Consider the following 142956-nt stretch of genomic DNA (forward strand, 5'->3'; position numbering starts at 1 on the left):
TGGATGTGTAAATTATTTGAAAGAAAGATACGGGTCTTTTGTCGGACTCTTAACAAGATACATGAGTCTTTTTCTCTCATATTCTATTCATATGGTAACTCGAAAGAGCCTCCCAATGCGAGATACATATGTTGCATGCGTTGCATTGTTTTGGGGCGGGGGTGTCTTATAAACCCGAACTTCGTTGACTCGAAAAAACCTCACCTTTCGGATTCTATATTCATGGCATCCAGAACTTATTTTATTACTGTTATTTAATAGTATTATACAAGTAAAGAGTTTCAAAATTTAAGCCAAATAAGAATATGTCGTAATCTTTTAAGCATGGAATATGTCATTCGTATTTAATATGATTTCGTGCAAGTTTTGTTTTTATTTCAACGTGACTTTAAAGATCTAGAATATTACAGAAATTAACTGATGTAATAATAATATTAAATACTATATTTTTAAAAATTTGTATTGTTTTTTAATTTTTATCTTAAGAACTAAGCATAAAATATGTCCAACACATTTGACTTTGTAAAGTATCAGAGTGAAGCAGTGTAGCATAGCTGCATTTAGTTACCACCCAACAAACAATGCGTACCACAGTGCATACAGTTCACATGCCATCACAACTCACCCATAGGTAGAGGTGTGGGTGCTGTCCTTTTTTTTTCTTTTTTTCCCCAATGTCTTTCAACTGCTATCTCAAATTCAATATTGTCTTGTTTCATGCATTCACTTATATAAGTGTTATTGGATTTCTATAAGTAACGAATTAAATATTGGTGGCCCTTTGATGTTGGTGCAATCTACTAATGTGCTACAGTAAATATTTAAATTTTAAATAATTAGAATTAATTTTTTATTACGAAAAATAAATTTTTGCTTTACTTGAAAAACAATTAAAATTAATCATAAAAATTGATGTTAACAAAATTTATGTATAAAATATGGTCTAGATTCAATGACATTTGTTGGTGATGGGATCTTCCATTGTGATTGTTGAGCAGCAGGTAAAGACTTGGCAGTACAAACCATCATTTTGTTCAACATCAAATCTAGATAATTTAATTCTATTCTTGCATAACTTGATAATTTAATTAACCTAATATTAATTTGTTTTAACACCCTTTTACTTAATTTAACCTCAATATCTAAATCCTTTAATTTTTTAAATCTTGGATTAGATCAAATTTATTAAGTTCACTCATATCTATGTTCAATCTCTAATTTGAGACTAAAACAATACTAATTAGCTATAAGAATCAAACTTAAACCTTTTAAATAAAGTGTTTGGAATTTTTAAAGTACTCTAGCTTTAATTGACGAATAAGATTTTTTTAATTTACAAATAAGTTTTGTTTCATAATAGCTTCTTACTCCACTTTTAATACTTTATAAATATTTTGAATTAAATAACTAAAAAAATGGATCATTTAGCATTATTTTTATTTAACTTTGTTATTCATCAATAATAAAAGTCTTGTTCCATTATGTAACACTGACTGCATGAATTATATCAAATTGTTAGACTCGAATAAAAATTATTTTTAAAAAAAAATATCATTTATCATGAGATTTTTTAAATAATTTTTAATGGTTCTTTTTAATTTCTCTTCATTTAAAATAAAAATAAAAGTCATACAATGATACAATAAACCTTTGTTATTGGTGTTTGTTGTGACTTTTTTTTTTTTCACATATCTAAATCACTTTAACTAATTTTTTGGTTATAGTTTCCTCAACGAATTGTTACACACAATCAATTTTTAATAATGTTGTAATTTTAGCATAATCACAAATTGATTTTAACATTCTCATTTTTGCTACGCTCTTTTTTTTTAAGATTTCTTTCAAAGTCACATATTCATTATCATATAGAATTACAATTTGATATAATTTAAATTTGACATGAACTAAAAAAATATTGTCCATGCTTAAAAAATGATCATTTCAATTTCATTCAATTTTACAAATTTGTTTCAGTTTCTTAGATTCAATGCTTAAACCAAGATTGTTTTGGTTCAAATTGAATATTTTTGTCCATTTTTTTAGTTGTGATTCATGAACATGTTAGAGGAATATGAAAATGGTTTTTAGAATAATAATTAAGATTAAGCATTTTTAATTGCTTAAAAATAACAGTTAGGAAGACACCAAGGGTATCTCATTACTAAGTCACTCATCGTGGCATCATTACTCCTAAGTCATCTTCCATTGTAGTCATAATAGAGCTTGATTTAGGAAAAGTTTAGATACAATTTTAAAGAAATATTTATAAAAGAACAAAATTAGTATAAAAATAAATATATATTTTTTAAGTTATAAATAATTTACGTTTTTTATTTTTTATTTTTTTTTTAATTTGAAAAGATAAAATATTTTTAACTTATAAAAACATTTTTAAAAGTGTATTCAAATTGAACCTGAATACTGGTAATATTCATAAGTCATAATGTACACTAAAATAAATCAAACTAATTCAATACGCTTGATTATAATTTTCAATTTCTTAACAAAATTAGTAAATAAACTTAATCAATAAGAGGTATTGAATCTTATACTTATCTTACTCGATATATTGTGTGGACAAAAAATAACTACTAATATACTCTTACATGTTTTTTTTAATATGGATAAAGAATATCTTTGTATTTTTATTATCAAATTTTTAATGTTGATACAGAGAATTTTGTTAAATTTCACAAATTTTTAAAGATTTGATCATTAAATGAACATCAATTAAAGAAATCATCGTCGAAATAAGGCTACGTCCAATATTTCCCCAGAGTATAATATTGTTCGATAAATTACATTTAACACATCAGAAAAATTAATGAAATTGAAACATTATTGAAAGATTTTGATTACATTATAGTACAAGTGAAGGGAAATAATTGAAACAAAAAAATCTCATATGATTAATTAATGGTGAGTTTGAATTGACGCAAAATATACTTAAACATGAATTATTCTAATATTACAATATGAATTTCATTAAAATAAAACCAAAATATTTAATACTATTAAATAATTTTAAAATAAATTGTTACACAAAAAAGTTGGGTGTTATCAATAGTTTGGTATAAGCAATTTTCATGATATTACACTTGCATTCTTTCAAGTTACACTTATAAACATTTACATGTTACTCCATGCATATATTTTATATAGTGATTTGAGCATAACGTTCACTCTGTTTTATCTCTTGCTTTATTTAAATTATATTTTTGTTTCCTTTGATCTTCTTTTATTTATTTTTTCTCATCTCAACCTTCTTTTCAATAAATATTAATAGAAAAAGGAAATAAATTTTTTAAATTAAATTATCAACAATAATTTTTAAAAAAGTTTTTTTCCTTTTAATCACTCCAAAAATTAATATATAGAAGTTGATTTTAATTTTAAAGAAATTTACGTTAATTTATCTCTTTAATTTTCTTTCTTCCAAGTATTTATTGAATAATTGATCAAAATTGAAACTATATTAAAATTTATAAATGGATATCTGCAATTAAAATTTCATTAGTAATTAATATATTGTTAAAAAAATCTTTGCATTTAACGTTAAAAATTTAATAACAAAGATATAAAAATTTAATGATATATATGTATATATATTTATTTAGTTACGAAAATCTTAACAATATATTTCTCAGTTTATTAAAATTTATTTTTAATTATGCATGAAAGAATATTCACACACATCATAGATCATTGCGGTGACGTACTCCAGCATCGTAGATAAAGATCGCATCGCGTTACGCATTAGACAAAACTAGCCGATCCACCCGAAACCCATCTCAACCGTTCATTTAATAAAATCCAACGGTAATTATAGTCAATCCACGTCGTTAAATTTCATTGGGCAACTTTAAACAGAACCCACTATATAAACCAATTAACCGCTTACGCCTTCTTCGTATCTTCGCTTAGCTTTGCATCTGTTTCTCTCTCTGCTGTTGGAACTCTCTCTACGAATCTGTGAACGCTTTTCTCTCATCAGAGCCTGTGACAATTCAACAATGGCAGGTAGAGGCAAAACCCTAGGATCTGGCTCCGCCAAGAAGGCCACTTCACGGAGCAGCAAAGCCGGTCTTCAATTCCCCGTTGGTCGTATCGCTCGCTTCCTCAAAGCCGGCAAGTACGCTGAGCGCGTTGGCGCCGGAGCTCCCGTCTACCTCGCAGCCGTCCTTGAATATCTTGCCGCTGAGGTAATTTCCCTTAACCACATTCAATTTTGTGCTTAGATCTAGCGTTTCGAAATTAGGGTTGGTTTCCCCAATTTCAGCGTACAGTAGTGGATTTGAAGAATTGAATAATTAATTTGGCTTTTATTAGTGTTAATTGTTCGGTATTAGTTTAATTTTGAATAATTGTGGGTTTGAATTGAACTTGTTCAGGTTCTTGAGTTGGCTGGGAACGCTGCGAGAGATAACAAGAAGACTCGAATTGTGCCTCGCCATATCCAACTTGCGGTGAGGAACGACGAAGAGTTGAGCAAGCTTCTCGGGGATGTGACCATTGCCAATGGTGGTGTGATGCCTAATATCCACAATCTCTTACTCCCCAAGAAGGCTGGGGCCTCATCAAAGGGTGCTGGTGCTGATGATGAGTCGTAAATGCGTCTTTTTTCTCCTCTTGAGCCACTATAAAGTTTAGTTTTGCTTTATTCTCCTTCCTGTTTCTTTGTTTGAAACAGGATTTGATCCTTTGTCTTGTAGCTGTAGTTAGATTTTCTGTTAGTGATGTGAATATAAGGGTAATTCGCACGAAGAGATAATCGAAATTTGATTCCCCCCCCTCCCCTTCCCTCATTTTAATGCTAATGTAACCTTTTGTTACCCATTTTGTGCGGATGACAATGCTTTTAATTTTTATACGTTGGTTGTGACCTTTATATAACAGGGGTGTGAAAATGTTTCTATGGCTCCATAACGGAATCAATTGTTCTGGAAAAGTTCTACCTTCGAATGAAAATGCTGGGTTCCTTTTATTTTATTTATTAAATTATTACTGCTAAAATGAGTTGTGAATTATCAAGGGATTTCTCGGTTCGCTTTATCATTGATCTGGTTTTGAAATTAGTTCGTAAATGGCGTAAGTTTGAAACGTTGTGGTGCTTCAACAAGTTAAGAGGCTGCTTCCTGTTTGGGGTATAAAAAACGTGCAGTATTTTCCCTTGTTTTTATTTTTAATTATTAAATTTCATATTGTATTTAATCCCCCTTTTTTTTTTTTTTTTCAAAATTTGCACAAGAATTATAAAAAATATTTTTTATTAATTGTTTTCTCTATAAATTTTTGAAAATAAAAAATAGAATGAAACTAAGGTTTTTGGTTTGTAATTAAAAGTAAAATTACAAAATAAATTTCAAAACAATTAGACACTGTTGTTTTGCTTGCATTGCTTGTCTATTTATTTCTTTTGTGTTGGGAGGCCCGGGGCGTGGTTGGAGTCTTACAAAACAGAACATTTGTTAAGTAGATTTGATTGCGATTGACTGTGAAAATATGAAAATAATATATGTTTTAAAGTATAAAAGTCAAAAAGTCGTTTTTAATGTTTGACTTGTTATTGTTATTGCTAATGTAGTTTTTTATTTTTTTTAATATGTAATGCTAAGCATGATATAACTTACATATTGACTTCGGAAAATGTAGTGAAGCAGTAGCACGGCTTCATAAACTTACCACCCAGCAAACAATGCAAACCACCATGCCTACAGTTCACTCGCTGTCACTACTCACCCATTGTCATTGATTTTGAAATCTGTTATATTAATATACGACCCAGCCCAGAAGTCGACTTCACTTCAGTGTGGCGGCTTCTTTGCTATTCATAGGGAGTATTCACAGAGAGTTTCGTATGTATAACTTGTTGGGTTCATCAGAAAAATAAGCTTGTCAAAACGAGATGTTTAGTAATAATTGGTTCTGGCATGAGTGGAATGTGAGCAAAGATAGGGGAGATTGTGACTTGTGAGGACCGATTCCCCGTACGGAACTTCTTTTTAATACATTTCTAGTAATTGATTAAAATTTATAAAAAAATTGAATGATTTTTGTAGTTTTAGAAGACTGCAAATTGAGACTAAGGATATGTTTGATTTCTATTTTAAGAAAAGTTTTTAATTTTTTTTTAAATATAGTATAAATTTATATTATATTTAAAAAAAATTAAAAACTCTTTTAAAAATAGAAAATAAACATAGAAGACATTATTATTACCCTTATCCTAAAATCAGTAATGTAGAACGGTCATCATCCAAAATGCAAAAGCATTTCTCTTTTGGATCATCAATCTTTCTAAGCCTTACTCCAACAACAGTTGTAAAGAATGAAAATAGGCATAATTCAGAGAGGAAAAAAAAGAAAAAGTAAAAAAAAGAAAGATATACACTATATGTCTAATCCAAGACTGCAACATTAACACTAACTGGAAGACCTATCAATCTGATCTAACAAAATCGTTGCCTGCTTCCTTATCCAATTGATCCTCTCTCGAAACATCTTGGTTTCTCGAACCTGTTTATCTTCCTCTCCTCATTCCATTTCCTCCTCAGTTTTCCACTTCCCAAGACAGCTAGACCCTCTTTGAAAACATCATCTGAAGAAACTGGGTCCTGAGAACTTGCACCAAACATGAAGCTCTCCTTCAATAACGAGAACTGAGCCAAAGGGTTCTCTTGCTCCTCCTTCTCTTTAATTTTTATGTTGTGCTGAAATCATGATCTCTTGATGATGATCTTCACGCTTGCCACCACTTCTGCTACCCCGTATCTTGTTTCCCAATTCAAACGCCTCTTCACCCAAATTCTTGCAGAAATCTTCCCTGCTTTTGGAGATGGCAAATGGGTAAATGGCCTTGGAGTAGTAGTAGTAGTGAAGGGAAGAACCCGAGAACCATATCTCACGTTCAATGTTTTGATCGCCGTCTTCTTCGACAGAGTCGTCCGTGAAGAAGCCCAACTCTTTGTTCAAAGTTTGATCTGCTTCCACGAGGACAACGTAGTGGCATGTTGGTGTTGCACGGGGCTTCATCTTCATGGTGGTATTTTCGACTCCGAAGGGAAGAGGATAGATTGTACTACAAAATGTTCTTGAAATCCAAACTAACTAGATCTTATCAATATTTTCTTGCACAAAACTTTATCCATCAACATCACTCACTTATGTTTAAATGACCGTACTTGTAGTTTATGATTAGTGAATTCAGTGCTTGTTTATTAAAATTGAGTAAAATAGATTTTGATAAAATTATTTTTCAACTATTAGAATATTTTTGAAATAGGAATATAAATTAATTTGACTTATATAATTACATTGAAAATCATAAAAAAATGCAAGAACTAATTTTTTGGCCAAAAAATAATAGCTATGTTAATTTTAAGCTTTAAAATCAAGCTTAACTATTAAAAGTAATAAATATTTATCATAAAACGAATTATTCATTATATTAAAAATTAAAGACACAGAGTGTAATAAATATTTTTTAATAAAATTTATTAATTTTAAATATTTAAATTTAACTTAAAATTAAAGTAAACAAAATTAATAAATACACAAGCTCTTAAAATTACTTTAATTATGTTTATTACTTCAAAATTAAATTTATTTGCTTTGAAGTTTCTCTAATAAAAAGTGGCTCACTGCACTAAGATCAACAAATGAAGTTGTATGCCAAAGTGAATGTAGTTTTATAAAATGCTATTATTACTTAAATATGCTTTTTTTTCTTGATTTATGATACTTTAACAATTATGATTTATATTCCTATTTGGCCTTTGAATTGTATACTATTGTTGTTTACATATTTCAATTGGAGATTAACATTGTATGAATTTTGTTTCATCGTGATTCAAAATCCATATTCATTCAATAGCATGCGAATTTAATTTAAATATATTTTTACATTCTCACAAATTGTAATATCAATAATAATTATTAATTTTTATAATAGTTAATAAAAAACTAACTGATAATTTTTTATTTAATTATTAATTTTTTTATTTTATTTTCATTTAATATCTATTGTTTTTTTTTTATATTAGTTTTTTCATTATATCCACCTCATGGAGCAGCAAAGCTACCCTCCAATTTCCCGTCGCTCCCGGATACCTCGCCGCCGAGGTAACTTCTTCACCACTTCTGATCCGCGTTCATTTTTTCCTTCGTGTTTGTCGTTAGATCTATTGTTTCAAAAATCGGTTTATTTTTCCCAAATTTAGCGATTAATTCTCTGCCTTCGAAGAATTTCGAGTAATCTAATGAGCATTTTAATTTTCATTAGTCCTAATTGTTTTCTGGAAGTCGAATATTGTGCGAATGTAGCGTCAATTTAACGTGTGGAATTAGGTGTTTTCTGGAAGTTGATTTAGTAATGCGAATAGAACAATCTTTAGCTTGTTCCTTCTGAAGAGAAATTGTTGAAAAATTACATAATTATTTCGCCTTTCAATCTTGATGTAATTTTTTTTATACTTAATTAGTAGTTATAACTCAAATTTTCTCTTCCATATCAGAAGTGGTTCTGAGGCTTTAAGGAATTTTGTGATGTCGTTTTAGTTTTTGCTTGATCGTTTTTAATAGTTCTATTTTGGCTTTTGAAATGGTTAATTGGTGACTCGATTAGGGCTATGGGAATGAAAGGGAATCTTAAGCGTGCTATTTGTTTTTGCTTCCCTCTTCATTATGATTTTTCACCTGTTTGGATCGAATGGGATATCATTTAATAGGTCACTTCAGAATTCTATCATAACTCTTCTTTAGTTAGTGAGTTGAAGAAAAATCTTTAGTTTTGCCCGAATCAAAGAAAGGCTTTCTTTGTTTCTTTCTTACCAATTAATCCAAAATGTAGAACTCATATGGTGACAAAAAAATAACTCATCTCTATGAGCTCATGGCATTTTATTATCCTTTTTCTAAAATCAGTAACCATGTAGTACTACCTTGCATCACCTGAAGAGGGAAGACTGACATCCAAGCCAGGCTCTCATGATTTTTAAAAGTGAGAAAGGACATTATTTGGGGTAAAAAGTGAAGAATACAGTGCAAGATTGCAACACTAATTGCAGGGCCCTTAATTCAGTATTCAATTTCATCCAACAAAACCAGTGTTTGCTGTCTGATCAAATTGAGCTTTTCCAGGAAAATCTTGAGTTCGTCAACCTGTATCTTCTTCCATTTCTCATTCCATTCCTTCAAATTTGCACTTCCCAATGTAGCTAGACCCCGTTTAACAACATCATACGTTGAAGCTGGGATCTTAAGGTCATTGGAGATGTTGATGCCAAGCTTGAAGGCCTCCTTCAATAGCGGGGCCTGAGCCAACGGGTCTTCTAGCCCCTTCTCCTCCCCTCTACCACTTCCATGATCTTCTGCTAAAAGAATGGGGTCTTGATGATCTTCACGCTTGCCTCCACTTCTGCTACCCCATATCTTGTTCGCTATGTCAAACGCCTCTTACTCACGGGGCTCCAAAAGTTGACCCTTTTTGCACACCTTCCTCACCCTTCCCTTGTATCTCTTTCTCAACTTTTGATTCTCGTCAACGAACTCACCGAGGGTCAAGCCAACCCAATTCTTGCTGAAGTCTTCGGAGACTCTAGTGGTGCCAAATGGGTATATCCCATTTAAGTAGTAGTAGTCAAGGGAAGAACTCAAGAACCAAATCTCACGTTCCAGGTCTGGATGGTCGTCTTCGTCCACAGACTCGTCTGTGAAGAAACCCAACTCTTTGTTTACTGTTTGAGCAGCTTGTACGAGGACATCATAGTGTGAAGTACCACATGAGTTCATGGTTTTGGTAGCAGATTACTGAATGAATGAACGATAGGGAAGAAGAAGCTAAAGAAAGAATGTGAAAGAAGCAGAACAAGTTCTTGAAAATACTGACTCCCAAGGTTTTTTTTAAATCAAGAATTGGGACTTCGTGATTGTGAGCGCCAGTTGGGTGGCATTTATATATCCATGTTAATGATCCTCTAAATTTTAATTAACTAATTAATTGTCATTGCACTGAATTTAATAATTTACTATTACTGGAGATTATTTTGAGATCAAGTCGTCATTATTTTCATAGTTCTGATCCTCATTTCGTTTTTTTTTTTTTAATAAAATGGCAATGAATCTAATCTTTAAAAGATATTAGTTCAATAAAAGTTAAGAAATTTGAATAATTTGATTTTTCGTAGCAAGGAATCAACACATTTGTTTATTAAAATTTAATTCTTTGCATAAAAAGGAATCATCTTTCACCGATAATTCTATTTCTACACACGAGACAATCATTTTCACAATAACATCAAGTATTTGTACTTCTCATTTGACATGAAACACGAAAAAGTACGCGTTGTTTTAAAAAATAAATCTTTTTCATATAAAAATTCAAACAATCATGTAATCCAATAAAACATTGCAAGGATATATTTAATCACAATGACACGAACAATGGCTACCAAAACTTGTTAAATAGGAGTAGGACCTGCATCATTTAATGATTAGCGAATCCTCCCAAACAAAAGACTCAACTACTATTCTCATTGGACAGTCAAAACTTCAAAATTTCCAAGTTGGAATGTCAAAAAAGAGGGAAAGGGGGTTAAAATGATGGAAGTGATTCAACTTAAAAGGTATCTACATACAAATAGCTAGTGAAGTGAGTCTCACCGTGTCTTCATCCAACAGTCTAGATGCTGGATCAAACAGTTGGCTAAGGAATTTTTCTTGAGTTTCCTTCTTTTCATCATTTGTGGTTGCTGCCACAATATTAAGAACCAAAACGATGCAAAAGCTAGCCTTTATGATACCAATATATGGTTGAATTGCCATTCCAAAGTGCTTCGTATGCTTTGTATTACATCAAGGCCTAAAACCCAACAAGGACATAGGTCTACATTGTCTTCATAAACCCACAAACATTTCATTTTTTGTTATAGAATACTATTTACTGTGAAAAAATGTCAGTTATAAACAAATAAATTTAAGAGCAATTTGAGGACTAAATTTTAGGTCTTTTTATGTTCTTTTAAGTTGTTGTGATTAGAATGATTAAATGGATGTCGTGAAGCAAATTATTAAATAAGGATAGTGAACAGTAATAACGTAGAAATGAATTAAACATAAAAAGTCTATAGAAATGTATTGAGCATAAATGTAATTACAAGAATAGAAAAATGTAAAATGAACTGGAAACTAAATGCAGATACATAAATGTGCAGAAAAATAACGTACGACTTCTAGTAAAGAATTACAATAACTGTGTATCTCCTTGTAGTCAGTGCTTGGTGCGGTGCAAAGCTTCAACATGCAGAGATTTTGGGTGCAAATGTTTAGGTGCAAAAAGTGGTCTCTGGTAATGTAAAGTTTTGTAGTATTAATAAGCAAATAAACCACCCACAATCTCCTTTTTTCGCGGACACTTCTCAACAATTGTCTTCCATACATGCTTGCCTTCAACTGCTACTGCGTATTATCTACGATTGCTTATGATTTTATTGTTGGTTGGGGCTTCTTCCATAATTGCTATCGCCCACAATCTTTATTTGTGTCTTGAACCTTCCACTGATGGTAATCGTTGATAACTACTTTGAGGCTTGTAACTCTTTTGATATCATTTTTTGAGTTCTATCTTGTCTCTTGTGAACTTGAAATATTTTTCCTTAAGTTCCTATTTTTCAAGCAATTTTTGAGAAAAATTTGTGAGCTCATTTAGTCTTGTGGATTTAGAGTAATTTCTCCATTAGTTTTTATTTTTCGACTAATTCTGGGAGAAATCTGAGAGCTCTTTTAGTCCTGTAGACTTAGAATAGTTTCTCTCTCAATTTCTACTTTTCGACCAATTCTGAGAGTTCATTCAGTCTTGTGAACTTAGAACAATTTCTCCCTCAATTTCTATTTTTTGACCAATTCTAGGTATCAAAGACTTGAAAATCCTCAAAAACTTATCGAAAAACCTTCAGTCTTGTTGACATAAAATAATTTTCTTGTAAGTCATTTTTTTTAATCAGTTTTAGTTATTTTTAGTCTAGGGAATAGAAAATCATCATAAACTACTTGAAAAAGCCTTCAGTCTTGTGAACTTCGAATAATTTTCTTGTCAGTCCTATTTTTTAATAAAAAAATGGATTTCTTTATGTTCTGTCAAAATTGCTTGAAATATGGGCTTCTTGAAAAAGAATGAGGCTCTTTTCATGATTCCTCAAAAACTACTCAAAAATGTAATTTTTCAGCATAAAAAAACTCTTCTCTAGACCCTCTAAAAAGTCTTTGAAAAGTAGATCTTCCAATAGGATTTTAGAACTTAAATAATTTTACAAGTCCGTGATTTGTTAAAGTGTGGAAGTCTAGAATCTTTTAATTTTTTAGTTAAAAGTTATGTCCACACTATTGAACTTCAAAGTGTATTTATCTTTAAAAAAATATAGTCTATTTCCTACCACAAAAGTCTGGTAGAAAATTTTATAACCTTTCCCCCAAACAAATGCCAACCCAATTCTATTCCTATTACTGTAGGTACAAATTCCACGATACCCACCGAGGATGTAGCCAAAGCTACAATTATGGGATCAAACACAATAAGCACAAACAAAAACCTTTTTCACTACCCTTCAAAATTGCCAATTTATTATTGAATCAGATCACCTTCGATAGAAGGTAATAATTATAATAACAACAAATACAAATCCACCATAAAGAAATAAAAATAGCTCCAAAAAATTTTAGCCATTTGAATAACATCCCATAATAGGTCCTGGCACATGCACATTGAAATTCAATGCAAATGCTAACGAAAAGCTTTAGGGAAAGATTAAAAAAAAAGGTCTGTAGTGTTATTTGCATGACACAAGATCCTAGGAAAGTAGCCAAAAAATGTATGATGTTGGATCAATGCAAATAGGCCATGCTTTTGATCATGAAATGTTAAGATGTGACCATTTTTTTGTGGTAAGAATAATGAGTAACAGCGATGAAGTTGGTGAATGGTTTTTTCATGTGTTTTGGACTATGATCAAAGGGCCGTCCCATGAATTCTTCTGGATTAGGAAATTGGCAACTACTCTCAAACACATACTTATTTTTTTTATGCTTCTCTCTCTCTCATCTCTCTTTTTCTTTTTCTTTTTCTTTTTCTTCTGCAAATCTTTTTTTCTCTTACAAATTTTCTAATTTTATGGAAATTACATGAACATTTATGAGCCGATGTAAAATAAGAGATTTACTATTTTCTCTCTATCTTTAGTTATATCACTCATAACATAATTATGAAGGCATTGCTCATTGAGATTCAGTATTTTTCTCCCTTTGGTAAAAAATAATTTGGACAGTTGAATATAGTTCTATTTATGTGCAAATTCCTAGAGTGTAGAAACATTATTTTGTACCATTATATTTGGGTTTTTATTTATATGCTTTAAATCCGATCAACATTTTATTTACCATTGTCACGTGATAATAATAATTATAATAATAAGTATTGCTAACTAATTAATGTCTAATTAAGAAATAAAAAATTTATTAAAAATTGTTACAAATATTTTAAAGAAGTGAATATATTTTTATATTTTTATATTTTTAATAAGATATTTGTATTTTTAATTTTTTAATCAGTCTTCTAAAGACATTGTTTAATATATTTTTAATAATGACACATGATTTACACAACATAAAAAAAATTGAAACCATGTGTCAACTTTACATTCATATACCTAATATTCAATATGTAAAGTATTATCAAGGGTAGGCAAATAATGTTTTTTAGTAAATTGCAGTGTACATCTTGATCTTTTCAGTATTGACTCGTGGAATTATTAATAGCTCACTACTTATTTGGTAAACAACATTATTTTAAATACTTAAATTTAGCAACCTTATGTATTGAAGTGAATAAAGTCTTATTGAATTATTTTAAAACTTTTTTATTATTTGACATTGTCATAAAATAATTTTAATTTTTAAATCATATGAACTTTTTTTAGCAATAACGATACTCTACATTTCAGCCGAACAGTGCTTTATTACTTTATGAAAAATAGTCCCTTTGTACTGAAGGATATAATTCCAATTGGTAATTGAACAACTTTATGATTTATTCCCAACTGCTATATTTTAGAGGTAGCTGGTGGAAGTTGGCTTATCCTAATTTAAAGATAATAAACTGCAAATATGATCAGCATTGCCCTGCTGGTAAAGGACCCACCGTCCATAGTGGCTTCATTATTTGATGTGCTAAAAATTCTAACATCCATCAAGTAGATTCCAACCCTGCTTTTGCAAAAAAAGCAAGTCTATGAGATGCCCCATGAATGATTAACAATGTCCCATGCCTCATTGCCAGTGGTCAAAAGCTCAATGACCTTTACAAATTACAAAATGATCATGTATACAGACAAGGAAGGGATGAGATATCCTTATTCTAAGTTTTGCTTAACTTATTTCACTGCATAATTTTTTAGAAATATCAATTTGGATTAATCTAATCATTGCTTTAAAAATTTTCAGAAAGCATATCAATTTTATAAATTTTTAAAATAAAATTTATCTAAAATTTGATATTTGTAATAAGAAGATGATATTGCAATGTTCATAAAAAATTATTAAATAAAGTAACTAATTTTTATTACTGCACTAATTGGATCTATTCCTACATATGTATATACAAGGAATGTATTGAATCAGAAGACTTTTTAACGTGTGAATGAGAATGATAAAGATAAATTTTAATCATTAAATTTAATTTTAAATAATTAAGATTAAAACATTAATTACGCAACAACATTTTAACTATCTATGATAAAAGTTCTCATTACTCTCGTGATAAAAGTTCTCAAGACAATAGACATCCATTCCTTCCAAGGCATGCAAGAATCAAGATTCCTTTCACACAACTTTGCTTAGTGGAAAGGCAAGTCATGAAGAATCTGGAGTTAATGCCATGGATTTGGGTGATAACTCATAACTGAAAACCCAATTACAGAATTATTGGAAAGGACTTATTACTCTTTTTGAGAAGATTAAAATTGAATATTACTATTCAGAACTTTTATCACTGGGAAGGAGACCTTGACCTCCACAAAGTGCAAAATCTATGCCAGCAAGAGAATTTATAATTACACTGTTAAATGGAAACAATTTATTACTTCTCCTTAGAAAATTTAAAACTTTTTATGCACAATTGTTGCAAGAGAAAAAAATCGACAACAAGAAAGCATCAATTCTCAATGCTTGACGCGTGATAAACAGTTTAATAAGAAAGCTGAAAAGTATCTTGGCGGAGAAAAACAAGAAGAAATTTGATGCTTGTCGGTTCTCAATCTGTGAAAACAGTAATGTTCAATTGGAGTTTGGACAAGATAGCAAATAAACATAAACATTCATGATTCATTGAATAGAACAAATCCTGCTCCACATAATTATCTAGTTCAGTGATTAGCAAACTCGTGGAAGAATAATATGGTTTATAGTTGAAGATAGAAGATAAAGGTTGAAGTCCTTAAAATCATCTTATATTCATGTAACAAATAGAACGAGGTTGATATTTGGGGACCTTTTTTCTAGAGAAATAATAATTTTTTTTGTAAGTTCTCTATAAAGATGATACAAGTAAACCATTATTTATTTAAAACAAGTTTAACCAAACATATACAGTGTAAGTAAATAAATCAGTAACCATTTTAAAAGAATGACTAGAATTTCACAAGAATAAATGATTATAATACAAACAATTAAGCCAAAGCATTTCTACAAGGGTTCTCAGATTCTGCTAGAGCATCAATCACTGTTCACAAGACTTTGACTTGATAAGTTGCCCTTTCCATATTTTCACATATTGTGCTAAACAACCAAAATGCAATGGGATACCACATAGGCTTAGCCATACGTAATATGCCTGACTTTGCTTCTCTCTAGAAAGGAGAACAGTTCATAAAAGAAAATATTCCTTTAATAGCTTTACAGCCTCCAAATATGCCAAAAGAATTTGTTCTGTGTTTTATCATATAGCTTCTTTCACACTATAAGAGAAAGGCCATAAAACTATCTCTACACCAGACTCACAATTGTTCAGTCTCTCTAAGCATCAATGACTAGTTCTAACAAGAAGCTTGAAGTTCAAACAGAAGATCAAACTCCACATAAATGGTGTGTTTCACTAGGAGAAGAGATTTTCAAAAGATTCTTCAGCCAGACTAATCCAACAGTGCATAAGGTTTTTGCTGATGGATCACTTTTCAGTCCAATGCTATTTGGGAAGTTCTTTGATCCTTCTGATGCCTTCCCTCTGTGGGAGTTTGAGTCAGATGTTTTGTTGTCTCATCTAAAGAGTTCCAGCCAAAGCACTGTGGATTGGCATGAGACAGATGAAGGCTACATACTAAAAGCAGAAATACCAGGTAAGACAAACAGTTTTCCATTTTACTCTTGTAAACTGAATTTGTGTTAAACAAAGTATGATACTAAAATGAAACTGCCTCATCATTTTCAAGACCTGAAAAAATTAAAAAGGATGTTAGAACTGGAGGAACTATTCCTTAATCTTGCTGGCATCATTATTTGAAACAAGAAGAGCCTTCAATTTGCATAAAAAAAATTTCTTTCCCAGATTATAGCAGGCATTTGGAAGTGCTCATGGCTTCTACAAACTCTTTTTAATTTATTCCAATACATTTAATGGTATAACTAATCCAAATATGTTCTTTTAGCATATTAAGTTTCATGATCAAATTTATGTCATAAGTTCTTACGCGATAAGAGTTTATTGAATAAGTGTTTAATTAATTTGTTTGTCAAAACATGGTCATAGTAACAAAGGGCAAAAATAACCTATTGTATAGTGGATCTTTCAATGAACAAACCAATTAAATGAACTTGACCCGGTTGAAGTGGATGAGGCCAAGTTTTCTTAGATTCAAATAAGAAAAGTGCTTAACTAGTAAAAATTTCTGTGACACCAGTGGTTTGTCAAAACAGGAACTGGGAAAAATAACATTCAAGTCCATGTTGATAAAGGGAAGGTTGTGGAAATTAGTGGACAGTGGAAGCAGCAAAGAGACTCAAGTGATTGGAGGTGTGGCCATTGGTGGGAATATGGATATGTACGAAGGCTTGAGATGCCAGAGGATGCAGATTGGAAGAATATAGAAGCATATATATATAATGACATATTTTTAGAAATACGAATTCCAAAGAGCCAACAGGCTTGTGATCTTTCTCAGGGAAAGGATGTGGCTTAACCAATTGAAGAAGCAGTTTAAATTCAAGAGAATAACAGGTTAGAGCTACTAGAGTTTGTCACAGTCTAGTAGCAACTTCGATGCAAATTGATATCAAACATTTTAAAAGTTATAACTCTCAAGTATAAACCTAATATCAGTCAGCATGAGAAGGATGATGTAAAACATATATAGATATATATCAAAAGAAGGGAATAAAAAGAAAATTGAGATGTATAAAATGCTGTGTTTTTTTTTTTTTTAATATTAAGCTGTTTATTAATTGTTATTTGATTGACAGTGATCATTGAAAGAACAGAGCAAAGGACTTTACTTATATAGTAAAGTTGGGAGGAATATGAGGAATAACCAATGCAATATCATGTCTAAAATCCTGATCTCCATCCTCTTCAACTACCACAGCATAAATTTCCTTTGAGAGTTTCAAGTTTCAGAGAAAATACATAGAAAAAAAGTTGAAAACGTCTTTACCGTTACATGCGAAGAAAACAAGGAACATTGTTTCAGTGCTAGGTATAAAATAGTGGGTCTTGTTTTGTTTCTGTAGAAACACAACAAATTGGTGAGAATCATTTGAAAAACAGTAAAGAAGACAGAGTCTGTGTATAAGCGAAGACCAATCCCCAATTTTCAGAAGAACAGGCAACAAAATAGCATTTGATAACACTACCAAAATTTTATGCACTAGAAGTTACATAAACATTTGTTTCATCATGCGTGCAGGGAACATGATGCAATAGATAAAGTAGGTACTTACTCATTCTTAAGTCCAATTACATAATATTCATGACAACTCAATTGTGTATACACATATTTCAAATGACATTCATGTCTGAATTAATGGGTTGGTTGTAAAAATTTATTGTTTGTTGAATGTGAGCTTCAATACATTTAAAGAAATTATAGTCCCACAGCTGTTTTACCGGTAGAAGAAAACGAGATTATGCACCGCTGGACATATCTGTTTTCTACTCCTATATCTTGCATGGGCTTCTTAGAGAATAGACAGTGGAATTGAACAATGCAATTAGAACTAGTAAAACGTGTCTTCCACACCTAGTTCCACTTATCCTCTATCTATGAGTTATATCCACATGCAACTTAAAGGAAGCATTGTTTTGTTAATAAATATTTTACCAAAAATATTAAACTCTATCATGCAATTTTCTCAGTGCCATCCCATCTTATTTAACGTGGGGCAATAATTCAACATGATGGTCAATTAAGCATTGAAAATTAGCAGGTGACAACAAAGGGAACAAAAATGAAACACACCGTGCAATCAAGAAAGCCCCATTACCATGATTAACTCTCATCAATGAAATTTAGCAATAAAAATTTATGTACAGTAAGTTTTATTAAAACTATAAAACATTACTAAATTTAATATATAGTATTATATTTTCAATAATTTTATTTATTTATTATTTTCTTATTAAGTACCTTGATATATGTTAAAAAAATGATTAAATTTACCCGATTCTTTTTATATGATAATGACCATTTTGATGAGGGATTGGACCAAATTATTATGACAGAACTACCAGATTCATTGGAAGCCAAAAATCTCTACAAGAAAAATGACAATTTCCTAATTCAAATAATTATGAAAAGTGTATAAGTTGACATTTCTCTAGAACAAGAGAAAACATATATCAAGTGTGTAACGAAATGAGGATGGGACAAAGGAACCAGAAGCACTGGTAATTAACAAATTTGAACAGCTACTCTCACTAACACATCCCACAAAAAAGCTAGAAGGAGAATGAAACTTCATCTCTTATGTAGGCACTTGTTCATGAAAAACAAGGCAATCTAGCAATTATCGAGCAAAAACAACTTAAACTTTTTATGAGTTGTGTCCCATGCATGCTCCTATTCTATGCAACAAATGGGCCAAAAAGACCAAGTTACGTATAACATATGAAATATAACTGTCCCAAAGGCATTTTCCCCAAACATGTACATAACATTAATTGAACATAGTTTCGTGTAAGCCTTCAACTTCTTAAGACACATTTAATGGCTTGTACTGATAAAGACAGAGATAGCTCAACTATCTCGTGTAAAATCGAACTGTAAAATAATCAACAGCAGAAGTTTTAGGAAAAAAGAAATGTTACTTTATTTTTACCATACTTAAAGTAAGTGTTAGTTACATTTGTTCCAAGTGAGAAAAATATAATGATAAATAGTAAAAATGGAGATGCGGGGTATCGATCCCCGTACCTCTCGCATGCTAAGCGAGCGCTCTACCATCTGAGCTACATCCCCTTGCTGATATTAATGCAATAAATCTATGTTAAGATAATAAAATATCCTTACCGTTTGTAAAATTTCTATATAAATGTCATCAATATCTTTGAAGAGTTTGTAAAATTTACAAGGTAGTTTCATTTTAAGTAAATTAATAGTGTGTTTCGGTTCTCATTATTTTTTTTTGCATAAATTAATAATAAAAGGTAATTTATGAGTTAGTGACGTGTTTGAAGTCTGTCATACAAATAAAATTTTATTTATACAAAATTAAATAAAAATTTAATGTAAATTTTAATATAATATCTTAATTTTATTAATTCACTTAGAATAAATTCTTTATTTAATGGGATAACTTGCACAAATCTATATTTAAAACATTAATCTTAATTGTTGATTTAGATGGTTTAGTGAAAACTACCATAACACTGATTTATTAGCAAACTCAGACTCTTTTGACTTGCTATGCAAACAAGTACTAAGATATAAATATACTACTATAATAAATCTAAGAGGAAAACATAGGACTAGCCCCAAAAAATTAGAGGCAAAGTGTCTAATGTGACAACCAGTCAAAACAGTTACAAACAGAGAATTTCATGTTGGTATTACCCTCCAGGTTCCCCTAGAGTCTAGACCCTTCACAAAACCAATCAGACCAAAACAATCAGGTTGTACCAATATGCTTCCAAGACTCAATTAGGTCATTTCAACTAAGGTTCAGCCAACTTTAATTGTTAAGTACTAGGTTCCAGAATAATCTTCAATTCATGACACTTGGAGAAACCACTGTTGTAGATTTCTGCAGGCTTGCAAGTGCAATTAAAAATCACTGCAATTGAGTTTATTTTAATTAGTCCACTCACTTTTTCTCATACAATCTTGGAATTGTTAAACTAACAGTAACCATAGAAGCTAATTAAAGTTAACAACCTAACTCAGTTTATTCTATCATGTGAAAGTCAACTAGCCACATCAAGAAAATAATGCTACATCATTTATAAACCGACAAATTATTTCAAGGTGCCCTTTGTTATATGCAATAACCATACGACCTAGTCCTTTGTATATTATACACCCAAATGATAATTACAATGCCAATAATTATTGGTAGATCAATAACTCTATTGAACAATAATATTCAATACTTACCAAACAATTATGTAGTTATTATTTATCCTACCTAACTGATATATGTTTCTACATCTAAACAAAGACTTGGTTGTCAGCTTTGAGAAATTAACTTTTACACATACTTGAGAATCAAGCACTGAATTGCTTAATAATCTAGCAAAGGAAAATTATCATTATTGGTTAAAATCACTTGTAAGATTAATTCCCTACCCATTTTCATTTTTGTGAACACAGACTAACACATGTTAAGAATTTGTGCAAAGCAAAGACCAAATGGTGTGTGATTGATTGATCCCTTATAACTTTTGCCGACAATCCATAGCTGCCTAAGGGCAAGATCCGAACATCTAGAGTGAGATTGTGACACAAGAATTTTTAGCTTTATTCTAATTAACATGGACAATGATGTGCACTATTAGTGTAGTAATGCAACACGCATAGGACAAAACTTTTTTTTTGGTGCATAGAGAGAAGAGGATGAGTCAATTCAATAAGCATAGTTGAAGAAGAAGCCTCAAAAATTAAAGGGGTCATAGGAAAAGGACAAAGAATGCAGCTGAGTACCAAGAACTGAATGGAAACTCCAACAACTAATTGTGTCATGTGGGAAGGTATGGAGCCTCCTTTCACTATTTCTATTCTATTAAGTTGGCACTTGGCAGAGGAAACAGGGTTATTCACTTTTTCTGGCAAATGAAAGTGAAAATTCTTAACTCTTTTCTGACGCAACATAAAGTAATTGCTGATTTCTAAACAAGTTTGTATTTGGATGAAGTTCTTTTGTATCCTGCTATGGCAGTGGGATGAATAATGGTAATTAATTTTATTCCTATATTTCAGTTAGAGAACATTAAATTGGACTTCTTTTATTTGTGTCACTAATCTTGTCCTGTTGCTCCTGCAGATTTGTGGATAAAATTAATTTGGACCCAACTGGATTTACTATCTAACATTTTCTAATCAAATATGGCTCTTCTTCCCAAATCATATGGAACAGAAATGCTAATAGATATAAGTATGACTAAATGTTAAACATAATATTATGTTATTTTTGTACTAAAAATAAAAAACAATATTCTTGTCTTGTTTATAGCCTTTAAGCTTCCTTAGCTGTGAAGAAAAAAGGGGCAGGTAAAAAAATAAAGAAAAAGTAATTCTTTGGATGAAAAAATATGTTAATGTTAAATATTATTTATATCTTATTAATGTAATGATAAATATTAAATATCTATATAAATAGATAAATTTACTATTTAAAATAAACGTCCTTTTTTCTTTTATTTTTTCCCCTTTATTTCTTCCAATTTTCTTTCATCCAACTCTTTTCCATTAAAATTTATTTTTCAATGCAAGATGCCACGATAATCATACTTCACTCAATAATTTACACAACTTTATTGTATATCGTTGCTACCTTTCTAAAATCATAACCAAATAAATATTAAAATAACAAGAGGTCGTATGTAGTTTAGCGAATTGTAAAGGTCAATATGCTCTCAAATTTGAAGTATTGTATTACATAAAATCAATTTGGAACAATATTAATAACACATGTTTTTTATTAGATAAATATTATACATGTTTTATTAAAACTCTGAACCTCTTGTTTTTTTAATGTTTCACAGAATTTCATTCAACAATAAAAAATAATATTATGTTAAGAAGATTGTATATTGCAACTGTTTTTTAGTTAAATGTTACTAGAATTTTTGAACTCAGCTTTTCGTATTTCTTTCATATTTAAATAAGCACACTGCACGTATTTCTTATTCCTTAAGGTGACTTTAGGACTACCAAACCATCATTGTCTTCAAAATTATATTGCCCATGTTTATGACATATCCTTTTCAATTTGTCGAAGTCTTGACAACAGGTATTTAATAATTTTCAATCTAACACCTATTATATAACAAAAGCAATCAGCATGGTTAGTATTGGATGTACTTACACCTTTTTTTTTTTCTGAATGATATTTTTTAGTCAATAAAAATGATTAATTTTTATTAGTAATTAATAATAGTTACAATGATATTTGGATAGATTACATTGTCTTTTTATTTTTTTATGAAATTTAAATTATATTTTTTTTCTCAAAGTAAACTCAAGTTTTTCTTTTCCGATAAACAAATATATATATATATAAATATATATATATAATTCTTTTTTAGGGGTGTAATTAATGAATTGCATGGGAGGACGAATCTTACACGTGATGGGCAACAGGTGATTTTAAAGTTAAAAAATGAAAAGCAGTAAAAATCTAAATCAAGACCCAACTGACAAACAGTACCAAACACAACACAACACAGATCTACAATCTATTGGAAGTGCACATAACAAAAAGATAATAATAATGATAAAAATAATAATACCTTTTTCTATTTTCATCTCTTTTCTTCTTTTTAAGGATCCACTTCCTCGCTCTTTCTCTTCTCTCTCTATACTCTTGTGTGTGTGGATTATCACTAATCTCTTCTTGCTAAAGCAACTGCCTTTGATATCGTTAGCTTTCAATGCAATCCATGGCCCCACAGTACTAGTCTCTCTCTCTCTCTCTCTCTCTCTCTCAGTAGTAGTGTGTAGAAGTGGTGAAGGTGAGGTTCAAAATGGTCACTTTGAACTAGAACTAGTCTCCAACATCACTCACATTCACACCCTCAACTCCTTCAAGGTTTAAAGGTACTCCCTTTTCCCATTTCCCATGATTTGCTTTCCATTTTCACCTCAGTTTCAGTCACGGGTTGTTCCCTTTCACATTTGATGGGTGCAAGTGCAAAGTCACGGTTAAAAAAGTGATCTTTTTGTTGTAGTTTTCCAAGTTTGTGGGTGATGATTTCCTCATAGACAGAGAGCAACGAGTTGGAGCAGAGAAAAGAAATGGTGGGAACTCCAATTAACGGAAGAACAAGGCCAGCTTTTGCAGTTGTAAATGGTGGCCACGATCTTGGCCCCAGTAGTACTCCACCAAGCAATGCTGGCTCAGATTATGGCATTATAGAGTTCACAAGAGAGGATGTGGAGGCCTTGCTCAATGAAAAGGCCAAAAGGAAGGATAGATTTAATTATAAGGTTTGTTAAAGTTTGTGGCTTGGTGGTCATTGAGTTTTGTTATGTATGTTTATTGGCTGCTTGTTTTGGTTATTTGGGTTTGAGATCAAAGGGCATATCATGTTTTGTGTGCAGGATTTGGAGCTTAGTTAGTTTGTAATCGTATATATGGCAGATAGCGCTACTTTAATTACTGCTTGATTTACCATTGCCACGTGTTAACATAAGATTTTGTATTTCTAGGAAAGATGTGAAAATATGATGGATTATATAAAAAGGCTCAAGGTTTGCATCAGATGGTTCCAAGACCTTGAGATAAACTACTCACTAGAGCAAGAAAAGTTGAAGAATTCATTGGAATTAACCCAGCAAAAATGCATGGAAATCGGTAAAGATTACTTTTCTTTCATTTTTATCTTTTGAATTTGGAAAGTCTTCGTCGAGTTTCTGTACTGATGTGGTTAAATACACTTAATTGCAGAGTTGCTACTCAAAATCAAGGAAGAAGAACTGAATTCAATTATTGTGGAAATGAGAAGGAATTGCACTTCTTTGCAAGAGAAATTAGTGAAGGAAGAATCGGAAAAATCGGTAAGTGGAATTTCAGGAGTTAGTTTTTTTGTGCAAAATGGAAGGTAAAGGTTAATACTTACAATAAATTAATGCATTTTATCATCTTTGGAAACACTAGGTGGCCATGGAATCTCTTGTTAAAGAGAGAGAGGCTAGGCTTAACTTTGAGAGGTCACAGAATACACTATCAGAGGATCTTGGGAGAGCACAACGAGAGCTCGAAAGTGCAAATCAGAAGGTAAATAACAGTACTATCTCAATTCAAATTTTCTTTTTACTGTTTATCTGATACTGTTAGTCATGTCAGGAATTATTCTTATAACCAAATGTCTGCATCAATGGATTTCTGCAGATATCATCACTCAATGACATGTATAAGCGGTTACAAGATTACATAACAAGCTTACAGCAGTACAATGGAAACCTTCATTCAGAGCTTTCTACAGTCGAAAATGAACTTAAGCGTGTAGAGAAAGAGAAAGCTACTGTAGTCGAGAACCTTACCATGTTAAAGGGTCAACTTACTTTGTCTATGGTGAGTTTGCTTTGGAGTGTGAACTGTTTCAATTCAGAATTTGAGTAGTCACGGATAAGAAAGAAATACTAGGAATCTTACTAGATGCCTACAACTCTTTTAAAAATCTCAGAAATGTGTAGTGTACCTTTTGTTGACGAGGATAGATGGTCGGGAAGAATATTTTGACCAAGTTATTCTTGATTTTGGCTAATGGGGATGTTTAGATAAAAATGAGATACTTCTAGAATACATTGTATATGATAGATTTTTGAAAAAAACTTCTTTATTCATTGTTGGCCCTGCTTTTTCTTCCCTCCTTGATGTTACGATCTCAGCAAGTGTAGATTTTATTATGCACACTTGATGCTGTGTGGTTCTTCATATGTAAGCTGGGCATTAGCAGAAACCGCTTGATCTTAGGTATATTGCGAGAAGTATTTTTTCGGTTTTTTAATCAGAGTGCCCCGAAGATATCATAATAGCCTTTAGTGGGAAGGGCTACAGAGTTGAGAGAGTATATATCTTGGCAAGTTTGGTAGATCATTAAAAATTTTGTAGTTTTGCATCTCCTTTCTTAATGAATTTGATTATTTTTGTAAGAAAAAGAATTGTGGAATTTTAAGAGATAATATGATATGCATTTATTATCTCCTGTGTGTGTTTTATTTTATTTTAAAAATTTTAACCTTAAGGAAAAGCCAATTTATGATTACTATCCTTGAAATTTTAGTAACCCAATCTTCTTAACATGCAACTGGTATCTTACATAGTCATTGGTTGTTTTATTAGGCTTCTCAAGAAGAGGCCACGAAACAGAAAGATGCCTTGGCTAGTGAAGTCACATCTCTTCGGATAGAGTTGCAACAAGTGAGAGATGATCGGGATCGCCAATTATCTCAAGTCCAAACTTTAACTTCTGAGTTAGAAAAGTCTAAAGATTCTACAGAAAAGTCCTGCTCTGAACTAAACATTTTGAGTACAAGAACAAGTGAACTGGAGGTTGGTTTATGTCTTCTTTGTTTTTGGTAAATATCAAATCCTCTTGTTATTATTTTAAATAATAACATTAGACAATGGCTTTCCTGCACAGGCAAAATGTTCTTTGCAAGATGAGCGGATAAAAGCTCTAGAAGAGCAGCTATCAACTGCAGAGGAGAAACTGCAGGTAATGAATGAGAGATAAACTTAGAAGTAAAGAAAGTCTTATTGGACTTACGATATACCGGTTTTTGGTTCCTTAACAGGTTTCTGATATATCTGCAAGTGAAACAAGAACCGAATTTGAAGGGCAACAAAAACTTGTAAATGAGTTGCAAAGGCGCTTGGCTGATGCAGAATATAAAGTTATAGAAGGGGAGAAGCTGAGGAAAGAATTACACAATACCATTTTGGTAATTCACTGAGCCATAATTTGTTGAGAGTGAAAGTTTAAAACAAAATCCACTCTCTACTAATCTCCACTGTTACAGGAACTAAAGGGTAACATCCGGGTGTTCTGTAGAGTGCGACCTTTATTACCTGATGAAGCTTGTGGTGCAGAAGGCAAGGTTTTATCTTATCCCACATCAATGGAAGCTTTGGGACGAGGCATTGAATTGACTCAAAGTGGTATATCTCATGATGTTATCCTTGAAAATTATTCTTTTTCTTTCTTGATTTGAAAAATTATTCTTTTTTGAGTTGGTGGATGTTTGTCATAGTTCATCATTAAGCTATATTGTAATTTATGTTGACATTTTTTTTTAGGCCAAAAACATTCTTTTACATTTGATAAAGTTTTTGCACCTGACGCATCACAGCAAGAAGTATTTATAGAAATTTCACAGCTTGTGCAAAGTGCTCTTGATGGTTATAAGGTAATTTCTAAGTAAGCCTTTTATTCCTTACATTGGTCTCCCTCTGTGCTAAAAAGGCTTGATTGTTGTCATTGTCTTTTATTCCTGGTATATCATTTCAAATTATTTTTTATGCATAGCTGCATGCTCAATTGCTAGTCAGATATAGAAAAGAGAGCGAAAAGAACTACAAGACTTTAGATATATAATAAGCATATTAATCAATTTGTATACATACATGTCTGGCACCAACTCTGAGGATTCTATACAATATGATGAACATTTTCTTTTCCAGGTTTGCATTTTTGCCTATGGTCAGACAGGTTCAGGGAAAACCTATACAATGATGGGCAGGCCCGGACATCCTGAAGAAAAGGGCTTAATACCACGTTCACTAGAGCAAATTTTTCAAACAAAACAATCTCAGCAACCCCAGGGCTGGAAATATGAAATGCAGGTGATATAGTGTTTTCTTCTTTATTCACTCATCTTCATTGCAATGTTTGCAAATTTTAAGGATCATGTTGAGGTCTAAGAAGGTTTTTCCTTCATAAAAATTGACAGGTGTCAATGTTGGAAATATACAACGAAACCATTCGTGATCTATTATCTACAAATAAGTCATCTTTAGATGCAACTCGCACGGAAAATGGTACTCCTGGGAAGCAATACGCAATCAAACATGATGCCAGTGGAAATACACATGTTTCTGATCTCACAGTAGTAGATGTTCAGAGTGTAAAAGAGGTTGCATTTCTTTTAAATCAAGCTGCAAATAGCAGGTAATTACGTCCTAAGGTTCCATTATAGGCTTCTAGTGCTTATTCTATTTGGCTGCATTCACTACAATAACACACAATGAAGGAACTTACAATTATATGGATACATTATGTTGCACTTTCTAATGTATTCAAAGTATCTATCTGTTGCTTACGTAGGATCCAGAGAAATGAGCTACTAATTTTGGCAACATAAAATTTGACACAGTTCTAGTGCAACAAAATATTTTAATGTATTCACTTGTGGAAGTTAAAATACTTAGCCTTTGGCTCTCAATCAACTAAACTTCTTTTTCTTTATATTTTCTTTTAGATCTGTTGGAAAAACTCAGATGAATGAACAATCTTCAAGAAGTCATTTTGTATTCACTCTTCGAATATATGGTGTAAATGAGGTATGGATGTTTCTCCTCTGATAATAATTGAATCAATTTTCATACACTCACTAGCAATCTAACATACATCAATTGCAACCTATGTTGTCGTTCTGCCAGAGCACTGACCAACAAGTACAAGGTATTCTAAATCTTATTGATCTTGCTGGGAGTGAGCGTCTTTCAAGGAGTGGATCATCCGGGGACCGGTTGAAAGAAACACAAGTATGCAAAAGCCATGATGTCTGCTATTTCATATAGTTCTCCTTATTTGATTTCTAATTGTCTCTAAACTCTTTCATTTTTAATTAGGCAATAAATAAAAGTCTGTCATCATTAAGTGATGTTATATTTGCCTTGGCCAAGAAGGAGGATCATATCCCATTCAGAAACTCTAAGCTCACGTATCTACTTCAGGTGATTTTTTTTTTCATATTTTAAAATATTCTTTAGTATTTACTATGTTAAATTCCACATAGTAATGCTGAAATTCTTGCCTTGATGAAGGATAAGCATTACTTACTACTTAGTGACAAAATTAAAACTAGTATCTCTATTATCACTCTTCTGTATCTCCATTGTCACTTTTATTGAAGCAATATTTATGTAAAATAATCCTACTACAAGGTATTTTTGACAAAATTTACTTAACCAAGAATAACAATAGACAAATCCAAAATTATACCATAAATTAAGTTACATTAAAAAGATAAGAGACCGTAGGTAATTCATGTTGATTGTTAATAAAAATTGCAATGCATGAGATTGGTCTTGTAATAATTTGAGGTGATCTAATTTTTTTGTTGAATACAATGTTGAACAGCCTTGTCTAGGTGGCGACTCAAAGACATTAATGTTTGTGAACATCTCTCCTGACCATGCTTCAGCTGGAGAGTCACTATGCTCTCTTCGGTTTGCATCAAGAGTAAATGCTTGTGAAATTGGAACTCCTCGCCGTCACACCAATGGACGTCCCATAGAGTCTCGCTTGAGCTATTTCTGATCTTTTCATACATTAATCAATATATATTGTTTAACATATTTGTAGCAATCAATTGCCGGCTGTGTGTGATCACTACAGTAACCAAAATAACTCCAATTCTAACATCATCCATATAGCTTGTATAGTAAAGAAGTTACTATGTATGCATTTAATTATTAAAAAAAACGCCCATTATTGTAGTTCTATTTGCAATTATTCTGAATGTTATATACATTCATAATTTCATATTACTAATTATTATTATACATATTTCAGTCTCTCGTTCTCAGACAATCTATAATTGAAAATATAGTATAGTTGACACAAAATATGGACATGGACTTCGGACTACATCTTATCTTTGTGGAAATTCTTGTTGAAGAAACCATACTATATATTTGCAATTCTGCTGAATGCAATAATCTATTAATAACATTTTTCCTATCTTCTTGATGGGTATCCCTCTCTTGGAATCAACATGGTTAATCAAAAACATAAAATGGATATTGACAAGAGAAATAGTAGCACAACTTGATTATAATCATGTCAAATTGTTTTGTACATTATACTCATCCTATCCATGACCTCTTTAAGCATAACTTCGGTTTCCTGATAGCATGATTTTGTTTCCTCTAAACTTTTCTTCCTTGTAGCTGCTTCAAGCTGTCATTGCATCACAAATTCAATGTTAATCCAGCAGCTTTATATAACATACACCATTTTGAAGGGAAGAAAAAAAGAGTGTACCATACCCTTTCAAAATTATCAAACAGTTTGTTAGCCATATCAGTTAGTTGCTGCTTATCATCATCAGTTGGAGTTGCAGAGATAACCTTGTCAAAATCGAAGTATATGAAGGTAGACTTGAGCCTTAGGTACCTCGTCACATAGTTGAGTGTGCCTTCTGTTATCAAATCAGCCATAGCCAGAAGATCAAAAGCACATTTCTTAATCCTATACACGCTTCCTTTGACACCAATATTTGCCATGTAGAGTCCATTCTTAATAAAAGAACGTGTCCCCGTTTTCTCATTTGCAATATCTAACCAAAAAATAAATATTCACATCATAAGATAAAATTTACCATATTTGACTCCTCTTGCACCGGAATTTAAAGAATAAAGCACACAATAATTGTTGATTAAAATTTCTACAGTTGATATTGAGATAAAATATAAAGAACATATAAAATAAGTTAGGATATTATTAAAATGTAAACTCTTGATTTTTGTAGTCAATAATTATTTCATCCTGAAAAATGCAGGATGCACATGAACTAGCAAAATTGACAACCAGATATTGTTCCCTAAGATTTTTACGAATAATTTTGAGATGTATGAATGTATAAATAAAATAAATTATATACGAAATGGCATATAAGATTAATTTTTAAATGTTAAAATAATAACTGAATTCAAGGACACCTTTTATAACTGACCAGGAATCATCAATCAAACATGAGAATGAAAGCCAAATCTCAACACCTTTTATTTACCATGTACAATATGGTATGTATGCATGCATCCAAGAACTACTTAACAGTTATTTATATGTAAACAATTGTTTTTACGCGTACCAGGCACACAATAAAAACACATGTATAATAATTTTTTACTAATAACAAGATATCTCAGAATTCAATGCATTGATAACATTAAACGTTACAATTTTATTTCTTAATTAATTTCTTGTCATGTATCCTTGGCACATGTTAAAAAAACTGATGTACAAATTGGTAACAAGAAAACATACTGTTAGTGACAGTTGGTCTTGGAAGAGGATGATCTTCAATCCAGAACCCATTATCTTTAGCTAATGAAACCTTGGCATTGAATTGGGCTGTAAGAACTATAGTGACAAGGCCTATTGTCGCTGCTCTTCTTGTAGTCTCAACTGAACATTGTGATGATTCCTGTGTTTTGCTTCCTACAGACCCAACTACTAGTCCTCTCTTTAAGTTCCTCTGTGCATTTGGAAGGCATGTGATGGGAACTAAAGTTTTGGAGACTCCATGCAAGTTTGTCAAAGGAGCCATAGTGATGGAACTCAAATGAGTAAGGTAAGGTATGAGAAAGAAAGATAGTTCATCAAAAGCCAAATAAATTTTTTTGTCATATCCGTTGGCAAGTGCTAACCACTGAATACCACATTAAAGGATATCCTTAAAAGGTATGGTTTGGTAATTTCACTATATTTATATTTATGGGCTTTATTGGCTATGTTTCATTGTGGCCCAAGCCTATGCTTTGGGCCAATCCTGACCAGCATAAAAGTCACTCTGAACAAACAAGCCTCTCATTTGATTGAACAATAACAATTCGAGTTTATCTATCTTACTTCAACTGGAACATAAAAAATTGTATCTTACTTCAACGTGATGAAAGTAAAATATATGATTATAAACTTGATTAAACAAAAATTTATTCGAGCAAGGATTTCTGATCTATGAAATATTGTTTACTGTTTAGTTTAAGATTATAACTACAAGTTGCAAAATTGGATTTGTGATTATATGGAGCTTTATTAATTTATTTTTGAGTTTGTTTAAATTATCACATGAGATAAATAACTCTATCTTGGATAGATTAATAAGATTTTGTGTATAAAATTAAATTAAAAAAATACAATTTTCAATACAATTTCTCAATTTGGATTCGCTGTTTTAGATTCCTAAAGTTGGATGAATCTCTCAAGAAAAATTGCTTGTGGAAGAATTTTTGTAACCTAGAGCTTTTATTGGGTTTGCGTCTCGTCAAAAACTTCAAATATGATAATATTTTAGTGAAAATAAATTTCTAATTAGTTGTCCATTTGCTGCTCTCTAATGTGAATAAAATTTATAGATTTGAAGCTCTTATTTGTGACACTAGAAGCTTAATTTTTTCTTATTGAATAATTTTCTTTTATCATGTATATAGGGAAGCTAACATAAATACAAATTTTCTTACAACTAAATTTTTTTATTAAGAAGTTTTTTTTTCTTTCTATTTCTGCTTTGTTGTTAATAAGTTAATTCCAACTAATTTGAATAAAATCAGGTAAACTTATTTGAGGATGTAAAATTTTCTGTAATACTTTTGTTTATGTGACTCAACCAATACTTTTTTGGCCAAAATCAAACTCGCAATGAAAAAATAAATAAAAAGTATATACTTTTAATAAGGCAATTGAAATTCTTATATGGTGGTGAGAGAATATAAATTCCCCAAACAAAATTAAAATCACCCTTAAAATACCCTTGAAATGCTTTATTCAAACACAATCTCCAGAAACATTTCAACAGGCAGGAACACGAATTATTTAATGCTAAACTTTTTCATGACAATACTTAAAAAGTCTTATAAAGAATTTATGGTGTGTTAATTATGTTTAACGTACTTGAAAACATATTGTAAAATTAATAACTAATGAATAATTAAACAATTGGTTCTATTTCTAGATAGGGTAAGTTACCCAATCACCTTGTAGCAGTGATTAGTTGTTTCTGTCACTTAGTAATTTAAATAGGTTGATATTAGAGTTGTCAATTCAAGTTTTCCTAACTTGATATGAGTAGTAGGTTTATGTAGGTATATATAATTAAAAAAATAATAATTTTTTAAGCTTATAAAATGGTGATTCAAGTCCATCCTTATACAAATAGTAAACTTATGGAGACTAATCTGCATGATTACAATTTATAATAAAAATATATTACTATTATTGTTAATAACAATAATGATAGACAATAGCAAACAACAGGTTTATATAAATTGACTTGTATTGAAGCTATTTTTCACACAAACTTAATTAAACAGGAGAAAAAATTTTCAAATATTTGAACCCTACATTTGGATGGGCAAATTGACATATTTTGTGAGGCTCTAATTGATACACAATATTTTTCACACTTAGAACCACATAAGAAGTTCAGACTTTCATAGCAAGGATGGCCTACATATCACAAGCCCCAGTCATGTTGACACAAGTGCGTAAATAAAATGAGCATCTTGTCGTTCATCTAATATTGTTAACAGTGATAAATGAAGAGATTTTGTAGATATTAGCCATGAAAATGACATGATAAGCACTTTCTCAAATTGCTAGTTCCCCATATGAATGAGAAGCCACAAGATTCAAGATTTTTGTTGGCTGTTTCTATCCAAAGAGTGAAAGACCAGATTCCCTTACTTAATATGAATTTTGGCTTGTCTCGTCTGGTTCTTGAAGATTTTTATCATCCCCCAAACAAACAAAACCCAATTTTTAAACTAAATTATAAGATTTTCCTCAATATATTGATGATAACAATAATAGAACCTGTATTTTTGCAATGACAATTTACAGTGACCCACAAAGAAAAGATGGTCCATCCTCCCCAGCAGAAACATCTATAGGAATAATAGAAAAAAAAACTATTATTATTCAATGTATATTATGTCAGCATTGTGAGCCATTAATATTTCTTAATTTAATCTTAATTTGTGTGTGCGTTTGAACCTGCTTAGAGTCGTTGATAAAAGCTAACAAATTGGAAATAGCCCCTAAAATCAAATATAGCAACTTTTGATTGTCAATTTTAATCATTCATAAAATATTTTTTATTATCCTCACTAATTTTTGTAGAAAATGAAAGGTGGCAATTTATGTTATATTTATTCAATGCATGAACCACATGACCATGACCATTGAATTGCCTACAGCAGAGGTCCCAGCTAGACTATTTTTGTTGTATCCTGTATACATCAATCTAAAATATGACTTATTCAAAAGGACAAAAATATTAAGAAAAGGATAAAAATCAGAATTTTTTTCTTTTACAACCCTGCTCAAATAGTCATATTTCCTCCCTGAGCATTTTATTTATATGTGTATATTGCATCCTTTTGAAGAAGCAGCAACAGCAGAAAGAAATGGAGCACAAGGAACAGCTCAAAAAGTCCAAGGTTATCAAAATAGACTCTATAAAATCATGGGAACACCACATCTCCCATGCTACCAATCAAAACTACCCTGTGAGTCTCCTATGTTTATAAAAATTCGTTTAATATAAATCAGTTCGCTTTTATTTTTTACCACGATTGGTTATTTAAGGAACCAGATTCAAAGATTATCAAGGTTGAACAATTGGACATGTAGCACAGGTTTGTTCTAAACTATGTTTTATTTTTTATGAATATTTTCAGGTTGTGGTTCATTTTACTGCCTTCTGGTGCGTGCCATCTATAGTTATGAATCCTTTTTTTCAAGAATTGGCCTCCACCTATCAAAATGTTCTATTTCTGACATTGGATGTGGATGAGGTCAAGGTAATGTAATTCCCAAACAAACCCACATTTGTTTGTTAAAACTACGCTTGGTTTGGTGTTATTCTAAACTATGTAGTTCATAAACCACAAATCTGCTATTTTCAATCCATCTATTTCTATGCTGTTCCTCTAATATGCAGAAACACGCAATGTTATCCAGAGGGAATCAAGTAAAGGGTGTCCACACAAATCCTTCCAAATTGTTCATTTTCGGATTCCAAAACCCACTTTGAGTTCACATGGTCCTTGCGTGTATAAACAATCATAGTAAAGCTTATCTCTAATCTAATCTTCAATAAAAAAAATATTCATATGGTCTTTAACTTACAATAATGAAACTATTGATTATAATATATTAAACAGAACCCTTTTGCAGATAATCATTATTTGCCTAATGCATTGTGAACAAATTTGCAATTATAGTATCTACTCTCTGATCCCCATTTTCCTTTTCCTTCAAATTAAAAGATATTTTCCAGCTTCCAACTACGAATTAATAATGTGATATTATAGGACCAAGATACTTGGTTCAAAAGAAAGAATTATTAGCATAACTTCTTACTGAGTGGAATTCATAAATGTCTTAACCCCTTTTGTTCTACCACTATGTGCATTAATTATGTGGCCCCTATTCAGGAAATTGCCTCCAAGTTAGAAATTAAAGCCATGCCTACATTTCTATTGCTAAGTGGAGGAGCTCCTGTGGACAAAATTGTGGGTGCAAATCCTGATGAAATAAGGAAAAGGATTGATGAGTTTATTCACTCAACTCCTACCTATAAATCTGTGTGAACCATGCACATGATCAAGGACTTCGCCAGAGTGATTGTACTAGGAATCATTTCCTAGATGTTTTATATTCAATGTAATAAGTTTAGTACTGGCTTGTTCAGGGCTTGTTTGTAAATGTTTTGGGTGGCTATGTGATGTAGCTTGGACATGGAAAGTTGCTGGATGTAAATGGTATTTGTATTTTAGTTTGGGTTGGAATTTCTTCATGACGACATTTTTCTCTTATAATTAATATTCTTTCTTGTCTTAACATTCCAAGCATACCACCTAATTGGATTGGAACGTATATTATTCTAATTAAACGAGCATCACTATTTTTCATTTACGGTAAATTTGTGTTCATACTCTTTAAATTAGGAGATTTTTCTTATGGTAACCTTCTATTATTTTCCACTTATTATTATTATTATTGTTGTTGTTGTTGTTATATGACAACAGTGCGATGTATGAGTTTATTTTGAAAATCATAATAAATTTATTTATAAAAGACTGACTTGCCATTAAAGTTTTATGTGTGCTATGTAATGTTTACTTATCTGATTCTTAAGGTAATGTTCCAGTAAAATGAGACAAGTATTATTGTTAACATTTATGATTCTTTTGACTAAATTACAATAAATAATAAAATGAAAGATTGTAATTTTTACATATTGTTATGCTATAAGGGTTGATTAATTAAATAGCATATTGGCTTTTCTTGACAATATTCAAACTAAGAAGATTGTGAGAATTTATTTTAGTGTATTATAAATGTGTTTTACTTACTTGATAATATTTTATATGTTCCATGATTTATTTGGGAGGAATTTTTTATGAGTATAATTATTGACTTGGCTTTGAATTTGTAATATGTCAATTTTAATTTTCTTCAAGCCGTTGCTAAAATCTAAATGTTTGAGAGTTTTTTTTCCCTCAATTACTATATTAAAAGTTATTTGATACTAACATGTAATATAATTTTTTTAAAATAAAAGCAAACATTAACTATATGATTATATATTTATAAACTTTAGTTCAATAATTATATTTTATAAACAGTTATTAATTAAAAGAAGTCTTAAATATTTTATAGAAGCAACTATATTCCTTCCCTTTATTTTAATAAGTGAAAATGGATTTTATATTCGATATTTGGGAAAAAAATAATAAGTTTTGTTATATATTTAAAAAATTATTATTTTAAAATTGTAAATAACTATTTTATGATAAAATTTTAAAAATATTTAAAAGAGCAAAGTACAGTCATATCTCCATAGTTTATTACATTTTTACTTGATAATTCTCTTTTTCTTGATCTTATACAAATATCTCTTAACTTATATAATGGAATAATATTGCACATACTTTTCAATTATCTACCCATAATTCTTTTATACAGTTATATAAATTAGAGAATATCAAACTAATATAAAAACAAAGAAGAAATATTAGGTAAAGTTTCATTATACCTCAAGTAGTAATGTGAATGTAATTTTTTATTTAAATATATAAATAATAATTTTTAAAAATAAAAAATTTAAATTGAAATAATGAAGGAACAATAAAATTACAAATATCGGAATAAAAAGAAAATATATAGATATATTATTTTTAAATTAAACCTCTATTTTATCATTTGAATAAAAGGATCAAAAGTACATGGCAAATTTCTTCTTTTTGCTCTTTTCGTACAATTTTAAATAATAATTAATTTAAAATAAAAATATTACTCATAAAGTGACATGCATTCAACGAGTGGATAACTGCAAAAAAAATTTGTAGCTTTAGTGAAATTTTAAATAATATTTGAAATAAAAAATATCTTTTTCTTACTCGACAGTGTTTTAGAGCTTCTCACCGTTCACACACATAATAATTGACTCACGATTTGTCGGCCAATTTTTATAGGACCACGTTATTGCCATGTGTTACGTATGCTACGGAAATCGTAGTTCCAAAATCAATTACGTTAAATCACATTACTGAAATAATTATTTAGTTAACAATCATAAATAATATATATATATATATATATATATATATATATATATAAGTGACAGAAATATAGATAAAAAAAACTTTAAAAAATATTAATAAAAATTAATCTGAATGTCTCGATAAAATTTTAGATTTAAATTTTTGTATATATAAAAAATTTTATTTAAATATACAACTCAAATTAAATTTAAATTAAATTTAATAAAAAAATTATCAAAAAAACTAAAAAGAATAAGCCTCGTTATACACGTGTAGACAGTTTTATTATATATAAAAGTTAGATTAGACAAATATTCTTTTTAAAGTGTTGTTGATAAGTATTAACTAAAAATATTTTATTTAAAGTTTTAATTATTTAAAATAACTAATTTTTATATTTTTATTACAATAAACAGTTTTTATTGATATTTTTAATCGGCATCTTAAAAATAATTACCGAAATTCGTCAAGTAAAATTATATTCCAATATCCACTTTTAAAATAAAGTTTTGATGATAATTTTTTCTAATATTAATGGCCATTCCAAAACTATAAATACTCACCAAACAATTTGTCGCTGTCTAAGGTGACTTTGAAAATAAGTGAGACGTTTTTTTTATATTTAAATATAATGGATAAGGCTCATTGAGCAAATGCATTTATTGGTAACATGAATAGATTATTTATCTTAAATTTTTTATAGATTGGTATTTTAATCTTTTAAATTAAATTAACAATAAATAGTTTTTTACTAAATAACATGACTTAAAAAAAAAACTTTATCATTATACATGATTAGGTCCATTGTAGTATGGACAACTTGGCATTATTTTGTATGCACCAAGTTTTTTTTTTTTCATGATATATATTATGCATAAAAGAGTTGTTTAAGTTATTTTGTCATGTAAGTTATAGTTTTTTTAATGTAGATTTTGACTTTGTTGCTTGATAATAATTGACATTATTTTAATTATATCATTTATATTTTGTAGATTCTTAAAGTCATTAGATTTATTTTTTTTAAAATTATTAATTTGTATATCTTTGTTTTTATATTAGTATTCATTAAATTTATTATTTCCATTCCTATCTTTTTATTAATTATTAATTATAAAAATTATTCAAGAAATACCAACAATAATTTAACTCTTTTATTTTTTATATTTTTTAAGTTATTTTTAAAAAAATATTAATTAAAATATCAAATTTTAAATAACTTTAAAAATTCTTTTAAATTTTACACTAAACATAAAAATTAATTAATAAAAATTATTTCAATTTAATTTATAATTTTGAGTTTAAATTAATATATATATATATATATATATATATATATATATAATTATGTAAATTATCAAGTGAGATTATTTTACGGCCTGTAGTAGATTTTACATTTTGTGAAAGTTTTAAAATTTTATTAAGTATTTAACTTTTAAAACTTTTAAATCATTTTATATGATTAATTTAATCACAAAGTCTTATTTAAATGAAAAATATTTTATTTTTTAATAGAAGATAATTAACGAAAAATAAATTTATTTAATTTAAAAACAAAATGTTAATTTATTTGAAAATAATTTGAGAAAATAAAATCTATACGAAAACTTGGAATGCAGCCTTGTCCTATAAAAGGAAAACGTGTTCCGTTGTTAATTCAACACGTTTTGTGCGTTTTACGCTCTTTTTTACTTTTTCACTATGTTAGATGGCTACGCAATATGTGACATAAGCAAAGACCATTTCATTTCATTTTATGGCCACGCAAACGCATTGAGAGTGATGTCCCCAATCACCAGAGCAACTAAATTTAGATAAGTTTTTTAAGGATATATTCAAACACTGATAAAATAAAGAGAAAATAAAGAAATAGAAAAAGTACCGGGATAAAAATAAAATATAAATTATTAATTATATGAATAAAAGAAAATATAAATACGAGAATAACAATATATTATATATAAAAGATTATGATGATAAAAAATGTTTACATTGTTAATTTGATTTTCATTAAAAAAATTATACTAATAATGGTTAATTCAATTTTAAATTGTTAGTAGATATTTTTTTTAAGTTATTAGTTACTAGTTACTACTTCATAATCCCACTTATTTCATATTTCTTTGTTTAAAATTTGTATAAAGTGTATAACAAAGAGAGATAATTAATGTGACAAAATAAAATATTATATAAAAATGATAAATATTGACCGTAATTCTAAAATTATTGGCTAAAGAATAAAAATAAAAATATTAACAATATGCTTAATTTCCTATTATAATATCAATGTATTGTCACATAATTTTTTTAATAATATTATTATTTATTAGTTATTTAAAGAATATTATTTAACGTAAGTCATAATTGTATAAAATTTACTTAAGAATTGTATAATTGTTCTTTCATTCTCTTGCTGCACGGTGCGGTCCATTACAAAAGCTGCGAGTCCAGCAAAAAGAGGATTTACTACCTTCTTCTTCTATAGGTCTTATTTATTCTTAAATAAGACCTGTGATATGGAGAGAGATAAAAAAGAAAGAAGAATGCGATAAAAAAAATAAAATTTTATTAATTAAATTGGACGAGTGAATCACTGACCACCGTCAACGCTGCACTCATGAGTTGTACACTAATTAAAAATCATTTAACATATTTTATTAAATAACTCATTTTTTTTCTAAAATAACTAATATCCAAATTATATTTTAAACACCCCATTAGTTTGGGTATAAATTTGTCAAAATAACTATAACAGATGAAATAATCCTTTTAAATTTTAAATTTAAGTATATTTTTTATATAAAAAAATAGAAAGACAAACTAAAAAAACATGTAATAAATATCCATGGAACAAAACACCCTTCAAAATATACATTTCTATAAAATAAGATTTTACTGCTTTTAAATAATTAAAATTTAAAATCATTTTTTGATAAATTTTTAATTTGATCAAATGGTAAATTTAATTATATTAAAAATATTGATTACATAATATGTTTTATTTTTTAAGTAAATAATAAAATACAATATTTTGAAAATTATGAAAATATAAAATTTTAATAATTATGGTATAAAATTAATTAAACTCCAAAAATTTCTCAATTCTTGAATTTATATGTTTTTGTAATTTTTTTAAAATTTTCATATATAATATTTTAAAATATTGTATGAAAGAAAAGAAATAAAAATAAAATGAAATTCTTGACCATTTATAGTTGACTAGTGGGAAGTGGTAAGCATTTGATTCTGCTTGAGCTACCATTTATGAATGCGTGAGAGTCATTCATTGATATATCGTTGTGGTCACATCACACTCCCACGCAGATTCCCCTTTTCGCAGAAAAAAGAAAACGAAAACCTCTCTTTATCTCTCAACCCTCAAACGTGCTGCTTCCAACCAAATCCTTCTCTCTCACCAAATCATAAATAATCAATTAAAATTAAATTAAATAATAAGAAGAAGAACTCGCCAAAATTCACGATTTTCACACCGCAATGGTTTCGCCCGAAAACACCAATTGGCTTTTCGATTACACGTTGATCGACGATATTCCCGTTCCCGATGCCTCCTTCACCGTCTCTGCTTCCGCCTTCACCTGGCCCCCGCATCCCTCCAATGTCGGGTATTGATTCCACTATTAGGGTTTTCGTTTCATTCCTCGTGTTCTGCTAAGTTAATGTGTTTGTGGAAAAACTGTGCTGTTAGGTTTTAATTCGTTCTCAAAATCACAAATAGTTGTTGCAGGATTCGTTCTTTTTGTAAGTTTCATTACTGCTTTGAGTGCATGCGCTGCTGCATTTGATTGTCTGTGCAGCCTGTCTTGATTGATATCTAACCTTTTTTTCTAATTGACATTTGAGCTGTGTGCGCAATTGATTTGGTTGTAGTTCTTTATGTTAGATTGTAGTTTTTAGTATGAGAATCGGAACCGTGCTGTAAATATATTTACTAACATGCTCTTCTGTTCTGATGATAATATCTGCTCCTAGAGTTGAAATTGAAGGCTCACTTGGGGATTCTGATGGTCTCAAAGATCCTGGTTTGAAGAAGAGGTACACATTTACTTTCATATTAACAAATCATTTAAAATTAGTGAAAGAAAGAACATATGAAGTGTAGTCACTTAGCACTTTATTCCTTTTGTTTCCTGATCTCTTTTTCCCCAATTTCTGTTGTTTGGCTTGTGTGGTTTAAACTTGATTATTTTTTCCTTAAAAATTTCATGTAACAATTGAAGACTGAAATCAAAAGTCGGCTTGAATTGTTTGAATAATTTTAGAAAGACTTGCTAGTCATAGGTTTGTCGACAATTAACTGAAGGTTGTTACAAGTAATATAATTGAGTGAAATGGCAATATTACATGGTTTCTGAAACGAGGATGATAAGGAATAGCAGCATTAGTTCAGCGGCATCAATAAAGAAATTTTCATGATAAATTCTATTGCATGTATGTTATCTTGCTTAAGTGTGAGATTATTGTTCCCCAATTTTCCTTTGCCATTCTCCCCCTGCTAAAAGTTTAAAGATGATTGGGTCCTGACATTTATTCTTGGATGAAGTTATGCCATATCTCATGTTTATTCCTATTTCAGAGGAAGATCTGATTCATGTACTGCTTCTAGCTCAAAGGCTTGTCGGGAGAAGTTGCGGAGGGATAGGCTTAATGACAAGTAAAGTTTTTAATCCCTCTGTTTATAACCGTTTTCCTTGTGGGTTTTTGTGTCGATGTGTTTTTGGGGCATCTATGACTAATATGATTGACATATATAGGTTTGTTGAATTAGGCTCCATCTTGGAGCCTGGAAGGCCGCCTAAAACAGACAAGGCTGCTATTCTGATTGATGCCGTCCGAATGGTGACACAGTTGCGAGGCGAAGCTCAGAAGTTGAAAGACTCAAATATGAGTCTTCAAGAGAAGATTAAAGAGCTAAAGGTGAGGTCCCAATTGTACTCAATAATTTTCTTCTTAAGATGGGAAGACTTGTCGGGGAGGTCTTTATTCTACATCATTTTATTTCCCAAAAGTTTTCTGCCTTAACAGTAGTACCCTGTCGTTGCTGTGACCAAAACATCATGTAAACCTTGTATTATACTATCTAATTGCTATCTACAATGTAGGCTGAGAAAAATGAACTTCGTGATGAGAAACAGAGGCTTAAGGCAGAGAAAGAGAAGTTGGAGCAGCAGGTAAAATCAATAAATGCCCAACCAGGTTTCTTGGCACCCCCTCCTGCAATCCCTGCTGCATTTGCTCCACAAGGCCAAGCCCCCGGCAACAAATTGGTGCCTTTTATTGGTTATCCAGGAGTTTCCATGTGGCAATTTATGCCTCCAGCAGCTGTGGATACCTCACAGGATCATGTACTCCGTCCGCCAGTTGCCTAAGTTGGCATTATACAATTATCTGGGCTTTCATATTTTGGCCCAAAAATGTGTATTTTTTTCCCATACAACTTACCTGAACAGTTATCTACTAAGTCTTCCAATTGGATTCAGTGATGACTTCGACTGTATTCGACGTCTGATACTATTGTGAAGTAATGCTAGTATTTGCATGTAAATGTTAATAAGCTTGTCTGGCTGTCTTCGTGTCTGCTTTAATTTTTATTACTGTTTTTGATATAATCCGAACGTTGGACCGAAAAAAAAGGTCAAGTACAGTATGGATGCTGCGTTAGTTTCAATTTTGTAGCGGCCATATTTCGTTCAAGAGGAAAAAGTGGACTAAATTCAGACTAGTGAGTTTCTCCATTACAACAGTGGTTGCATGTGAGTAAAGCAATCGAATTGTTGTAGTATCGGTAGTTTCTTTACTGTGAGGAGTGGGTAAGTACCGGCAAGTAGAGTGCGTGTAATTTTAACTCGTTAAAATCTGATATTTGACATTCCGTGGTAGCAGGTTTATAAATTATTATAGATTCTTCTCCACCACTCGTTAAACTATTGTGAGGTTGCGATCAAACGGAACATCTAAATATCTTATCCGGATAAAGCTTTGAAACAACTGTTTCATATCAGAGCTATTAGACCTTGCTACTCTGTTTAAAAGATTAAATGGCATCTTCCTATCTCCACACAACTCATTTCCAATCGATCCAAATTTCCAACCCATCGCCATGTCTGCCTTCACACTGCAATACCCAGTTCACATCAATCCCGCTTCCCGCTACTCATTTTCTATCCAAACACTGCGGTTTGTCCTGCATCCCTCCAAGTCCCACTGTTCACCTCAAAGTTACATCCTCATCCATCCATTCCTCACTCTCTTCCCCAAATCCACCCATCTCAAAGGAGGAGGCCATAGTTCAAGCCAAAACATCCCTTTCAACAACCTTAGAAAAACCCCTCAACAATCCCAAACTAGTAGGTAAATTCAAGAAACTAAGGCAACCCAAGTTTAGAGTTGAAATTCCAGTTATTGATGACTCACCGGATTCACTTTCCCAACTTGCTCTTGATTTTTTTGGGGACATACCCATCAAAAGAAAAGGTTCTCCCATTAAGATCTTAATCATGTGGCCTGATGCTAACTTAAAAGAATCTGCCACTTCTGCCTTTCAGTCTCATTCAACTAGCCAAGTTGAACACATTGACATTCCTTCAGTGACCAAAACAGACCCCAGAATTTTGAATTCTGCAGATGTGGCAATATTTTTGGTGCCAGAGAGTTCCCAATTGGCACTGATGAAAAGAGTGAGCGATGCCTTTTATCCAAAGCCAGTGGTTTTGTTTAACCCAAAATGGGCTTTTGAGGAAGAGAACAACTTTGGTGATCTAAGTGGCTTTTTGGGTTCTTTTGAAGTGGTTTATTCTTTTATGGGGTTGGAGGTGAGAGGGATCTTAAGCCAAAAAAAAGGTGTGATTTTTAAGTGTGCGAGAGATGGGGTTGTGAGTGGAGAGAGATGGAATGTTCTTGTAGAAGAAGGAGAAGATCTGAAGGTGGTTTCCTCATTCAAGACCAGGCCAACCATTGGTGAAGTTGAGAATGTGTTGTACAATCTAATGGCTATCAATTCGCCCATAACCAAGTCTGCAAAGTTCATCAGGGGATTGGTATCCAATATGACAGGGAAAAAATAAATGGAGCTGTTGCATTGGTCTTCAGGATCTCTGATTCACTTTAATTGTGGTAGAACATGTTTGTGAATATGTCCCAGTGATTATAGGTGCTCTACTATGACCATTGTATGAAGTAAGCATGTTGTAGTACAGTAGTACTCAACCAATTTTGAATGAGAATCCAAATTACTTTTGAGGACTATGCCTTAAGTTATTGATACTCTGCGTACGTATACTTATGAAACATTTAGTGTGTTTAGAAACTAATCAAAATCACGTTAAACTACATTTCAACGTAAAAGCTATAGCTTTTAGCGTTGGAATGGTTCTCTTTCAAGTGGATTTGACGGCATTCCAAACACATTCCAAGATACGACTGCTCGAATCTGAATTACATAATAAGAAGCTCTGATGTTTGCTATATGTAGATTGAAATGAAATTGGATAAAATGGTCCTTTGGTCTCTATTTTCCCCTGAACCTCTATTAAATCTGATTCTTACAAAAGCTTATTGTTAAAAACTTGAGCTCGCAGGTTTGTTTTCCCTGAAAAAAAAAATGTTGTTTCAATATATATATTATATGATCTACAAATACTTGTAGTTACAATATGAATTTAAGAGAAAAAGAATCTGAGAATTTCAACTGAAGAAAGAGAGTTAAAAGGCAAAAAAAGATAAAAGCATGAAAGGAGCATCATGGCATATCATTGTTGTCTCTTTGTTGTCAAGGCCTAATGCTTGGAAGAACTCTCACATTTTCTTTTTCCATTGGATGCAAATGCCAATTCTTCAACTTATCAATAAGGTCATGTTTTCCCAAGATATAAGCTATGATGCCCTAATGTGACAGCTCTTGATGAACTTATCTGAGAAGTCAACATACTTTGCCCACAATGGCCTTAGTTGTGGAAAAGCTATTTCTAGCCACGGCTTGGCCCTGCCATTGAAATGGACAACACCAGCACTCTCAGCATCAGCAAAACTTGTATTTTCTTGATAACCCAAGCCCAGCATATGCCAGAAAGGATCAATAATGTGGACATGACCATGAAATGCTATCAATCCTGGAGGTAATGTCCCTAGCTGCCACAAACTCAGGTCTGATTTGATATTCTGCATAAAGCAAACCGGAAATATCAATCTTTTATTATATCAATTTTCACTTCTATGGAAAGTCAATTTTAATGGCACAGTTTAAGTATACCATAAGTAGTTTGACCCCCCTCCCCCCTCTCTTTATAGTATTATGGTAGAATGGAAGATACATGTACCTGTTCAACCCAATCATGGTAAACATTGCTTATATTGGACTTCCTCCAAGCCTCCAAATCAAAAATATTCATGCCATAGGCCCAAGCACATTCATTGGGATTAAAATTTTTGGATATTAGAGGGTGGGAAAAGTTCAAATAGCTTTTCAACCTCTTTGACATCACGAACTTATCTTCTCCATTACATGTTTCTACAGCTCCATTGACTTTTCCATTCATGTCAATGTCCCACAGAGGTGAAAGATCAGTTTGTACCACAATGTCATCATCGAGGAAGACCACCTTGTTAAGACTTGGAAACAACTGTTATGAAAAAGAAATCATGGCGATAAGCATCACTCGTACACTAAAGATTTACTTTGTTATAAGCTATCAATAAAAGCTTTACTTGCTACGCTATTACTATTACCTCTGGGAGATGTATCCGAATGTGGTTCATCACTGAATTATACTTGGGACTAAGTGCTTGTAGTTTGGCTGCAATAACATTTGGTTTCTCAGTGGTATTTGCAACAATAGCTGATGAACCCCCTCTAAACTGTGACCGCACCTTTTGATCTTTCTCCATTGCTTCCAGAACAGGCACCTTTCCCTTTGTCAACCAGTCAAAATGGTGCAATGCCTTGACCTCAATTATAGCAGGTGATAAAGAATGCAATGAGAACCAAGCCTGCATGGGATAATAAGTCTTTCTGTCTGTAATTATATGCAGAACAACCTTCTGAGGTCTCAAACAGTTGCGAACAAGCGATGTTGCAACCACAGACGCTGCCAACACATTGTCTGAGGCAAGGACAAAATGAAAGTATGAATTGTCAACCAGGGCAGGGACTAGTTCAGCGGAGGGTAGTTGAAGGCGTGCTGCTGCATTGTTTGTGTGCTCATTGGCCAGCCTCAAGGCAAGGCAGTGAAGTTGTTTTGGTATGCTGCTAGATGCTACATGACGATATAGATATTCTTGGATTTTGGCCATCCTGGTCCTCTGTTCCATAAGGGTTATCTAGGAAATGTTCAACTTCATAGTTAATGGACACTTCACCCAGGAAAATAGTAAGAAATGCATGAAACTAATTTTCTTCTAGTTGAAAAGAATAGGAGAATGGTACCATTTCTCGAAGTTTAACTGCAAATGCCTTGGCATCATATCCACCTTCCTTCATTTCAGTCATGAACTCTTCTAAAGTTTGTGGAATATCAGACCTTCCCTTAAGCTCATCTTTGCTAAGTGGTTCATCCAACGTTTGGTATATCACTTCTGGGACCTATCAAAAGCCAACCACTTTCAGCCACCAAATTAAGATTATGATGAAATTATTTGCAAAATTGATCAAGATGGTGATGAATATAATTAGAATTTCAGGAGATTACTGTTGATTCAGATCGTCTTCCCAAAATCCTTGGCCCTAGTTTTTTTCCAAGGCAACCTACAAATATGGCTTGAAGTTAATAAATATGTCATATATACTTACATAATAAACATATTTTCTGGATTATAATTTATAGCCTTAATAAATCATGTGCTTGCTTGAATTTATAATTTGCTAATTCTGACGTTGATTTTTTATTACCATTGTTTAAGATCATGAAAGTTTATCAAGTGTCCACGTGAACTTGTACAGTACCTTATCTACTTCAAAATGGAAATCTTGAATGGATGGTCAAGTTTACCCCGACAATAACTATTGACAATCCTATTCGAATTATACAATACACAAGATAGGGAAAGTCCAGTTCTGACAAAAAAAGGATAATATAAAGAAACTCACTTAGTAGATATATTATATATGTAATGTCGTCTATTGCATCTTACTACTGATTTAATACATTCCTGATCATGGACAAACTTGGTATACACTTTCATCGACCAAGATTTGGAAAAGAACACAGCGATGCACATGCATCTTTCTCGTTGTGTTACAAGTTCCCTTAATTTCTAATAAGTCCTATTAATTATAAAATTTTTAAATCAAAAGTCGGTGAAGTTTTGACGATTTGTTCGAGGAGAGGGAGTGCAGCCAAAGAGCTATTTAAAACCATTAAATTTAAAAGCTCTGTAATATAATAATATACTTTGATACATGGAAAATTCAAGCCTTATCAACTCTCACATTTTGTGCACGTTTGTGTCTTTCTACGTGTTTATGTTTGTGATCTTATGTGTGTGAGTGTATGTGACAAATAGTAAGAGGAACTAATAGTGTACCTATGGTAGAGCACTTGTTTTCTCCATCAATGCCATCCACTGCTGTTAAAACAAACACAAACCGGAGAAGAAAAGTGAAGAACAAGAGTGAATAAAAGAGCATCCGATACGAAACACGCCTTGATGCAACCTTCACTTTGATAAACTCCTTAAACCCTTTGCCTGGAAACACAGTGACATGCCTCAAACTTGGAGATATATGCAGCTGCATATTGTCCAAATGCAAAAAAGATATAAACAACACAATGAGGCCAAGGCAACCCCAAAAAAAGCACAAGAAGAGGGTTATGAGTTCCTCCTCTTCAAAAGATAGTCCTTATTTCATTAGACAATTCAAAAGAAGAGGAGAACTGCAAGAACCCATATCAGGTTATGCTGGAAAAGGAAGGTTTTGATGGTGTTTAAGGTTGCTATCTTTCACCTAACCTTGCTTAGCATTTGGGTTAGGCATGTCAATGGTGTTTGAGGGCTTTAATATTTGTTTTTTGAGGTGAACTTGGGGTGGTTGTTAAGGAGAAAGAGACATGGGACTAAGAGGGAGGGTGCTGTTTGGTTCAAGTTTTGGGTATTGGCTTGGTTTTGAAGGAGGGAAGTTGAGGGAGAAGAGAGCAGTAGAAAATTAAATACAAAATTTTGTGTTTGTTTGGTGTATAGTTTATGGGTTTGGCTTTGGTTTGCCTACACATGAAGCTTTTTTAGTATATAGAGTTTGGACTAGGACAGAAAAAGGACTTCTATATGGAAAATGACTACTGCTCTCTCTCTCTCTCTCTCTCTCTCTCTGTAGGGTGGGGTTGAGGATGCGGTTGTTGGAGTGAAAATTCAGGAAACGTTACTTCTATTTCTCTTGGAAGCATATGGAAAATATAAGGTAGTTCAAACCTGTTAAGCTTTTATAAGTAAGGAGAGTTTTTGGAAAATGATATCTTAAAGGGTTAATTAGCAATTGGAGAAAGCTGCTTTGACTAAATTCAATGTTATTGATTTGTCTCTAAAAAATGCTGTACAGCTATATTTAAAATATATCTAAATTCTTTTATAACATTTTCTTACAAATTCTTTTAATTGTTAGATAAAAAAATAATTGAATGTAATTTATATTTTCAAGACATTAATGTGTGCATATTTGTATTACATATTTAAGTATTTAAGAAATTCAGTAAGAACATATAATAAGATGTAGCATACTCACTTATTAATTGGCATTTTGCATTAGGTGAAAAAAAATTATGTCTTATCATTATCAAGCAGCTAAAACTTCTTTCATTTCTTTCACAAAAGAAAAGCAACCAACACTGAAATTCTCAAAGTATTCTATAAAGCAATAATAAATTTTATACGTAGTGTCCTAACTGCATCTTGTTAATTTCCTTACAAACCTTGTTTTGCTCTGCTGCCATCCTATAAAAATGCAACAAAATATGCTAAAATGCGTACAAACCCATATAAATAGTAACCAACTAATGCTATTGTACGTCACTTAACAACCCAATTTTATTCATCGTTCATGTATCATAAGTGGGACCATTTTTTTCAAAAAGAAAATTAGTAACCGCTGATGTTTGTAACCTTTTTTTGTTAAAAGGAGAATTGGAATTTAAAAAATGATGACACATTTGGTGAACATGAATTCTTATGGTACGTGGACTCGTGTACCTATTCTACTAAGACATGGTACTTTCTTAGAAGTGAAACGTAGGAAACAGTTGGTGTTGTTTCAAAGGTCAAGAAAGGGAAACACATGATAAAGGGTAGGCTGAGTGCAAAAGTCCTGTCCTGTCCTGTCCTGTCCAATTCAAGAAACTAATTTGAGGTTGCAATTTCGTATGTTGTTGTCATATTATTACATTATTTACTCAGGGCAGCTTATAACAATGATAAGAAATGGAAAAAAAATAATTTTGGGATTTCCTCACCTACTACCAAATTCTGTGGATTCAATTGGCCATGCTTTTTGAGGAAATACCTGTTTGGTCCATGTGGCTAGTTAGTTTGCTATGTCAAATTTCAAAACTAGTTTGCAACATTCCAATCAGTATTGGCACCTTAATCCACATCCCTGTATGACAATTAGAGTATATAAACTTTTGCTGATGACAATTAGAAACTTTTAAGTTGGCTGAAACTTTAAAAATTTCTGCATAACATATTATACAATTTGATTTTTCTTACACAGCACATCTTTAATATGTTGTTTAACATTTTGTATTTTATTTTGATAAGGGCATAAGTTGGAAGTTAATAATTTATGCTACTTTTAGAATTTTTAAAATAAATAAAACTCAATTTTTTTTGAAAAGTGATAAATAAAATAAAAGTATTTGTTACGTTACTTCTAAACTTAAAAAGATATTAAATATTCTTTTTAAATTATACTAAGATATTAAATGATATTTATATTTTTTTAAATATATTATTAACTTCATTAATTAAAATTAATAATTATGATTGTTTCAGAAAAACAGAGAATATTTTCTTTTTTTTAATCACCTTATATGGTAATTTTTTCTTGCGCCTATTCGCTGAGTCGCGCTGGTCATTACCCAGTATACCACGTGAAACATTACATAATGCGTAACAAACGTTATTGTATTATTGTATGTGAAATTAAGTGTTGATTGACCATCATTTCAACTTCGAAGTTGATGTATTAACTGATATGTGGCAATGACTGATAAGTATGGATTGCCACTAATAATAAAAAATTACATCAAGAAAATGAAGATCTAATTTACGAGATTTAGCATCATGATTGGTGTTACTTTAACTTCCTATAAATTATCTAAGTATCGTAGATTTCAAAGTTTAACTTGTTTTTATGGGCGACATTAATTAAAACATAACATTGAACAATTGATGTTTTTCTTTTTCCATATGCTTATCATGTAGTTTAAAATAGAGTAAAAATAAAAATAACAAGATCATGGTCTTGCATTCTAAGGTTCAATAGCAACCATCGCAAACCTTTAAAGACACTCTTTTTGGTATTTGCAGGAGCCAAGATTGACTAATTGGGCTAAATTTGCACTTCAGGTTATGCTATAGAAAGGTAAAGTGTCAAAAACACAGGAATTTTTCGACCTTGTTGACCATGTAATGCACAAATTCGAGAAGCACACATGGTTATGATTTCAGATACTTTATTTGCAAGTATCCTAAGTACAAAACCTTTACATTTGGTTTTCTCAACAACTCTTGGTAGAACAAGCCATACTTTTGAAGCATTTATAAAGGCCTTTTGGGCCCTATTTTTATTTGTTTTTTACCTAAATATATAATATGACTTCATTAATATACATAAGCAAGCATCTTATACAAATCCCTTCTAACTATAGTTGCATGAACCCAAAAAAGAAAATAAAGAAGAAAACAATGGGGTAGTTGAATTTTGGGCCTAGCCACTGTTATTAGTATTATGAGGCCCAATACAATGTCGGACTCAATAAGAATACGCTGGTCTAGTGCCTTCTAGCAATTTCTTTGATTAAAAAATTAGTAGTAGAAAACACTTGATACAAAAAGAAAAAGAAAATCATTAGAAAATGAAGCTAGAAAAATAATTTAGAGAATATACAAATGTTGACTGTAAAATAAATTCATTTATCTAATAATTTAATATTGATTGATTTCTGTTAGTATAATTTTTATTACCAAAAAATTAAAGTATTAGTATACTATGAGTTTATATTCATACTTTGATATATTATATAAACAAATAATTCTAAGATTTTGGAATATTAATATATATTATCAATACATCAAATGATTTTACAATACATTATCTATTAGTTTAAAGTTATAAAGTCTACACTAATAATTGAATTTTTGTTAGACAAAAACTATAAGTAAGAAAGCTATCATAAGATTTGAAATTTTTATTTACTAGTAAATGATAATTTTTACAGTGCCATAACGGTAACTGGAATTTGATTTGGATTTTTGCAGCTAAATTCCTCTCCAGCCTGATTATAGTAAGAAATTAATTAATCACGTGTTAATTTGTCCAATTTAATTTTTTATTGACTACTCTTAACCATTTAATATTAAATTAATGGTCAAAATTTTGCTAGAAACGATTTGAATCTTCTACAGATAAATTCCTCTCCAGCAGTTTATAATAAGAAAATAACCAATTACTTAATGTTTTATTGACTAATTATTTTTTCATTGACCAATCTTAACTATTCAATATAAAATTAATGGTCAAAATTTGATTGGAAAGAATCTAAAGAAATGGCCTCAATAAGAAAAACAGTAAAGTAGCGAAAGAATCGCAATTAAAACAAAGTTTTTTTGAATTTGGTTTCCACAGGTGATTGTTTTGTTTCCTCTTCAAACGTATCAAGAAAATATTACTTTAACATGAACTTAGAACAGAATCAATGCTCAAGTTCCTTTACACTCTAAAATAACTTTAAGACAACAAAAAAAAGTAATTAATTATTTTGTGACATCGTATACGTATTTTATTATAATTAGTTTGATTAATTTTCTGTAAAATAGGAATTTGATATTAAAATTGAATTGATTAACATAAATAATTTTTGTGTGAGTAAAGTAATTGATAATTTGTATAACTTGAAGGAATTAGTCAGAATCCAGCTATACTAATTATTGTATTAAGGGCAAGTTATCTTTGGTTAGAATACGTGGACGCAAGCTTTGGTTCTCATTGAGATTGTTGAACCATGGAAGAAAGGTTCAAAAGGGACCAACCACAATTTCAAAGAGATTCCTCAAGAATCACTTGCATTCGAAGAAATACCAAGTCTAGAGTCTCAAGCACAACCAGGGATTTAGTGCATCTTTTCTCAATAATTTTAAATCCTCTCTCAACCTTTATGTTTATACTTTTTTAATTGTTGATAACAAATTTATTAAATATTTTTATATTTTTAAGACAATAAATGTATGTATTACTATTTATATTTATTTAATATATTAATAAAAATTCATGAAATATATCGCAAAACTCTTAATATAATATTTCCTCTTAAATAATTGTTACCAAAAATCCACTTAGGGGCAAGCTAGAAGGTAGACCTAGCGATCTTCTCAAATTTCTTTTCAAGTTATATATGAATAACTAATGCTATATCTCTTTCTATATTATACGCACTTACTAATTCTTTTAATATTTTATTAATAATTAAATAAACATATGAATATATTGAATAATTCAAAAATACAAAATGCATGTATATTTTTTAATTTAACAAGGTAGAGAATTTATAGAAAGATATTATAAAATGATTTAGAATTATGCATATGTAAATTATAATTTTTAGATATAAAAAAATAATGTAATTATACATATAAAAGTTTATTGAGCCTATCAATTGTCTAAGAAAGGCTATTGAACACGACATTCATTGGAAACGTACATGACAAAATGAGGGTCACAATTAGAGTACAACTAGAACGTGGTGCATATAATTATAAAAGAAAAATCTGATAAATATCTTTAGGTACTGGTTAAAATTTTAAAAATATGATTTTTTATTGAAAATATAATAAAAAAAGTTTATCCTTTTAAGCTTCAACAACACTTTCCTTGTTTAATTTCTTTTATCAGAACTGAGAATATGGAACAACCAGACCAGAAGGAAACTAGTTACCTTTTTTTAAAAATAAAAATCATAAGTTGTTCATAACTTTCAATTTCATGCCTACTTTTTATGCATCATTCATAATGGATGTTGATGTAACGGAGCACTTCTGTAGAAATTTATGCTTTATTTATATTCCACGCTCTTAAACTGTAATCTCTGTTTTAAATTTTCATATTCTTTTTCTATCAGCTACTTTGAACTATCATTGGTCACATCACATTTCATATTTTGCGTGACCCAATCAATCATTACCTTATCAAGTATAGGTCTTATCTCCAGGGATATACCGACTGAATATTGAGGGCTATATTAATAAGAAACTCAGTGAAATGGGAATTTTGACATTTGAGATATATTACTGCTTTTTCTTGCAAATTACTTGAAAATTATTAACATTTGATTTGTAAAGTTGCTTTTAAGTATCTAAACGTTACACTTTTTTAAAAATATAAGTACTTATTACATTTTTAATTTTGTGTATAACAATTACTTTTAATGGAATATACTGATTTTAAACATTTAAAATTAATCCAAAGACTGATATTAACAAAAGTGTAAATATAATCCAGACGGGCACTAATTGAGATTATAACTTTGGATCTTTCTTTTCGTTTTTTTAAATTGATAAAGCACTTAGATAGTTGGAAATTTTGATTCTGCATAAGTTGCAGGCAGTACATAACATATTTAAAATGAACTTAATTGTCAAAGAAAAACATACTGAATGAATATTAAATTTACAAATTACAAGGATTTTGTAACTATAATATCTATCTTTCGTTAAATTTTTTGCCTTCCTATAGAGTGCTTTATTCAATCAACAAAGTAATAATAATATAATAATACAGGATGATAGGGTAATCAATTTAATTAATAGAATAAAAAGAAAAGGGGAACATACAAAGTGATTCTATTATTTACACATTAAAAACTAATTATTGATATACATCTGTCTGTTATTTACAATGTCAACAGAAAAAGAAACCCATCATAGTATCCACAATTTTGCATCGTAGTCAAGCTACTCTTCAAGCTTCTCTACCTCTTCAACCATATTATATTAAGTGTTAATTAAGCCTCCAGTGCGAAATGAAAGAATAATTCCATGCCTAATTTAAAAGGGGAGAAAAGAACAAAGCCAAATACAATTACAAACAAATGGGTAAACAATAATATTAATAGGTAAATATATATACGGTTGATGAACAATTCTTGCACGAGCATAATGCGTATACACACAACTAACCAAAAAATAAAATAAAAAAACCATGATCAGGACTATGTGTCTTTTCATTATTTTAAAATATCATAGGTTTCTTATGGTTATGCCTATAAGCACTATGCTCATATAAGAATTACAAATGATTGAGCTATAAAAACATAGGAACTAAACATATGACAATTGACAAATCAAAGGTGAATAAATTACCTTCAATCAAATTCATCTTCATTTTCTTCAAAATGATTCTTCATTTTCAGGCCTTGTGTCACTATTTACAAACATGAGTTGAGCCTCCGTGTTTAAGTGCTCCCTTGTATTATTTACAATCTCATGCTGACTATATGGTTTAAGGGTGTCATTGTTATTTACAAAGCTTGCAGTTTCAGACAGCACCACATGATTATCCCACTCAGTTCCCCCAGTAACAGCATCACCACCATTAGTCACACACACAGGAGATCCCAAAACAATCCTGGGTGAAATCATGCCGTTTCCTGATGGCCCAGAAGTGGAACTGTGATGCAATACTTGTTCATTTGTCTTGCTATCCATAGCAGAAGTCCTATAACACAAGACAACCATAATTTTTCAATATCATAAGTATACAATGAAAGTTATATATAAAGGGAAAATTCAAGAATATGAAGTTGGAAAGAAACCAAAGAAAAATTTTCTTCATCAAAAAAGGTTACCAAGCTCATAAGTTGTGGCAATCCAGCCTTTCAAAAAATTGAATTGGGGTTATTAAGCAGCACATTCTTCAATACCTTGTTTGTTGCGATTTTGGAGTCTGAATATAGTCAAAAATTGGAACCAAGTCTTTTGATCTAGCTTCAATCATGCATGTTGGAATCCTTTCAATCTCAATTTCACCTCCTGAAGCAGCTTCTTCATCCATTACGGTAGACTCTTTTGACATTGAATGAAAATATATCTGGTTGGCAAAAGGATTATGGATTCAAATGTCAAGCCAAAGGACATAGCATAGGACATTAAAAGCACAGTTTTAATTTTGAAATAATATGTACCTCTGGCTTTGCCCACAATGGAATCTGAGCTTGATGCATTTGCAGTTCAGCTTCTGAAATATACAAATGGTGCTCTTCCACAAGACAGGGATTCACTTTCATGACTCCATTCTTGACTTTAGGGATATTGGTATTATCATCCTTTACTTCCTCCGGATATATTTTATTGCTGTCTTGAATTCCATTCTCACCATATATGTCCAAGTTATCTTCTCGATCTCTGCGACTGTGACTCTGACATATATTCCATTTATGGATAGCCTCAACTGCAAGTCTTGCATCAGCCTGTAGATTGGATTCATAAGCAGGAGACAATCCCGAAACAACAGCAGAATCTTGACCGGTTAATGTCCGCAGAGCATATTGTGTCATGGAACCAGAGGGTGAAAAGACCAACAGGTGATACTTTGACTTGGAAGTGTTCCCTTCAACATAGGCACCATTGCCTGTATAGTTACGGAAAGTTGAAGCAATAGCCCCAGAAAGGGCAGTCTTCCTACCGGTTGCAGCTGCAGCAGCACCACTAACAGTACCTCTCCAGCCATTAGCTCCATTCCTAATTCTGCTTACAACAGAAAGTGTGATTGGAGGGCCAGCCACAAACAGGGTCTGCTGTCTGGGTGTTTGCATGGCTGAATTATGAGACCAGCGAGCTGTGTGGTTAGTTGTAGCACCAAATGCACTATTTTTTGCCACAAAATTATCATCAAAAGACTGAATATTTATATATCCTCCTTGAGGATTTATGGCAAATAGATGGCTAGTGCCCCTTGAGGAACTAATCATAATCCACTTGCTGTCATAACTAAAACTGATATCTTGTATAACCTGAAAATTTCAATACAGAATTAATAGAGGTCCCAGTTGCTAGTAGATACACCATGAAAAAGAAAATGAATATGTATTAAACCAAAAGACAATTGGGAGTGAATATTCACTCACCGCATTTGTAAAGCCTCGTTGCAGCCTGTACAAATGAACATAAGAAGGACCAGCATCAGATGCTGACAAATTCTCACATACAGGCATTATCTTGAAAACATTTATATTATGACCCTGAACCGAAGCAGTCACTAACAAGGTACCACTAGGATCAAAGCATAATGCTGAAATGGGACTCTTGTGGGCCCGGAATTGGGCAACAACGTTTTTTGAGACAATATCCTTAACAATAACCTGAATGAGAAGAGGAACAAAGTTACCCAATATAAAATCATAGTTGAAGTGCACAAATTGCAACAATGACAATACTCACAACCAGAGACAAAAAAATGTAGCAAACTTCTATGTTTAGAAAGACATTACTTTGTTCAAAACAAGATTTGGACAAGCAATATAGGAAGAAACTGGATACAATTTTAGTAACAAACACAATTTAATATAAAGTACTATCTCAACCCAGCTAAGAATACCTAATGGACTGCTTTATCATATCTTTTTGAGCCAAAAAAATATTCCAGTGAAATATATATATATATAAGTCAACACAAAATCAAGAACAGCATTCACCATTCCAATGTTATCTGCATCTGTTGAATGGCCATTAATGATTCCATTTCCCTTAGAGCCAGAATTTACAGATTGTAATGAACCATTGCTATCAGAGCAGTATCTGGAAAGTTTCTTATACCCCATATCTCCAAGGGTCACAATCCCAGAAGCAAGATGCTTGCTTGACTCTTTGGCATAGTGTGCAATCAAGCTCCCGTTTGAAGAAAAACCAGGAAAGCTTGCAGAAGGTGTCAAATGTTGCGGGCTGACACGCCCTGAATTAGAGACTGCAACTGGACTTCCACTATAAGCCAACCATCTCGGACCCACCGCAAGTGGTCCATAACCTATGCCTCCAGCACCAGGGCAACTCATGAGTATAGGATTGGTAAGTAAAGTATAATCCCTTTCTAGCGTGGTAGCATTAAAACAGTGTATCTGCAAAACAATGACTCCATTAAACACTTCAAGAAAGCATGTACTAAAGGTAATTGGTATAGATTTTATAAAGTATACCTGAGTGGATTGAGAAACAGCAACTATTCGAGAACTGCACCTTACAGAATAAACAACTGATCTAAACTTCAGTACATGAACATATGATTGGGATTTCATAGAATAAAATTGAACAGTAGTTGGCAGATAGGTTCCATTTATTTGGTCATGAGAGTTTGAAGGGCTCCCATTGTGAGAGGTGGTCGTCAAACCATCCTGAACATTGCTGCCTCCTGCAAAGAATCCATCAGTGCAAACTACCAACAGTGGGCGGCTGTTTGCAAACTTGTCTTCTGATCTCTTTGATGCGATTGGATTTGGTACCATTTGCATAAAAGATACAGGACCATCATGTCTGGAAACTAGGTCTCGGACATTGTTTGATTCGTCCACATGCCAAACCTGGAAGCCAGATCGATAGCCTAGAAGAAGTACTTGCTGAATGACTTCACCCTCACCCTCTAACTTGTCAAACCCAGCCCAGATAACCTATATAAATTTAGAATTGAAAATGATTTATCATTCCTTAATAAAAGTTTAAAAATGTAAAAAGAAAATAAAGTATATTTATTCAGTAAGAAGAAAAAAGGCATCAAGAAATCTTAAATGCCAAACAAGAAATCAGATCCAACTTTGTGTATAAAACATTACTTCAAGAACTTGATGTCTACACTAGTAATGAAAGCAATTCACTAGACACTTAGAAGAAGGCTCAAACTATTCAAATCTACAGTCACCTTAATTGGTAAATTTATCAAACAACCAGGTTAATTCCAAAAGCAAGGTGATTTTGATTCCCTAAACCTATAAGTTTAGGCCACACACCCAAAAAAAATAAAATGAAAGTAATTTCAGTATAAATTATGTGCATGTCTGCAAAAGAAAACACCAAGGTTACATCACATTTAATTTAACTGACTCAATCCCAGATAAAGAACAGGAATTACACCACTTTGTCACATACAAAAGTCTTTTAATTCCATTATCATGAAAAAAGACACATAAAAGCACTATATCTTTCCAAATGGTTCATATCAATTAAATTTTATCCTTCAAAATCACACATGCAAATCTTTGTCCCTTACTGTGCACATTAATTCCTAATAAATACATATACACAAGCTCTACCCATGAGATGTTTGCCACTAAAACATAGAATAGCATTTCTTTACATAACAAACTTCCTACACTTGTATGACTACTTAACAAGCAGATGGTTGATATAATTGCCAAGAAAGAGATAGAGCTTACTTCTAACAAAGTTAATGAAATTAAAAGGATATTCATAACCAGGTAAAATTTGCAGCCCTAGAAGATATTTCAAACATTGTAAAACCCTGTATTCTAGAATGACCATGCCAAAGAAAATATATTAGCTGTCGATACCTTGCTAATTGATCAGAAGACCAAATATAAATGCAAAAAAACCTTTTGACCAATATTTAACCCATAACATTATGTCATGAGGTATGCCCCTGCTCATATTCAACACAAGTCATTATTCCTCAGTACCCAGGATGCTTAAACCCAAATATGCCTACATTTCTAGCCAAAATGAACAAAATATTAACTGGCAGCTAAAAACTCTTATATCATCAAACTACCAAAGAGAGCTAGACAAGTGGCAAGTGGCAACAAGATTAGCAGAAATAATAAGCTAAAAACCTGAAAAGAACCATACCACCAAATTATATGATATTGAAGTGTCAAGACATCTGCATATCCAAATTGTGAGAACACTTTACATTACTTTCTTAAATACAACCCACATCTACCAACGGTGGTTGGTTGCAGTTGAAGTGGACTATAACCCTATAGGAACTTTTCTTGCAATGTCAGGAGTTCAAACCCACTCTAAGGAGTAAAGAGGACTTCACCAAATCACCATTCCCAACCACAGCATTAGCCTCACAGCTATGTGCCTCTATGCCTATGAGGATACATTATCAAAGACCAAAGAAGTACAGCCTACATCATTTTCAATACACTTTGTTCTATAAAACATCCTTGCATAATAAACAAGACATGCATGGTCAACAACTTCACAAATTGGCAGCCACAAACTTGACTCAGCAAGTGCACACAGTAGGCTAACATGGCCAAACAATGAGATTTCTATCCCCAAATCACACACAATCTTCAACAAATTTCACATTAAAAAATAAATAAAAAATCATGCGACGTGCATGCAACAAATTCATGTATAGAATCTAGTAAATAAATTACTAAATACAAAATGAACCGAAGAAGCAATAACACTCACCATGCCTCAATAACTTAGTATGGACCAACATAATAACAACGACTACACAAAATTTGACTTGTAAAACCAATCCTCTAAAATTAGATAAAAAAACCTAAACTGTTCAATGGAATACATAATCAGGATTTCATATTAGTCACAAAGCCAGAGTCAATAACCAAAAATAAACGCCCTATAAATGCAAACCACTCAAGATCTTCAAAATTTAAATTCAACAAAAATCACAAGTTTGCCATAGTGACCAAGCAAGCAACTATTTCCAAATTGCCAAAAAGAATAGTCAGGACTCGGACATACCTGATCATGATCAGGGTCATCATCCCTATCCACAATCGATGAAGCAACCGATGCAGCAGACCGTGCTACAGTTGAAGCACCAGAGGAAACAATCCTCAGGTAGCTAGAGAGAGCACGAAAAGAGCTAGGAATGAAACCGTTGGTTCTGCCACCATTATTACCCTGATGAAGAAGCTGTTGTTTCTGAGCATCATTCCTCATCCCCATCACCAAACACACCAAAATAGCACCTACCCACAACACAACGATTAAAAATTCTTCAAATTCACCTTCAATCATAACCCCCCAAGTTCCCTCCCCTTTCAATCCGCCACCACTTCTTCACCCTCTTCCACCATCCACAACCTCACACACGTGCCTCCATACCCTTTGCCTCGCCCAAAGGTTCAAAATTTCAATCAAACCCACCAAAAAAGCAACCAACCCAAATCAAAATTTTCCTCTTTTTCCCAATTTTTGTTCAAAAACAGCACATAGGACAAAGAAGACAAAAAAAAAGTTGGAATTTTTCGGATTTTTCTTCAAACGAAAAATCAGTTTTCTTTTTCTCTATAAACAATGATCTTGCTGCTAATCACAAATGAAATAATAAACGATTCACCTAATTACATAAATCAAAAGAAAAAATATATATATGACAAAAAAAGAATGAAACTTTAAGGTTAAAAAATGTAAGATATGATTGAAGAGAGAGGATTGAAGAAGAGGGTGTTTTTGTTTGAGAAACCAGAAACCGCCGAGGAATCGTCGGAAGAGATCTGAGGAGAGAGAAAAACAAAAGCTAGAGAGAGAAAACAGTAGAAAGAAGGAAGAGAGAGATTGTTGGAATTGGTAATTGGATAACGAAGGAAGAAGCAAAATGAAATGGGAAAATAATAAAAAAGGGTCTTCGTTCACGTCTCTTCTCTATCTAAAAATTTTTATTAATTTTTTCAAAGATGTTTTTTTTTTTTTTTTTGTTGGGGTTGGTTTGGTTTGAGATTGTGTTATGTTTGTGTGTTTGCGTTGGTGTGTTGGAATTTCAAAGCTGTTCCTTCCAGTTCAACCAGAAACTAACCTCGTTCCCCTCTCTAATCTCTCTCTCTCTCTTTCTATGACTACACGTCTTGTCCATTATCAAACAGTGTCAAACAGTTTTCTTCTTCTTTTCACCACTTCCTTCTCTCTCCTCTCTCTCCCAAAAGCACATTAGCAATAACCCCACTTTTTATCTCACTAATAATTATAAAGTCTGTGATTAAAATGATTGATCAAATAAATTTAGCGTGTACCTGTCCCTGTTTCCATTGTGCTTTACATCTTCCAAGTTAGCCTGTTCATTTATGGAAGAATAATGAATGATACCTAAATATACATCACTTCACGTCTAAGATTTTATTAATTTGATCATAATTAACCTTTTGTTTTAGATATACATTAAGTACGTATCTGTTATCATTCTTACGAGTTTATTACTTTATTATACGTCCTAGTTAAGTAATTTTTATTTGAATTATATCAACGAAACTAATAATCTAAACTCTCAAAAATTAAGTAAACATGAATCATAGTAAAGAGATAAATGATGATGTATTTTAATTAAATTCTAATAAATAGACGTAGGGCTTGTTTATTTTATTATTAAATAATGTTTTTTATAATTTCTAATAAATATATATATACATACACTTAATAGCTTAAAATTAATCTTCCTCAACTTTTAATTAAGTAAACACGTATGTTTATTTTTGTCGTTGTATTTATAAAAAACAAATATTTAAATAAGAATCATGCTAATCAGCATTCATGGGATATTAATTAAAGAAATTAAAAATAAAATATATCACAAAGTACTATCCTCCTATTTATATAAAAAAATAAATACTTAATTTATTAAAAATAATAAAAAATAATTATATGTTATAAATTTATATTCTATTTCAAAATATGACAATATTAAATAATTAAATTGTTAACTATATATTAATTGAATGAATATATCCTATTTTATGGATGAAAGAAGAATACTTTGTTAACACAGAGTATAAAAATAACTTAGTAATTAATACATATAAGAAAGTATTTATTTCTTATATATAAGATCAATAAAATTTTAATAACTATTTTTTAAAAATAAAAATAAAGGTTATACTTTTTATTAAAAATTTAAAAATTGTTTCGAATATACTCTTTTTATTATATTTTTAATACACTTTTTATATAATTGGTTATTATTTATAAAAGTTGAAATATTTTTTCTAAAAAAATATATTTTAGAAGTATTCTTTACACATGCGCATATATATATATATATATATATATAAAGAACATTTTTTAAAAATATTATTAACATTTAAAAAATAATTTTATTTCTTAATCAATATTAAAAAAAAATACTTATTAGCATTTGTTATTGAATAATTAGATGAAATTTGGGACATTTAATAATTAAATTGAAAAAAAAAATTGGCTATTCTTATTAAAACGACAATCGAGGAAAAAAACCTTATGTTTACAATTTCGATACGTACGTGTAAAGTATCTGTTAATGAATTTAAAATTTATTATTTGTTTAAATTTTTTGAAAATGTATTTATATTTTAGCTTTTCTTTTGATTTTGTTGATATGTACACTAAACGTGTAGAAATAAAACTTAAACTTCTATCACTTATTTGGAAAAGTTTTTTTTTAAAAAAATCAATTAAAAAATCATAAAAATAAAATAATTATTCTTTTAAAATTATATAAATCAAGCGTGTTATTAATATACTTGCCTTTTTACTTTAAATTAAACGGATAAAAATTTTCTACGCATATATTTAAAATTTTTTGGCATCTTATAAATTCCGACGTTAAATACGAGTATTGTTAGTTTATGACTTGGCGCATTCCAAAACAACTTCAACGCACTTTAATTAAGTTCTATTTGTCTTTGAACAATAAATAAGTCAAATTAAAACAACTAACGCTTAGCCTTCTGAGTTGTTTCCAAAAAATCAATGATAAATGCAATAGTTGAAATTAGCCAAACATTTTGGTCGTAGAAAATTTTATCAATCACGTGAGTTGAGACACGGATCAAATATATGAGACTTTGCATAGTGGGTTTATAAAGCAATAAATCTTCAACTATGCAATCAAAATTGCACTTTTTCAACTACCTTAGCCCCTCTTTGCACCCTTTTCTTCCTTTTAAGGATTGAAACTGATTATTAGCCAGGAACCAAGAAAGTGAGAAAGGAAATTAAGGTATCCAAATTGGCGCAGAAAATCTTCCCATAAGTTATTATAGACGTGTTTTAAGCATGTTTTTTCCTCTTAATTTCATGTTTATTATCTCAACTTAGTCATTTCTTGATAAATATGTTTTCCTACGTAATTAATCGTCAAAAGTTTCATTTCCCATTCTTCAAGAAAGGTGGGGGGACCAAAAATTTTAGGCCACCCAATTAGGGGAATTGGAATGGCCCATCACCTATAAATTATTGGTTATTCTATTAGTATCAATTGTTGTGATCCATTTCGCAGCTCATATATGTGACAAAGCTCTAAACAAAAACAGACCTCTTAAAAATTTCCAATGTGTTTTCAACTTAATATAATGTGCACTCGCATCTTTTACCAAACCTAGCTAGAAGAACAAGCACGCACAATAAAATAAAAAAAAAAACACCATCTTATTGTAATGGCAGTTACAAACGCTTCTACTTGCTTAAGAAATATTCAAATATATAGGGAAGTTCGATAGTTATTTTCTGGGACTTGGGGGGTGAAGGATATTGGCTCTAATTTCTGTCTACGTATGTAATATGCATGCGAATCAAGACAAGCTTGTTGTAAAACAGGCTTTAGAAGCTTAAATTTTATGGCCTGTTCAGTGGAAATGATAACAAAATAGGATTCTCTCTCTCTATCTATTGTGTTTTTGTTTAACTAACATGATAAGATGACTCTATCTTATATGCATGTTTTATTATGTTTTTAGTATAGATTTGGTTGTGTATAATAATCTAATTAAAAAACAAATAAAAACAAGATAACATATTACATTTAATTTATTTTTTTTATTATCTCCTAATTTATTATTTTAATATACATAATAGATTCTATTTTTATCATATATTATTATGAAATTCTACTATTTTAGCATATCTTATTAATTAAACAAGCCCTTTTGATAGCAAAACACTGGCAAGTAATTCTAACCTAAATAATCAAGAAATTCCAAATCAACCCTTACTTTTTTTAAAAGTAAATTAAACACAAAGAAAATGTATAATTTCACGAGAACAATTTTAAAAGAATCATCAATATATTGTTTAATGCATTATTTTAAATATAAATTTTACTATTAATTAAAATTCATACAAGTATGAGTGAGTTTTATTAAATATTATTTTAGGAATATGATATTTTCATTATAGTGTAAATCTTTAAAAAAATTTAAATGAAAAGATTTTTTTTATTTTTTTATTATTTATAAAACTGATATATTTATTTACCCTATGCAGATATTAGATAGAATGAACTATTTTTTTTATTAAAATTTATAAAAATTAAAGTTTAAATATTCTTTTAAAATAAATAAACAGATCTGAAACATATAAAAAGTTGCTAATGGGATTGTGCAACAAACTATTTTCTGGAAGAATTGTTAATGCTACTTCGCACAATCAACTCCTCTCGTTCATGAAGAAGGGTCTGTTTCTTATGAACAAGATCTCGAATGCGATCTCGAAGCTTTTTCATGCATTTTGCCACGTCTTTCGGATCGATTGGAAGCCGGTGCTCTGAATATTGTCGAATGGTAATTTCGAGATCTATGTTTTCAATTTCTTTCTCTATTTGGAAAAGTCTTTCAGCACTTGTTAAATCCATCTCCTTTTACTTTCAAAACTTACATTGTTTATAAATTCAAATCAATTTTAATTAATAATAAGAAATATATTTTTAAATATAATATATATTACTAATTTTAATAGATCTGCACCTATTTAAGATTTGCAGCTTATTGCGAATCTACAATAGGAAAATTAAAAGGGAATAAAACCTGTGACACACATAGCAATTTTTATTTAACTAGGAACAAGGAATTGATTGCTAGAAAAGAAATGCTTTGTTCTTTTGCCTTTGCTAGACATAATCAGTAATGGCGTCATAATTCACCCACATAACACCACTACTACTCAAGACCTTTTTGACATTAACGTAAGATATGCATTTTGTTGCTCTAGAGGGCAAAAGCACAATTTAATCATATATTACTATAACTGACTTTAAAAGAATGCTCATTAAAAATAAGATATTCATATCGTTGATGTCGTTAGGAGCTACAAATAATTGATCTTGGTATACATTGTCATTTGTCAATGCAAATGAATTTAAGTTATTGGTTTGAGTTACTATTCATTTTTAGTAAAGTAAATATAAGTTTTGTTTATAAAGATTCTTTGAAACTATACATATATACGGATAGTTTTACATTGACATAGCTAAACTTTGATACATTATACGGATATCATCAAATTAAAAAAACATAAACAAAAATTTCTTAAAATTATATTAATTATCTTTATTATTTTTTTTAGTTTATTATTTGTATATATCTTTTGTTTTTCTTATTTATTACTTTGACATTCCACGTCTTTATTTTTGCTCGCCGATAAAGCATTGGTGTATAAATGCATAATATCTCAAAGAAAATTGTTATTGATCAATACATTAAAACTATAAACTTTTTGTTAAAAAAATATTATTAACACACTCTTATTATAATTTTAAATAAACCTTTAATGATAATTTTTCATAATTTTTATTAACTTTTTTAATTAATATTCCTATAATACCTTAATTTAAATATTAATTCTCCCTTCATCTTAAAGAGACTTTTTCTAAATAGCCTGGTGTGATTATTATAATATCTTACAAATTTAAAAATATTTACGTTAACGGCAATAATTTTTTAAATGGTTAAAAAGTATATAGTTTCAACCACTCATATGTTGTCAAGTATTTTTAATTCTTTTATAAAATATATATACATATTGTGTTATTATTTATTGAAACCATAATAATCCTGATATCGTGCAAAAATTTCTCATAAAAGGACAATTAAGTTTTTGCACGTTGACATATCCACCAGTTCTCTCTGAGGGATAATATTTTTATTAAAAAAATTACGATAATTCATATAAAAGTACAAAAAGGTAAATTTATGTCATTAATTGTCTTATTAATAAAAAAGCATATATTAAAAGTGTTAATATAAAGCTTTTTTACTTTTTTTACCTATAAAAAGTTATATATTTTGTTTTTCGTTTATATCTTTGTCTAACTTGTTATAGAAATAAAGTTTTAAGAATATCATTTCTTATTTTTATCCTTCGTCAATTTTTAAAAAAAATTAAAATAGAAAAAAGTAAAAAAATAGACAAACATAAGTTTTTCTCTTAAAAATAACCTTAAACTTGTGAATAATAACTTTTATTTTTTACTTGATTAAAAAAAAGAAAAAAGAAAGATATAAATGCATTTTGTTTGTCCAATTGAATGAAAAAAAAAAAAACTTTTAGAAACAAACTTCAAAATTTTTCTTATCTTCATTTTCTTTCAAATTTTTTCTTTCCTCTTACTGACCCACCAAACAAAGAGTTAAATCTAAGCAAATTCAGTGTAATGAATAAATTAAGAAATATACACCAATTGTCCCTAAATAGCAACTCCTCTAACAAATAAGAATGGATATTTCTAACATATATATATATATATTGAAGCATGTAATGGCTCTATGAATTTCTTTCTCATATATTAACTCATCAATTAATGACAATTATATCAATAGTTGGTCTTCGAGAACGTATTACCTGAATCAAAGAGGCTGCCCAATTGAATAACTTTGACCTTGATCCTCCAAATCTCACGTATGTTTAGATCCCACACTGATGATATATGTAACTGTAATTTCTGAGTTGGATGATGTGAATCGAAGTGTTTGTTCGTATATGTATATATACATATAAACGTGCTTGTTTTATAATGATGTGCACGCTGAGGTTTATTTTAATGCAAGAGATTAATGGTTAGCATGCTTAGCTGATTTAAGCTAAATATAATAATAAAAGGTCACACAGGTAGCATGCTTAAGCACAATTTAGTGATGCGCACCGTTTAAAGACATGCATAATATATGCAAGGCGTCAATTAACGGTAAGCATGTTACACATATAGAAGAGAACGGATGAGATTTTAAAGCTCTATACATAAGCATGTATTGTTATATATATAAATGATTTAAAGTTGGCTTCATACAAAGTTTCAATCACTAGCATGATTTAAATTTCTCTTCTTTTTTCAATTATACAGTTTCTTTGCAATTTATTTATTTCCTCTCTCACTCTTACACCTATATATGATTAAATACTTTAATTTAAACAATATCACATTTTGATATTTTTTTATCTTTGTATTTAATTGAATACAAAATATGAAATGTGTCACTAGAAAGTTAAATTTTATTTTTTTATATTTAAATAAATATTTTATTTATTTTTTAAATCATGATCATATATTTTATACTTTATTACAAAATTTATAAATATTATTTTTATTGCGTTAAAAAACAAATTTCATTTATATCACTTAAATTTCTTTACATGATTTCTTTTATGTTTAATCTCTAACTTTATAATCACATACATTGTTCTTATTAGATACGATTTTAATAATATTACAATAGAAAACTCATTACATAAGAATTATAGTTATTCCAAGTTAAATAGTTATATATACTATTATTATATTGAAAATTATTTATAACACTTATATAATAATTCATATAATATTTTTATAATAAATAAATTAAATATATTATTATTCTTAATGTGTATTTATATGTAAATTTAATATTACCTTCTTTTACATTCTTATAATTTATTATATTTTATTATTAATTTATTCATACATTAATCTTAACAATATTATATTATATTAAAAATGTTTAAAAATAATATTAAGTAAAATATCACAATCAATTCTTTAATTTTATATATGTAAAATTACATTTACTATTCTAAAGGTATCATAATATTCTTATAAAAATATATTTTAGAATACTTCATTTATTAATATAATTTATAATAGAAAACATGTCAATAGCATAAAGGTTCACAGCATATACATTAACAAATATTACTTATTCATATAATGTGTCAAAATTTTTAAAATTTAAGATTAAGTTTAATTTAAAATTGTCTACACTTATAATGAATTTAAAATTAAAATTTTAAAATGTCAAATAAAATTGACATTAAATTTAGGTAATATTTATTTAAACCAAAATTATAAATATAAAAATGACTTCTAAATTTAGTATATTCATAAATTAGTAAATTAAATTTGTAAGATAAGGATGAATTTTATTTATCAAAATTTTTATTATATGTCTAAGAATACCTATTAAGAAGTTAAAAATAAAATTTTTAATATCTTAAAAAATTAAAATCATTTAAGACATGTTTTTTAAGTTTAAATAAGGTTTTGAACAATTAAAAATATTAGTTTTTATTTTATTTTATAATTTGAACTCAAAAACTATTTTTTTAAAATTGTTTATCTTTGATATTTTTTTTTTCATGCGTCTATGCAATATCCAACTTAAATTTAAATTTTACTTTTACTCTTTATACTTTTAAATTAAATTTTAAAAGTCATAACTTTATAAGTTAGAGTATTGTATTATCGTCTCAATTAAATTGCATGAGTTAACTCAGATGTTTATATATATAAAAAAATCAAAATAAATTAACCAATTATCAATAGATAAATCAGGTATAAATAAAAAATAATAATTTTTCATGAATTAGATTGAAGCCATTAATATTATATTTAAAGTTGAGTAAAATAACTAATAACATTTTTTATTAAAAATTAAATATTTATTATATTTTATAACTTAATATATTAAATATATTTGAAGTGGAGAAGTTACTTAAAAAATAAGATGAATATTTCTTTTATAAATATTAAATTTTGTTAATATAAAAATTGAATAACGTGAGATATTTGAGTAAGTCATGTATGTAAAACTTTAAATAAATTAAATATTTATAAATAGTTAAATACTTACATTTATTTATATTTTAAAAAAAATATATTAAATATTAAAATAAAATCATAAGAAAAACTGTTAATTAATTTTTATTTATTGAGTCTGTATGTTATATTTGAGAAGATTTTTAATTGAATAAAAAAAATAAAATATAATTTTTTAAAAAAATATTGTTTTTATTTACTGGGAAAAATCTATATAAAAAAAAAGAATTTCGCGGGAATGAAAAACTTACGGACAGAAATATTAATGGGAGTCCTAAATTAGCGGATAGATAGATTACTTGGACGATACGAGTCGGCGCCATTGTTTTTCTTATTTTACCAATTTGTCATCTTCTTCCGTATTGGTCAGCGCCAGCTGTTTCTTCATTCTTTTTTATTGCCTCTTTCTTCCATCTTAAATATTTAAAATTTTTATATTTTTTAAAATAAATTTTTTATTTTCTTGATTATAAGAGTATGCTATGGCTAATGGTTTATTGAAGAAATCGAGGTTGTTTAATATAAAAAGTAAATTGCATTATTTTCTTATATATATATATAATACTTTAATTTATTTTAATAGAAGTAATACTTTAAAATAAAACTATTGTAATTCCTAACATTGATAATTATTTTTAAAATTTTATGTTAAATTTAAATTTTTAAATAAAAATAAATATTTTAAGTGAATTTATAATATTAATAGAATATGTATTTAAAAGTTCTTTAAATATTTTATAATCCTAAAAAATAATAATATAATATCCAAAATCGATTAATAATTATATTAAGAGGCTCCTTTGGTTATTGTTATTAAAAAAAATTTATATTAAAATAGAAGGAAATACGACATAATTTAGCAATAAGTTTTTTTGAACTTATTTTATTTGATACTTTTTGTGGACAATAAAATTTATTAACTCAATTATTGGGTTAATTTTTAAGAAATATATTAAAATTTTAAATTATTTGTGCTTTATCAAATAATTTATAAATAAACATAACTGTATTTTTACATGCCTATAAATGTTTAATTTGTCTAAAATTATAAATATTATACGATTTAACAATTAGATTACTAAATTTTAATATTTATAAAAAATTATTAACCGTGTAAATAATTAATATTTAATTTTAAAGTAAGTGGATTTATTATTATTATTATATTTTTATATTAATAAATTAGTTACATAAATTTGATTAAAAAATACAATAACACATTATTCAATATATATATAGATATATATTTAAAATTATTTATAAGTCGGACATTTTTAGAAGAAAAATATATTGAGAATATTCGGTGAGCTACATTCTCTGACACAGGTAGCAGAAAACATGGAAACACAGGAACAGGCACTTTGGAAGGAAATATGAAACTTGAATTTGGGAAATAAAGTGAGAAATTGACAAGAAAGCGAAGATTGTTTATACTAATATTTCTTGTCATTGTGTCACCTATCCCTTTTCACTTCTCACTTCGTCCCATTTAGCTGTATATCATTTGGAAAGGGAATAAAGTAACAAACTTGTCCCTCCTCGACATGCTTCAAATTTTATATTATCCTCGCCCAGTAAGCCAAAATATGGCCTCTTTAGTCACATCCTAAATTCATTATTCTAACAAATTACAAAACTCTGAAAAATACATTTTTAACACTCACTCACTCGAATAGAAGGAGAAGGGCCTAACGTTTAGGAGGAGAAAAACATGGAAGCTTGCTTTGAAGGATCAATGAATAAAGGTGATTTTTGTGTACGTATTACGCTAACTCTGATCTCAGAAGGGTTTCAACCAACCTTTTGCCCAAAAACTAGATGCCGTAGGTTCAATATGTTACGTGCATACCATAAATTGACATCGCTAAACGGTGAAAATACCAATCGCTAGCTTGGCACTATGATCTCAAAGCTTACAAGTTACAACCAATTAAAATCCTGTGTTACTATACACTTTATAATACTGCCAACTACTACTAATAATAGCCTGTTACATACCGTACGGTTTCTCTAACTTTAAAAATGATTAATTTCTCCGTCTGCTAGGAATGAAAAGAAAAGAAAATATAAATCCAATTAAAATCACCGTCACACTCATTCTTGTATCATGAAAACCAATCCCGAGGCACATGTTGTACACTAACTTTTTTTATTTTTATTTGTTCCCATGTCAGATTGCATTCTGTTTTTAAAGTTGAACCACAATTCAGAAAAATGAAGCTTTACATTATATTCTCAAAATAAAAACTTCATTAATGAATAATCTATGAATGACTTTCGTAAAAGTTCATTCGGTTTTTAAAACGTACTCCGATCTTAACGAATCTTTAAAATTTAGTTTAAATGTATGATTCTTTACTTCAGAAATTCTAGTACTACCATACCATCTTTAATTTTTATCTAAAATAATGAGAATACTACACATTATATTCAAACACAAACATCCATTCCAAAAAACTATTGAAGTTGAGGTTATATTCAAACACACACTTCTCCATATTAATTTGAGGATGACATGATCAGATAAAAAGTAGCTAGATTCAAATAACCATCGCAAATAAATGATAACAATTAAAAACATTAGAAAAGTTGAGAAAATTTGCATAGCAACATTGAAAATTTATGTCGTGAGAGTATCAAAATGAAAATTTCGTGTCATGGATGATAGCTTGGGCTTCCAAACACGAGAGAGTGAGGTCCCCTCGTCCTGACCTGACAAAGACCCATTGAAATAGCTCTTGCTCTCTCTCGCACGTGCCGCACGTGCTCTCGCCGCAATCAATCTTCTTTTTATTTTTTTCTCTGTATCAGAGATCGGTGCATAAGAAGGAAGGAAAGGAAAGACTTCGTTTCAGTTGACGGCAAAACCCGACCCGAATCGCAGGATCCGGATCCTGCTTCTCTGCCAGGAAATGGAGTCTATACTGGGTCGGGCTCTGGAGTACACTCTCAAGTACTGGCTTAAGTCCTTCTCCCGAGAACAGTTCAAGTTGCAAGGACGCACCGTTCACCTCTCCAATTTAGGTACCTTCAAATCCAAATCTAAATCCAAATCCAAATCCGAATTCAAACCTAAATTTAAATTTCATTTCACCGACTTTAATTCTCGCTCTCAGATATCGACGGCGACGCATTGCATTCCAGTGTTGGATTGCCGCCGGCGCTGAACGTCGCCACCGCAAAAGTTGGCAAACTCGAGATAACAGTTCAGTCACTCACGTTAATAAACTTCGTTCGCTTCTTCGCTGTTTTACCGATTGTAATATGTTGTTTGTGGCTTTTTTTAGCTTCCGTCGGTGAGCAATGTACAAATAGAACCAATCGTTGTGGATATTGATCGACTCGATCTGGTTCTTGAAGAGAATTCCGATTTCGATGATTCTCTTAGTTCAACCAGGTAAACACGAAAACGACACTTGTGATGCCTGATGCTTTTGCTTTTGCTGTCGCTGTCGTTTGTTTCATTTCATTGCTTCTTTTGGTTGTGCCGTTTATGTGCAGTTCCACGCCGTCGGCTGCCTCTGCCAAGAGTAGCGGTTATGGTTTTGCTGATAAGGTTTGGTTTTGACTCATTGCCTAGTCATTTCTAAGCCTGTGTTGATAACTATATTTAGAGTGATGATATTCGTAGTCTGCTAAAGATGCCTTGGTTGATTTTATAGTTAGTTTTCATAATGGGAAAAGGGGACACGTTTGGTGGATAAGAATTTGGATAGTTAACTTGTCGGGAGAATTTTAGTAGCATAAATAAAAATGTAGGTGAAGATAATTTATTGACTATAGAGAGGTAATTAAATCTTTATATTATTATTGAGCAGAATGGGAGGATAAGGATGTAGTGTAAGGATTGGTCATTGCAATGCTGTCTGGCGGCCTTACATGATCCTTTCTATTAGATTTGGTATTTCCTAGCAATTGCTGATCACTTGTCCATAAACGCATGTATCTTGTTTGAATGTTGCTTGTTCATACTGACTATGGGCAATTATCAGATTGCAGATGGCATGACTATACAAATTCATACGGTTAATCTATTACTTGAAACTCGTGGTGGTTCTCGTCGCCAGGGTGGAGCAACATGGTAATCTCTTGATTCCAGTGCTGAATTAAATCTTCTTCAGTTTATTTATGCCCTATCAGTGCTGACAAGGTTTACAGAATGGATCTCAATAAATTGAAATTAATATTAGTATCTTGTTCTCTGCTGGGATTGATAAACTAATTTTTCGTAATGGAATTAAAATATAGTAGGTGGTTTGTTGAGTAGTCTTAAGCATAAACCTGATGGGTGATGGATTTTGCTTTACACAATTTATCAGTTTTACCTCACATCTGTTTATAAACATCCCCTTTCACTGTCTCTGGTTGCAGGGCACCACCTATGGCATCTATCACCATTCGTAACCTTTTGCTGTATACCACAAACGAAAACTGGCAGGTAATTACTTCGAAACACAATCTTAGAAGTTAGAATAACTTTTGATTCAATTTATTGAAGAAGTTTTTCTTATCAGGTTGTAAATCTTAAGGAAGCACGGGAATTCTCCAGTAACAAAAAGTACATATATGTCTTCAAAGTAATATATCCCCCTTCACTAGTTTAAGTGTATGTGTGTAATCTGTATTTAAATGATTGTATTTCCTTCATATTGGTCTTCTATATTATTTCTTTTAAGATTAGGATTCTTTCATAAAATAAATTTTCTTGATATTGAGGATACTATGTTGCTTATATGCGTCTTAGCATATAATAATTCTCACATTTTTTGTTTTTCCCAGAAACTGGAATGGCAATCTTTGTCTATTGATCTTTTGCCTCATCCTGACATGTTCACGGATGCAACGTTAGGCCAGGGATCAAACCTAAGGGACGACGATGGCGCAAAGCGAGTATTCTTTGGAGGAGAACGTTTTATAGAAGGAATATCAGGAGAAGCATATGTAACGCTCCAGTTCCCCCTACATATTCAATAAATATTCTGGTTTATTATAGAATTTTATGAGTCATGCAATATAGCTTGGCCACCTAGTGGGATAAGGTTGATTGTTGACGGTGTTATTGTATAAAATATGACTTGGTTTTATTATTACCAGATCACAGTTCAGAGAACTGAGTTGAATAGTCCACTTGGGCTTGAGGTTCAATTGCACATCAATGAGGCTGTTTGCCCTGCATTAAGTGAACCAGGTACATAAAAGGGCACATTTTGGGCTTCTTGTGTCCATGTTGAATTGATATAAATGCATGAATGTGACATGAGGTTGATAAAATGTATATGAGCAGGACTGCGTGCACTTCTCCGCTTTATGACTGGAGTATATGTTTGTCTAAACAGGGGTGATGTTGATTTCAAGGGTCAGCAGGTTTCATTACTGTCTTAACATTTTCCCTCCTTTGAGAACACTAGTGTTCAGTAGTTTTCTATGCACGAAATAATCATGTTTCCTTTTGGCTTTCTCTGAATCTGTCTGTAATTGATTTGTGACAGCGATCAACTGAAGCAGCTGGGCGTTCTCTTGTCTCAATTGTCGTAGATCATATATTTCTTTGCATTAAGGATACTGGTTTGTTGTTAGCTTGCACATAATTTGTTTATGTTGATCTTTGTCTCCTTGAATTATTTTTAAATATCCTAAGGTTAATAGTTTTAGGACCTTAGGTATAACATTGCATGCACAATGATCCAACTATTGACATTAATTTGCAGAATTCCAGCTTGAGCTTTTGATGCAGTCACTCTTTTTTTCTCGGGTAAGTTTTTTGATAACTTTTCTGGACATCCTCCTATGTAAAGCACTCATTTGTTATTTTTCTTGGGTTCTTGTCTGTATTACTCTCAATATTGGTGTTGGTTACCTTAGCCTTATCTAATAGGCAGAGAGTAGAATTGACTATACCTTGAGCCAAAATTTAAAAAATAGTTCAAAGACTAAGAGAATGTTTGATTTCTGAGTTTTCTGTTTTTATACTGTATTTTAATTTTAAAAACAGAAACTCTTTTTAAAAGAGAAATCAAACATGTTCTAATATTTTTGTCTTTAAGACTCACTTTTTATGGGGCTTAAAATGCCTTTTATATATAATTTATTTTGGTCCATTTGACGCCCATTGGGTGATAAGATGCAAGGTAACCCCTCTGTCATGAATGTGTGCATGCGCTACATATTGCTACAATTGATACAAATAATTCAGAAATAAGGGGAAAATAAAATAAAATTGTTAGCATTACATTTATGCAGTGTATGTGATTTTGGCATGTTAAGTTCTTTTCTTTATTATCTGCTAAGTATTCAGTAATATGAATAAACTATACAAAAAGTATAAGCTATTACACATGTCCTTATGCAAGAGCCTTTTGGGCTTGAAGCATGAACAGTGCACATGGTTAACGTATTCTATGCTGAAATTCAATTTTTTAACTTTTATAAAGAGGGATGGAGGCAATAAGGATCAAAGTTTAGAATACATGGTCAATTGGGTTTATGTTAGCTCATAGAAAAAGCCAAAAGATGGAAAGCTCCTTCTTCCTTTTCTCCCTGGATGATTCATGCTATGCGTGTCTGCATGCTGTGTTCGCTAACATAAAATGTTGATTGATGTCATTGACAAATATGCACATCTTTCCCCCTCTTCTTCAATGTCATATTTCCATATTGGTAACCCTCTGCTGTGCAATGTTATTAGGCTTTCAGTGGCAGTAGTTATATTGTTTGACTGACTATCCTTGCAGGCCAGTCTTTCTGAAGGAGATGATGATAATAACTTGACCAGGATTGCAATTGGTGGATTATTTTTGAGGTTTGTGCTTTTGTGCCCTGTCTGAATAATAACTATTAAAGGAATTCAGCAAGCTTTGTATGCATATGTGGGTGTGGTTGTCTGTCAATGTATTTTGTGGTAATAGGATTTGAATCGGGAGAAGTTAATGCAATTGAAAAGGAGAAAAGGAAAGGAATAAGAATTTCTTATATTCTTAAGGAGTAGCAATATGCGCTACTTCATTAATCATTTGGTGGCTCTTGATAGTTGAAATGACACAATCATTTTTGTTGAGTTGACTGTACTAATTGTTACAAGGAAACTAAATTGTCCTGTGTGTTCATTGGAATGAAGGGACACCTTTTGTCGCCCTCCATGTACCTTAGTGCAACCATCAATGCAACTTATCACAAGAGATGCTTTCCATTTGCCAGAATTTGGTAATAACTTATACTTGAAATTGAAAAGAAGATATCATGAAAACAATGCATATCAATTGTTTAGTTATTTTTTCTATCATTTCTTTTGGCAGCCAGAAGCTTCTGCCCACCAATATATCCTCTACAAGAACAGCAATGGCAATTGATTGAGGGAACCCCTCTAATATGCCTCCATGCTCTTAAGATCATGCCTTCTCCACTTCCACCATCCTTTGCTTCTCAAACTGTTATTGACTGTCAGCCTCTTATGGTATGACTTCAACAAATGGCCAGTTATAGACTTAGAGTGTGTGTATTTTGTATTTTGCAAATCATATTATTTGATGATATTTCTATTTTTTTTAGATTCATCTCCAGGAAGAATCATGCCTGAGGATTTCCTCTTTATTAGCTGATGGTATAGTTGTCAATCCTGGTGACATTTTACCAGATTTCTCAGTGAAATCTTTTATTTTCAATATTAAGGGACTGGATGTTACAGTTCCTTTTGACAAGGCCAAATTGGATATTTCTAGTAGTGACGTGGACAATTCAGTCAAGACAATGTTTACTGGAGCAAGGCTTCATATTGAAAATCTTTTCTTTTTAAATTCACCCTCACTGAAACTAAGAATGCTGAACCTGGAGAAGGATCCTGCTTGCTTCTGTCTTTGGGAAGGTCAACCAGTTGATGCTAGCCAGATGAAGTGGACTGCCAGAGCATCCCAGCTTACTTTGTCTCTGGAAGCATGTTCTGACACAACTGGACATCAAAATTCCCTTGGACAGACATCAGGATTATGGAGATGTGTTGATCTGAAAGATGCTTGCATTGAAGTAGCTATGGCAACTGCTGATGGCAGTCCATTGTTAAAAGTTCCTCCTCCTGGGGGCATTGTTAGGGTTGGAGTTGCTTGCGAACAGTATATATCCAACACTTCTGTTGAACAGTTATTTTTTGTCCTGGATCTGTATGGTTATTTTGGGACAGTTAGTGAAAAAATAGCAATGGCTGGAAAAAGGAAACAATTGGAGGACATTAGGGACAAATCTTTTAGTGGAAAGCTAATGGACAACGTTCCTAGTGACACTGCTGTGATTTTAGCAGTGAAAAACCTCCAACTTCGATTTCTGGAATCATCTTTTATGAATGTTGAAGGGATGCCTTTAGTGCAATTTGTTGGAAATGATCTGTTCACTAGTGCCACTCATAGAACTCTTGGTGGGGCTATTGTTGTTTCATCTATTTTACGTTGGGAGAGTGTTGAGATAGGTTGTGTGGATGCTGAGGGGCACTTGGCATGTGAAAGTGGCTCATTCTTGAGTTCTAGTGAAAATGCTCCCTCATTGAGTGATAATGGATATCCTCACCTAAGAGCTGTTTTCTGGGTGCATAAGAACGAGAAGCATCTATTGAATGGAAATGCTCATTCAGTCCCTTTTCTCGACATAAGCATGGTGCATGTCATACCATTATGTGAACAAGACTTGGAGTCTCATAGTTTGAATGTCTCAGCTACTGTATCAGGTGTTCGTCTTGGTGGAGGAATGAACTATACTGAAGCTCTCCTGCATAGATTTGGGATACTTGGGCCTGATGGAGCTCCTGGGACAGGTCTTTGTAAAGGGTTGGAAAACCTACAAAAAGGACCATTGTCAAAACTTTTTAAGACAACTTCTCTAATTAATGATTCAGAAGATGGTATGAAACAAACTTTCATCTAATTTTCTGTTGGCTAATTTTCCTAATGCATAATAAATTTTTTCTCTGTTCATGATGGACATGTTTGTATGTAATTTACTTGCTATTTCTTCACCAGCTGGAAGTACGAGAGAAGGGAAAGAAACTGGTTTTCCACACTTGAAAAAGCCTGATGATGTGGATGTAACTATAGAATTGAGAGACTGGTTATTTTCTCTTGAAGATGCACAAGGGACAGCTGAAAGATGGTGGTTCTCCAACCATGAAGATGAAGGCAGAGAAGAGAGGAGTTGGCATGCATCTTTTCATGGTTTGCGAGTTAATGCAAAAAGTAGCCCAAAGAATGTTCCAGATGGAAAAGCACAATTGCAAAGAATACAACAACATCCAGTAGAACTGATTACGGTAAAGAGACGCTTCTTTCTGATTTTTAAAGGGTTTAATGTTTGTTTTCTGCTCCAAAATACTGCAGAATCAAAGATTTTATCCGAGCTTTCAGGAATGATATTATTTTTGTTGGTTGACACTATAGAGAAGAGAAAGCAAGACTAACACTTGCTAGCTTTGCATTCTGTCAGGCAACATGGTAGGAATTGTAAAATATGAAATGCCACATCTAACATCCATATGATTTGTCCACTGGGTATTTGAAAACCTGACTATTTTTTTTTTCTGGTGAGCGGGTGATTTTGATGGATCATTGGACCTGTTGTACATTTTTCTGTTGACTAGTAACTTTTGGCATGTTAAAACAGAAACAAACATCTGTTTGATGACATATGTAGACTCTTGGTTTTACTAAAATATGTGTAGAACAAAATTCTTAATTTTCATGTCTCATGACCATATTATAGAATATAATTTTTTGTTTTTAAAAATCTTTTCTAATTCATTGTCTGTAAAGTCAGAAGAAAATGTTTTGTTACTGGGATTAAATGGACAAGCATGAGACTAAGAGGCTTTCTTATCATATTTGTTATGATGATAATGAACAAAGACTATGCTCATAATGATCATAACACATTTAGTATATATTTACCATAGAAATGTTTAATACCATGTATTTTGGGTTATTTCTGATTTATATTCTTTTGGTTTAAATATGGTAAAACTAAGCTTCCTTATAAGTTGGTTTTGTTTGTGTATCTTCTCATTTCTGTTTCTTGTCTTTTAAGACACGTCCTACTCCTATTATAGCCCTTACATACCGAGCCTGCACTTGCAGATTGGAGTTCAGGGACTGCAAATCTTGAAGCCTCATACTCAAAAAGACATCCCTTCATCAATGCTAATTGCAAATGGGGTTAAAAAGTGCACTGACACAGTTGGTGGAATTGGTCTTGAAGTTCGCTTGATATTAGGTGGGGAAAATGCTGATGATGAAATGGCTAATTGGGAAGTGGAAAAACTAAAATTCTCTGTTAAGCAACCGGTAATGAGAATTTCATATTTGAGCATGCGTAATTCACTCTATTTTATATGAAGGTTGTGAGTCTGGATCGTTTCATTATGCAGATTGAAGCAGTTGTAACCAAGGATGAGCTTCAGCATCTCACTTTTCTGTGCAAATCTGAAATTGATTCAATTGGCCGGATAACTGCTGGAATTATACGGTTGCTTAAGTTAGAAGGTTCTGTTGGTCAGTCTGTAATAGATCAACTCAGCCACCTAGGTATGTTGTCAAAGTTTCTTATACATGGAATTAGTTTTCATTAGACAAAAAATCTCATTGGTGGAACCTTCAGCCTTTGCTAAGTTAGGAAGTGATGTTATTTTATCTTTAGAAAACAGCATTTTCATGTAGGACTGAAGATGGATTTTAGATTTTTGCGGTCTGGTATTCTTAACTAGCGGTGCCATGACCAAAGAGAGGCAGTGAAGAGGACTAGTAGCCGCAATAATTGCGCTAAACCTAAAAGAATTAATATTAATAGAGCTATTCCAAAAGTGTTGAAGACTACATTGATTGTACCACTTGAACAAATTTATGAAGATGGTGAATTTAGACTATAATTTTCAATTTGTAGATATAAAAGCTCGATATTAATGAAACAAGCAGAACTAATTGCTTGCAGTTTCTCATGAATTCGAGACTCAAAAGTGATTTACTGTTTGAGCACATCATAAGGCTTGCCTAGACTACTATTGTTCCAAGGATTTTGCTTGCTGATGCACTTGGTTATACGTGCTTTTATAATCTTCTAATAATGTATGTTATGACAACTTGCAGGAAGCGAAGGCATTGACAAGATTTTCTCTTCTGAAAAGGTTAGTAGAGAGGGAAGTGTTGGTAGTAGGGGGCTATCCCCATCACCAAACCTCATAAACGAGGAAACACACAGAACTACGGAACAAACATTAACTTTGCTTGAGGAAGCGCTTGTGGATTCACAGGCTAAGCTTGATGATTTGATCAGTGATATTGGTACTTCCGAGTCTTCCTCCTTTCAACACCATACCATCGTCAAACTGAGTCAAAAGATAGAGAGTATGCAGGGCTTATTGATGCAATTACGGAATCAACTTTAAAGTCCTCTGCCATTTTTTGCTGTATAATTATAATAAAAAGATTTTAATGTATACATAGTTTACAAATTTTGTGTACATAGGATACGAGTCGTTGAGTGTTGTACAATCTAGGTAGCTGCCATGGCTCCTCACCGATGTAAACAGAAAATTTTGTTCCCTTGCGCAAAAGTTGCAATCAGAAGTTCAGAGGTCTCATAATCTTTGACAGTTTAACATGATGGACCAGGAAAGAAAAAAGATTCCCACGATTAACTACTTTCCTTCGGAGAATCGTTTAAGCATTGAACTACGACAAAGAAAAATAAAATGACATACCACTTACTATGTGTATCTGCTGGATGGAACAATTTAATCTCATGTAATCAATCAATTTTTTACATCATACTATAAACCCAACGGGTTAAAGTTTCGACTCGCTTTGTAATCAATTTAACTGAAATAAATTTTCAAATATTTTAAATTAAAAATTGCCTTGCATAATAAAAGAATCAATAATAACAATCATATTTGAATTTGATGTTACACCTTTATTTATTTCAAAGAAATACTTTTGATTTAACAAAATAATAAATTTAAAATAAGAACAATCAAATTGCAAGTTATATAAAAAAAATAGTTTAACAACTTTATATTAAAAAAAATTAGTTCTAAAATCAGTCACTAAATTAAAAAAATATATATGTAAAATCATAAATTAATCTAAAATTATGATATAGGTCAAAATTAATGTATATATTTTAAAAATATATAAGAATAAAGATATTTAATTATTTAATTTTGACAAAATTTGACTTAAATAATCATGATAATATATGATTATAATTCAACAATTAGATTTACAAAACTCAAATTTTATATTAAGTTATCGACAATTTTATTTGATCCATCCTCAATTTAAAATAAAGAAAAAATTCACCTGATTGATGCTGATTCTCTAATAAAGTAAACATTCAGCTTTCTGAATTTGTTTAAACAAGTAACTTGACCCACTTTTTTGGGTCTAACCAGCTCGTCTAATATCATTACATGTAAAACATATTTTGCCTTTTTTTTTTTTTTTTCCTTTAACAACTTTAAACTAAAAGTTCTCAGCTAAATATTTTCATGCAAGACTTTCTAAAACAAAATAAATACACGGAAATAAACCAGGTCCTTGTGTTCACAACTAAAAACTGAATAAACCATAAATGATCTCATATTGGAGGGCATATCATGCACATCAGATTGGTGTAGCATGGAGATAAGTTATGCTGAGGAGTTTGTAACATCATCCCAGCGCCATATTGTTCCATCTTCACAGCAACTCAATATAGTACTACAACATAACAGGAAAAGGGACTATAGTTGAACCAAAAAATAAAATACATCAAAATTATGAGCAAAACATCAACATAAGAAGAATTACCTTCCATCAAAGGATGTAGCAGTCTGCCTGATTGGAGATTTTGATTGAGCATGTGACAACCTGAACAAGGTGACTCACCATAAGAATTTGATAAAATAAAAATTTATTGAAAAAAACTTAATCGAACCTTGAAATAAGTATAGGGGGGCTTGACTGCAACTCCCAAACAAAAATTTTCCCTTCCCTGTTACCTGGCAGATACAGTAAGAAAGAAAAAGAAAGAAAAACAATATAAAAAAGAAACGGTATAATCTTAAAATTACAAACTTGCCAGCAAAAGAACTAGTATAAATTGTCAGAAAAGATGTAATGAACAAAATGTGTGATACATAATTCCAGTCAAGTTGCACATTAGTAAAGAAAATAATAAATATACAAAAAAATTGCAATTAGTTATTCTTACCTATTGCAGCTGTATTGAAATGGAAATCACAAGAAAACTTGATGAACCAGATATCACACTCAGGAACAGGGTATTTCTGCAGGACGTCAACTACACCCTAAACATCCAAAAACAAAAAAGACTGAAGCTATTAAAACTTACACATTGAAAAATTGAAAAACAGATAATAATTATAACTAACCTCCCCTGGAGTTTGTTCCTTCACTTTAGGTTCCCACAAGACAATTTCATTGTCAACACTCTGGAAATGCAACATAATTCATTACTTATGGACTTGGTAAATAACTTTATGAATCAGAGAAAGCTCAAAAACACTACTTATGACTAAACATCAAAAGTATAATGTAAAAGAAACTTTGTTAAAAGAAATATAATTAACCTTTTTGTTGAAGCTTTTCTTTTCATTGTTTGTATTTGGTATCAGGAAGATTATGATATTAACATAAGTTGTGGAAGTCACATTAATTTCATTAGGGAGCAGTTTTTTCCCAACCGCAAACTAAACTTTTAATTTTCACCAGGTAGTAGTAGACTGAGCAATCACTCACCTTTGAGAGGATAAAATCACCCAGCCACCTATTACAGTCAACATAATTTGCATGTACTGAAGCATTGAACACCTGAAATTAGGTATCGTTAGAATTTAGAAAAGATAAATGATATGAACCAAAAATAAATTGTTACTTACAGGAAACTGGACATATTTTGTGGGAAACTTAGAAGGAAGATCTGTCCATGTGAATGATTTTTCTACATATGTCCAGAACTCTGCAGTAACATAAAAGAAATGGTGGATTAAAATGAAAAGCAAAGGAATATAATTGGTAGAGTAAATAAAATTTTATATTGGTAAATAAATGGAAAGGAATATATATATTGGTAATTGAATGAGGCAAAAGCCCAGAAAATACACTGTATATTTTCGTATGTGCACAAGAACAAGACACTACCACATGGTAGGAACCAAGTCAGCCAACTTCAAAATCAGCAGCTCCACTACCCATTTTAAATGATTTAGTGCATAAAAATGGGGCATCATGTTCCCCACATGAATTTTCCAATAAATTAGAAAAAATAATTGTTACTTGCAGCTTCCAATTTATCATAAAACAATTATAGAAGATGATTATAGAAGATACAAAAAACAGGGTATCAAAATCCAGTAAGAAGATTTGATTGTATGGAGGACAGGATAGACGGATAGCAGGAGTGCAGCATACATAAAACTAAATATCTTACCCTTCATAGACCATATCTTTACAGAATTATCCATGCCACAACTAGCAATACGATATATATCCGATGGATGAAAATCCTACAGTAAGCAACCAAAAATCAGTTGGACTAATCTCCAAAATCCAAATCTTATATTATCACTAAGAATAGGTAATTAAGCAAGAAAATGGGAGAGATACATTAGGTGAAGACTGAAGAATACACTTACAACACTCAAGACTTCATTACGATGGCCTCCAGCTCCAGCAAATATCAAAATGCATATTCCAGTATGAACATTCCATAATCGGACAGATTCATCCTGGTCAACCATAGATGTCATTAAACGAAAAACAAATCATTCTTTCACTAGTGAAAATACGAAGGGAGAAGCCATTTACTTTGCTAGCAGATATCACAAGTGATGGCTTTAATGTCTGAGTCCTGATTTCATTTATGGAGTCCCCATGGCCAAGAAAACTCTGCATAGAGAAGGGTATCATGTCAGGTAGCAGCAGGGATTATACAACCAATACATTTTCAATATCTTTGAAAAGAAAATTATTTAGCTTGCAATACTTTCCACAAAACTCTATTAACAACCAAAATTAAATGCGCATTTGAATAAACAACTTAATTAAGTACTGATTCAATAAAGAGCTTGTCACATGAAAGCTTATTCATAAGTTTGTGAAGTACTTATATCATTAGATAAACCCAAATAAGCTCTTCTAAATGATTCATAAATATAAAAATATACAGTCATCCGGTTCCTATGCTTCAAGTAAACAATGTAAACAATCATTAGTACATTACTGCAACCAAAATACCTTGTGTATCTTCTCACTGCCAGCATCAATCACTCGGATTATACCATTGATTCCTCCAGCCACAACAAATGGGGTCCCATCAACATTACATGCCCAACTCACAGTGTAAAAAGATTCATCTCTCTGCACATTTAAAAAATGAAAATTGAAGCAGTTTTCTATACACATGTATAAAATTAAATAGAAAAAAAAAACTATAGAGAGAAGAGAATAGAATGTTAGTGTTGACTTACATCTTCATCCACATATGATTGCAAAACAGCAATAACACCTCCTTGAAGACATTGATAAACAGTAACCTAAGGAATTAAGAAGAAAAGCCATCAAAGATTGAAAATTTGGGAATGAAAATACAAAGGGGTAGTGGAAACGAAAAGTTGGTACCCTATTGCCACCCACAGTGGCGAAAACGTTGAGGTAGCGAGAGTCGATGAAGTTGAAAACGACGGCGTATAGAGGACGCTTTCCCTCTTGGAGACGATTGGTGACTCTGTATTCTCTCCTCTTCGAAGGAGCCAAGGACCCCACGACAGGTTCGCATCCCAAACCATACACCTTCGCCATTCCAGCCTTTGTTCTTCTGCTTCTGTAACCTACTCTGTCTCACACTCGTCATCACGGGTCGGGTTAGTTCGAATTCAACGGTAAATATTACCCGACCAAACGAAAATAAAGCGAATTGAAAAGGGTCGGGTTTTGTTATTTTTAAGTTTCAAAATAATCGGATCTAAAATTAAAAAAAAATTGAGAAAAAAACCTCAATTATACAGAAAGCACAAGTTATGAAAGAGGAAAAGTTTCTCTGCCGTGAAATTATCATTCAAGAGGATTAACTTAAAATCCATAATTTTTTATTTAAAAATAATAAATAAATTATGAAGGGTTATGATTGAAACAAGATTTAGTATAGTAAAAAAATTTACGGATAATTCAAATCCTATGAAAGTAGGTTTTATGGGCATCAACATTGAAAAGTTAAAAAAAAAATGTTTTTTGAAAAGAAATAAAAAGAGGAGAGAAAAAAAAGACAAGATTAGTGTATAAGAGAGAAAGCGAAAATTAGTACCTTTGCATTGTATTTGAATTAGATGAGGTTGACGACGGCGATTGAAGTTGTCGGCAATTTTTGATGAAAGAAAGGGAGTTTTAGGGTTACACTTTCATAGAAGCAAGAGAGAATAAAGCTTTAAAATTCTAATTGTTTAAAAATGTGTATTTATAACATTTTATAAATTTAAATGAAATGAATTAATGTGAGTTATTAACACAAATAAATAAATTGAGTAAATATATACTACCGACACAAATAAATGAATTAAATCATTACATATCACCGACACGAGTAAATAAATTTAGTTAATACACGTCATTATCATGATACGAGTAAATAAATTAAATCAATACACATCATTGTTATTTAATTAAAGAGGTGAATTGATGCAAGTCACTTACCAATATAAATAAATGAGTTAAATTGATACGAGTTATTGATATAAACAAATCACTAATATAAGTAAATGAGCTAAATCAATGAATCATCGAGACCATAAGTTAGGTTAGAATAATCTCTCCCAATTAATCTATATACTTAACAGTGAGTTGAGTAAATATGAGTTTTTGAAACAAATAAATGAGTTGAATTAATAAAAGTTATCAATACAAATAAATTAAAAGAATCCATATAAATTATTGACATTTTTATTTTCAAGTTTATTTAAAGTATTAATTTATTTTTTAAACTTATATTTTCTATTTTTTTTTGCCATTGTCATTACAAATAGCTAGGATATACTTACATTTTAATCTCTCCAACATTCTTAACAATGTCTATTCTCTCATAGGGGGTTACGATCATGAATGGGGAGTCTTAATCCACCTGCTTAATCCTCGTAGGATAGTTCAAATTCTTCATATAACAAAACACATGTCAAACCATCATTCAAAACATTCAATCAATTTTCATTATGTTTAAGTCATAGACATAAATTGTTATCCATGGCAAAAATTCACCAAATTTTCAGCATTGCAACTGTCTAACTTATTGTTCAAACCAATCATACATATACAAATTTATACACAGCACATTCAAAGTTTCTAAGTCTAATCTACTACATGCTCTTTAACATGACATAATATACCATTCTAGGAACATATTCTCGTCATAACAAACACAGATTTCACATAAGCAATTCTCCTAATACATAAAATATGTGTTGCAGACTAAGGGAAATCCTATTTCACTTATTCTTTATCCTTACTAGATATTTCAAATATAGCACTTTGGTCCTACGAATTTCTCTTTGTGTAGTCTTGGTGTTGTTAGAACAAGTATGGATTTTTTAGTATATCTCCACACTAGTATGATATTGTCTACTTTAGACCTAAGTCTTCATGGTTTTGTTTTTGGACATCATCCAAAAGGCCTCATCCAAAAGCATTGGATTTCACGAATTCATGATCGATGACATCGAACACGGTAGAAGACCTTATTCTTCGCCAATCGCAGCCATTGAATCATACCCAGTCATGAAGAATTTGGAACTCGTTGTTGCTCAAATCAGAAGCAGATGAAGAGAAGCATTCAAGCAGACATTCTATGGGGAGTGGGTGGGAACTTCTTTGATAGATATTCTCAGAAAAATTTATGTGAATACTAAGATGAAGTCCATCTCTCACTCATTCAAAAGATAGATCGAGAAATAGCTAAATTAACCCTAAACTTGCTTTCGTTTTTGCTTAATGGTATATAGGTGAACCTGAACCAGGTCAAATCTTTTCTCTTCCTGACCCCGACCCTGAAGTAAGGTTGGTACTAGGAATCTATCAATATCCATTCGGGGATAAAGAAAGAATCAATGCAGTGAGCACTCCACTGATTATTATAGTTTTGGGACTGCCTTCCCTAATCAAATGTGAGGCCTAGGGATCCCTACACCTAGTAGTCAAAGTCTCCCCTGCTATGTCTATAGCAAAGTCCTAGCTTTTGTAAAGTATAGTTCCACCTACTCCCGATGCTTCCTCTTCTCAAATGAAAGCTTCTTCACCTCTGCTCTAAAACTAGGGCATTCCTCTGTAGGGCAATCGTGCCATTAGCTTATGTGCCATAGAGGTGGGAGGGGAAGGAGGTTCAAACTAATCACCATGAAACTAGTACCCGTAGTGCCCATTGTTGACTTGGAGGAGTATGAAAGCCCCTATTCCCGATTTGATCACTATCAGCGATCGTATGGAATAGATTGGACTACTTTCTTTCTTTGATTTTCAGCAAGCATTTTTTGAAAGTAACAATTCTATTCAGTTTGGTTTCGAAAAACTTTCTGGTCGCGGATTAGTGTGTTCAAAAAACTTGCTGGTTGTAGAATAGTGCGTTTTGCGCTGCAGTTTTTGGACATCATCCAAAAGGCCTTATACTAATAGAGATCTACCATACTTATATGCCCTTGATCCTCCACGATTCTAGTCAATGTGGGACTTTGTTCGCACATCCCAACAATCTCTCCCTCGAACGAAGTCCTCTACCACCAGAGCTCACCCTGGAGGGGCCCTTGCCCTCTCCTGGCTCTCCAGGCACCCTTGCAATCTGAAGGAAGAGTTTCTATCGATTAGGTTACTTAATTGTAAGGCTTTCTCCAACTAGCCATTTTATCTGAATGAAAGTCTTTCTTAGCAGCTAGGGGAGAGGGGGCAGGGAGGCCGCTATTCCTGACCGAAGAAAGGAATAGAGTAAGGACTCTACCGATTCTAACTAAAAACAAGCCTGTATTCCAGAAGAAGAGGACGATAGCTAGATCTTAATACCCTAGAAAAGAGAGAACATAAGCTCTAGCCTTATGATAAGCCTCTATTTCATAGGGGCGAAACATGTTTACAACCCTTAGAGGTAGCAAACCCTTATAGCATTAGTGAAATGCGTTAAAGAACCCTTGACCCGAAAACTTGTAAAGTTTCCACACTAGTTCTGGGGTAAGTCAGGGTATGAAGCCACCAGTCTTCACTCAGCATGCTGCTTCCTTAGTGAGAATTTTCCTACTAGTTAAGGTGCTACTACCACCAGCAAAGGGAGCGAGCTTGCCCCCTGGCTCTCTCTTAGAGGTCCACCTGCACTGGGCCTTCCCATAAGGATCCGCAACCATCACTGCACACCTGGGGCTCAACTGGCAAGGGGGTAGGGAGGCCACTATTCCTAACCGAAGGAAGGAATAGGGTAAGGACTCTACCGATTCTAATTAAAAACAAGCCCGTATTCCAGAGGAAAAGGGCGCTAGAGCTTAATACCCTAGAAAAGAGAGAACATAAGCTCTAGTCTTATAATAAACCTCTATTTCATAGGGGCGAAACAAGTTTACAACCCTTAGAAGTAGTAAACCCTTATAGCATTAGTGAAACGTGTTAAAGAACCCTTGACCCGAAAACTTGTAAAGTGTCCAGTAAAATGTCCACACTAGTTCCGAGGCAGGTCAAGGTATGGAGCCACTAGTCTTCACTCAGCATGTTGATTCCTTCCCTTCCCCCCTCGCTCTCTCTACCTGGGGATCTGATACCACTCCACCTGCACTGGGTGCTCATACTAGGGCTCACCATGTGTTCACACTGCTTCCTTTCTTTCCTCCCTCGCTCTCTCTACCTGGGGATCTGATACCACTCCACCTGCACTGGGTGCTCATACTGGGACTCACCGTGCGTTTGCGCTGCTTCCTTCCCTTCCCCCCTCACTCTCTCTACCTAGGGATTTGATACCACTCCACCTGCACTGGGTGCTCATACTGGGGCTCACCGTGCGTTCACGCTACTTCCTTTCCTTCCCCCCCTCGCTCTCTCTACCTGGGGATCTGATACCACTCCACCTGCACTGGGTGCTCATACTGGGGCTCACCGTGTGTTCACGTGGCACTACCTACATCCTCATACTGGGGCTCACCGTGCGTTCACGCTGCTTCCTTCCCTTCCATCTTTGGAGATGATTCTGTACTCCAATTTGGCAGAGGAACTCTAGGACACCCTTAGAAAAATGCACCTGGTGCCATAGCTAATTGAGTAGCTCTTGAAGCATGTGTACAAGCTCAGAATGAGGGACATGATCTTGCTCGTGAAGGTAATGAAATTATCTGTGAGGCTAGCAAATAAAGTCCTGAATTATCTGTTGATTAAATTTGAATTCCCAGCAATGGATACTTTGTAATGTAGTAATTATCGTTTGTTTTATTAATAATTAATTGCAATTAAACTCAGCCCAATCTTTTCCTAAAAAGATTGAGCCGAATACAATAAAGATACTTTTTGTATATATTAGAAATACTTATTATTTCTATAGAATACATATTCTTATTATTATTATTATTATTATTATTATATATATATATATATATATATATATATATATAATTTTGTTTTTGGTCATCATCTAAAAGGCTTCATACTAACGAAGATTTATCATATTTATATGTCTTTGATATTCTCCGATTTTAGTCAATGTGAAACTTTATTCGTACATCCCAACAAGTGTCAATGTACTCCAAAAATCATTTTATACTAAGAAATATTGAACACAAAGTTTCAGTATATTTACGTGTGTTTTTGCAGCTTACAAAAATAGACGTAAATAAAGGAAATGGAATCTGATTTACGTTGGAAAGTGCATGAGAAAGCTTATACTACAAGGAACATAATCAAACCTCTGCATGAAATTTATCAAAAAAACGCTCAACACAAATACTGTTCCTGCAGACAAAATACAGATTTTTCGTACTTATGCTTTTGAATTGACACTGGGCGAAATGAACTCCACTTTGGACTTGTGAAGATGCATTGAAAAGCTATTTCTGTGAGGAACGTGAAAATGGTTTGCATGTCAGTTTAAATGGTTACAAAGACTAAAAGAACACGGTTTTGCTCGCTGGGGTCACAAAAAACGCTTAATGATCAAGAAATGTTTTGAAAAGCTTGAATCCTATAAAATCCATGGAGACACTTGCATATTAAAACAGAGCCTTCCAACGGAGTCAAAAGTTGCAAGATAGAATGCATGAATGCAGTGGAACTTGAGCTTTCTGAAGCACAACTCGTTAAAGTTGAATGATCTTTTGTAATTTCGTATACACCAAAATTAAATCTTTAGTTTTTGACTTTCAACGAGTCTAATGAAGCAAAAAATTAAAAACCAAAAACAAGAAAAAAAAGTACAATAAGCCAAAATTGGGAGATTTTTTTTAAAGTGTGAAATTAAATTTAAATTATTTTTTATGAACATTTTTACTGTCACTCTAAAATTTCTTCTGTCACTCTTATTTAACTAATTTGAATTTATAATATTTTTTAACTGTATTAACAATAAAAATATTTAAGTAAAAAAATAAAATGAGAAGTGACAGTGAATATATTAAAATTTATTACCACTAAAATATTTATTGTCACTTTTATTTAAATAATTTTTTAAAGTAATTATTAAAATTAATTTAATAAATATATTAGAGTGACAAATTTTCACTCCTTTTTTTAATTGACGAGAAAGTAACGTTTGGGTCTTGTAAGGATGCATTAAAAAGGTATTTTTGTGAGGAACACAAAAATGAGTTTGCATGTCAGATTAAATGGTTAAAGAAACAAAAAAGAAAAATGCAATTTGGATCGCTGGTGTTGCAAAACATAAGTTTTGAAGTGTACTTATGGTTTGAACTACGATTAATGATCAAGAAAGTGTTTGCAGAAGCTTGAATCTTATACAATCCAAGGAGACATTTGCATAGCAGAACTTGTAAAACTTGAATGATGTTACCTTGCAGAACAATTAATGAGTGTAGGGAATAATGATTTTTAATTTCGTATACACCAAGAGTAAATCTTTAATTTCTGACTTCCAATAAGTCTAATAAAGCAAAAATAAAAAACAAGAAAAAGGTACGGCAAGCAAAAATTGGGAGAAAAAATGTAAAAAAAAAGAAAAGTGTGAAATGAATTTAAAATTATTTTTTATGAACATTTTTATCGTAACTCTAAAATATCTTCTGTAACTCTTATTTAACTAATCTTTATTTATAATACTTTTTGTTAATTAAATTAATAATAAAAGAATTTTAAGTAAAAAATAAAATGAGAAGTGACAATAAATATATAAAAATTTATTACCACTCTTATTTAAATTATTTTTATTTAAAGTATTTTTTAATTAATTTAATAGTAAAAATAATTCAATAAAAAAAGTTTAAACAAAAAAAGTCACAAATATATTAGAGCGACAATTTTTCAGTCCTTTTTCCATTCATGAGAAAGCAATGCTTGGTTCTTGGGATAGAAACAACATGCACAACCAGAACAGCGCTTGTGTTTCTTTTATTCTTGGATTCTAACACATAATAAGAGATACCAACAAGAGATATTGTTGTGATATTATCTGCTTGTTGGACAATTATGTAAATGTATTATCTGAAAAGTTATAGCTACGTGTACATACACACATATATATACCAAGCCAACCATAGTCCAGCTATAAAATAGAAGAGCCTTATCTTTATTCATGTTGCTTCCAAATTAACATGGCTTCCATAGTGTTCTCATATCCTTCTCCTCTTCATTGTCCACACCACATATATCCATTAACATCACAACACCCTTCAAAGTTTTCCATTAAAATCCAACCCAAAAAGCACTTTTTCATTAGAAGCACATCTTTGAACTCCCCTTCTGAGCCTGATTTTCCAACTCCAGATCCTTCTTCTAGCACAGTCAACAGTCCAGAGACTTTTCCCATTGAGAAGAGAAGAAGATCAGAGATAGTGAGAGAAAGGAGGGCAAGAAAACTTGAGAAGCCAGAGCCACCAAACTTTGAAATTGGTTGGAAAAGGACTAAAACGATTAACCTTGAGAAGCCAATAGGGCATGTCATAGCTGATTTTTTGGAGAAGTTGGAGTCCCTCATGGGAAAGGAATTTGGGTCAACAGAACTGTTGGCAAAGGTTGGAGAAATTGTTGCTGAAAGGGCAAGAGAGGAGGCTGAGATTTTGAGAGATGAAGGGAAAGTAGAGGAGAGAATGGTGACTGAACTGTTTAGAGTTTTGAGGTTGATGGAGATGGATTTGGCCATGGTGAAGGCTGCAGTTAAGGAAGAAACATTGGGTGAGAGACTTGAACAAGCTAAGGCAAGGTGCAGACAAGCCATACTTGTTGCTTATTCCTTTTGAATTCTTACATGGGAATTTGACATTGGAGATGTACAATGTAACAATAATAACTTGAAAATGTTGCTAGGTATTTATTTATTTTTTAATTGTGGTTGATTGATATTTTAATAGTGATCAGAATTTTTTCACCTAAAGAAAGACATCAGATTTGGATTTAGACAATATATCATGCTTAAGACATTGTTTTCACAATGTGATAATGATTTTATTTATGTTAAAGAGTTGTCTGTGGCATTTTGAGGTTCTTGTGTCTGAATTGGATTCTATGACGTTAGAACATTAATGGATTACTCACAATTGGCTTGAACTTCAGACCCAAATTACTTATTTGTTGTGTCGTTTCAATGTTATTCTATTTCTAGAGGGATATTTGGTCCATAAAGTGGTGTTCATCTCTTCTCTTTGTTTCTTAAGATTGAATGGTACTGCTTCTGAACTGTGAAGATAATGGTACAATAAAACCACAGATATTGCTCATCGCTACAACTACCAAGGTTACCCATTGTATTGCGCGAATTAATCTATATTAATTAAATTCATTCGGTGTGGATACTTTTTTATGGTATGCTTGACATTTTATTTAATTCTTTATTTGCGTGTGTAAGCAATTAGATAGAAATAAGATTATTCTATAAAAGAAATAATATATAATAAAGATAAATCAGGGCCATTAGGCATAATTTTTTTTTAAAAAAAAAACTTATTTACTATAATGTTTTTTTTAATTATCGGCATGGTTTGGTTAGTCAATCATATATTTATTTGATTATTGTTTTGCAAGATAAACAGAAGACCGTCTTATTATTATTATTATTATTATTATTATTATTATTATTATTAAAAGTAACTCGATATGCACTTAATTGAGACCTCGCATTTCGAAACAGCAAAGACTAAATTCCCATATATATCGAGATGCTATGCACAAACAAGAACTTGTACCGTATCACTAATCTTTTGTCTCCAACTTAAGTAGGCGTTATGAGAGGATCCCTACAAAGATACAGAGCTACATCATATGACAAGTTATAAAACTGGTTGAATTGTGAACCGATATTAACGTCAATTTGATTTCCAATTTTACTTTAAAAATACTATTACTCAACACTATAAACTTTTGTCACCATTTTACTAAAAGAATTGGGGAAAACAACTTGTTGGATTGATGTAATCATTGAGTAAAAACATTGTGCAATTCTAAAAATGTTTTGGAGGTGGTAATGGTTACACAGGAAATGTACAACAAACAAATCTAAGTTCGCTGAGTTGAAGTTAGTTATATAGATCAAAATAATTAGGGGGGGAATTCTATGTACACCAGCCCCCTATTAGTTGTAAACTTGATTATAAGCACTACACATACACCCTCTTGCTAAGGAGTCTCATCCAGCATTGTGTAAATCAGTGGCATTGGTAAATCCACTTAGAAGAGAATCGTGACATTTCTGTGAAGGTAAAAGGCCAAGTTTATCCTTGATTTCTGAAAGTAACTCGAGGCAGGTGTGCAAATGATTGGACTCTGACTCTTCAATTAGAGAAAAAACCTATACGCATACGGAAAATTGTTATCAATAAGATGTTGTCTAATGGAACCGATATAATAATGAAGGTTGGAGAAACCTGAAATTTTCCAGAAACCGAATATTTCATGACCCATACAATACAGCATAGCAGTTTGAAAGAGTTTCACACTTGCCTAAACTAAAATAATAACAGTAATACTGAATTGTGGGTTTATACTATAAATTAAGTGAAAAGGAAGCCAAAGCTAACCTTATCAAAGAGAACTTCCATAACCAATTCATCATTTTGGAACTTTTCCTTGAGAAGATTACACAAGTCAACAGCAGAACTGACACAACATACAATGAACATAGATTAAAATGCAGAATTCATTTTTAATGCCAGTAAATTCAATAAAGTAAAGGAGAAAAAATAAAACCTTAAATGCTTATTCCAAACGCAATACAAGATGATTCTGCAGCAAGCATTATTCCAACAGTCTGAATCATTCAATTCCTCAAGTAGCAGAAGCAACCTTTTCAAATCTCCATCTGAACGAGTGTGCTCCTATGAATGTTCAATGGGTTGATTGAGAATGATTGTAAGTTAAAAACTATAAAATTACTGATATATTTTTAAAACCTTACAATGAGACTCAGAACATCTTTTGGCTCCATCTTGTGTCCAACTTGCTTCATTTCCTCGTATATAAGAAGAGCCTCAGACAATTGCCCATGTGATGCTAGTACTGAGACAAGAACACTCTTGATTTGGTTCAAGCTCTTCAGTGGTATCAATGGATCTAAGATTACCTATAACACTTAGGATTAATGAGATCATCATAAAAGTTACTCAGTGCTTTAAGCAAATAATAGATGGCTCTTGTCAAAGTATATACATTTCTAAAATCACAGTATAGAGAGAAAATGCATGAGACTTTTTTGTGTGTATTGCATTTAACAATCCAAAGGTCTGAATTTATACAAGTGTACAAGGATCTATATTAATTATAGAATATTATCTAATAAAAGTAATCTTGATATTAAATTCTTAATTACCATTTTGTATATCAATACACTGAAATCATAGAATCAAGGAACAACAGAAAACAAAAAAGATGCATGACGTAGTGCAAAAAAACAAAAGTTTTCACAAATTTAAGAAGAAATGGAAGTTATTTTGGCTGAAAGTATTTATAGTATTTAAAATATATTCAAATATCCAATAATATTTTCATTGTATTTTTTATTAATTTATAGTATCATATATTATATCCTAGGATTACTTTTCACATTTCCTTATTATCTTTACAGATTGTTTTTATATTCCATCGCCTGTTTCCTAATATTATTAGAATTATGATCTAATATTAGTAATTTACAATAATGGATAGTTTATATTTGCAATTCATGCTACAAAAGCCAATATAGGTCTGGGAGAAGATATTTTAATGAAACAAGAATCAGAAAATGTAGACTTGGATCAGTCACATTGGATGGAGCAAAACATAGAGAATTTTGATTAAAAATGTAAAGAATTTTTTCTTTCCAAGAAGGCTGGTCATTTAAGAATAAGCATGAAGATACAGTATGACTAGTCATTCAACAAGAGGGAGTCCAAGTTCCTCAAAAACAGATAATAACAACATATAGATAAGGAGGACAACCAATCCTTTCTTGTAACTGCATATAGCACCTTGAAAATTTTATAAATGAAAAGAATGCATCTTGCAACTTGAAAAAGTAAAACAGAACAGCTAATGTTGACTAAATTGGTCGAGTCAAAATCCAAAGGCCAAAGCACTGGTCTGGTCTCCACACTTCAACCCATGAAAGATATTTGGAACCAATCACTAATAGTTCAAAAGGTAAACATGATTATAGTTTTTTAATATCAATTTGGTCAGCTCCCAAGCAACTATAAACATGACATAGATTTACATGCAATTATTCATCAAAATGGAGAATATATTTCACAGAAACAGAATTTCCTTGCACCCGTACCTTTTTTGCTTTCTCCAGCAGTCCACAAGCAGCATAAGCATTTATAAGTGTCGTGAAAATTTGCTTTGTAGCTATTTGTCCAGATTGCTTCAGTTCTTCGTAATACTACAAGCATAATGTTGAAACAAAATCTTAAGCTTTCAACACATCTGTGATCTGTAGACTGTGTATCTTAATTACATACTTCAGTTTATCAAAATTACAGGTAAACCTAAAAAATATTAGATTGAAGTATCACGGCATTAGCATAAATAAACAAAAAGGGACAACTGCATACTTAGTGGAGCCATGCATGATAATGAACTAGATAGAAAAAAAACAACCAAGATGCAATTTCTCTTACAGTATTTGGTTCATCTGAAATGAAGCTATGATCAACACAATTCTTATTTTTTGCAAAGTATGTGTTAATCAGAAGGAACAATATGAAAAATAACATAAACCTTTGGACACAAACATTGGATTTATAAGATCACAACAAAATGGCCAATATGGAGGAGACAAGTTTATTCTTGATTCAGATAGATATGTAAGAAACAATTATGTGGCTATTAATCACAACTTACCTTCTCTATATCCTCTTCAGTTTCAGAGTTGTTAATCAGGTAGCTGAAAGTCTGTGTATCAGGCTTTATATCAGCACACTGCATGTACTCAAGGACCCTCACCCCATCACTAATGTTTTTCTGCAAAATTTGAGAAAAGGAATGCATATTTGAAGCAGATGTGTTATTTATAAAAATATTAAATAATTCCATGCAATGCATGAGTAACATGTTATTTATATATAATAATGGAATTTAGGCTTTTTCAAACCTAAAATTAATATTTATAAATCCATCTACATGTTTAACTTGTGTGGATATAAGACAAATCTCCAAGCTATCTATCTAGACATGAATGTACAGAGTCCATTTGATCTTTCAGTCAAAGCCAGCAAAAAATGATACAAATCAATTATAGCAAACCATTCTAATCTCATTGAAGAAATAGGAATAAGTTAAGAGCAAAACAGAGGCATCCTCAATAACAAGAAACAACACCTCTCGAAAACATTCTGCCATTACTGCATTGTACATGCCTGCTGTTGGCTTTGAATTCATTTCCTTCAAATCATCAAGCATCTTATATGCACCTTCAAGCTGCATTATGAAACCAAATAAAAAAAAATTTTGATGAAGAGTTGATGTCAACGATGATTCACCAAATTATTATCATAATAGTATTTAGCAAGATGCAGTCAAAATTAGAAGAATGGCCAATGAATGTAAATAAAATATGTACAACTTACATCTTTCATCTTCAAGAACAAGTCTATCATAGATCTGAATGTTTCATCATTTGATTCCAAATTGTAACGACGTATGATAGAAAGAATCCGATGGACCTTTATTTAAGAATACAAAAAAGAAGAAAACAAACATTACACATTCAAAAAGTAAACAATGCTAGATCCTAAAGGATTCAATGTTCAAACAATTCACACAGAGCCCATTTCAGCACATACTCTCGTGAAATGTTTAATTCTTCCTGTTTTACTTGTCTTTTGCACTTGCAATATCATGAAAAATTGAAGCCATACAGATGGATAAAGGAAATATATATCTCATTGTGTAATCCTTACTGATTTGGCTTCTCTAGCCACAAGAAAAAGTGCCACATTTTCCCTAAAGGTAAAGGCTGGTGTGTTAGTAGAAAGGTTTGAATCTTAGACAAAAGCATCCAAAAGATGAACTGATTAATTCAAAGCAATCTCACTGTGCTATAAAACTACAGCCAAGAAAGATAAAATTTATGAAATAGGACGCTAAATAATGCTGCAGAAAGAACCATATATTCCTTTGCTTATAACTGTGTTTTAGCTAGCTAGAGACAAAATACTATTGGACCTTCACCTGACATCTTTAGCTTTTAGGCTCATTGATCGTTTGATCCCTTAACATGGTGGCTTTCATTATCAAGAAGTAACAATTGTAACTGATGTCAAATTAAATTTTAGCAAAAGTTAATGACAGGCCTATACTTCATTTTTTCTTCAGAGTCAAAGGAATTTCATTTAAGAGGCGTATAATGGACAAAATCATTCTTTTTATAAAAAAAGGATCATTCTTGGATCTTCACCTAAATTTAACACCATAAGCTTTTAAGTTAGACAGTTCATTGACATAATATAAACAGAAATTATTTCAAGATAAAAAATTATGTGGTGAGAAGATATGAATGCATTAGCATACAAGTTATGATCAATGAAGAAAACAAAGAAGTGATTATATGGAAGATTGGTCATACCAAATTATATTCTGATGTCTTGTCACAAATTTGTAATATTGAGTGTAACACCTCAGTCGATAAAGTCATGCCTGCTTCACACATTTCATCAACAATATCAAGTGCCACATGCACCTGCATTACAAACCAAAAAGAATTCATCTTAAATGCAATCTCCAAGCTTTTTCATAGTAATTAGAATATCCACAATATACAAACAGTCACACACACACAAGTAATGTATATTATTGAAGCCCATCACTAACTCTTGACAATAGATTATGTTTTCTCCTCCTGTCATCTATTCACCTCAGCGATCTTACTCTTCTAAGTAGTGACTTCCCACTGCTTGATGAGAAGATTAGTAAATGATCACTTGAGAAGGAAATAGCATTTATAGGTGAGTTCGAAAGTGAAGGCAATATTTGAGAGAAGGATGTGGACAGGGCATTGGATAAGATCATCAATGGGTAAAAGGAATACATCAGTTACAGAAGAAGAAAGAACAAGCAAAGTCATTATGTCAGCAAAAAAGAATGGAGGATGATGGGTGCACTTTCAATGTCTTGTTTCTGGACAGAACAGTTCTCTTATTTTCATTTCCTTTCTGGATTTCTATTTCTTCTTATAGACAAGGTTCTGCTAGTCACTTGGTCATAATTAAAAGGCAATAAGAGAAGGTTATACCTTGAGCAATGCACAACTATGTAAAATGAGCTTCTCGTATGATGAGGATGAAGGTGAAACTTCTAGTCTTTTATGCAAATCCTTGAATTTTTTTATGACATCCTCAACCTTCAAGAATACCAACAATATATGTTAAGCAACAAAACAAACACATAGACAATGATTTTTTCTCCCACAATAGACAAAGTACTATTGACAATTATTATATCAAAAACATGTATGCATTAAAACGGCTACTGACATTTCTTGATTGAGGTCAAATGTTCATATGCAACTACCCCTTTTTATCATACAAGCACAATGAAGACCTCACTGGTTTTTAATCATAGAGGAAGTATGAGTTTCAACAATTGTTTTAGATAGAGCTGGAGCATATTTTAAAAACATGTCAATTCTATCTGTACCTGAGAATTCAAAATGGTACACTGTTGATCCTAACCAACAAATGCCTCAGTTTATTTCAACATTATTGAGAATTCAAAATCAATTATCAAGAAATTGTCACGGAAGTATGCAAACAGAAACTAGCAAACTGGCTTTCATGCAACATCAATAGTACTAAAGTCTGAAGTGACATAGCTTTGGTATGAAGCAACTGCATAAAGCAGACGCACTTAATAGTATCACAGCTTCAAGTATTATTAGCCCCATTTGTGTGATTTTTCTTACCAAAAAATTTGGAATGCTAACAGCATAATTAGCAATGAAGTTTGTAATGTTATCTGCAAAATGTAAGAAAATCTCCATAAAATATATACAAGAGGCAAATTTATAGAGGAAATTAATGCCTAATCCCTCTGTATAATCAATAATATTATTTCAGATACACATAGGTAAAATGTTAAGAGAAAAAAATCTTTAATTTAATACATCAACAATTACCCAAGAAAAAAAAAGAACAATGCAGTCCTAATTTAAGTCAGTTGATACATATAAAACATGAGAATAACAAAATTCAAGAGATAAAAAGGCTCATATAGCATAGCATACATTTTTTCCTTTTTTTTCCAATGCAACTTAGGTTCATTTCTCACATACAGACAACCACACAGGCGAAAGAAAATAAATATCAAATCACCAGTTGTTTTGAAGTTCAAAAGGAACTTCTCTGCAACAGGTTCCAATAATAATCTTCCTAAAGCCTGAAATATCTTTGCTACAGATTCAGCAGATGAGAATTTTTTTATGTCTATGATCTCCAACAGCTTCAAGATCTCCTCCTTCCTTTCACTCTCACAAAGAGCCAATAAATAACTTTCTGCAACAAATTGAACTAAGTAAGTTTCTAAACATGAAACAAAATTTTCTATTATTATTGAACATCAAATTGGAGAAAAAGCAGCAACATGTTAATAGTTATGTTTCTTACTAGATAGCAGATGCAATAATTTTGAAACATGCATGTTTGGTATTGACACTTCTAATAATGAGCTGCATAATGTACTTGGAAAAAATTCCAGCATAAATTCTATTCTTAGAACATGTTTTGGGTAGAGCAGAGGTGTGAATTCAGATAAATACGTTAATTCCAATACAATAGCATAAACATTTATATCTGAATAATATGATTTAATTAGCCACATGGATCGTGTCACTTAGAATTCAATTAGCATGGCCCAAATAGTGTTCCCTCAAATGATAAAAAAAAATGTCATAAAAGACATAAATTATGTCTGTGTAATGCAAAAATACCAATGAACTTCTCAACATCTGTTACAGTTAAAATTCAAAGCTAGATGTTTGAACATAGCTTCAGCAGAACATATTGTGACAAAACAATGCAAGTGAAAAAAACAAAAGAAAAAATATTCCCCTACCTCGTAAATCAGACATATCCTCACCATTGTTCTCTACAATGTAGTTACAAAGACCCTGAATCTTTTCTTCATTATTAACTCTTAACCATAGCATCATTTCATAGTAACCCAGTCTTGTAACTGAACTAGGATTCTCATTTTCTATAACATCGCAGAAAAATTGAAACTCTTCAACCATACACATGTCAATAATGTACAAAAGAAGTGGGCGATATGTTTGCTCTTCAAGTTCTAAACCTTGTTCACTCATTGATTTAAATAGGTGAAAAACCTTCCCCATTGCTTCTATTGCAATGTCTTCGTCATCAGTACCTTTGGCCTTATCTATGCACATTTCTACCAATGCACTATATCCTTTGATACCTGGTTCCCGTCCCACTTTACCAAACAACTCAAGGGTAGGCTCTGGTCCTAGTATCTTTGCACAGATTTCAATTAACTTCTGAAAACGCTTTTCTTGCACTAATTCAAATACAAGTTTTTGCTTCTTTTTACGAGATTGCTCTTTCCATTGGATTAATACATTGCTTTGAGATATGCCCGACAACCACGATGGATTTGGCATTCTTTCAAACTCCTGTGCACCACCATCAATTTCCTCAGAATCAGATTTCCTAACTGAGTTACCACCTACAATAAGTAACAATAAACCAATATAATTTACTATTTTAGTTAAAGAGAAAACAAGTTCAGAAATTAAAGGTGATTTATTCAGAGCAGTGATGATGTAGATCACCCAGAATGAAAGGCAGAGTAATCCTGAGAAACGAAATTTTTTCAAACTTTACATAAATTCTACTGTACCTACTTCCAGCCTCCTCTGTTTTCCTCGCTATCCTAGACAAAATGCATAAATTAAATACATATTCTCATAGACATTTTAACAAACACTCACCGTAGAAAATAGAAGAAATCTGCTTAAACACCACCATAGACGAATCATCTGCAACAAAATATCAAAAAACAAAAAATGAGATATTTGTACTCAGTGTCCCACAATACAGCATTCTGAACAACAACTTCCAAGAAAAACGACACCCATTAACATAACGACTCTGATCCTAAAATACCCAGAAACCATTTCGGTCATCGTTCTTTTACTTGAACAATCGAGGTTTACATAGGAATTGTTTGAAAGGGAAAGAAACGAAGGACATTTTTAAAAAAAATTTAAATTATTAAATTAAAATATATCATTTAAAATTAAAATTTTGTCCTTCCTTACTCTTCCCTCTAAAGCCTCCTTCTCAAACAAAGGTACAGTGAAAAGGGTATGGATTTTATGAAGTGCCTGAATCAGAAGGTGGCTTGAGGTTGAGGTTTGAGAGCGTAAAATTCTCATTGAATTTGGACACAGAACGTGAGCGAGTGCTTAGATTTCTAACGTAGGAGAAGCGCATTTGCGTTTATGATCAACTTCAAACGCCACGAAATCTCTTTCTTTCAAAGGAAATGGAACCTACACAACAATTTGTCATCAATTTTCACTTCCTTTCCCTCTATGCCTCATGAATCTCTGTCCACTCCCCACTACGGAAATGCTGTGTAAGTGTTGTTCCAAGGAATTGTTACTTCCCCCCTAAACTCATGTAAAAGGGACAATTATTTATTTTTATATTAGTTAATTAAAAAATATATTTTTTAATTGATTGTTAATATACAAGTTTTTATACTCATAATACAAATTTTATAAATTATTAGTAAATATGTTTCTACATGGGACGAATTTGTTTTATTTTTATTAAATTAATTTATTTTAAAATATAAAATATATAATTTAAATATAAAAATCAATAAATATAGTAAACAAATTTATTTGTTAAAATAAATTATTATTTAAAATATGTATAATTTAATATTTCTTAACATAAAATATTTTAGTCTTAAAATATAAAAATAAACTTTATATTATTTCATGATATCAAAAATTACTCATTATTATAAAATTTTAAATAAATAATTATAACAATAAATTATAAATATAATAAATTTTTTAATATAAGTTATAAAATTTAAATAAAATAATTTATAATTTTTATTTATATATTTGTTTATATTTATTGAATTAAATTTATATGATAAATTGTTTATTTATAATTATAATTTAAAAATATTAATAAAATTTTATAATATAATTATTAAAGCATGATATTATATTTTTTTAAAATAATTTATCAGATTAATATATATAAAAAATTATATTTATTCAACTAATGTATAAAATTTTAAAAATATGCTTTCAACATCAATATATACAAAACTATATGTTAATATTTAAAAATAAAAATATATTAAATTTTTTATATATAAATAAAATTATCATACAAAATTATTTTAAATAAAAATTAATAATAATATAATATATATTCTTAATTAAAAGTTTACTTTTTGATAAAAAAAAAATATAGAATTGAGTTTTTTAAAATGATTAAATTATTCTATATTTTTTATAACTTAACAGAATTAATAATAATTGATATTATAAATAAATTAATTTTATAATAATTAAGTATAATAAAATTATGTTGTTTGGATCATAAAATTAAAATAATAAATTTATTAATTTTTTTATGTAATTTTTTAAAAATTTTAAAAATGATTAATACAGTTTATTTATCATTTATTATTTTAATTAAGAATCAAGAAAAAATATATTTATAAAGTAATTTAATGATGAAATAATATTTTAAAAAATTTATTAAAAGAATAAATATTAATTTAAATAAAATTTAAAAAATAATTTAATTAAAAATTTGATTTAATAATATTAATACTTATCTTTTCAATAAAAATTTGATTTAATAATATATAATATAAAATAATAATTAACATTCAAATGTTAAATAGAAGTTAAAAATAAATAAATATTTTTATTTTTAATTAAAAATAACTTGAAAACTTCATCAATTTTTATAAAAAATATTTTTACATAATTTAATCAATATTTTTTTTACTATTTTTAATATTTGATATAGAAAATCTTGAAATTATTTTATTTATAATAAATTTTAATAATTTCTTTATTAAATATTATTTACAGTAATTTTGTTATTGTATTTTTAACAATATATAATTATCAATTCTAATATATAATTTTTAACTTTTATGATATCAAAGCTCTTGATCTCAAGAGCTTTGGTTTTCTTCTTCCATAGTGCCAGGAAATTCCAGCGGTAGAAGTGGAAACTCAACACCTCCTCCTCCTCTGGTGCAAGACCTTGCTTTGAATTTCTTGAGTGAATATTACATCCATCCCGGTGAGAATTCCTCTCTTGTATTAGCCACATCATTGCTATCCGAAAGGAATTATCATAGCTGGGCTAGAGCTATGAAGAGATCCCTCATTTCTAGAAACAAGTACAAGTTTGTTAATGGCATGATGCCAATGCCATCCACCTTTGATCCAAGTTTTAAGGTATGGGAAAGGTGCAATAACCTTGTCCTAACTTGGATTTTCAACTCAGTAGAGCCAACAATTGCTCAGAGCATTGTCTACTTAGAGTTAGCATTAGTAGCATGGAAACTATTGAAGGATAGATTTTCTCAAGGTAATAGAATCTGCATATTTGAGTTATAGCAAGAATTGAACTCACTAAAGTAAGGTACTAATTCTGTCACTAGCTATTTCACTGAGATGACTTCATTATAGGATGAGATTGAAAATGTTAGACCTCTTCCACATTGTATCTGTACTATAAAATGTGTGTGTGATGCTAGCAGAAATGGTAAACTATATAGAGATGAGGATTGCATTTTAAAATTTCTAAGTGGATTGAGAGATGAGTTTGATGTAGTAAAGTCACAGATTCTTATGATAGAGTCATTTCCAGATCTGAGTAAAGTTTTTTCCCTAGTGATTCAACAAGAAAAGAAGCTGAGCAATTCAAGTAATGATAGTGATGTGCAGGTTTTTGCAAATGCTGAGAATGGAAGAGGTAGAGGTAATTCTCCAAACTTTTCTAATGGAAGATCTAATATGAAAATGTGTAGTTACTGTGGAAATGCATGACATACTATTGAGGTGTGTTATAAGAAGCATGGTTACCCAACCAATTTCAAGTCAAAAGGTAGTGGAAGCATAAATAATATAGTAGGGGACTCCACAAACTCCATTGTAAATGATGAAATGGACTTGAAAACTGATATTGAGATTGCATCTCAGGCCTCATCTCAAGTTTCATTGTTTGATGAGCAGTTTAAGGCTATCATGGCTCTTCTCCAATCATCAATATTGCTAGCTCTTCAAGAAACAATTAGGTAGCAGCTGTAACTACAAAACAACAAAGTCAACGTGCTAATCATATAGCTTGCAGCATCTATACCCTGACTGACACTTGGATACTTGATTTAAGTGCAACTAACCATATCTGTTCAAATGAAAAATTCTTCAACTATTTGAAACCAATAAACCATAATCTTATCACTGTGAACCTTCTAAATGGCCAAATATTCACTGCAACACATAAAGGAACTATCAGCTTGGCTGAAAATTTTATTCTAACTGATGTTCTCTTTCTGCTTGGCTTCAAATTGAATCTCATTTCTATTTTTAAATTGAGCTCACAATTTAACTTTGGTTTCTTTTTTCTCCATGACTCATGTTTTATACAGGACCTGAATACCTTGAAGATGATTGGTTTAGCTAGAAATAAGAATGGGTTGTATTGTCTTCCTCATGCTTTCTCACAATCAATTGGCTCTCAGTCATCTTCTATAAATGTGACCTTAACCAAATCCCTTTCTTTTCTAGAAACTGCCTTATGGCACTTTAGATTAGGGTATGTCTCGAATTCTAAAATAAATATGTTGTGTGCTTTGTACCCCTCTTTACAGACATATAATAAGAATTTGATTTGTGATACCTGTCATTTTGCAAAGCAAAAAAGATTACCTTACTGTGATAGCATAAGCAAGGCTAATAAGCCTTTTGATCTAATTCATATGGATGTATGGGGACCATATGGTGTTCATACTATCCACAAATATCAATTCTTTCTTACAATTGTGGATGATCAGGAATTTTACTAAAATAATTGAAACCCAATTTGAAAGAAAAATTAAGACCATTAGGTCATATAATGACACTGAGTTTTTGATGAAATCATTCTATCGTGAATTTGGAATCATACATCAAACAAACTGTGTTAAGACAACTTAATAGAATGCTAGAGTTCAGAGAACACATCAAATTCTTCTCAACATAGCTAGAGCTATTCTCTTTCAAGGAAATTTACCTAAACATTTTTGGGGCCTAGCTATTGCACATGTTGTGCACTTATTGAACAGGATACTATCCCCTATCACTAATTTTAAATCACCTTATGAAATTCTATTTAAGCAAAAACCAGATTTAAGCCTTTTAAAAGTTTTTGGGTGTTTATGTTATTCATCCACAATAAACTCACATAGAGATAAATTTGATCCAAGAGCAAAGAAGTGTGTCTTTGTAGGCTATTAGCCTGGTACAAAAGGATTCTTATTATATGAATTGAGTACAAAGACATTACATGTTTCTAGAAATGTTGTTTTTGAAGAATTCACTTTCCCTTATCAGAATAACATGCCACATACAGTTTCTAATCAGGATTCCAGTCTTAACCAACCTGACCATACAACAAACATACTTAGGCCACACACTGAACAAAGTTCCTTACTAACAACCCCACCACCTGCCATTTCACATCCTCACCTTACTACCTCAGCTTCTCCACAAAGACTAAAAAGATCACACAGATTAAAACAGAAACCTGCATACTTACAGGACTTTCAATGCAACTCAGTCTTATCATCTCAGCTGACCAATCAAGGTAGTCCCTATCCAATCTCATCCTTCTACTCCCTCTCTAATTTATCACCAAATTATGTTGCATTGTGTATAAATATCATTGACTTAAAGGAACCTAAGTCCTTTCTTGAAGCTAGTAAACAGGACTATTGGAGGAAAGCCATGGAGGCTGAAATCCAAGCTCTTGAGCTCAATGATACTTGGACTCTTGTTGATCCCCCACCAAGGGTGACTCCCTTTGGCAGCAAATGGGTATACAAGATCAAGAGAAAGTTTAATGGAACCATTGACAAATTTAAGACAAGATTAGTTGTCAAAGGTTACAACCAAATTGAGGGGCTTGACTACCTTGACACATTCTCACTAGTGGCAAAACTCACAACAATTAGAGTTATCTTAGCCCTTGCCTCTGCACACAGCTGACACTTACACCAATTAGATATCAATAATGCTTTTTTGCATGGTGAATTGAAGAAGAATGTATATGTGACTCCTCCACAAGGTATGACTACTCCTCATCTGAATAAAGTTTGTCAGCTGACCAAGTCACTTTATGGATTAAAGCAAGCCAGCAGATAGTGGTTTGAAAGACTCTCTTCCTTCCTCTTGACTTTGGGATTCCATCAAACTACTGCAGATCATACCTTGTTCTTACGATTTTTTGATTTTGGCTTCATTGGTATGCTAGTTTATGTTGATGACATTTTGCTCTTTGGTACCGCCCTAGATGAATTTGGTTCTGTCAAGCGACACTTGCATAAGGTATTTGGGATGAAAGACCTTGGAATTCTGAAATATTTTTTGGGCCTGGAAATTGCACACTCTTCAAAAGGAATTTTTGTTTCTCAAAGAAAATATTGCCTTGATCTATTGGAAGATACCTCTTTGACTAACTGCAAACCAGCCTCCACCCCCTTGAATCCAAGAATAAACTTGCAGCAGGATACAGGAGCATTATTCTCAGATGTCACTGCCTATAGAAGACTAGTTGGAAGACTATTCTATTTAACAACGACAAGGCTTAATATCACTTTTGCTACTCAACAGATCAGCCAATACTTTAATTGTCTCACACAAAAACACCACCAAGCTGCCATTAGAATTCTTTTATACCTAAAGAATGCACCAGGCCTAGGTCTATTTTTTCCTCGAAATAATACTCTACAACTTCGTGTTTTGTTGATGCTGATTGGGGAGGATACCCAAATACACGCAGGTCCATGTTAGGCTACTGTTTTTTTCTTGGATCTTCTTTGTTAAGCTGGAAATCAAAGAAACAACCTACAGTTTCTTGTTCCTCTATAAAAGTCGAGTACAGGGCCCTTACCACTGCAACTTGTGAATTACAATGGCTCTATTATCTATTTCAAGATCTTCAAATATCTTCGTCCAAGTCCTATGTTCTGTTCTATGATAATCAAAGGGCTATTCACATTGCACAGAACCTTATCTTCCATGAGATAACCACACATCTGGAAATAAACTCTCATATGTTTAGGGAGAAGCTGCAATCAGGACTCATGCACTTATTACCACTTCCTTCTTATGCTCAACTTGCTAACTTCTTCACTAAGGGGTTACTTCCCAAGTACTTCAATGCTTTTTTATCCAAGCTTGGAGTGCACAACATCTTTTGCCCTCCAGCTTGCGAGGGGGTATCAAAATACCACATTACTAAGGGCACCAACTTTACAAACTAATTCCTCCACATCGACGCGCGCACCACACACTCCTTCAAATTTTTTTTTGTTAGCATCTTTTGGTTATCTCTCATTCTGTGTACTCTATTTTTCTTTTCGGTTAGCCTTTCTTTTTGGGCTTTTTGTTATTTTTCGTTTTTACTTCCTTCCATTACACATACGTGTATATAAGTGAAGGTTTGTACCTCTGGTTCATTAATTAAAAAGAGAAAAATTGAGTAGCCATTGTCTCATATCTTCTATGTTCTTCAATGCTTCAGAAACTTTTAATAGATATAGATATATAGATTATATGAGATGTTCTGTTTTATAAAGTAACGATTAGTTTTCTTCGAGTTATACGAACTAGTGAACGCAACAAATTGATTTTACCACGTTGGTTTCTTGTTCCTAGTATACGATACAGAAATTAATTTGGTGTGTGAAGAACAGCAAGGTCGTGGAACATTGTTCGCATAGCCAAATTTCTTTCTATTGTTCTTTTGATAAACTTCAAAGCCACACCTTCACTCCAATGTTAATTGAAGCTGCTGGAGTATATGATAAATGCACTTATGTTACTTGAATTATCAAAAATATGTGATGATATTGTATATTATTTTTCAAAAAAAGAAAGAGGTCAACGACTCATGGTGCACGATCGAATAAAAAATAAAAAAGAAATCCTTACAATTTATTTCATTTTTTATGTACCTATCTCTCATGTAAATTTTACTCGCTTTAATTTCAACTCATAAAAAATTAATACTTTAGTGACCGGTAATCTGAAAAATTCATTTAAACAAAAAAAAAAGAATGATTAATTCATTAAATTAACACTAGTCTTTACTATTATTTACCCATCTAAAAAAATATTTAGTATATTTTTACATTTTTAACATTATAAATATTTTTTCAGTAAAAGATACTATTATTAATTATTTAAAAATATCTTCTAAAACTGATGTCAATATTGTCTATAAAAAATTCAACATTCAAATTATATTAATAAAAAAAAGTTTTATGTATTATTGAAAAATAGACATCTTTAAATATTTCTTATATTTAAAATATTTTTTTAATGTGCATACATAAAAGAGTAAAAATTAAAAATAATCACAAATGATATCAATTTATAATATTTCACTTGCCAGAACCAGAACTGAATCAATAAACCCTAACTAAACTAAGAGAAAAACAACACTTAATTAAATAAAATAATAATAACAATACAAACAAAAATCTGAAGTCAAGTCAAGTCAACCAATGAGCATCAAACAGGATTAAGACAGCAAAGAAAAATGGCAGAAGCGCACGATAGCGTCCAACTCCCTCGGGTGCGCCGGACTCTATCAACGGTGGGGAGTTCCCAAGCCTAACGGGTTTTGAGTACACCTTAAGACCAGAATCTGCAATTTCCACATTTGCCCCTCCCCATAAATGGTCCCGTTTCGTGTACCAAAGCAATATCTTGTACTTCACCGCCGTCTCAAAATCCACACGGTAGAACACTTTGCCGTCGACCGGCGCCGTGAAGTTGCCGGAGGCGAGGAGCGACCCTGGCTTGAGGGCCTTCTTCTGGTGGCCCTGGTAGAAGTGATCGACGGTGGCGTTGCCGAGGGAGCGCGTGGCGTTGAGTGCGACGAAGATTTTAAAGGAGACGTTAATGGCGTCGTATTTAATTCCTTTATCCTTGTTAGGGTTTACGAGCTTGAGAGTGAAGGAGAGAGTGTGGTTTTTTGGGGAATTGAGGGTTTTGTTGAGGGCAGGGACGTAAATGTAATCGATGTAGCATTTGGGTTCGTCCACTCGAAGGCTCAGCCATAGGAACAGAGCCGTTAGGCCTATGGTTATTATGAAGGTGGAGCAGCGCGTGCAGCAACTTTCGGACGCCGCCGCCATCTACGGTGGCCGGGATATCGAGACTCTAACAGAGAGATAAACGCGTTTGGTTTGGTTCGGTTCGGTTCGGTGAAGGTTGTTTTCTGTTGGAACAAATCAGTTTATTTTATTCATGGTTTTGGGGTTGTAGTTGGGAAGTTTCCATGTTTCTGTTGCGTTATTACATTCCTTTTAGATATAGTAAGTAATTTTAAATATTGGTTTAATATTTATTAAATATAAAATTAAATATATTTTTTTTTGTCTATTCAAGTAACATGAAATGTTCAATATACTATACAGTATATTTTCTTATTTTTCTTTTTTTTTTGGTAGAGTTTTATCAGACTGGTCAATAGAACTTCAAATTCTCAACCTCATCATGGGCTCTTACAATTTTTAAATTAAAGAGATAAAGTTCATATTGAGATTTAGTTCATTTGGATGAAAGTTTGAAAAAAAGAGAAAAACAATAAAGTAAAAAAATTGTATTATTTGTCTGAAAAAAAATTTAAAATAAACAAATTACTTATTTGAATTAGTGAAAATATCATGACAATATATAAATAAATTGTATTATATAATATAATAATATAAAAAATAATTTAATAAAAGAATTGTAATATTTTATACAATGTTTTATTCTCAATATTTTTTATATCATATAAAAAATATTTAATAATGAAAATAATTTAATTAGTACCTATTTAGGCTATTTATTTAGTGGTAGAAACGAAATTGGCAGATTTTTCTATGAATAGAATCGGAGATGAAATAAAGTTTTTACAAAATAAACGGAAAATGGTGATGTTTGTTCCCAATGGAAATCCTAAAGAATACTCCGTTTTGTCATCAGCGTGTTTTTTTGGCCTTAAGAAAAGTTAGATTGTGAAGTGCGTGTTTTCATGGAAACTCCGTTTCTATTGTTGATCCAATCACGCCCTTACACGAGTTTGCACCTTTTAATTATATAACGCGGTGATTGATATAGCACACCGTGCCACCGACACGTTCAATAATCTTTATCGCAACGGGTAGGAAAAACTATCAAAGAGATTTGTTTACGTGTACGATAAATTTAAATAGATATTTTCGGTGCTGTTATTTTATTAAATTAAAATTTAATTTTAAGATTTTTGTATTAAAAGTTAATGTTGAAAATTGAGGTAAAATAATGAAATAAATTTTTCATTTTAAGTAGACAACATTAGATGTACTTGTAATTTATTGGTGGGTTTTGTTGTAAAAAAATGTTAATAACGCATTTTTTAATATATTTTTATTATACTTTTATTTAAGATTCTTTAAAAGTGAATTGTTTATGAATTATATAACTTTGAAAATAATAAAATATTAATAAATAAGGTATTATCAACATTTTTTTAGTAATTGAGCATGTGGTAAAACAAGTTACTAATTCCTTGAGTTTTACGACGATATTAACCCATTTATAGATTATCCATTTGAGCCATAATTAGCACTAATCCTAATCCAATAAGTTGGAATGACAACATTTTGTTACCCAATTAACATAGACACAAATCTTTGGATATACATGAAGAAAAAGAAAAGGAAGTAGAGATCCCTTGTTTAACTTGGTTCATATAGAGACAAGTTAGAAGTCATGTTTTATTCGTGAAAAAAAAAAGGGAGAAAATATATAAATAATATATTATAACATGCTTATAAATAATAATAAATTATATGAATAATAAAAAGACTTTTGAGCAAACCAACATGCACACAGTAGGATTTTAATGCAGCTTCTTACATATACGAACAATACCTTACATTATTCTGTTAAAAAAAATTAGAATTCGTTTTGTTTTCTGTTTCTAAAAATAAATTTTTTGTTAAATAAGTTTTATTTTTATTTTCTTCTTAAAAACATTTGTTTTAAAATATAATTTTAAAAATTAAAAACCGAAACAGAAATAAACGTGTTTTCATTTTTTTTTTCTTATTCTTTTTTTAATTCTTAAGCTGTACGAGATAAAATTTTAAAAACTTCTCCTCTCTTTCCTTGTTACTTTTTTTTTTTATTTTTTGTCAATTATTTTCCGCAATCAATTTTTTTTTTAAGTGACGTGATTTTATGTTTATCAAGTTACCATGCGTTGAATCAATGGATTAAAGATTTGGGAAATTATATTTTGGTACTCAAAAGATAATATATATATATATATAGGACATGATAAAGCAGTAAAGGAGTTTATAATTAAGGATGAGAATGAAGCATGATTAGCCCAATGAAGCCCAAATTTGAATTACTATTTGGGCCTTTAATAATATTGGGCTCAGCATATTTCATCCATTTTTTACAACGGACTGGATCTTGAACACGACCAAAAAATATATAAACAAAAGGACTGGATCTTTGTTCTCGTATCTCCTGGGTCCCTTCTAAGTTTTTTTTTCCAGTGGATTGTCTTCGAATATTGGAGTAATTGTATTTGTATAGCTGAATAATAATAATAATAATAATAATAATAATAGTCCCTGCCAAGAAATATTAAAGAAGAGTAAATATTTATATTTGCAATAGGTTATTAGAAGATTCTAATTTTTTTCTTCCTCTTACAGCATTTCTAACTCTATATGGATGCATATCTGAGGTTTGTTTGGACTAGAGGTGGTTCTTTCGATTGATTGCAAGATAAACTTTTTCAACGTCTAGGTTTGCTAAAAGGAAGGAAACAATAGATAGTTGGTAACTGATTTGATTTTTTAGTGTTTGGTTGCTCCCAAATAGCTTATCTTGATAAGGTATTAGATCTAATCAATGTTTATTTTCTAGGGAAAGATCTAATCAATGTTGAGTTTGGAATTGGATCACATCAGAAGTGTAAGGTGTCTGTTTCTCACTCACAGAGTGGTTTCTTAATCCTTTTTCATATTTAAAATTGTTATATCGGAAGAAATTATAATTTACTGTTGACAATATTTTTTTTTTATAAATAAATTTCTTTGCCTCGTACAAAAGAGGATTTTGACAGTGTTGGTACTAAAGCATGATCCGATACAACTGGAAAAACATGAAGAAAATAATAACCTTGCATACATTATCTAATCCTAATCAACAACAACCATCCAATTTTTCAGTAAAATCCCAACCAGAGAATGTGACTTGATTTTGTATTGACTGATCAACAACAAAACGTCACCAAATAAGGTTCCATTACTTTGAATTTGTGTGATGAAGATAAGAGTTAGAGGGTTTAATTGGGTGGGGGTCAAGGAGAAGGATCGTACTGGGGTTGGTAGAAGTACAAACAAGATAAATATGGGTTTTGTTTTTTATTTAATTAATTTATTTTGAAAAATACAATTGCTTTGTGGTATTTGTAATTTTTCTAAAGAACAATTGTTCCATAAAAATTATTGCCAATGTCCATAATTGAAATGTTAACGCTTAAATTAGTCCTTAATTAATGAATGGAAGGATCCCACATATCTTAATAAAAAGAAAAGAAGAATAGGTATCTAGAGAGAAAAATAGGTTGGGGGAGAAAGAAAGGTAACTGGAGTTGAAGTTTGATTATGGGTATTAAATTTGTTAGGAATAGTTTAATGTGACGGTAAGGGTACTTAGATGAATGTCTCTGGGTGTGGGAAGTGACTAGATGGGGACTTTAGTGAGACAAGTGCTTTGTGGGGGCTAAGCTAATGGGGTGTTTAATTGCTTACAACTTTCCGACTTGTTTAAAGTCCAACGCTTTGTCATAATTGTGTGTCCCCTTCTAGCTAGATGCCACGTTGGCCCTAGTTAAAATGTCAAACTCTTTCAACTTGTATTTGTTATTGACACCATAGGAATAAATAAATAAAATTTAACTGTAATGTTATGGAATTATGAACTAGTTTAAGCATTTCCATTAGATTTTAGAATACATGTTGCGGTTAAGAAACTAATGAGTGGTACTCTCCACTTTATGCATAAAATGACACTTGCAAGGATGATTTCATGTTATAACATCTATATATCTATGTTGGTACACAACCTAAAATCACCTCCCATGCAAAAAAAGCATTGATCTTCATGGCACCCAAATAAGCTTAAATTAATGATATATTTAACCTAAAATCACCTTCCATGCAAAAAAGTTTAATGATGTTTAAACTTTGTAAGGTGTTTTGATCGTATAACTTGAGAGAAATGTCAACAATATACTCTTTTAAATGTATGTATTATTTAACATATTTTTTTGTAATTAATTTATTTTTATAAAAGAATCAATTTTAAAAAGTATATATTAGTTATAATAATTGTGTTAAATAATGTATTTAAATGAATGTGGTGCTAATATTTTTCTATAACTTCCAAATAGAACCTGCTTGCACCATCATTTTCTTTTCTCCTCTTGTTAAAAAAAAAAACAAATCATTTGAAGATGAACCTGCATTTTATTAATTAAATCTACTTCTATTTAAACAAATTCCTTATGCCTGACCAAGACCAATAACATTACTCGTCCCTCTAAACCTCCAAATCACAGGTTTTTTTGCTTCCCAGCGTGATATACTAAACTTCCTAATTAAGGAATCTATGAATAAAACAGGCAAAACTTTGATCAAAATTTCTAGCCAAAATTAGGCATTTTTGCCTATCTTCCATTCTTTTTGAAAATGAATTTTCCATTTCACTTTTACCGACTATACCTTTTTATTTTTATTTCTTAAATTTATAAAAAAATTTGTTAACCTTAATCATTCTTAACATTAGAGACATAATAGTATAATAAATAGTTTCTTTTTAATAAAAACTAACTATTCTTAAATGTTTAAACTTAAACTTTAAGATCATTGAAGTTTAAAAAGTCAAATTAGAAAAAAAATACTTATTTTTAATCCATAATAAAAGCATTAAAATCATATTATTTCAATTAAATATAAAGTCTAAAATGAGTAAAAAATTTATAAATACTAATAAAACAAAAGATCCTCCTATTTTCATAGACAGAGAAAAAAAAAAGCATGTTTAAGGCTTATACAGATACATTCTGCACTTATCATCTCACAACGTGGACTGTGATGATCGAACCCGGAGAAGAAACGAGAACTTGTGTCGAATTATGATTGGGGATGACCACTTTCTCCCTTCTATGTGGTCCTGATTCCGGCATCTATGATCAGATGTGACAGACTCATCGCGTTTTGCTCAAAGTTTTCTTGGGGTGTCATTGTTCTTTGTTTGTGCAAGAGAAACCTTGAGAGCCCCACTTTATCACCTGTTTCCTTAACATCTTTTTCTGTCTGTTCTTTGTACTCTCCAAAAGTAAACTTCCTGTACAACGATGGCATCATTTGGCTCTCTATCACTGCATCTTTCGAGGGGTTGAAGAAATATGCCACAGAAAATCTCTCAACCTTCTCAGCTGCCACCACTCTGTGTCTCGCACTTTTGTAAATGTCATTGCTTAGTGCCTACATTTGTGCTCAGGATCTAAACAATTAGTCATCCAATTCCTATGACTAATTTCAAATAGGACAAAACTTATTGTTTTGTCAGCACGGTTACTATTGTTTATTAATCAAAATTAAAGTTTTATTTTAATTATATATATATATATATATATATATATATAAATACGGAAAATAATTTTCTTCCAACAGTATAAGTTAAAAAATTTTATATCCAATCTGAACTTTTAATTTAATTTAAATCTAATGTCCAATAAAGTAATAAATTATAACCCGTTAGATTTAAGTTAAATGAAAGATTCAAATAATGTGTAAGAATTTTTAGATTTATAACAATATAAGAAAATCTTATCTCTAAATATATATATATATATATATATATATATATAATATCATTAAAAATTATTTAGACAATTTTAATTTTGATTAGTGAATAATACTAAGTTTTTCTTTTTGAAATAATATATTGAAAAGGATATTTTGCGGCATTTATGAGAAGTTAAAAAAATAATATATAACTAATTTTTTTAAATATTTTTATACATCTTATTAATATTCAAATTTATTTCAATAAATTTCAAGATCAGATTATTGTCATAAGACCTTACATAATAAGATTTTATTGAATATGTATTTAATTAATTTTATTTATTTAAATGTTCCTAGACTATCTCTAAATTTATAAATATAAGTTAATTTAGTCTATAAAATTAGAAAAATATATTTTTAATCTAAAAAATTACTGAATAACAATACTTTTAATTTATACTATCATTTTAGTTTCTAAAATTAAAAAAAAAAACTGATGTTTAATAATTTTAAGAAATAAAGTATCATTTTTATAATTTTAAAATTGAAGTTTATTTATTTAAAATTTATAATTTCATAGATAAATTTAATGTATTATTGGACTAACTTGGTGTGTCAGTTTGTTGAAGCAGTTATCCCCAGATTACTTTTTTGGACTCTAGTTAGTGGGTTCATGTCGTAAACATCCTGTCAAGAACTCATCTTTATTTTCTTAACCCTCTCCCTCTTCCCCTGCCCCGGCCCTCTTCTTTTATCCATTTTCCATGCTCATATCATTGCTGTTGGTTTGGCCCATTTTGTCGATTATGGTCTGCTAAAAGATTGCCATAGATGAGTGGTAATTCAAAGTGAGGGAAAGCCAATGTTTGAAATTATTAAGAGCAAAGTTGTTTGCATACTATAATTCATTATATCACTCTTTATGTAGATATTGCTTTTTGTACAGAACCAAGACCTATGAGTTATCTTGACAAATATATTATTTCCTATGCAAGTTGAGATGAAGGTATGTATCACATCAAGATTTTTACTTGCTGCAAGCCCTAGGAGGTCATTATTATTAGGTTAATGATTTTTGTACTTTCTTTTCCTTCCACCAATTTCTTGCTTATAGAATGATCCATGCATTTATAGGATCATATTGTGTATTATAGAGTGATGTAAATTTTGCATCACTAAACTACATAATTATGTATAAAAACTATTTGTTTCTCATCATTTACTTTTCCATTTTTCTTTACACTTATTGAAAGATGAGTGTCATTTATATATTTTCCCTTGATTTGACATTTACAAAGAGTGAAAAGAAATATGTAAAAAAATAATACTAAAATATTAATACTTATGTGCACATATTGAAATACCTATAATGAATTTTTACAGGAAAATGAGTAGCATATATTCAATAAGTATACCTAATGAGAGAGAGAAGAGAGAAGTAAAAAATGAGATAAGTAATATAATATGATATAAAGAGAGAGATTAAAAAAAAGATAAAAATATTGTATAAATATAATTCATCATTATATTTGCATACCAATAATTTTCATATCATTTTTCTTTCTAAATTCATCCATTCCTTCGTATCTACTCTACCAAAACAAATATTTCATATATGGTAGATTCCCTTAATGTGTTGGCCCAAATTCAACCCTGAACTAGTTGATTAAACTGAAAAGTCATGTGAAAGGTGATAGAAGAAAAGTAAATGGAGGAATAGTTTTCGTATTATTATATACATAGATGCCTTGGGAAATGATAGTCCTTTTGAAAATATACTTCATCCGTGCCAATTACATACTATGTCCATCACACAAGCTATTTGAAAGGCGTAACAAAATATAAGCAACATATTATTCTAAGAATATGATAGGAGTGCTGAGCTCATTACCTGGAATAAATCACCAATATTAATAACCAGAGCTGCAGGGTTAGGTTTGATACCAAACCAAATTCCATCTTTCATCAATTGCAACCCTCCAATGTGGTCTTGATGCACTATAGTGAGGAAACTTGAGTCACTGTGAGGTAAGAGGCCAAACACCTTTGAAGGGAATGGACATGGTGGATATCTGTTCAAGCGAAGAAAGCTAGTTTTTGCTGAACAGTTCTCTTGAAAATAGCTGAATTTGATGTTAAGTTTCTGAGCTAGAATGTGCACCAAGGTCTCTGCCAAGGGGGCAACTACTGATGCAAAAGCTTCAATACTTGATCTAAATATAAAATAACAACTGATTAGAAAAATTAGATATTAGAGTAAAAACACTTAAACGAAACCGTAAAAGCAATTCATATGCAAAATTATTTCTTACAAAAAGAAGGAGACAGTATACATACAGAAACTAACTTTTGATCATCTTTGTTACCTCATGTAAGTACATGCAATTACTTTATGCAAAAGCAAGTCACCATCATTTTCTTTATAAAAAACAGGGAAAATTTGTAAAAATTATAATTTTATCTTAAAATAAATAAGTAAAATGAACTAACTTTCTTTATATGTTAAAATCAACTTATATATATTATTTTTTAAAAGTAATTATCTTAATATTTTCAAAAATGAAAAGTAAGATGCATGACTCAGTTTTAATTTTAAAAAATAATTCATTTAATCACTTGATTATTTCTTCTCCTGTAAGTAAATTTTGAAAAAAAAAACTAAATTAGACTTAATTCCTTGATATTTACTATTTGGATTGTGCATATTGTTAGATATCAGAAGAAATGAAATTAACAAGGATGTAAGAAAATTAACTTTACATGCATGTGTAGCATATGGGTAACAAATTCAATAACCTATATGTGATTATAGCAGACAATCTCGATTAAGTGTTAACAATTAAGTGTTAAAAAATTTAAATCAGATCCTATATTTTATATTTACCTTCATATCATGCTTTGTAGCATGTTATACCCTAAAACTCTCATGCAGTTTATTTCCCGCCCAGAATTTGAGAAGAGGTAAAGATAACAATGCAGTAAGTATGTATCTTTACCTTAGACTTTGGTGCTGCTCGATCTTAGCTATATCTGGAAGAAACATGTGGAAAGCTTCCGACCATGAAATTTGGCTCAAATTAGTAGCAAATGGGTTACCCCACCTGTAACTTCTGGCAGGTAAGTTCAAGAAATTCTTTTGAGACTTACTTGCAAAAGGGATGCGGAACACTTTCATTTGCTCGTACTGCAAACTGCGCAATAGCTCTTGTGGAACCCCATGATTCACAACCTGGAAAAAACCCCATGTTCTAGCGGCTCCAATGATTTCTTTCATGCATTCTTCCCTCTCAAAGTGATCATCACTTAACCGACATAGATCAATTAGAGGTAGCTCACACCTCTCCACCATAGAGGATTTGTCATTTCTTGTGTCACTAATTATACCAACATCGGCACCCAACGAGCTTTGTAGAAGGCTCTTGTAGCTCTCTAAAAATGGAGGTTCGTATTCCATTTGAGAGAATGAGTGAGTTTTCCAAATACTAGGCATTGTTATTATATATTCTGACATTTTTACGATTTTTTTATTTTTCGTTTATTTGTTTATTTTTTATTTTGATTTGTAATTTTTTTAAATTTAATATTTTTCATCTTCGGTGATTATTAAATGATAATATTACGTATCGAATTTTTATATGATTAAGTTAGTGAAAGGAACCATATAAAAAAACTAAAAATATATATAAATTAAAAAAAGTTTAAAGTATAACTAAATGTGTATGTGTGGCCAAGTTCCTAGCGTGACCACTTGCAACGTCATGACATTTAGTTTATTAGATTGTTAAAATCAACTTCATTTGCTTCGAGGAAAAAGTAAGAAGATTGATAATGGCAATAAATCTCTATAAGAGCCTGCAAAAGGTTGTGTTTTATGGAGAGAATAAAAAAGGTAAGCATATAAATATGATGTAAAATTTTGTTAGATAATATACAGTCAAGAAAGAAATAGGGTTAAAATAAATGAAGACTAAGAATAAGGCACAAGTACTATTATCATTATGTTTATTAAATTTGAAGTTTTTTAAAATTGTGAAATAGTCTTGAATTTAATTTTTATAAGTGAGAACACTTAAAGTAAAAAATAAAATAAAATAATCATTTATTTATCATTAATTTAAATTTAAATATTTTGAACATAATTAATTTTCGTCTCTTTACTTTAATGAAGACAAATTCATAAATATAAATATTAAAAAGATTGTTTAACAATTTTTTAATTAAAGAAGGTTGTATTAGAAATAATTAAAAGAATAAAAGTTGTGTGTGAGTATTATTAGATTAGAAGGTTATCTCAGTATTATAAGCCCCTTCTTTGTTTCGTAAAAGGTCATGCAGTTAACTTTTAATTTCTTAAAATAAGACACTTAGCAGTGAATATTATATGGTGGAGCAACTATGTCTGATAAGCTAAAAGTTATCTTAACTCTAATATATAATAGAGGATCATATATATGCATGCATCAAGTATGCTAAAGTAATAAATACTTTTTCTTTAATATTTTTTCTCCAACATATTCAGCTATCATAAAAGGATAGTTGTTTTTACCACTTAATGCTGTCATAACATACTTTTGGACATATCACGACATGTGACTTGATATATTTAGATTAAAGTCACGTCATCAATATATGATAAAGAGACCTTTTTTTTCCAAAAATAAAATCAAATTTATGAGGTCTGAAACAAATGAATTTTAAAGACTAAAAATAAAATTTAATCGTGATTATATGTATTAAAAATATTTTTTAAATAAGTATACAATAATAATTTTAATATATCATAATTTGAAATAAAATGTGTATAATAATGGAGGATTCACTGATATTTTTTATTTTTTAATACCATTTTATTCTCATTGTCACACACAAAAAAATATTGTACATGTTTATTATAAACGTGTTCCGATTAATATAAGCTTTATCTAATGAAATTATTATTATAAAATTTATAAATTTATATTAATAATATAATACACCATATTTGTTAATATATATATATATATATATAATCTAATTTTTCTTCTTTTTATAGTACTGACCTAAATATTACGACTAAGTCTTTAAAGTTGTAAGTATTTATAACTGTAGTCTTTAATTTTAATTATAATACTTTAGCTTTTCATTTTATAAAATATCATTCATTTTTTAATATACAAATTTTAAAAATACTCTCAATAAAATTAAAAACCAAAAATAAAACAAAAAGAATTCTAAATCTAATTCTAATATAGAATAAAAGGTGAGCTCCAGCAAGGTAAAGAAAAGTCAATGAATTGAAGCAATCAATTATAATGTATCACGAAGAGAGAGACAGAGAATATGGGGGAAATAATTGTGTTTAAGTGTTAACATCTGTACTTGGACTGATTTAATATTTATTATTAAAAATATATCTAATTTAAAAATAAGTCTTATTAATTTTTCTATTTGATAATGATTTATATTCTTAAAATTTTATAAAATATATTTTTTAATAATTTATATTATATAATATTTATAAAAAAAACCAGGATTTTCTTACACTGTTGTAAGTTTAAAAATTCTTATACTCAATCTAAGATATAATTTATTACTTCATTGATCGATAAATTTAAATTAAATAATATACTTAAATTGGATGTAAGAATTTTTAAACTTATACTAGTGTAAGAATATTCTTACCTTTTAAAAAAATATAAATAATCATTACATGTAAAATTACATGTATGTATTTTTACTTTTCTAAAACAAACGTATGTCATGAAAATAATGTTATATAAAATTTATGTTTTTGTCTTTATAAAAAAATAAATTTAATGATTATAAATAATTAAAATTAACATGATTTATTTTTAAAATAAGTGTATTTTTTAATATTTATTATTTTAAAATATTAATTTTAGAATTAAACATTTAAAATTAGTAAATTTTATTAAAATATAATTCATACAATAAATATTTAAAATAAATCCAAATTATTTATTTACTTATAATAAGTTTTAAAAATTGATGTTAACACTTGTATATATGTAAAATAGATGACGACATATGTTCAAAATATGCAGTGATGACGCTTAGCTAACAAGGAACAACAACAGAGTCATCTCGACAGTGCGTTTACAATTATAAGATTGAAAGGAAACCAAACTGCATTATTGGGACCCAATCAAAAGGACGAGATTGCATCTTCCAAAAACCCATTGCTTCTTCATTTGACCTCTATTTCATTACTCTTTCTAGAACATTTTTTCTCATACCAAGTCTAAGCTTTTCAAATTTGCCTCAAATTTTTTAATTTCACTCTGAAACCTATGGAAATTGTTTTAAAATTACAAGTTAAATCTTTATTTTCAACTCTATGCTGTTGTTGAAAAAAATAAATTATAAATTTACAAATAAACTATAAATTCAAGTTACTAAATATAGTTTAAAAAATTGTAAAACATATATGCATGCTGACAAGTAATGGAGGATGACAAGGTGACACCTATGCAGGCTGTGCTGGCGTGAGGATATATATGAAAAAGAAATGCTATTTGATGGTATTATTCATATTGATTTAATCTTTTTTTTTTCTTATATACATTATAAAGTAACACTACTTTTGTTGTGAGTGATTATTTTTTAATAAAATTTTATGTAATTTGATTATATTATTATTGGTGTAATTTATATTAATGTAATTTAATTTTTATAAATAAAATAATGTTTTTTTATTATGCGAGTAAGAAAAATAAAATGATATTATATATACTATTTTGTTGTATAAAAATAGATAAAATGAATAATAAAATAATGCAAACATAATATTATAGAAAAATTATAAATTATACTATATGAATAATGTAACATTACGTGAACACGTTCCATCATTTCAAGAAACATAAATAACTTTCAAATATAAATTCCCATAAATAAGATATGTTGTATTTTGTGATTATTTGTTTTAGCGTTTAATTATACTAGCTCTGTATTAGATGCAAATTAAATCAGTGATGATGCAATGGACATGTTTTGCAAAACATGTTGATTATGATTTTTCTTCACTTTCATCCATTAAAATCTATTTTTGTTCTAAAAGAATTGGCCCTTAATTATTAGAAAACAAAAGGAAATATTGGAGGATCAACCAAAAACAAAACTGAAGGGACTTTTATTTTAAAAATTTACCCCTAGCAAGTCAAACAAGGAAAAGAATGGTGTATAACAGAATAATTTGAAATGACAATGAAGATGTCAAATAATACTAAACTTAAATAGAATATAAATAAACTCTGAACATGCATTATGCTATGGCTGCTGCTTATCATTCACATTATATTAAAAGATATGTTTGGTTAATATTTATGTATTTCGCCATTAAAAAAGGAGAGGGAGACTGAGCTTATCTCCGTGGCCTTCTTGAAAATAAAAATAGATTGAGTTTCATCTATTTAAAAATTTTAAAACTTAAATTAATTTTATTTTTTAAATAAGTTAAATTGGGTTAAACTTTAAAAATGTTAAGTAACCTAATTTATTCTTATCTTTAATTTCTTCTTATCCTCTTGTTTTTCATTAAAAAATGTTAGTTTTAATTTTTCTAAGAAAATTTGCATATTTTAGACAAAATATTTTTAAAAAATTTTAAATTGTTGTCCCCACTTTTGATTAATTTAACTGTACATTAGTACATGGTAGACTACCATTCATTTCTCAGTTAGAATTAAAGTTTTCATTGTCTAGTTCACCGCTTATAAATTTTTTTCTTGTATAAATTACACTTATTCTTATACTATTAATAATTTTATATAAAAATAAAATTTTATTAATTTAAATTTTAAATTATAATTATATATTATTTAAGTTTTTTGGGAATATTTTATTTGAATAGAAAAATGAAATTAAAAATTTTTATTTACATTTATTTCAAATATATATTATTACATTAAATTTGATGTATATAAATAAAATATTAAGTAATTTTTAATTAATCTTAATTTTTATAAATATGATTTATGAAATTAGAACTTTTAATCAAATGATTAGTGTTAAAAATAAATTATTCAATAAAAAATTAATAAATTGGATATATAGAGAAAAATAAAAATGATAAAATGAATTATTTAATATTAATAAAATTTTAATATTTTCAAGTTTTTATAGATTAAATTTGCATTTAACTTGATGGAATCATGTTAAAAACTTAAATTTTATTTGAATTTAAAATTTAAATTATACGTTTGAATTCAGACTAACTTGTGTCTCATTTTTGTTAATTTTAATAGTTTATGACTAAAAAATTATAAATATTATTTTGTATATGTAATTAAAAATAAAATTTATTATCTATAATAATTCTACTAAACTCAAATATAATTATTTCATGTAAAATATATCTGTAATTTAAAAATGCATATAATATATTTAAACGTAATTTAATAGAATTAAATATAAAACGATATTGGTTGTCCAGATCTTTTATTGGATTAAAGAACCATTTAACGCCCAACATGTCACTAGGTTAATTTAACTTCCCACAAAATATTTTCCAGAATTTTCAATAATTAAATAAATCCATTGTGTCAGAATCATCTCATGGCTATGTTCAAATGCTATAGTTGTGATGCATTTGCATTAGAGTGTCGTAAGCAGTATCCTTCACACCATTAACTAAATTCTCTATTATTAATTAAAATACTTGTTAATTTCCACAGTACTTACTAATTTAGAAGGAATTTGCGTTGAAGATGGTGTTATTATGTACACTAAATGATAAGAGTATGATCTGACGTGAAGGGAATCACTGGACAAAATGGCAATTCCTATTGATATTATAAGAAGCCTAATTATAATTAACTCGTGTGTGTGTCAATGTCATGCTAATTAATTTAAAGAGGAAAAGTATGAGTAGGTAGGGATGAGGCACGTGATAATTAAATGTGACAACGTGAAGTATAGTTCTTAAATCACAATGGATGGTTATGGAAATGTATCAGATAAATTTGTTGGTCACGCATGCATGCATCTGAAAGCATGACAAACCCAAAACGACAGCGAAAGAGAGAGCTATTTATTAATTCTTGTAGATAGGAATTGCCACTTAAAACTACCATTCTTTTTCAGCCATTTTTATTTTTAAAACCTTTTCTTTTATGGATAAATCTCCATTTAAACTTTAGTTCGATAGAAAGATGTGATTGCATGTATACAATTTTTCTTTTATTTTTTATTTTAAATAATTATATTTGATACATTAATATTATTAAATAATATATTCTTTTAAATTTATATGTAATTGCGTTGTATAGCTAAATACTTTTTTTTTTCTTTCTAATAATATACTTTCACGGAGGAAAGGAGAAAGTGCCCGTTAAAAAGTGGGCCTTGGCCCAAACTTTAGCTGCTATATTTTGGGTTAATTATACGCTCTACTTATTTTGGGCTTTATTAGTGGATCAGTGTTAAATTTTTTAAAACGTTTCTTCGTTTTTAGGTGTATTTTTTTTAAGTATTTTCTTAATCTGTCTTGTAATAATTAATGTATTATATTAATAAAGATCATTGTGATGAATATATTAATTTTAAAATGTACAAAAAAATTAGTAATATACTTTTTAAATATAATCTTTAACACTATTTGTGATTAGTTTATTTTTTGAAAGTTAAAACATTTACTTCAAAAATTAAACACTTATTAATAATTATTTTAACCTTTTAAAAAAATTAAAACATAAAAATGTATTAAAAATGTTTTACCAAAAATTTGTGTGTATTAGAAATTAAAACACGAAAAGCACTAAATTTTCAGCATATCGCATCAACAAGAGTAGAGTTAAAAAAAAAAACTTCATTTTACCATACAAATATCTCTTTCAACAATGATTGGTTGCTTGTTAATGCCATTTTAAAAAATTAAAAGAAAGAAATAAGAGAAGAGGGACAATAGAAGGATTTTGTAGCTGTGATGATAAAAACAACTGCAATTCATACTCTTTAATGCTAGGGTAAAAACTAACGGTGTATTTAACTAATGTTCAGCAAATTTTTTCAATAATAAAATTTAGGTTTAATTTTTTAAGCATTTTTATATTATTTGTAATTAATATTAAAATTTTATGTAAATATTTTACAATAATTTTAAATATTATTTTTTATTTTGCATATTTTCAAAATAAATATTAAATTTAATTTAAAAATAATGTATAAAATGCTTACGAAATTGTACTTAAATTCTGTCATTTTTTAAGACTAAACTAAATTCTATGTTACGAGATTTTAGTTTTTGACTTTTAATCGTAAATTCCAAAATAAAATATATTTAACTAAAATAGATTTAAATTAATTTTTAATTTAATTTTAAAATAATTTTAACTCAATTTTTAAAATAACAAAGTAATTTTATTTATTTATTTTTACTCAAAAATAATTCATCCAATATTCATCTTTCAACAAAGACTTATATATTATTTTTATCGTCTTTTATCATCACACTTTTATTATTTTTGTTATTATTATTATTATTGGTCGTCACTAATTTATATCACTATTGTTGTTATTAGCATTTTTATCATCCTTGTTATTATTATATTTCATATTTTGGATGCATTTAATATTATTCATCGTCATTGCAAAAACATATTATTCTTATTATTATTGTTATAATTACAATTATAATTAATCTACAATTATACTCCCTCTCATCTTATTTATAAAAAGGAAAAATTAAATTATTAGGACTTAGAAAAATAATTAATTTAATTATTTTTTATAAATATAAATTTTATTTTAAAAAATTCATGATATTAAATGATGTAATCATAAACATACATTTAACAATAAAAAAAACTTAACAATTAATATCTTAAATATATCATAATATTTTTTATAATTAAAAAAATACTTAATTTTATTTTTTATAAAAAGGATAAGATAAAATAATTTTTATCATTATTATTAAAAACGTTGATTATCATTTTTGTTATATCTTCTTTAATCACCTTTGATCATTTATCATTATCATTGTTATTACAATTATCATTATTCTCATTTTTTTTTCTTTACTGTCAATATATTTACTATTACTTTCATTGTTCTTGTTACTACAAACATTATTGATTATTATCGTCATATTTTGACTTCTATCACGGTTGGGATTATTAATTGCTATTTTTATTAATTATTCTCGTGCTACTATGTTACCAGTGACTCACACTGTTAAATAAATAAATTTAAATATATAATGAGTAATTGATTTTCTTTATATTTAAATTTTAATATAAGAATTTGAAAACTAAAAATTATATAAAAAATTAAAAAAGTCATAAAACAAAAAAATTAACTTTAGTTTTTAAAAATTTCAAAAGTTAAATAAAAAAATCACTTTCCAAGTCCTTAATTTATTTGGTTTAAAAATTTACTAAATCATAAATAATATATTTAAAATAGTGTGTCATATAATGTTGCTAGTTAACATTCTTCATCTTGTAAATATGCAACCCATGCAGCAAGAAGGGGTGAAAATAAATCTTTGGTCATGATAAGTTGAACTCACCTCATTATTTCTTTGTATGCGGTGTGTTTTGTTGGAAATAAAAAATTTGAAAATACTGCTTTAGTTCTTAATTGGTTAGTCATAATTGAATTGAATCGGATGTATGGATTTATTATGCATTTTGACTTAATTTATTTATTTAGTTTTTCAAAATAGTTTTTTTAAAGTTTTATTTGAGAGTTTAGAAGAAAAAAAGAGAGTAAAGAAAGCATTTAAAAGATAAGAAAAAAAAAAGGAAAAGAATACAATTTAATAAAAAAATAGTCTAAATAGAAAAACTTCAACATAAGATTAAAAAGAATTCAAAAGATTTATAAAATTTTATCTTTTTATTTAAAATCATTAATTATTATGTAAGTCTTTCTTTTTTTTCTTTTTCTTTTTTTAAATTAACTCTTAAACAAAGTTGAAGTACAATTCTTTTCTGAACCAATTTTTGTATGGTGAATATTATTACTGTTGCCATTAGTTTTCACTGTCGATTTTTTATAAATATTTTTGGTGTGATAACACTCATATTTGAATGTACATTTCTGCCATCAGGATGATGTAGGGATTATATCATTGTTTGAATTTAATTAACCATCAATTTAAATTCTGGAACTAAAAGTATTCTTGCTTTTTAATTTACATAAATCTTGTCAAGCTATATTCGTCTTGTCATTAATACGTTATTATTTTCTTGAATGAAGAAATTATTTCGGAATAGCTAATGGAGGTTAATAATTTAAGCAATATTATGGTCAATATATTCTATAGTAATCATTATAATTGTTAATAAAAAAAATAAACAAGAATAGTCCTTGGTTAACCGTTTGAATTAAATATTTAAAAATATAAATTTCAGAAAAAAGTGTTAAATAAATTGTAAAAAAATAAAAAAATAGCAATAATATCCAATAGAACCATCAATTTGAATTACCCAACTCAACCCGATTTAACGTGAATAGTAAACTTATGCAGGATAGGAAAAAAAAAGTTGAGTTATTTGAAGTTCAAATTTGACTCAATCGATCTGCATAATTATAATTTATTAATAATAAGTCAAAGGATAAATAACTTATACAAAAAATATTATAAAAGATTAAATTTTAAAGATGAAAGATATACAAATAATAATAATAATTGCACAAACCCTACGCGTTATCCATTTTTTAATGTAATTTTTCTCAAGTGAAACTAAAAGTTCAGTTTAAATTAAGTCTTGAATTTAATTGCACAAATCCTATGTTTCAATGAGTATATTTGAGTCAAGTTAGTTTGACTGCCCATTTTAGCAACTTTAATATACACTCCCTTAATTTTATATATCTAGAATTTAGAATTTTTATTTTTTTTTACATTAATTTCTCCTTAGAGATTTACTATATCATTGCTATAAATAAGTTATATGGAAAACAAATGTAACATGAATGGGCCATACATGGATACAATATAATGGCAAAAAAGATTCCAAATATATAGAGATTAAGAAAAAGTATAGGAATAGAAGCTACGTGAGAACTTGATGTGAAAAGTTAATCGATTAAGAACAAGACATCACCACGAAGAATAAGGCCCAAGTTGACTATGCGCCTGATAAAAAGTGAGAGCCACGAAAATTTCTATAAATCTTAATCAGTGTGATAAGTAAGTTTGTGCTGATCATTGATCAATATAACTGAAAGATGCAATTAACTAAGAGTTGTTCCAATTAAGCTTTTGATTTTTTAAAAGTAATTAATCGAATAGATAATCTGGCTTGTTCTAAGATCACGGTATAACCAAAGATAATAACACAGTGCTAGTTAGTAGTTATTACAGTAGATCATCAGCAAAAGGAAATGTTCTTTCAATATTAAAAATGGATAACAAAAAATTATTATTTTGTTAAATTATTTTAATAATATTATTATAGTGACTTATGTAATTTATAGGATGACTATAATTAATGATTTAATGTGATAGTGATTAAATATAAAATATAGAGTCATTAGGGTAAGAAAACTCTCTCCTCTACCTTCAGATAAATAAAAGAGTGTTAATAAATAAAGGTCACGACTTTCATTATTGAGAGCATCATTTTCACGGTCTCACGATAATCGTAAGAAAGACATTTTCTCTCAACCATCCGAGAGAAGCTAAAAGCGGAAAGAATAGTTGGGAAAAATACAAAGAGCTTAACGACATCAAAGAGAGAGGTAATAATGGATTTAAGTTAGTGTTCTCTAAACTCTTTAATCATGTGAGAACCAGATATTGTGTTGTGAAAACAATTTAATTCAAGATCAAATGGAAAATGGTAATTTCATAATAGTCATATCAAATGAAAATTACATAATAGAATATGAAAATTCTAACAGTTAGTATCAGAGTAAGGTTGTAAATTTTCTTGATTCTCCATAAAAGATTGGTTCTTCATTAAAGTTTTCTCCAAATTGAATGAACCCTAGGTATTTTATATGATGGATTGACATAATTTTGATGTTAAATAATTTTTTTGGATCAATAATTGAAAACCCTAAAGTTTTGGAAGTTATAAATGTTAGTTTTTGAATATGTAATATGAGCAGGGTCATGTGTCAATGAGTAGGGCCACGCATCAAAAACAAGCACGACCATGCTTCAACAAAGTACGACCTTGCATAATGGAAGCATGGTCATGCATTAGGAAGCACGGTCATACTTTAAGAGGCAGGGGCATGCATAAGAAATGAGCATTGTCATGCTTCATCGAAGCATGACTATGTATCAAGTAAAAGCACGACCATGCATAATGATTTCACGGCAGAATAAGAAGTATAATTCATAAAACTTATAGATCATTTTAGAATTACATCAAAGTGGATTTTACTCACCAAAGTGATTAAATTTTCAAGTTAATTAATTCTAAGTTGTATGATCATAACGGAAGCCTCACAATTTAATGCTTAATTTTAAGGATAGCTTGTTAATCACCAAAGTGACCTAGCTTTAAAAGTTTGTTTAAGCATTTAATTATGTGTTGTAAATTGTTCAAACTTGTTTGATGCTATGTGGTAACATAAAGGATGAACAATTTAGCTCATTAATTATAACGCTATGAGATCACCCAAAGGTGAATCATTGCATATGATTAATAACATTAAGGAGACATGAAAACACTTCATAAATATGACTTCATATTGGTTTGAGTGACTTGTTGTCAATTAAAGTTGTTTATTTAGCATCATTATAGATAAATTATGTATTTAGGCATTACCCAAGGTAAACTTAGATACATAATTAATGATGGTTGGTTGTCCGAAGAGAAAGGTATATATTATGTTTCAGTATGCTTTGAACCAAATCTTATTGAGGTACCTAAAAACACTTGGTAGTTAGATTCTAGTGCAACTACTCATGTGTCACATATAATGCAGGGATTTTTTTTCGATCTAGCCCATAAGCGGAACTGAAAAGTTCTTATATATGGGAAATAGAATGAAGGCACGGATAGAAGGAATAGAGACTTACATATTGATCTTGCATACTAGTTGCTGAATAGATCTAGAAAAGTGTCTTTATGTTTCTGAATGTGCTGGATGAATTTGGTTTTAATTTTAAGATTGGAAACAATACTTTTCTTTGTATAAACACTCATACTATTTTGGATCTAGTATATTAATTGATAGTTTATATCATTTCAATCTTAATGTTAAATTTGCTGAATCTCTGTTTCATGTTGAGAATGTTGTTAGTAATAATTTAAATGTGCGTAATGAATATTCTGCTTTCTTGTGGCATCAAAGGTTAGGTCACATATCCAAAGAAAGAATAATGAAGTTAATGAAAAGGAAAATTTTACATCAGTTAGATTTTGTTGACTGGGATGTATGTGTGAATTGTATTAAAGGAAAACAAACTAAACACACATAAAAAAATCCAGCCACAAGAAGCAGTCAACTCTCAGAGTTGATACACACTGATATTTGTGGTCCGTTTGACATTTCATTTTGGGGTGGTTAAAGATATTTCATTACCTTTATTGATGACCACTTACGTTATTGCTATTTGTATGTTGAATAAAAAATCTAAGTCAATGGATGTCTTACAAGTGTTCATTAATGAGGTGGGAGGGTAACTAGATAGAAAGGTAAAGGTTGTGAGATCAGATAGAGACAGTAAATATTATGAAAAATCTAATGAAAGTAGACAATGTCCAGGTCTATTTGCGAAACTTTTAGAAAGTCAACACATTTGTGTATAATATACTATGCTTGGTACACCACAACAAAATAATGTAACTGAAAGGCAGAATCGTACCATTATAGAAATAGTTAGGAGTATGTTGAATTACAGTTCTATACCTATGTCCTTGTGGATGTATGCATTAAAGACCGCTGCGTATCTGCTTAACTAAGTTCCTAGTAAGGCAGTTCCAAAGACTCCTTATGAACTGTGGACAGGCAAGAAACTTGGTTTAAGCCATCTTCATATCTAAGTTATCCAGCAGAAGTAAAAATGTACAATTCATATGAAAAGAAACTTGATGCTAGAACCATTAGTGGTTATTTCATCGGTTATACTGAGAAATCAAAATAGTATAAATTTTACTGTCCTAACCATAGTATAATAATAGTTGAGTCTGAAAATGTAAGGTTCATTCAAAATGGTTAGTTTAGTGGGATTAATGAAACAAGAAAGGTAGAAATTAAAGAGACACATGCAGAAACTCCTGTAGTTGGTGTCTCTTTTCAACTTGTTGTTCCTCTTGTTGTATTACGGTCACACAACATAAAGAGACAACAAGTTGATGTCTCAAACCTACAAGAACAACATATAGAGGATGAACCAGCTGACAATGCACAAGTCACAAGAGGAAGGTGAACCATAAGAGATAACATTAAGGAGGTCTGTAAGGCAGAAAAGACCTGTTATTTCAAATGATTATGTGGTTTACTCACTTAAGCATGAATGTGACTTGAGTATTAATGAGTATCCAGTCTCATTTAAACAAGTCATGGAATGTACCAACTCTGAAAAGTGGTTGAATGCCATGAAAGAAGAGTTAAAATCAATGAGTGACAACAAGTATGAGATCTAGTCAACTTGTCTAAAGGCTAAACTTGTTGCTAAATGATACATTCAAAAGGATGGTATAGACTATAAAGAGATTTTTTCTCCAGTTTAAAAGAAGGACTCTTTAAGAATTGTTATAACTTTGGTGGCTCATTATGACTTAGAGTTCCACCAAATAGATGTAAAGATCACTTTCCTGAATGGTGACTTGGAAGAGAAAGTTTATATGGATCAACCAGATGACTTCTTGACCACAGGTAAAGAAAGTTTAATATGTAAGTTAAAGAAATCAATATATAGGTTGAAATAGACTTCCAGACAATGGCATATTAAGTTCAATGATACCATCACGTCATATGGTTTTGTAGATAATACTGTTGACCGGTGTATCTATATGAAGGTTAGTGGGAGCAAGTTCATCATTTTAGTCCTGTATGTTGATGACATTCTTCTTACTTCTAATGATGTTGGGTTGTTGCATGATGTAAAGGAGTTTCTCTCTAAGAACTTTGAGATGAAAGATATGGGTGAAGTCTCCTATGTGATTGGAATAGAAATATTCCATAATAGATCACAAGGATTACTGAGACTATCTCAGAAAGTCCACGTTAACAAAATCTTAGAGAGATTCAAAATGGAAAAGTGTTCATGAGGGGTGGTTCCAATTCAAAAAGGAGACAAGTTTAGTGAAATGCAATGTCCCAAGAATGAGTAGGAACGGAAAGCAATGGAATCTATTCCCTATGCATCAGTGGTCGGGAATTTAATGTATGCTCAGATATGCATTTGGCCTAATATCAGTTTTGCTATTAGAATGTTATGCTGATATCAAAGTAATCATGAAATGGACTACTGGAAGGCTGCAAAGAAAGTCCTTAGGTATTTACAAGGCACCAAAGACTACATGCTTACTTATAAGAGATCTAGTCACCTGGAAATGGTTGGTTACTCAGATTTAGACTATGTTGGATGGGTGGACTCAAGGAAATTGACTTTTGGCTATATATTCTTATTGGCTGGAGGTGCGATTTCATGAAAGAGCGAAAAAGAGTTCATTATTGCTACGTCTATCATGGAAGCAAAATATGTGGCGTGCTTTGAAGCCACTATTCATGCTTTATGGCTGCGAACTGTCTTAAGGGTTGATATTATTGATAGTATAGAAAAGTCGCTAAGAATGTACTATGATTGTAACACTCCCAATTTTAGTCTATATATTTTCGGGTTGCTCAAATTAATTAACGTTTGTTCATTTCTGTTTTTTTTCTTTCTCTTTGAGTTGTTTCTTGTTGCAATATTGAAATATTTTCGTGGTTAGTTGATCTTAAGAATAATTTTCTTTTTTCTTTCTGTCTCTTTCTCTTTGTGATGATTGTTTGGATTGTTAGAGTTCCTGTTGCACAATAGAACATTTCTTTATATAATAATGTTTGATGCATTTTTATATATGTGTTTCAGTGACCATGTGGTAAAATACCTTGAACAACCCTAGGTTAGCAAGATTTACCCTAGGACGAAGTTGTCTTTTGGTCAAAATAAGTGGACCCCATTTTACTTCATGATTATTATTATTTACATTATCCTTTTAATTCATTTTATTTAATTGCAATATATTCTCTTAAGTTGGAAGAAGTACACGTGTGACTTTTCCCTCTCTTGCCTTAAATGTCCACTTGGCCTTAGTTAATGGGTATACATAAACCTTTCCATTTTCTCTGGTACCATGCACACTAAAATAGTCATTTAATGGAAACTACCATCCTTTTGCCCTAGGTTCCACGTGCAACGCAGGAGACCCAAGAGACACATTTCAAATCTCCCTTCCTTTAAGCTTGATAACCGAAATTCCATTAATTCCTTAAATGATTGTACTTAATGCACCTAATTTAATTGCAGCCGCCACATGTGGCAACTATTTGAATTCTCCTTCCTAATTGTACAACTGAAAATTCATTAATGGGCAAAGGGAGAGAGAGTCTAGCGCTAATCAGAATTTAGAGCCCTGTCCACTCTTTTAAATGCACACTTTTCATATTCCCAGGTAACCATAATGGAGCCAACCGTTTTCCTTTAATGACTTGTTAAAAATCGTGGCCAATCATTGGGATATTCCCTAATTAACCAAAATAAATGTAGTCGCCCCCCCCCCCGAGCCGTCTTACTGTATATGGCAATTATTTAAATTCCCTCATTGATGGTGCAGCCGAAATTAAAGCCCTTATTCTTCTCATTAAATGCAAAATTTCATTTTCATATGTGCTTATTTAGGGGGCTGACTATTCACCTTAATTCAACACATTCAAATTGCCTCCCACCTGCATTAATTACCATGAGGAAGTGAAAAGACACCTGCCCTACTCCTTTCTCTAATAACTCAACCACGACCTGCATTTAATGGGCGTGCCAATCAACATGAAATGCTACACCTGGAGCAATTACTTCCCCTAAAATTGTGCCTAGCATTAAATCGATATTCCCTTCCAATTAATTGTTGTAATCTTTATTTCTTGTGGAGACCTTTCACTTACACGACCATATTGGAGGCACCGCTCTTTCACTAGCCACTCAAAGGACGTGACCCTTTCAAATACATGGAATACGAAGAGTTTGAACCCATTTCCCTCCACAAATAAACCCTAGCTTCCAACCTACCTTAATTGCTCACTCTTGCCTAGGCCGACCCACCTCTCGGTTATTCCACCATAATGATTAGTTATGGAAAACGTGTAAGCACACTTAATGGTTGCTTGTTTTCCTATCTCGTGGATTTATTGCTCAATATGGACATACACCAAGACTCCAAGAGACGTGACCATTTGAGAAGGAAGCCAAGAGCCACGTCCTTTCAAGTGCCCTAACCCTAGCCTTCATGGGCAGCCCTCAACTGTCACGCCCTTTTCAAAATAAAATGGGCATGGACACTACACTCATGCTATAAAAGGACTCTACTCATTTTCCACTTGCTCTTTTCCTTCTCCTTCGAAAAGGCTCTCTCAAACTCACTAAGACCTAACACGTTTGGAACCATTCCTTCTCACCATTTCATCTCCATTCCTTCCTCTCTCAAACATCTTCTCAACCTCGCCTCTCAAGAGAACCAAAACGAACACAAAGGAATTGCCTGCCCTTCCACCTCCCTCAACGTTCTTACCACCACCAAGGAGTCACCGCGTGGACGAGTGCTTACAAACGTCAAGGCTAAATCTTCCACTCATTCTCATTCTCAATCCAAACAAGGTTAAGGGAGTTCATGCTTGTGCTTGATTGTGTGTGCGGTTGTCTACTTTGCATGCACCTCCTTCCCATCCTCTCTCTAAGTTCTTACTGAAAAACTTGTAAGTAAAAAGATCTCCTCTCATCCCTTGATGATTTTACTTGAATAATGTTGAAAAGATTTAGTTTTTATGGTTTGCATGAGCTCGATCATGGTTAGGGTGATTTTTCATGTCAATGCTTGTCTGATATTCCTACCTTTCTTCTTCATTGATGCTTTTCGGTTGGGTGTAAGGGACGGTTTCAAAATAAAGAGTGTGGTACCTTGTTATTGTCATATTCTTCATCTCTTCTCGATCAACATTTTCACTACTTCGTTGCATGTAACCTTTTTAGTAAGATTTTCTTTTCTATTTTCTCACCACCCACTCCTCTTTCTCGACAAAAGTTTGTAGAAAGAACATCAACCTTATTCTTATTTTGTTTGACCGAAAATAAAGGGAATAATTTTCACAAAAACAAAGATTTAAAGTTAACTCTAAACTAAACATGATTTAGTTGGTTCTTAGTCTCGGATCTGCTTTGTTCATTATTTTATAAAACCTGACTTTTGCATGGTGACAAATCCACGGTTACCTTGGGTAAAAATTTCAATATTGTTTTCTTAAAAGATGATTATCTTTTCTTCACAATTTTCTTCAGAACGTATTATAATCATCTCCACTTCTCTTATACTCTTATTCTTTTCTTCACCTTAATCTGGAAATCGAGTGCAAATGTGTGTATGGTTACGGCTGTTCCTCCTAAAATGTATTATGGGATTTAATTGAGAAAAAGGGGACTCTTAAAATTTCAATGTTACTATTTTATTTGGTTGTCATGACTTGAGTGTTGAGCATGTGTTGTATTGAAATAATGGTTGCTAAATATAATGTTTTCTCTGCTGTTTGGGTGTGCCATTTGAGAATGATAACATTGACTTTGAGAAATTTTAAGCATGCACATAATTTTCTTTTGAGTTATTCGTGTGCATGGAGGTAAAAAAAAAAAGGGAGTCAAGGTCACAATTTGGCACAGCTGGGGAATGTGGAGTGTTTAGGTGCAAAGGGAGAACCTTGGGGGGTAGTGAAGAGGGGGTTGCCCCAATGGCGCAGAGTAGCTCACCGTGGCTGGGACACGTCACCATCAAAGCCTTCATTAATCCTGATGCGAGCAAGCATTGCCGAGAATCGTTGAATAACTCATTCCTGAGAAACAGAGATAAAAATGGGGGAAAATACCCCTGGATATTATGTAAAGAGTGTGATTATAGGGAATGAGGGTCTTCGATCACCTTGACTGGAAGATTGCTGGAAATTGAGGAAGAAGTAGTATCCTAAGTTGCATATATTTGAACTATATTAATGATTATCTTTTGTGACTTTACTGCGTTTCGTGACTGTATAGTTAGATACATACTTGATATTATGTGTTGCTTGGACTCTGATTTCTCGTTTACCTTTATGCCATTTAATTATCTTGTTTATTTGATCACTAGGGGATTAGCTTGTTGGAACTCACCCTTTCTTTCGTGATTTTCCCTGTATGGCATTTCCCCTGTGTGGTTGCATAACTGTGTGACAGATGGATTCACATCGAGCGATAATTTGGGGGGAGGACTCTGGAGGGAAGGAGGCTTGGACGTTCGACCCAACGACGCGCCGTCTCATATACCAAGGGATGATCTTCATGACTATGGGACCTCTCGCTGAAAATGGCTGAAAGCTTAATTGGAATGACCACATTTTTGTCGACATCTTCGTGCCTCTGCCTCGTGAGAGAAGTATCATTATTTACTCACCTCCTCCTTCTCTACCATCTTAAGAACCCCCTGCCAAACGACTTAAAACTTTTGTTGACAAAGGTAAGACCATCATTGACCTTGACTCAGAGCCTACTCCCTGTCTCAGCCCTACTCATGCACCTGAGTAGAAAAACATCGAAGTTGTTGAGTCTTCCATCAGACCAATACCCCGTCACTCCCTACGAATTCAGGCACCTTCTTCCGATGAAGCTGGACCTTCCACCCGACGCTCTTCACCACCACCACCTACCTCTCGTTCATCCCCACCCATTATCGGTTGGATCGACAGTGATCCGGATGACCTGCCGCCCTCTCCTCGCCCTCAGCCAATGGATGATTCTCCCGATTCTAGTGGAATGGAATTTGACCCTAGTGAGGATTTCCTTCCGTTAGAGTTTTATTTATAGATTTTTATTTTATTTTGTCATGGATAAACACTGCTCATAGGTTTTGGGTTGTTTCGCTACTTTTTGAAATACTAAACTTTGGGGTTTTGTTTTACTGTGGTTCTACCTTGAACATTTTGGCTGGATAATTTTGCTTTTTATATATATATATATATACTCCTCGTTATACTTTCAGAATTTATTTCAAACGGTATGCGATGCTAAGCACTTATTTCAAATGTTGTTATGAAATTGTTTCCACGAATGTTTAGAGTAATTAATGAAAATGATTGGTATGTTGTTAAGATACTGGATTAATTAAATATATATGACCTTGTAATGAGCAGACTCAATGGAAGTACTTTGCTGAATTTATTATTTTTTTAATTTAGCTTGAGTTGCTGCGATGAACTGAATTATAGTTAAATCGATATTACAATAGATTGACACTATTAGTGTTGAATAACATGAAAAGAGATTCTATTATGACTATCCGTGAGTGTGCCTACGAATGAACCATGAAAACTGAAAGTCAAAACTTATTCCTTTGTGAAATGGATTGTAATTAGTAAATAGATTCGATAAGATGTTAATTTGCATGAGTTCTTGTACACGTTTATCTTGGGTGCACCGCCTTATAGAAGCCTTAAATTTCAATATAATAAGATGGGATCTTGGTAGAAATTAGGTGTTACAGTGATAATTTTGCAACTGTCTTATTCTCTAAGAATGATAAGTATCCAAAGGAAGTAAAGTATATGGACTTAAAATACTTATCAGAGAAAGAAGAAGTATAGAAACAAAAAGTGTCCATTGAGCATATTGGTACTAATTTGATGATAGCGGATCCGCTAACTAAAGGATTGCCTCCTAGAATATTTTTTGGCCATGTTGGAAGAATAAACATTATAGACAAGTCCTTGTTAGTATGATTTTATGATTCACATATATGTGTATAGATTGTTTTGCTCATATTATTATAGACAATTTTAGGAATTCAATAAAAATATTGTTTCTACTTATTTACTTGTTATCAAAATTGTGTTAATGTATATGTATGATTTGAGTTTGATAACAGGTTGAGTGTTGAAAATACATCAGAGTTGTAGTCTGTAGTATGACTGATTAAATTTATCTTGATTTGAGTTGGTTCTGAGATACTTAGAAAGAATCATGTTGTTAAATGACTTGTGACCGCCATGATCTAATCAATTCAAATCATTGAAAGATGATGATGATATTATCAATGATATGTGCACTTATAGTTCATTGAATTTTTAAGTTGTCACATAGGCCAAGAGAGAGATTGTTAAATTATTTTAATACTTATTATAGTAGCTTATGTAACTTATAACATGACTCTAATTAATGATTTAATGTGATGGTGGTTAAATATAAAATATAGAGTCATTGAAGGTATAATTATAAATACAATTATAAAGAAATCATCTCCTCTCCCTTCAAATAAATAAAAGAGTAGTTACCAAATAAAGGTCACGACTTTCATTATTGAGAGCATCATTTTCTCGCAAGAAAGACACTTTCTCTCAACCATCCGAGAGAAGCTAAAAGAGGAAGAAAGAATTGAAAAAAATATAAAGAACTTAACGACATCAAAGAGAAAAGTAACATCAACTAAAAATAGATTCAAGTTAATGCTCTCTAAACCCTTTAATTGTATAAGAATCATGTATTGTGTTGTGAGCACAATATAATTTAAGATCAAATAGAAAATAATAATTTCATAATAGTCATGTCAAATGAAAATTACATAATGAAATAAGAAAATCTAACATATTTAATTTTAAAATATATTCTTAAAATATATACATTTATAAAATATTTAAGATATAATAACTGTATTTAAAATATTTAATAACTATTATTTTTTAATTTAATATTTAAGATATAATATCTATTTGAATTAATTTTTTTGTTTTAAGAAAATATATTCAAAATATTTTAATTATTTATTTTTACTGAAAATCAATTTAAACATGCTTTTAATCTTATAAGACATAATAAAAGACTTAATTCTATTCAAAATAATAAGTATATGATGTTGCTTTTTGTTTTTTATTTTTATGAAAATACTTAGCTGTGTATACGAAACAAATATAATTTCAACTTACTTTGATATGTCAACTGACTTTTGCTGCATTCATAGTTTAATGTTTATATTATAAATTGAATTAAAATATATAAGTAATATAAATATATTGTCATTCGACTGTAAATAATGGTATCATTAAAAAAATTAAAATTTATATCTAAAATAATTTCAATTGATTAATAATATATTAATATTTATACTAAAAATATATTAAAATTAAAATTTATATCATGTTAATTATTTTATTGTTTTATTATGTATGAAACTGATAGCACCTAGTTCGTAATGTAGGAAATTGGTTGGAGGATATTTATAAATTTTATATTTATTTTATCTGAGATTAATAATATCGTAAATGTGCATTAGATTTAAACAAATTAAAATTAAATTTGATAGACATATTAATTTAAAGGAATAACATTCTCATTGTTGGATCGGATGTTAAATTTCATTTATAAGTATAGAATTCGAGACCTTATTTAAAGAATAAATATAACTTATCATCTTTTAATTCAACAGGTGTTAACATAAAGTAAATACTTATATTTATATATCTATTTAAATTTTCCTCAATCTAATATTATATTTTACAATTTAAATTATCATCTATATAAAATACATATACACACAAATACAAGAGTTGTATTTAGCAATAAATTAATTATTATATTTTATAAAAATAAGAAAAGTAAATTTATAGTATACAATAATACATAAACAAATAATATTAAAAGATTTTAAAAGCTATGTAATAACTTGAGAAAGTCGTGTAACTTTCTAACCAAACTCACATAATTTGTAGATTTTAATTTTAATTATTTATAATAAGATTTAATTCAATGATTGATGTTTATTCTTCTCACTATTATATATACATATGAATAAAGATTAAGTTTCTTTAAGAGTAACTTTGTCACCTAATCACGCCTTATTAATATTAAATTTTATGAATCTAATCATTAAATTATTTTTTTATTAAAAATATCAAATCTAAAAGAATGATACAAAATAAAAACTAATAATTTTTTTACAACTTTATTTTAACATCTAATATACATTTTTAAAATAAAATAAGTATTAATTATAAAATACATATTTATAAACGTTTGATTTATCTAAAATTCAATATACATAATTAACATGCATGGACACATGATCATATTAAATAATTAAATAAATAAGATTCAACATTCATAAAAATTATTAAATAAATTTATCTTAAAGTTACACTGTGACATAATTCCTGCTATGTATATAATCTTAAATAAGAAATCTAGAGAGCCCCACTTTATCACCGGTTTGCATGACATCGTTCTGAATCTGTTGCCTATACTCCATCAAAGTGAATTTCCTGTACACAGCTGGTTTGCAGTGGCTTTCTATTATTGCTTCGTCGGAAGGGCCATAGAAAAATGCCATAGAGAACCTCTCTGCCTTCTCAGCAGCAACCACTCGGTGTTTTATGCTTTTATAAACGCCATTGCTCAATGCCTCCACATTATAGGACACAAATTAAAATTTAGAAGGTGAAGGATCTTCCACACCTAAATTTAGTCAACGAATATAGGACATAAAATTTAAATAATTTAGGGTATTTAAAAAAAAAAAAAAACCTATTTTTGTCAACCATTTTCCGGACACTGGTGATGAGCTATTTGATTGGAGTCCCTAGATAAAGAAAAAGTTCGGCAAAACTTAAAGCAACTTGATGCATGTTAGATATTATGCTTTTATCTTCACTTCAACAAGAATTGTACCATTGTTAATACCTTGTGACGTACTCATTATATTTGCTTTTGTTGAACTCATGGTCATATTTTCAAGCCGTTTTGGTCCATTGAGATTTCATGAAATTTTGGTGGGTTTTTAATCATCATATGGAGTGCTAACTGAAAATGAAACCACACATATTGGGCATTATATATTAAGACACGCCTGAGTAATCATTGTCCTTTTGAAAATTATCATGTATACCAACATGCTATGTCAAACAAGCAAATTCAACATGAATTTACAAATTTAGTTAATCTGAGAATAAAATGATTTCAAATTTTCATACAATATCTTTTTACGAATCTTTCTACTTCATTATTTAAAAAAATTGATTTTTTTAATCTTTTCAAGATGTAAAATATACTTAAAATTTTTATTTATTTATTTATTTATTTAATATTTAAAATAAATAAAAAGATACTGTATATACAAAAATATAGCACTGCTCCAAAAAATGAAGAGATTCTACCTGAAATAAGTCACCAATATTAACAACTAGAGCTTGTGAATTAGGCTTGACACCAACCCATTTTCCATCTTTCATCAATTGCAATCCCCCAACCTGGTCTTGATATACAATGGTAAGAAAACTAGTGTCACTGTGAGGCAACAGGCCATGCACCTTTGAAGGTATAGGGCATGGAGGATATCTGTTTAGTCGAATGAAAGAACTCTTTGGCAAACAATGCTCACGGAAATAGTCGGATTTCATATTCAATTTGCAGGCTAGTATTTCTGCCAAGCTTTCCGCTAGGGGGAACATTCTTGTTGCAAAAGCTTCAAGGCTTGATCTAAAATTCAAAAAGTACTTTTATAAGTTAAGGTAATTAAAGCATGCTCATAAAGTATAATAACAAATAAATAGTTCCAGTGCGAATAGTGATGATAGTCTCAAATTTTGTTCCTATCTCACTTCTTGATTTTTCTATATCCCTTCTACTGTCTATGGTAAACAACTTTGTTTTTATCTATATACTAAATTGCTCGATTCAGTTGAAATAGCTAAAAATTAATGAAAGAGGAACATATACATTTCCTACATCATTTAGAAGATTAAAAATGGTGGAAATTTATATCCATGTTCTTAAGTTGTGTTACCTTAATGTATTATTTTGAAACATATACATGAACTATCTAGAAGTGCAGTCATGACTCGTACTCTAATTATAATAAGAAAAAAAATTCAATTTCTCTTACACATAGTATTACTCTTAGTAAGTAGTAACATTTTGATTCTTCAGATCCCAAACGAAGCATAGATGAGCTCAAGGGAAAGGTTATTCATAGAATAAAGTGTTTGTTTTCTTCCAGTAACAAGATAATAAAAAGAGTACAAAAATACTCAAACCCTTTAACACCAAAGTATATACGTATCTGCATAATACATTGGAAAAGACACAAATATCAATATGAAAAACCTACATTCCCATCCAATATTGTTGAGAACTCTTCAAGATATGATTATAATAACATTCAAGACTTTCATCAAATTAAGTGGCTCGTACATGAAAATGACTCCTTTTTTTTCTCCAATCAAAGACTT

General features: G+C 30.5%; 16 protein-coding genes and 1 non-coding gene across 25 annotated transcripts in view; 8 read left to right on the plus strand and 9 right to left on the minus strand.

Moving 5' to 3' along the window:
* Positions 1 to 3916: 3916 nt before the first annotated feature.
* On the plus strand, positions 3917 to 4831 carry LOC113853835 (histone H2A.6). The gene is made up of 2 exons (XM_027484496.1): positions 3917 to 4202; positions 4392 to 4831. Exons 1-2 carry the CDS (start codon positions 4014 to 4016, stop codon positions 4608 to 4610), a joined length of 408 nt encoding a protein of 135 aa, XP_027340297.1. The 5' UTR covers positions 3917 to 4013; the 3' UTR covers positions 4611 to 4831.
* Positions 4832 to 16044: 11213 nt separating this feature from the next.
* LOC113855197 (21.7 kDa class VI heat shock protein) lies at positions 16045 to 17985 on the plus strand. 2 transcript variants are annotated; one of them, XM_027486734.1, is made up of 3 exons: positions 16045 to 16379; positions 16957 to 17257; positions 17500 to 17985. In XM_027486734.1, exons 1-2 carry the CDS (start codon positions 16070 to 16072, stop codon positions 17217 to 17219), a joined length of 573 nt encoding a protein of 190 aa, XP_027342535.1. In that variant the 5' UTR covers positions 16045 to 16069; the 3' UTR covers positions 17220 to 17257; positions 17500 to 17985. The 2 variants fall into 2 exon arrangements, with proteins under 2 accessions (XP_027342535.1, XP_027342534.1); XM_027486733.1 differs by having other exon boundaries at positions 16957 to 17985.
* Positions 17986 to 19420: 1435 nt separating this feature from the next.
* Positions 19421 to 19493, minus strand: TRNAA-AGC. The gene has a single exon. It is a non-coding gene; the product is annotated as a tRNA-Ala (tRNA).
* A 3614-nt stretch (positions 19494 to 23107) lies between these two features.
* LOC113855097 (kinesin-like protein KIN-14N) lies at positions 23108 to 28842 on the plus strand. Of its 2 annotated transcripts, XM_027486573.1 has the most exons (18): positions 23108 to 23288; positions 23420 to 23678; positions 23901 to 24045; positions 24139 to 24248; positions 24349 to 24468; positions 24583 to 24765; positions 25537 to 25697; positions 25731 to 25746; positions 25838 to 25912; positions 25992 to 26138; positions 26217 to 26355; positions 26494 to 26603; positions 26878 to 27039; positions 27147 to 27364; positions 27675 to 27756; positions 27856 to 27960; positions 28048 to 28152; positions 28559 to 28842. In XM_027486573.1, exons 2-18 carry the CDS (start codon positions 23487 to 23489, stop codon positions 28736 to 28738), a joined length of 2250 nt encoding a protein of 749 aa, XP_027342374.1. In that variant the 5' UTR covers positions 23108 to 23288; positions 23420 to 23486; the 3' UTR covers positions 28739 to 28842. The 2 variants fall into 2 exon arrangements, with proteins under 2 accessions (XP_027342374.1, XP_027342373.1); XM_027486572.1 differs by having other exon boundaries at positions 25537 to 25746.
* An 84-nt stretch (positions 28843 to 28926) lies between these two features.
* On the minus strand, positions 28927 to 30840 carry LOC113855439 (photosynthetic NDH subunit of lumenal location 3, chloroplastic). The gene is made up of 3 exons (XM_027487082.1): positions 30470 to 30840; positions 29470 to 29759; positions 28927 to 29380 (listed from the first exon to the last, which is right to left on the minus strand). Exons 1-3 carry the CDS (start codon positions 30750 to 30752, stop codon positions 29264 to 29266), a joined length of 690 nt encoding a protein of 229 aa, XP_027342883.1. The 5' UTR covers positions 30753 to 30840; the 3' UTR covers positions 28927 to 29263.
* Positions 30841 to 33542: 2702 nt separating this feature from the next.
* Positions 33543 to 34997, plus strand: LOC113855262 (thioredoxin-like protein CXXS1). 2 transcript variants are annotated; one of them, XM_027486825.1, is made up of 3 exons: positions 33543 to 33711; positions 33883 to 34005; positions 34146 to 34997. In XM_027486825.1, exons 1-3 carry the CDS (start codon positions 33610 to 33612, stop codon positions 34236 to 34238), a joined length of 318 nt encoding a protein of 105 aa, XP_027342626.1. In that variant the 5' UTR covers positions 33543 to 33609; the 3' UTR covers positions 34239 to 34997. The 2 variants fall into 2 exon arrangements, with proteins under 2 accessions (XP_027342626.1, XP_027342624.1); XM_027486823.1 differs by having other exon boundaries at positions 34642 to 34997.
* A 5031-nt stretch (positions 34998 to 40028) lies between these two features.
* Positions 40029 to 42319, plus strand: LOC113854907 (transcription factor ILR3-like). Its single transcript, XM_027486231.1, has 5 exons — positions 40029 to 40373; positions 40741 to 40803; positions 41345 to 41422; positions 41523 to 41685; positions 41871 to 42319. Exons 1-5 carry the CDS (start codon positions 40246 to 40248, stop codon positions 42135 to 42137), a joined length of 699 nt encoding a protein of 232 aa, XP_027342032.1. The 5' UTR covers positions 40029 to 40245; the 3' UTR covers positions 42138 to 42319.
* A 465-nt stretch (positions 42320 to 42784) lies between these two features.
* On the plus strand, positions 42785 to 46812 carry LOC113854336. The gene has a single exon (XM_027485276.1). It carries the CDS (start codon positions 42807 to 42809, stop codon positions 43830 to 43832), a length of 1026 nt encoding a protein of 341 aa, XP_027341077.1. The 5' UTR covers positions 42785 to 42806; the 3' UTR covers positions 43833 to 46812.
* On the minus strand, positions 44611 to 47959 carry LOC113854335 (probable galacturonosyltransferase 12). Its single transcript, XM_027485275.1, has 6 exons — positions 47287 to 47959; positions 46452 to 46507; positions 46190 to 46345; positions 45493 to 46083; positions 45084 to 45386; positions 44611 to 44925 (listed from the first exon to the last, which is right to left on the minus strand). Exons 1-6 carry the CDS (start codon positions 47495 to 47497, stop codon positions 44641 to 44643), a joined length of 1602 nt encoding a protein of 533 aa, XP_027341076.1. The 5' UTR covers positions 47498 to 47959; the 3' UTR covers positions 44611 to 44640.
* A 5836-nt stretch (positions 47960 to 53795) lies between these two features.
* Positions 53796 to 61011, minus strand: LOC113853994 (autophagy-related protein 18f). Of its 4 annotated transcripts, none has more exons than XM_027484765.1 (9): positions 60966 to 61011; positions 59695 to 59924; positions 57156 to 57623; positions 56658 to 57077; positions 56091 to 56324; positions 55149 to 55976; positions 54888 to 55054; positions 54328 to 54682; positions 53796 to 54007 (listed from the first exon to the last, which is right to left on the minus strand). In XM_027484765.1, exons 1-8 carry the CDS (start codon positions 60979 to 60981, stop codon positions 54355 to 54357), a joined length of 2691 nt encoding a protein of 896 aa, XP_027340566.1. In that variant the 5' UTR covers positions 60982 to 61011; the 3' UTR covers positions 53796 to 54007; positions 54328 to 54354. The 4 variants fall into 4 exon arrangements, with proteins under 4 accessions (XP_027340566.1, XP_027340569.1, XP_027340567.1 ...); XM_027484768.1 differs by lacking the exon at positions 60966 to 61011 and having other exon boundaries at positions 56091 to 56115; positions 56227 to 56324; positions 59695 to 59985; XM_027484766.1 differs by lacking the exon at positions 60966 to 61011 and having other exon boundaries at positions 59695 to 60873.
* Positions 61012 to 71583: 10572 nt separating this feature from the next.
* LOC113853541 lies at positions 71584 to 80421 on the plus strand. Of its 3 annotated transcripts, XM_027483953.1 has the most exons (21): positions 71584 to 71788; positions 71881 to 71969; positions 72052 to 72161; positions 72266 to 72320; positions 72583 to 72665; positions 72757 to 72845; positions 73136 to 73202; positions 73279 to 73341; positions 73544 to 73705; positions 73859 to 73952; positions 74049 to 74128; positions 74254 to 74329; positions 74473 to 74516; positions 75496 to 75563; positions 75879 to 75964; positions 76057 to 76214; positions 76310 to 77645; positions 77764 to 78050; positions 78871 to 79077; positions 79161 to 79317; positions 79876 to 80421. In XM_027483953.1, exons 6-21 carry the CDS (start codon positions 72769 to 72771, stop codon positions 80172 to 80174), a joined length of 3261 nt encoding a protein of 1086 aa, XP_027339754.1. In that variant the 5' UTR covers positions 71584 to 71788; positions 71881 to 71969; positions 72052 to 72161; positions 72266 to 72320; positions 72583 to 72665; positions 72757 to 72768; the 3' UTR covers positions 80175 to 80421. The 3 variants fall into 3 exon arrangements, with proteins under 3 accessions (XP_027339754.1, XP_027339752.1, XP_027339753.1); XM_027483951.1 differs by lacking the exon at positions 72583 to 72665 and having other exon boundaries at positions 71588 to 71788; XM_027483952.1 differs by lacking the exon at positions 72583 to 72665 and having other exon boundaries at positions 71588 to 71788; positions 73544 to 73654; positions 76310 to 77477; positions 79876 to 80325.
* An 815-nt stretch (positions 80422 to 81236) lies between these two features.
* On the minus strand, positions 81237 to 84703 carry LOC113854727 (polycomb group protein FIE1). The gene is made up of 13 exons (XM_027485913.1): positions 84412 to 84703; positions 84261 to 84326; positions 84028 to 84150; positions 83599 to 83679; positions 83427 to 83519; positions 83222 to 83297; positions 82671 to 82750; positions 82531 to 82602; positions 82164 to 82223; positions 81983 to 82079; positions 81707 to 81770; positions 81580 to 81639; positions 81237 to 81489 (listed from the first exon to the last, which is right to left on the minus strand). Exons 1-13 carry the CDS (start codon positions 84589 to 84591, stop codon positions 81420 to 81422), a joined length of 1122 nt encoding a protein of 373 aa, XP_027341714.1. The 5' UTR covers positions 84592 to 84703; the 3' UTR covers positions 81237 to 81419.
* Positions 84704 to 91410: 6707 nt separating this feature from the next.
* On the plus strand, positions 91411 to 92511 carry LOC113855446. The gene has a single exon (XM_027487089.1). The coding sequence runs from the start codon at positions 91557 to 91559 to the stop codon at positions 92199 to 92201; it is 645 nt and encodes a 214-aa protein (XP_027342890.1). The 5' UTR covers positions 91411 to 91556; the 3' UTR covers positions 92202 to 92511.
* Positions 92512 to 93504: 993 nt separating this feature from the next.
* On the minus strand, positions 93505 to 102028 carry LOC113855371 (pentatricopeptide repeat-containing protein At4g04790, mitochondrial-like). The gene is made up of 15 exons (XM_027486994.1): positions 101771 to 102028; positions 101375 to 101422; positions 100480 to 101109; positions 99738 to 99920; positions 99332 to 99393; positions 98663 to 98770; positions 97997 to 98110; positions 96999 to 97094; positions 96751 to 96849; positions 96274 to 96393; positions 95708 to 95812; positions 94352 to 94516; positions 94144 to 94271; positions 93975 to 94053; positions 93505 to 93745 (listed from the first exon to the last, which is right to left on the minus strand). Exons 1-15 carry the CDS (start codon positions 101877 to 101879, stop codon positions 93584 to 93586), a joined length of 2208 nt encoding a protein of 735 aa, XP_027342795.1. The 5' UTR covers positions 101880 to 102028; the 3' UTR covers positions 93505 to 93583.
* Positions 102029 to 109016: 6988 nt separating this feature from the next.
* On the minus strand, positions 109017 to 109917 carry LOC113856334 (protein NDR1-like). The gene has a single exon (XM_027488119.1). It carries the CDS (start codon positions 109843 to 109845, stop codon positions 109198 to 109200), a length of 648 nt encoding a protein of 215 aa, XP_027343920.1. The 5' UTR covers positions 109846 to 109917; the 3' UTR covers positions 109017 to 109197.
* A 5007-nt stretch (positions 109918 to 114924) lies between these two features.
* Positions 114925 to 119008, minus strand: LOC113855871 (gibberellin 2-beta-dioxygenase 8-like). The gene is made up of 3 exons (XM_027487501.1): positions 118551 to 119008; positions 117446 to 117767; positions 114925 to 115248 (listed from the first exon to the last, which is right to left on the minus strand). Exons 1-3 carry the CDS (start codon positions 119006 to 119008, stop codon positions 114925 to 114927), a joined length of 1104 nt encoding a protein of 367 aa, XP_027343302.1.
* Positions 119009 to 140900: 21892 nt separating this feature from the next.
* LOC113856465 (gibberellin 2-beta-dioxygenase 8-like) overlaps positions 140901 to 142956 on the minus strand; it is a 3781-nt gene continuing 1725 nt past the window's right edge. The window contains exons 2-3 of the mRNA XM_027488283.1: positions 141883 to 142204; positions 140901 to 141131 (exon numbers count right to left, since the gene is read on the minus strand). Coding sequence (XP_027344084.1) covers positions 140901 to 141131; positions 141883 to 142204 — 553 coding nt within the window. The remainder of the gene's footprint in view (positions 141132 to 141882; positions 142205 to 142956) is intronic.

Source organism: Abrus precatorius, unplaced genomic scaffold (assembly GCF_003935025.1).
Source record: "Abrus precatorius isolate BTA unplaced genomic scaffold, Abrus_2018 Scaffold11, whole genome shotgun sequence".
Classification (NCBI taxonomy): domain Eukaryota; kingdom Viridiplantae; phylum Streptophyta; class Magnoliopsida; order Fabales; family Fabaceae; genus Abrus; species Abrus precatorius.

Bases quoted from the DNA above. Each gene is read 5' to 3' on its own strand.
- LOC113854907 (XM_027486231.1), top strand. From the start codon at position 40,246: ATGGTTTCGCCCGAAAACACCAATTGGCTTTTCGATTACACGTTGATC. The intron at 40,804-41,344 runs GTACACATTTAC...TTCCTATTTCAG, and splicing joins GATCCTGGTTTGAAGAAGAG to AGGAAGATCTGATTCATGTA. The intron at 41,423-41,522 runs GTAAAGTTTTTA...TGACATATATAG, and splicing joins AGGGATAGGCTTAATGACAA to GTTTGTTGAATTAGGCTCCA.
- LOC113855262 (XM_027486823.1), top strand. From the start codon at position 33,610: ATGGAGCACAAGGAACAGCTCAAAAAGTCCAAGGTTATCAAAATAGAC. The intron at 33,712-33,882 runs GTGAGTCTCCTA...GAATATTTTCAG, and splicing joins CTACCAATCAAAACTACCCT to GTTGTGGTTCATTTTACTGC. The intron at 34,006-34,641 runs GTAATGTAATTC...GCCCCTATTCAG, and splicing joins TGGATGTGGATGAGGTCAAG to GAAATTGCCTCCAAGTTAGA.
- LOC113853994 (XM_027484766.1), bottom strand. From the start codon at position 59,973: ATGATTGAAGGTGAATTTGAAGAATTTTTAATCGTTGTGTTGTGGGTA. The intron at 57,624-59,694 runs GTATGTCCGAGT...AAATTTATATAG, and splicing joins ATGACCCTGATCATGATCAG to GTTATCTGGGCTGGGTTTGA. The intron at 54,683-54,887 runs GTATTGAAGAAT...CTTGTGTTATAG, and splicing joins CCAAAATCGCAACAAACAAG to GACTTCTGCTATGGATAGCA.
- LOC113854336 (XM_027485276.1), top strand. From the start codon at position 42,807: ATGGCATCTTCCTATCTCCACACAACTCATTTCCAATCGATCCAAATT.
- LOC113856334 (XM_027488119.1), bottom strand. From the start codon at position 109,845: ATGGCGGCGGCGTCCGAAAGTTGCTGCACGCGCTGCTCCACCTTCATA.
- LOC113853541 (XM_027483951.1), top strand. From the start codon at position 71,677: ATGGAGTCTATACTGGGTCGGGCTCTGGAGTACACTCTCAAGTACTGG. The intron at 72,321-72,756 runs GTTTGGTTTTGA...GGCAATTATCAG, and splicing joins GTTATGGTTTTGCTGATAAG to ATTGCAGATGGCATGACTAT. The intron at 74,129-74,253 runs GTTTCATTACTG...GATTTGTGACAG, and splicing joins TTGATTTCAAGGGTCAGCAG to CGATCAACTGAAGCAGCTGG.
- LOC113855097 (XM_027486572.1), top strand. From the start codon at position 23,487: ATGGTGGGAACTCCAATTAACGGAAGAACAAGGCCAGCTTTTGCAGTT. The intron at 26,604-26,877 runs GTAATTTCTAAG...TTTCTTTTCCAG, and splicing joins GTGCTCTTGATGGTTATAAG to GTTTGCATTTTTGCCTATGG. The intron at 27,961-28,047 runs GTATGCAAAAGC...ATTTTTAATTAG, and splicing joins ACCGGTTGAAAGAAACACAA to GCAATAAATAAAAGTCTGTC.
- LOC113855371 (XM_027486994.1), bottom strand. From the start codon at position 101,879: ATGCGCTTCTCCTACGTTAGAAATCTAAGCACTCGCTCACGTTCTGTG. The intron at 99,394-99,737 runs ATTTGATATTTA...AGATTTTCTTAC, and splicing joins GAACTTCAAAACAACTGGTG to ATTTTGCAGATAACATTACA. The intron at 94,517-95,707 runs GTACGGGTGCAA...TAAGTGTTATAG, and splicing joins TGCTGGAGAAAGCAAAAAAG to GTAATCTTAGATCCATTGAT.
- LOC113855871 (XM_027487501.1), bottom strand. From the start codon at position 119,008: ATGGAATACGAACCTCCATTTTTAGAGAGCTACAAGAGCCTTCTACAA. The intron at 117,768-118,550 runs GTAAAGATACAT...TTTTATATTTAG, and splicing joins GAGCAGCACCAAAGTCTAAG to ATCAAGTATTGAAGCTTTTG. The intron at 115,249-117,445 runs GTAATGAGCTCA...GCACAAATGTAG, and splicing joins ATATTGGTGATTTATTCCAG to GCACTAAGCAATGACATTTA.
- LOC113853835 (XM_027484496.1), top strand. From the start codon at position 4,014: ATGGCAGGTAGAGGCAAAACCCTAGGATCTGGCTCCGCCAAGAAGGCC. The intron at 4,203-4,391 runs GTAATTTCCCTT...GAACTTGTTCAG, and splicing joins TTGAATATCTTGCCGCTGAG to GTTCTTGAGTTGGCTGGGAA.
- LOC113855439 (XM_027487082.1), bottom strand. From the start codon at position 30,752: ATGGCTCCTTTGACAAACTTGCATGGAGTCTCCAAAACTTTAGTTCCC. The intron at 29,760-30,469 runs GTATGTTTTCTT...TTTTTTGGTTAG, and splicing joins AAGACCAACTGTCACTAACA to ATATTGCAAATGAGAAAACG. The intron at 29,381-29,469 runs GTATGGTACACT...ATGCAATGACAG, and splicing joins TGTTTGATAATTTTGAAAGG to CTTGAAGCAGCTACAAGGAA.
- LOC113854727 (XM_027485913.1), bottom strand. From the start codon at position 84,591: ATGGCGAAGGTGTATGGTTTGGGATGCGAACCTGTCGTGGGGTCCTTG. The intron at 84,327-84,411 runs GTACCAACTTTT...TTAATTCCTTAG, and splicing joins CCACTGTGGGTGGCAATAGG to GTTACTGTTTATCAATGTCT. The intron at 83,680-84,027 runs GTATTTTGGTTG...TTCTCTATGCAG, and splicing joins GCAGTGAGAAGATACACAAG to AGTTTTCTTGGCCATGGGGA.
- LOC113855197 (XM_027486733.1), top strand. From the start codon at position 16,070: ATGACTAGTTCTAACAAGAAGCTTGAAGTTCAAACAGAAGATCAAACT. The intron at 16,380-16,956 runs GTAAGACAAACA...TTGTCAAAACAG, and splicing joins ACTAAAAGCAGAAATACCAG to GAACTGGGAAAAATAACATT.
- LOC113854335 (XM_027485275.1), bottom strand. From the start codon at position 47,497: ATGCAGCTGCATATATCTCCAAGTTTGAGGCATGTCACTGTGTTTCCA. The intron at 46,346-46,451 runs GTAATCTCCTGA...GGCTTTTGATAG, and splicing joins GAAGACGATCTGAATCAACA to GTCCCAGAAGTGATATACCA. The intron at 44,926-45,083 runs GTACATGTATCT...TGCTTTATGCAG, and splicing joins ACCATGATTGGGTTGAACAG to AATATCAAATCAGACCTGAG.
- LOC113855446 (XM_027487089.1), top strand. From the start codon at position 91,557: ATGGCTTCCATAGTGTTCTCATATCCTTCTCCTCTTCATTGTCCACAC.